At 37.7% G+C, this 118,560-nt stretch overlaps 2 protein-coding genes across 8 annotated transcripts; one reads left to right on the top strand and one right to left on the bottom strand.

Moving 5' to 3' along the window:
* Positions 1 to 49,671: 49,671 nt before the first annotated feature.
* Positions 49,672 to 57,158, top strand: LOC142615688 (polyamine oxidase 2). Its single transcript, XM_075788449.1, has 10 exons — positions 49,672 to 50,042; positions 50,604 to 50,707; positions 51,069 to 51,157; positions 51,256 to 51,369; positions 52,918 to 53,005; positions 53,189 to 53,274; positions 53,375 to 53,477; positions 55,740 to 55,837; positions 55,938 to 56,367; positions 56,508 to 57,158. The coding sequence occupies exons 1-10, from the start codon at positions 50,000 to 50,002 to the stop codon at positions 56,814 to 56,816; spliced, it is 1,464 nt and encodes a 487-aa protein (XP_075644564.1). The 5' UTR covers positions 49,672 to 49,999; the 3' UTR covers positions 56,817 to 57,158.
* Positions 57,159 to 62,298: 5,140 nt separating this feature from the next.
* On the bottom strand, positions 62,299 to 80,874 carry LOC142615844 (fluoride export protein 1-like). Of its 7 annotated transcripts, none has more exons than XM_075788707.1 (8): positions 69,654 to 70,147; positions 67,436 to 67,901; positions 67,196 to 67,273; positions 66,426 to 66,524; positions 65,273 to 65,465; positions 64,663 to 65,087; positions 64,330 to 64,544; positions 62,299 to 63,477 (listed from the first exon to the last, which is right to left on the bottom strand). In XM_075788707.1, exons 2-8 carry the CDS (start codon positions 67,844 to 67,846, stop codon positions 63,471 to 63,473), a joined length of 1,428 nt encoding a protein of 475 aa, XP_075644822.1. In that variant the 5' UTR covers positions 67,847 to 67,901; positions 69,654 to 70,147; the 3' UTR covers positions 62,299 to 63,470. The 7 variants fall into 7 exon arrangements, with proteins under 7 accessions (XP_075644822.1, XP_075644823.1, XP_075644818.1 ...); XM_075788708.1 differs by having other exon boundaries at positions 64,336 to 64,544; XM_075788703.1 differs by lacking the exon at positions 69,654 to 70,147 and adding an exon at positions 80,620 to 80,874 and having other exon boundaries at positions 62,300 to 63,470.
* Positions 80,875 to 118,560: the final 37,686 nt, after the last annotated feature.

Genomic DNA, 118,560 nt, shown 5'->3' with positions numbered 1-118,560 from the left:
AGTGTCTTTTTAAATAGTAAATAAAAAATTGAACTAGATTCTCAACAAAATTTTATTTTGTTGAACGAGAGTAGATCCTTTTCCTCCAAAATGCTCCATTAGGCACAAGAAAGGGACTACCTATCGGATCTCCCCACTATTAAGGTTGCCAAAATTCCGTCTCCAAGATGCCCAAGTAGAATACACTACTTGTGGTTCTCGAATAAACAGAAAACTAAATCCCACTACTTGACTTGAGCAATAGCATAGTGTAATAAAAGATGATCTATATACTTCTATTATATTTGCACATGCTGCAGCACTCCTCCGCCCTATCCTATCTTTTCAATTTGTAACCTGCGAATATATTTTCACGTACTGCGTGTTTTATATGAAGGAAGCTCTCTTCCCTATAATGGGAAAGAATCAGCGACCACACTCTTAGAACCTTTTAGCTTGGTAACTAGGAACACAACCCATGGTTTGACAAAGGAAATCCAAATCCTTCTATCTCTGGCCCTTCTCCTTAATCTTTATTGCATGCATCATAGGAACAAATGCATATACATAAAATGTGTGTAGCATCGGGGTGGTTGGTCTAGTGCTCAGGTTCTCACTCTTAAGAGTTTGGGACGTGGAGGTTCCAGGTTTGAATCTCGCAATGGGAAGCATCTAGGAAATAATTACATGCTCTCAAGTTATGCTCACTAGCGTCCTCAATGGGGCTCGGTGTACAGTTATGGCTCATTTGGATTCTCAGTTCCTGTAAGCCCAGGCTAGCGGGTAGAGTATCACTATAGTCACACCCAAGTGGAAGGCACTAACTCAAGTTGCCCTCTTTTACCCATTTTTTTCTCAAAAAAAAAAAAAAAACAAAAAAAAACAAAAAAAACAAAACAATAAAAGTGTGTCCAAGGTTGCATTGGTTGGAAAACGTGACATCTTCTATGCAAATGCTTTATGTTTCCTTGCAAAAAAAAATTATTTTTTTATTTTTAGAAACAAAAACCCACACACACGGTCTTAACATAAAGACACAACAAATTTCATTAAAAAACCACGGTAACTTTCGAGGGAGGTGAGGCAAGTTATACTCTACACAACACACTTTCTTAAACAATGCAAGACACATGCCCATTCTTTTTTTAAGGGAAAAAAAAAACACATACAAACAAGAGAGAGGGAAAATGTTCTAACGCAAAGGCATACCACAAACTTTACTTAAAAGTCATAATAACATTTTATTTTTCTTTACAAAATCTTAGAGCACTAGTATTGGATGTGCTAAAAAATTACACTACAGCAAAATGTGTCTTCAATAACGAAAATATTCGTCACTAAAAGTCCAGTTTTTCGTCGCCAAGGACCTTTAGCGACGAAATCTACTAATTAGCAACAAAACTCATTTCGTCGCTGAAACCCCATCGCTAAAAGTCCTAGCGATGAAAAATTTTGTAACTAAAAGTTCGATTTTTTTTTTTAAACTTTTAGCGACGAAAACATTTCGTCGCTAACTGTTTTCCTTGCTAAAAGCACTATTCAGCGACAAAAATATTTCGTTACAAGAAACACTTTATTTTATTAAATAATATTTAGCGACAAATAATTTAGTCACTAAAGCTAATTTCGGGTAAATATAGTGACGAAAAAGTTCGTCATTAAAACTATTTTTAAGAAAATCCAGACACATATAGCAACGAAAATTTTCGTCACTAAAACTATTTCTTACAAAATTCTGTTATTTCGTCGCTAAAACTTATTTTCTGTTTTTTTTTTTCATGGCTTTGATATTAACCTGTAACTTGTCATTACATTATTAAAAAATCATATTTGAATAACACATTTATTTCAACAACGCATTTATTAAAAAACGATCCATACATTCCACAAGTAAAAAATAAGACAAGTATCCAATTCAAACTCCTTCCATACAATAATTGTTTGCAACACATACAATTACACAAGATATTTTATAACAATACAAAAAGTGTAGTTTAATATAATTAGAATTAACGAAAGATGTCCTCATATGTTTTCAAGTAATGCCAAAAGTAAATTCCTTAAAAGTCACCAATAAGAAATCTGCACAAATATAAAAACAATACTACATTAAAATCATAAAGTAAAAATATTAACTATGTTATAAGAAACATTTCTAACAATGCATTAAGAGTAGCCATACTAATGAATTAAAATCACAACTCCTAATGTATAAGTTGTAGAAAGCAAAAATAGATTTCAAGTGTAATATAATACAATTAGTTTCAAATAATGCATAAAAAAAAGTAGTCATGCCATGTAGTGCAGGTCAATTGCTAAAATAAAGTACTAACCAATAAGTGTTTTAACTTGTATCATGAACCACAAAACCAATTATCAACATCAAAATATATAATGCTTCCAAGTATTAAAAATAATTAAAAAATATCTATCACATGTAAATCAACAATATCTATTCACAATTCAATAAATAAATAACCACTCTCAATATGAATTTAAACCACCTTATAACTCCATGCAAGCCACTTGCTTACTCCAACACAACAACCCACCACATAACCAATTATCAACATCTTCATACACAATGCTTACAAGTATTAAAAACAATTAAATAATATCCATCACATATAAATCAACAATATCCATTCACAATTCAATAAAAAAAATTTACTCCTAATATGAATTTAAACAACTTTATAACTCCATGCAAGCCACCTGCTTGCTCCAACACAACAACCCACCACATAACCAATCATAAACATTACAAGTATAGAGTTTTTTAAGTATTTAAACAAATTTTACTTACTATGCTCAAGCTAAGCATAGACCTTTAAGAAAAAATCCAAAGTTATTACAAACAATGAGTATTCAACCTGCAAAAGAAAAGTCTAATTTATAAAGAATTTATCAATACACTTACAAGCTATATCATCACTACTAGCAATAGCAATGAGCAGTGAACACTTCTATTTAAAAAAAAAGCATTATAAAATTCACATTAAAAAAGAAGCTATAAAAACACTCCCAATAATAAAAATTTAAACCACCTTAAACTCCATGCAAGCCACGTGCTTGCTCCAACACAACAACTCACCACAAAAATAATAATCAACATCACGATATATATAATGCTTACAAGTATTAAAAACAATTAAATAGTATCCATCACATATAAATCAACAATATTCATTTATAATTCAAAAAAAAAAAAACACTCCCAATATAAATTTAAACCACCTTATAACTCCATACAAGCCACCTGCTTGCTCCAGCACAACAACCCACCACAAAAATAATAATCAACATCATGATATATAATGCTTACAAGTATTAAAAACAATTAAATAGTATCCATCATATATAAATCATCAATGTTCATTCACAATTCAAAAAAAAAAAACACTCCCAAGATCGATTTAAACCACCTTATAACTTCATACAAGCCACCCGCTTGCTCTAACACAACAACCCACTACAAAAACAATAATCAACATCACGATATATAATGCTTATTTGTATTAAAAACAATTACATAGTATCCATCAAATATACATCAACAATGCACACCAAAAAGTTATTTTATCTATTTTAGTATTTCATTTAACAATGCACATTACATCCTATTTTTTGTTTTGACAATACAACACATTAAAATAACCTGAAAACTCCTATAGTATAAACAAAAAAACAAAACAAAACTCATTTACCCCCACAGCCCACTACCACCAAGTCCCACTTCAAATCGATCTCCTTGATGATAAGTAGTAGACTCTAATTGGCCCAAATTTTGCTTATAGATAATTATCTCTATTTATCTATTTTGACCAATATTCTATTTTGATAAAAATAATAATTAACCAACAGTCCTACTATAATTTTTTACTTGTAGATAATTATCTCTCTAATATTTATTTATTTTAATAAAGATAATTATCTATTAGTTCATAATAGAAAATTTATCTTTATTTGGGGGGCCAAATGACAGTGGAAAATTTTAATTTTCCAATGTGATATCGACTGGGATGACACATATCATTATTTGATTTAGTTAATTTAATGACACATATTTGGAGTCTGTCACAAAATTTTAACTTGGCATGTTGTCATTGGGTAATTAATTTTTTGCCTCCTACGATGTTATTTTTAAATTGAGATACTTTTGCTAATCAAATGATGCCATGTGTCCCTTGGAGAATAAGACATAAAGTCCCTCTATTTAAATTATGACACATGTCATAGCTCAGAGCCAATCATGTGTTTTCACACCTCTTCAAGACTCTTATAAAAAGAAGTCATCCTCAGTCTTATGAAAGCAGATTCAGATATCTTAAAGCTTTGTCGAAATCAAGATCCAAAGCCTCCAAAACTTCAAGAACTTAACCCTTCCAATACAAAGAAAATTCAAAGAGAAATCATTCAAATCATCCCTCTTGATCTCAAAGTTCATTGGAATTAAGCTCAAAAGCCTCCAAAAATTTCAAGAGATTATAGGTTAGTGAAGATTTACAGATCTAAGCCTCTAAAGCCTCAAAGAACTTCCATTACAAATCTTCAAAGACAAGGAACATTCATCCAAATCATTCTTCCTAGTCTTAGAGCTTTACTTGAATCAAGGTCCAAAACCTCTAGAAACTTGAAGAACTCTGATTCACCAAAGTTTCATTAGATTCAAGCCTCTAAAGCTATGAAGAACTTCCACTACAAATCTTTGAAGTTTGTTAGAAATAAAGAGTAAATATAGCATATCGAAAAGGTGTTTCACATTGATGTCGTTTACATGTACAACCGTGTGTATATATAATACAAGAGACAATAGTCAAAGACATAAATCATGTTATACAAAAAATGGAAGATCTAATTTCCTACCTAACTTAGAGACAATTGCTATACAAAGAAAACTAAATATGGAAGGAAGAATATTGGAAGCATGAAGATCCGTAATACTCCCTCTCAGGTTGGAGCATAAAAATCGATAATACTCCCCCTCAAGTTGGAGCATGAAGATCTATAATGCCCAACTTGTGTGACAAATTCTAAAAATCTTCACAACCCAAGGCTTTGGTGAAAATGTCAACAAGTTGATGTTTATTGGGGACATAAACAATGAAGATGAGCCAAGAGCACAATTTTTCATGAACAATGTGACAATCAATTTCAATGTTTTTTAGTGCATTCGTGGAAAATTGGATTTTGAGAAATGTGGAGAGTGACTTGGTTATCACAATAAAGGAGCATAGGCTGAGGATGGGGTGCTTGTAGATCATAAAGCAATTTCTAAAGCCAAGTGAGTTCACATGTGATGGAAGTAAGGGCACGATATTCAACTTCAGTAGAAAATGAGAGATTGTGGATTGCTTATTGGCACACCAAAAGATGGGACTGTTACCAAGTTGGATAAACAAACCAATGGTAGAGCGCTTGGTAAGTGGACAACTAGCCCAATCAAAGTCAAAATAGGTAGAGACTTGTAAAGAGTTGGTAGTCGGAAAAAATATACCTTGACCTGGAGAGGATTTGATGTAGCAAAAAATGCGAACTGTAGCATCCTAGTGTGGTTGGCGAGGTTGGTGCATCAACTAATTGAGAATATTAATAGGAAAGGAAATGTTCGGTCAGATGATGGTGAGATAAGTTAATCTTCCACCAAGCGACGATAGGAGTTGGGATCAGAAAGGAGAGCACCATTTGTGTCATTTAGCTTGAGATTTTGTTCCATGGGAAACCGAGTAGAGTGAGCACACAAATGATCACTATCAGTGAGGATGTCTAAGGCATATTTACGTTGATTAAGAAAAATTCTAGTGGAGAGTGGACAACTTCCAAACCAAGAAAATATTTTAATGTACCAAGATCTTTAATTTTGAATGTCTAGGCAAGAAAAGACTTGAGCATACCGATAATAGAGAGATCATTACCTACCACAAAAAGATCATCAACATAAACAAGAACATGAGTAAATGATGTTCTATGTGAAAGGGTAAAGAAGGAGTGGTCAGCATGAGAATGTCAAAAACTAGCAGGAAGCAAACTAGAAGAGAGCTTGAAAAACCAATTACGAGAGGCCTTTTTGAGTCCATAGAGAGATTTTTGTAGGCAACAAACACGAGTCTCCCTTAGTTGGTAATATCTTGGTGGAGGGATCATGTAAATTTCTTCATGGAGATCACCATGGAGAAAAGCATTGGTCACATCCAATTGATGGAGAGATCAATTTTTAGCAGCAGTAACAACAAAAATGGACGGTAACAAGTTTTGCAATTGGAGCAAAGGTGCCAAATAGTCAAGACCTTCAACTTGAGTGTAACCCTTGGTCACAAGGCGAGCCTTATGACACAATGGATCTAACGGCCTCAAATTTTTTTTTGAAAACCCACCTATAGCAATTGGTTTCTTATTAGGAGGAAGAGATGCCAAGGTCCATGAATGGTTAGCTTCCAAGGCTTGGAGCTTAGCAGCTATGGAGTCATGCTAATGAGAGTGACGCACAACTTGAGAATATGTAGTGGGATTTGCTTAATGAGAAAGGGCCGTAAGGAAAGCACAATGATTGATAGAAAAACGATGATAAGAAAGTAAGGAGAATAAGGAATGGGCTGTAGTTGAAGAAAGCCGGGGAGCAGGTGAAGTCGTGGACGATCCAGATGGAAGAGTAGGACAAATGTAGTCTTGGAGATAGGCAGAACATGTGAGAGGGCATTTAGGATGAGAAGGTGGTGTGGGGGGAGGAAGCAAAGATGTACGTGGTGTAGGTGGAGAGTTAGTGGGTGATTGTGGTAGTGTAGGTGAAGTTGGAAAGGAAGGCTCTGTTACAGGGAGAGGAACAATACGCACGGAAAGAGAAGTTGGAGGTGTGTTTTGAAAAGGAAATACATGTTCGACGAAGGAGACATTATGGGAAAAAAAAATCCCTTTGGGAAATAGGGAGACTTGTAGGGATGCTGGAAGAAGACGGGTATTCCCATTGTAGATGCCAAAGAGTAGAGGCTGGTGTGCATTGAGAATAGAGAGAGGCGTATACATCAAAAACTCTCATCATTAACTAAATACTAAAACACCCCCTAAATATGAAACTCTCTAACTCTCCCCTTAATTAGACGAGCAATATCCTAAAACCTACTCCCCCTTTTTGTTATGCATTGCCAAAGGCAACCATCAAGGATCAAAGGGTGGAGGAGGTGGAAATGCACTCCTATACTCAACAAAGTCAGCTCTCAAGGTAGCAACCTTAGTAAGTAGCTCATCAATGAGCTGTCCATGAGCTGCCTGAGTAGTCATAAACGTCTCCATCATGGCATGGGGTGAGAGAGGAGGAGTAACTGTAGGATCAATAGTATCATCATTACCAACAGGATCCACAGCAGTAGAAGGATCCGTATGAACCTCCTCAGCAGCAGGCTGATCACCAAAAGTAGGAGTAGCAGTAGAAGCTTCACCTCTTGGTCTCTTTGAAGTTCTAGTACTTGGTTCAACACTCATCATCTGAGCCAATTGCTATCTAAGAAAATGGGCTCCTATAGGGCAGTAATATGAACTAACTCTAGAGTAGGAAAGTCAGCTAACTCTATAAAGATCAAAACCCTATAGATAAACACAAGAAAGAGTAGCATATGTGCTTTAGATTTACTCCTATAAACTTCAACAATGGTTTGAATAAAAGGGAAGGAAAGCACATGGACCCATCTGTGATAAGGGCATAAACAAAAGCAGACCTGTCCAAAGGAATAGTGTGAATGTGAGAGATAGGAAAGATGTTATGGCATGCTATTCTAAAGAAAAGATAGTTAAGCTCAGTCAACTCACTTGAGTTTATCCTTGGTTCAGATCCCCAAGTGACTGATCTTCCATAAAGCAAAGACATTACATCATATATAGGAGGAGACTCAGTGTATGGGAAAGTAGGTTTATGTACTAAAGGTACACCTAGAGTTTTAGAGACTGTATGTTTAGTTATCTTTAACTCTTTACCTCTAATCCAAGTAGTCTAATAATGACCATATGTATCCTCCGAATATATAGAGAGATTCAAGTAGAATTCTTTGATCAAGGTAGCAGGAGGGGGATGAGAAACATCACACAAGGAAACCTAGTTTCTAGAAACTAGACTCCTATGAATGGAAGGATCTAACTCATCTAGAACAATCTGTCTTTCCCCCCAAGTAGACCTATAGTTTATCAAAGTCTTAAAAAATTGCTCAGTCTTAGCTGTAGGAAACCTAACCCTATCAACTAGAGAAGAAGAAGAAGAAGAAGAAGAAGAAGAGGATGTTGAGTTCCTATTGCCTTTGGTTTTAAACCTTTTTGCCAACCTTAGGAGCCATGTCTAAGAGTTAAAGAAAAAGGAAAAACCAAAACAAAAACAAAAACTAAGGGTAGACTGCATCAGATAGAGTTAGAGCACAATATAGAAAGAATTTTCAAAAACTATATGATGCATATGCAAAGAAACATATGATGCATGAACTAATGCACAAAAAAAAGTTTAACTTTATCTTAATTTTAAAATTTGACCAGGAAAATTTAGTAAAATCCCCAATTTTGAAACCCTAATTTTTTCAAAAATCCATATATTGATCAATTGAACAATACAACAAGTATAAAACATGTTATAATTACTCAATTAAACAATATCACAAGCCAATTTCACTCAATTTCACCCAATTGAACAAAATCCCCAATTTCTCAAGAACACATAAGCCCTAATTTTGCAATTTTGAAATTAAAGTAAGGGAATCGTGTTTAAATGATGCATGAAAAAAAAAAAAAAAAAACCATCCAACGATTTGGATCAAAACAACCAAAATCATCAAAAACCCCAAAAATCTTTTGGTTCAAAATTTTTGAAAAAATTGATGAAAATGCATGAATGAATGCAATTTAAACAAAAAGGAGGGGTAAAAGTGTCTCACTAAGTGTTGACGAAGAAAACCTTTGAAGATTTGACTTAGAAAAGAACAAAAAAAAAAAAAAGAGTGAAGAGCAATCGAATGGAATCGAAAGAAGAAGACAAAAATTTGAAGAACATGTGATCTAATTCCTTTTTGTTTTCTTTTAAAAACTACCTTCGATTGGTCGGGAGGAATCGAGCTAGGAATCGAAGAGGTCTTAAAAAAGATTTGATTGATCGAGTGGAATCAAAGCAGGAATCGAAGAAGGCCGAGACTTTTAGCCTTGAAAATTGAATTTTTCGATTGGTCGAGAAACAGGTTCGATTGATCGAGACTTGAAAAACCTGAAAATTTTGAAAACTTGGAAATTTTTAGCCGAAACACTTTTAAAACAGATTTTAAGATATGAAATGCATGTCAATGATTCCAAATGTTTTCAAAAACACTTTCTCTTCAATCAAATAAATTTTTTATCAAGATTCAAAAATTTTCTCCTCAAAAATTTCTACCTAAACCTCAAAAAGAGTATTAAGCATTTCAAGATGCACAATTTTGGATGGCCGCATTAATTCACACACAATCACATTTACAGTGTTTAACAAAGATTTGTGTGTGGTGTGTGCAACTAGTAAGTGTATGAGATATATAAAAAGTGACATGTAGATAGTAATTAAATACAATTTCTACACCATCAATCACAAAAGTTTGAAAGTGACTATCACCTAAAAAGTTACATCATATAACTCTCACATCTCCTAGAAAACATGCTTACAACCATATAAAAGCTTTTTTTTTTCACATTATTTTTATATTTAACACCTTGTTTAATCTTGCTGTGCAAATGCTACACCTTACTGAGCATAGTTTTTATAATTTGCACATAGGTGTTCATCATTGGTGAGCAATGTTGGTTAAATACATGTTTGTATTGCATAAAAAACATACGCAGCAGAAAATTAACGGATCTACTTCATTCGCAATTGATAACATGTGTTATGTAAGTTTTAGAATATAAGAACAAGAGAGTGTATCTTGATTCGGTGATGTTCAAAATTACAGATTAGAAGCACTTGGGAACACTTTTAATCTTCACTCTAATTCCAAGAAGTGTGGTCTCTCAATTAGTTTTCAAAAGGAGAATAAAAGAGTGTCTCATACTCACATAAACACCATTTCATAATCTCTTTTACCAAAATTTTGTATGTTTCTCTCCTTACAACTGATTATCTAATTGGGCTAGCCTTTTGGGCCTTTCCAATTGGGCTTTAGTATGTGGCTTAGAGTGGGACCAAAAGGGACCAATAAGACACTAGCTCCAATGGGCCTTGGGTTTTTCTGTCAACTCTTGACAAGTCCAAAGTTACCATTAACTATATTTAATACTACTATATAAATATAGCTGCACTCTAGGCCTTATTTATAAATTATATCCCAAGACTTTATTATACACGCAACCACTTCATAAAATATTTGTAGTAATACAAAGTCATGAATGTAGACTGTCACTTTGTAAATTACTACATCTTATCATTGAGTACCTGGTTTAATCATCTATGTTATTCATCATATATTTATGAAATCCAATTTCATAAATGTATACTTTAGTAACTCTTTACTAAAGTGGTTCAGCCTAACGCTCTGAATAACCAAACCCATTAAACTTATCTCAAGGGAATATTTTGTATCTTTGTTAAGAGACTATAAATTCCATCTTGAGAATATATGTTTCATCAACACTAAATGTGGCTGCCCAACATACTGAAGTTTTGATCGTGTCTTTAGATCTCACTCCTGATATATCAAAGCAACCTAAATTTCATGATTAGGTTCATTATCCTCTCAGGATTAAAAGTTCATGTAAATAGAAGTCGTGAGATTTATTATTTCTTTAACAGTCGTTAGGAGAATAATAAATCTTACAGCGGTCTAGTTCAATATGTTTTAACTCTTAAAACATATCAACGTACCAGCTAGAAGTCTTTACTTCCATGCTCAAGACAAATCATCTTAGTTGATATGTTATAGTCTTCGCAGATGAAATGCCCAGTTTTATCATCGACTACGAACTATAATTCTGAGTTTACAAAGAACTTGTGATTTATATCTTCTGTGACTTTTCACATAAATCACATACTATGCATCTCATGGACTATATGATAATGTCCAATATTCATGCTATCAATATTTTATATTATAATAAAACAACTTTATTAATCACAACATTAAGTCATACATAATGTCATACGTAGCATCATACAATAGGATTTAAGGGCACACATCCTAACAAGTAACATTTGTGAGATGGTTATTTATGCCTTTCTCTAGGATTTTTTATTTCTTACAAGTAAAAGAATGTGACTTTAAAATCAAGAGCATGTGTTTAAAAACCATAAATAACTCACACAATTTAAGCACTACATAACCCAAACTAGCATAGTGCAGAAAAATAACTCATCTAAGCTAAACAAGTTATACAGTCATGAAATGCAAATTTCATAGGCCAACCTCAATTACACACTTGAAGATGTGTAATGCAGATTTTTATTTTATTTTATTTTTTATTAAAAAAAATTAAAAACATTATAAACAAACCTAGAATGAAATGCATGAATGAAATGCAAGTGAAAATCCTAATGAAAAACATTTTGGTCACAAGAGATTGAAAGATTAAACACAAGTACCATGTTAGACAGACTCACTAAGACTGGGTCTTTTGCATCCACTCTCTTAGATGCAAACTTGGGATTGGAGTTTCTAGTTGACCTAGACCTAAACTCAACTCCTGTATAGGCATTAAGGTTAAAAACCTTTACCAATTCATGAATAAGTGCCATAGAATTTTGTACTTTTGGCATAGACACTTTTTGTTTGGTTGCTTGCTTTAAAGCTTGCAACTTAAAAAAATTTGGGCATGTATGCCCAACTCCACCAGAAAATGACAATAGCATTGAGGTTTGTGTTGTTTCTTGCTTCTAAGATGATTGGGTTTCTTGGGTTTTGACTTACTTAGATCTACCCTAATCTTCCTAGTAGCTAGAATCTCTTCCTTAGGTACCTTAACTTCTGGAGTAGAAATAGATGTAGTAGGTACAAACTTAGGAGGATGAACAAGTAAAGTAGAAACACTCTCAACGAACCCTAACCCTATCATATCAAAAAAATATTTTTGAACATTCAACATAGTATCTAGTTTAGAAGTAGAAGTCTTATCAAGTTGTTCTCTAGTAACAGATAATTAAGATTCTAAACTTTTGACTTTCTCAATCGATGACATGTTCTTAATCTTAACAGAGGTTATGAGTTCATTTGCATCCAACAATTTAACCAAGAGATTTTTCTTTTCTTGTTCTAGAGTGTTTATCTTCTTCAAACATATGTCAACATTCATGGCATCCTTTACTCCAATCTTGGAAAGCTTGTTGTAAGCCTCTTTCAAGTCAGCATTCTCAGAGAGTTCCCCATCAAAAGGGTTCTCCTCAACAATTTCAAACTCACTTACTACAACAGTAACAATGAAAGCCATGAAATTTCCTTCTTGATCACTTTCAAACTCATAATCAGAAACTTCATCATCACTAAGGGTAACAACCATAACTTTTCCCTTAGATCTCAAGTAAGTAGGACATTCTGACCTAAGGTGACTGTATCCCTGACAACCAAAACACTGTTGACCTAAAGAATTGTTAGAGGATTGAACAACCTTATCTTTTGATTTTTCAGAATTGTTGTTTTTGGTTGTTTCATTCTTCTTCATATTCTTAGGGTCAACATTGTTTTGATTTCTTGCCCTTCTATATTGTTCCTCAAAAAGTTTCTAAAGTTCTTGGCAAGCTAAGCTATCTCTATAGAAGAGATTTCATCATTAAATCCACAATCATCTACATCATCAATAGATTGAAGAGATCAGACTCATAGGATTGAAGAGATCCTGCAAGTTCATCAATAGGGATGGTGTCCATATCCTTACTTTTTGTTATATCAGTGATTTTGGGTCTAAAATCCTCAGTCAAGGATCTAAGAATCTTCCTTACAACTTATGTTGATCATAAACTTCACCCAAATTAAAGGTAGAGTTCACTATGTCATTCAATTTGGCATAGAACTCATCAAAAGTCTCATCATCAGACATCCTAATACTTTTAAACCTAGAGGTTAGTGGCTGCAATTTATTAATTTTTACTGCCTTAGTGCCTTCATGCACCTTTTGCAAAATATTCTAGGCAGTATGAGCAATCTCTCCATTAGAGATCCTTTTAAATTCTTCCATAAAAAAATCATTAAATATAGCATTTATAGCCTTGCTATTAATGCTTGCTACTTCTTTTTATGCAGTGGTCCATTCACTAACAGCAGTAGTTGGTCTCTCCCAACCATTCTCAACAGAGAGCCATACCCTCTTATCTAGGGATTTCAAAAAGGCTTTCATCCTAACTTTCTAGTAAGCATCGTTGTTCCCATCAAAATGGAGAGGGTTCACAAGAGAGTGACCGTGTTCTATGACAGCAAAGGTCAAGGATCAACTCAAGGTAAACTACCCAAACTAGAGCTAATCTGCTATGATACCACTTGTTTGTTTATTTGGACTCCTTAAAAAAGATCGTTTAACTTAATATATTAGTTAAGTGATTACTTAGGTTAATTATAAGATTTAGGCTAAATAAGGATATATCATATCATGCACAGCAGCGAAAAAATAAAGAACACAAGAATATAATTACTGAAGAAAACCAATGAAACAAACCGTTTCAAGGTAAAAACCTGTGGAGGATTTGACGTAGCTATCTTCAAGGTAAAAAAAAATCCACTATGAGAGAATTGAAGTTTTTAAAATAAGATTTAACCCTGAATCTATTGTTACTTCTATTAGTAACTTACTGACACGACCATGTGCAAGCTCTGAATCCATGGACTCCTTCTCTCTTGAAGTTGCACCACACAAGCACCCACGCTTGTGACTTTGAAATCCCACTTAAAGGTTTCAGATCACGGCTTATTGATCTTGCAGCAATTAGATTCCACCAACACTTGATTGTAGATCTTTTCCGGTAGACATTTGTAGAGTTAGAAGCTATAGAACCTCTTAGATCTCATAGGAGTAACTCACAAGTCTTCCAAAAGTCTTCAAAATGTGGCGAGGGTTTTCCCTGTATACATAGGAGTGTTGGACTGAAACCCGAAACGTTTTTGCGGGCTTGGGCCTATTTTAAAAATCTGCATAAATTCTTTTTATGTGATATTCAATCAATTGAGCTTCATAGAATTTCAATTCTTTTTCTTGCAGCTTGTATATTCCTAAGTCTTGACATGAACCACTTTGAGCAATGTCTAACACCTATCCTAGACATGATTTTGTTCTTGGTTTGCCAACATATACAAATTGAGACTCTAAACATTTAATCATAAATCTTTAGAACCTACCAGGGGATAACCGTGTAGCTTGTAACACTTATCCCTCCAATGTCCAAGAGCCCTACAATGATCAAGTTTAGGGCGTCCACGCCCCCTTCCCTTGTAACACGTATTCTTGAATTGAAAACTTTTGAAAAGAATCTAAATTAGAGGAGTATTATGTTGTAATAGAATTTGAATACAAAGAATTGTATTCGCAAATTCCTCAATACAAATTTACATTTGTGAAATTATTTCAATCGTTTGATTTCCAAACTTGAAATTTAGTGTTTACCATCTTTGTTCCAATGAATTGAGAGGAATTCTTTCTTGCATTCGGGTCTGCCATAGCAAAATCTCTTCCTTTCTCAACTTTCGGCCAGCTCATGTTCTTCCTCTTAAAGTACCTCAAAGTTCTATCAAACTATTTAATCTCCCTCCATATCATCCCAAACCTTCCTTCACAAAATGTCCAGCCAAAACACTATTTTGCCATAGCAGATTCTTTATATGGATGTCCATATAAACCCAATTTGTTCATCTTTAACCGATCGCAATTTCAAGAATACCACACCCTTTACCCTCTGTATCACCAAGATCGATATATTTCTCTTCCACAACTTTGTTCTTGAAATCCAAAAAAAAAAACTTTCTGCAGAATATATCTAGGTTGTATTTTTGAAAGGAAAGATTTGCATTTGAATTTTCAATCAATAAATTTAAAATGCCTTAATTCTATATTTGTTGATTTTAAAATTTATTGTTTGAGTCCTTTTATACAATGAAGGATTTGAAATTCATCATTTGAAATTAAATTGTTTTAATACCTAAATTTAGATTTGGATATGGATTTTTTAAATCAATAAAATATTCTTTCAATTATTATTATTTTAAACATTTTGCATTTTAATTTTAGCAATATTTTTAACAAATGCAAGCTTTGACTCTCTCTCTCTCTCTCTCTCTCTCTCTCTCTATATATATATATATATACACACACACACACACACATGTAGGGCATGAAGTACTACTGATAATTCAATTGACAAAATGATTACTAAATATCTTCCATCATAGCCAACTAAAAAATGTCTTGCCAACTCTTAAAAACTAAAATGTTATATATATATATATATATATATATAGAGAGAGAGAGAGAGAGAGAGAGAGAGAGAGAGAGAGAGAGCCCAAGATACATGAGTTTTTCACAACAAATACGGATAGAATACCCAAAATATATGTCTTTACTATGAAGTACCCTATTGGAGAGGAACAATACTCATTTAGAGAGGAATCAATATGTGCAATATCTTCAACTAGTGGATCTTTCCTACCCCTTTTTTCTTTTGAGAGGCTCAGCTGATGAAGCCACTTGACCTCGTCAATATGCTCCTCGTCACTACCGATGGACAATCTCCGGTACCTACTGTTAAGAAAAGAAAGGCAAAAGAGATTTTCGCTGGCTTGGAACCAGCTGAGAACACTCCAATGCTAAAGTCAGCTTATCGGTTCTCAAAAGAAGTTACTCATGTGGCATTTGGTACGGGGTAATATTTTAGGATTCCCAAGAATGTTTAAAGATTCTTATGGTTGGTTGCAAATCACACTAAGGAATCAGATGCTAGGGGAATCTAGATTCCCCTCTCAGTAGGAATGTGGATTCCCTTTAAAATAGGTGGGAATCTAGATTCCCAAGCTTAAAGGAAATTGTATTTTTTATAAATTGACAATTTTAACCCTTTTTCATTATCATTTAAGCAATTAACATAAAATATAAAACAAATTATTATGGATTAAACTCTTTTAAAATTATTATTAAGAATAAAAGCATTTGAGAATTTAAATAGTTATTTTTGTATTGTACCTGTCATTTAGAAATATTAGACTATAATTTTAATGAATTTTTCATAATTAATAGTTTATATTTGGTTTTTCATTATTTATTTAGAGGGAGATTTTTTTTTTAAGAACTTGGTAGTTCACATTCAAATCTAAGGATAGAATAGGAAAAATAAATAATTCATTTAAGATTCCTGGGAATAAACCAAGCGTTATCATCTCACATTCCTAGGAATCTTAAGATATTCCCAATGAAACCAAATATAGGAATAGCTACATTCTTAGGAATGTGATTCCTAGGAATCACATTCCTAGGAATCTAGATGCCAAGAGTAATGTAGATTCCCCCGTACCAAACGCCACATCACAGTTTTCTCACTTTTTTTCTCATGTCCCTTTACTTGAGTTCCATTTCCTTTTTATAGTTTGCTTTGGGTCTGTGCAGTTTATGTTTGTTAATGCTGTTTTAAGCATTTTTCTCCTAAGAGGAACGCGGCATTAATTGACAATGATGATTCCATTTGAGGTGTAATAGATGATTCCATTTAAGGTGTAACGGGTGACCGTTAAACCATCATTGCTCTTGTAATTGGTCCAGTGCAGCCATTACTTATTACCTGTCCTGATTGCATTTATTTGTGCCTTTAATGAGTGCTGGTTTGGCTTGCCTTAAAGGACGACGTATGATGCCGGGATTTTACACTTACTCTCGTCCCCGACTTGGGTGTGGATAAGATCGTCTTTTACCTAGACGATCTCATCTTGATACTCGTCATTAGCTATAGAAATTGTTGATATCGAATGTTGATGTGGTTATTGTAAAATATGAGAATTCACCTTATTTCCTCTTTCTTTAGGCCTAACTCTATCCCTCCCACACAAGATCTCTTTGTCCTCTAAATTGTTAACACTTTTTTTTTTTATAAGATTCTACTCTCTTTTTTCTATGGAAGAAGAGAAAAAAAAAAGCAGTGAGTTAACATAAATAAAATAAATTGGACAATAAATCAAAACAAAGGGTAAAAAATAAAATAAAAGGCAAGACATTATGTGATGAAAGTATCGTATTTAGTAGTGATACACTTATGCTTAATAACAATCTATACCCACAACATGGTAAGCACATCAAAATACAAGTTCATATATAAGTATGGGCATAATAGTTTTTTAATTGAAGTTGCTTGGAAAGACTGAATTTCTTCTGTTTCACTAAAAACAGGGTGTTAATCCTACCCGTAAACTGTTAAGTGTACCGTATAGAAAATAAATTTTATGGGAAATGAGGGGAAACAAATTCTAAGCAATAACACCCTAAGTAGACCATTCAGATACATATAAAATGATTAATATAGATCAGATTAGAAAAAGCAATCAACCGCTATTTATATTAGTGGATCTTTTTCACCTATCAAATGAAAATGAATTACATTTACCTTTATAAGGTTCCCAAGTAAAAGTTAAAAGTTTTTCACATCTCGATTAAATACGCAGGAATAATTTTTTTTTTTTTAGAATACTAAATATTTTTAACACACACACACGGAGAAAGGGGACAAGGTTTTAAAGAAATTTATAGTGGTGTATATCCAAAAAGACCTAATACGCAGGAATAATTTATCTCACTAAAGACCACAGCTTAACAAAAAGCTTGGTTCTAATATTCAGGCTGACGATCACATAACATTCTAAGACATCCAACAACAAAATAAATTCCACAATTCTCATATTCTAGAAACATGCTAATGCTCTTCTCAAAAAAAAAAAAAAAAAACATGCTGATGCAATTTGCTCAAGCTTCTAAGCATTCCACACATGACGGTTAGTTGTTGTTGTGGACGCCCCAAAAAAAGAGGGAAAAAGAGCTTGTTTAGGGCTTTCTTCTTATTCGCTTTTGGTTTATCGCATATTGGGTTTTTTGTGACATGGTTCTTTATATGCATATGTTTCTAGGGTGAGGTGTGTGTCTCTTTTTCTTATTTTTATTTTTATTTTAGGAATCGCCACCAGCCATTGGTTTTGTATTAGGTGTGATTGGTCACCTATTTGTTTAATTCTCTTTAAATCACTTAACTAAAACCAATTTTAAGGGTTATTAATTAATAAAGGTAAACAAAAAGTCTTGAACCAAAGATTTTGGACTCGGAAGTTAGGTTATGTGTGGGAAAGGTGTTAGATACCTTGTAGGGGCATTGGGCCCAGTAATTTACCAAGGATGGCCCAACGAAGTCTTTTGGGCTAGAAACTCAAATTTGAAGACGTCAAAATGATCTTGGAGTATCTAAATGTATCTCATAAAGAAATGCCAAATAAAGATATGATAAACGAATGACCAAGTTAGGTCCGAGGAGAAGATGTGTCCTCAAATTGTTAAGCCGAGGACATAGGAAGAGAGGTTTAGTGTCCCCGGGCTATGTTATAAAGAATCCTACGACTACGGGAATACACAGTACACGTGGAGGACAGTAGAAGGAGCGGTGGAAATATCTAAGGTAAAGCTGCTACCACCGCCCATACATTAAAAGCTCTGTAATTGATACACTGACTGCATAGAAAGAAGGATGGGACCCCAGCATGGAGTTTGGAACTTGGTCCCTAACCCCAGCGGGCTTTAGGGAAGAATTGATGGGACAAGTATCCAAAATCAGCATTGTAACCATGAGGTGGAAGATGATGAAGAGAAGAAGAAGAAATATAAATGAAGGGGAAGACATACGAAGAAAAGGGAGGCTTTTTCAGTAAGAAAAAGGGCCAATAGTATATGATAATCAAGAATTATATCCAAACTTGAGCAAATACTGTTATAAATTATCCTTAGATTATGTTCGAAGAGGAACTTTCAGTTTTACTCTTGTAAACAACTCTGTATTTTGTGCCATTGGGCCTAAAGCTCATTCTTTTCCTTATCATCTAAACCATCCTTGAAATCTAGATTACAAACCCATCCTCTACAAATTTTATTGTAAAATAGGCCTTTCAAGCCCATTTCCTTCCAGTCATAGTTTGGGAATTTGAATTGTGTCCTTACACACCTCATGTAATCTATCCAAAGGATAGTACTTCATTTTAATTTTAATTCTAATGTTATCTTTCTGGTGAATATATTGGATACTTGGTTTTTTTTTTTTTTGAAAAATGTTTGTACAAATAATACACACACACACACATGTGAGTATTTATTTATTTATAACGTAGCATGTGAATATTTATTTCAAAGACTTATTTACAAACAAAGCATGTTGAATATATGTACATAGCATGTGAAGATTACTATGTTACAAAAAAAATACATATAATTTAACATGTGATTATTTATTTATTACATATTTAGCATGTGAATATTCACAACATAAAAATAAAAGAGAGGGTAAGAAAGATAGCACCTTTTAGCAAATTTATCCTCCCCATTTCTCATGCACAATGGACCAAAACATTAGTGCCAAGTATGTTAACTTGATTAGTGCCTATTGGGTCAAAGGGATTGAACCATAGGCACAAACCTCTAAAAGAGCTTAAAACAAATAATGCATAAATGTGTGCAGAAACATTGAAAACTTACCTAAAAAGAGTGAACAATTTCCTTTGGGACAATACCAAGATTGTTAAAAAAAAGATTGTTTGAAAATCCAAAGTTTACACATTTTTAGTAACAGATTTATAAAGGGTTTTCTAGGTTTTTATGAAAAATGGGGTTTTCCTTGATAAAAATGTGAAGAAAGTGTTGATTTTTTTAAAGAAAAAGAGGGTCAGAAAAGTAAGAACATTTTTAGAAAAGAGTTGTATTTTAAAGAAAATGGGTTCCTATAGTTTTATTGAAACCCAATGTTTTTCTTCATTTTTTAGGATAGAAATGATTTGAGGAAAAGTTCGTAAACCATTTATTTTGAGAAAAGAGTTTCCATAATTTTGTTGAAAACCATGGTTTTTATCAATTTTAAAGAAAATGGTTAATATTTTTTAGTTGTAAAAGTTGACGAAAAGGTTTTATTTTGGAGAAGCAAAGCTTAGGTTTTGAAATCTTTTCATGAAAACAACAGTTTTTGAAAGAAAGCATTTAGGAAATGGGTTGATTTAAAGAAAGCGGTTCCCATGTATTTTTCTTTTAAAGAAAAGGTTTTAGATGCAAAAACCCCATGGTTTTTATAAAGATGACAAAAGTTTTGAGAAAACAAAGTTTATGCTTAAAACAAATGAATTGAAGACTAAAAAAGAAAACTTTGGAATTAAAGAGATTGAAGAAAAGGATTTCCATGGGTTTTATTTTGAAATAAAATGCTTTAGGTCCAAAAATCTCATGGTTTTTGTTTATTCTTGAAGAAAACATAATGTAGAAAATTTATTTTTATCTTGGAAAAGTCTTTTTCTATTTTTTGGAGGACTACTCTTAATTCGATTTCAAACCTCATTACATACAAGCTCATGAGTCCTTTTCCATGAGAGGAATGGAAATCCTTAAGGAATTCTACCATTCTCAAGGTAATATGCTCATATTGCTTAGGAACAAAGTTCAAAAACCTAGTTAAGAGGATTTCAAAAAGGTTTTTTTTAAGGATTTCATAATAAAAAAAATGACAAAATTTTTATGTTGTAAAATTTATTTTTGTAAGATAGTAAAAGAAAGAAAAGGGTTTTTGGAAAAAGGTTGGAAAAGTGCCTGTTCGGAAGGATTTTGAGGATTTTAGAAAGAAACTCTTTTAAAAACATTTTTCTTAGAAAAAGAGATGGCCATTAGAACCATTTTTATTTCTTTAAAAAACACATTTTTTAAAAGTTTTTTATTCAAGCCATTTATTTTATGGCAATCTCAAGCTTGTGCATGCGTACACACCATCTTGATCCTGCGTACGCAAGCTCAAGCCCAGAAACCCAAATTAGTCTTCTTTATGTTTTATTTAATTTAAATGCATGTTTTAGGCTTTATCTAATCCTTTTTCACATGTTTAGGTCCTAGGTCAACAATATAACATGTTTTAATATCTCTTGCTTAGATTATATGATTAGGGTTTTATACTTGATGAACAATATGAAAATGCAATGATGCATATATGTTGTAATGCAGTGAGGTAAGTCACGCATAATCACATGTACATGCATTTAAATTGGTTGTTTAAAGTGAGTTGATTTGATAAGAATTATGGACATGCTTGTTTAGTGCCATGATGCCATGCCTTGAATCATTTGATTTTATGTAAGGATGTTTCTGCCTTGATATACTTACTACACTTGGATAAAATATTTAAATGTTATGATAGATGAATACTAAGGTTTGTGAGTGTGAGAATCTAGAACAGCCTATTAGAAAACCCTTTGATGGGACTAGGATTTGGACCATAATGAGTGGAGGCTGACCTACGAGTCAGGTGGGGCTAGGTGCCTAACACCTTCCTATCCCCATACCTAAACTTTGGGCACGTGCTCTAGTAAAGATCAGTCATTCTACAAGGGTGCTATGTATATAGTTCCTAGACCTTATTTAGGTGGCGACTCCATTTTCACCATTCGCCCAGTCTACCTAAGGCCAAGGTGTACTTCCCACTAGGAAACCACTCGTCGCGGGTGCTTACACCCACAGTGGCAACTTCACTGGAGATAGAGAAGTTTGACTCCAATGTGTACCATTTCCTAATCCTAACAAATGTTTTTTTTAATATAGTTTTTCACACACTCTCACTTGGTTCTTTGTCCCTCATGGTTGGAGATAAGTTGGGAAGTGGAGGCTCCATTTAGGGTAAAGACTTTCGGAAGTTCAACCCACCAACTCATAATCCGTGCCATTGCCTATGATGGGTTTTGAGTACATTAAAGGTTTACTACCAATCCATATAGGTCCATTTAGGCCCAAAGTTGGAATAATGGCCCATTGATCTATCCCTTTAACTTTAAAAAGCTTATCCACACATAGAGAGATCTTAGATACGATCAAAAGAGAATACCCTAAAGATTTTGGGATGAAAAGAAAAGAAGTATCTTGCATATCAGAGGCTTATCTAGAAGCCCAAAGGCATGTCTTAACTTGAAAGGTTAATAGGGTCAAAGCCCATTTGCTATTGTAAGCCCAAATCAAGGCCTTTTTGAAAAAGAAAGTCTTTGGCCTAAGGTAACAAATTTGCTATGGTCATAGCATCCAAGATCCTACCAAGTCAAATGAATCTCTCTTGTTTTAGGCCTCTTTATTGTATGTAAAGGCTAAAACAATGTGAGACTCATGGGCCTTGAGAGGAAGGCCATAATGTGTTCTAGCTAGAAGGCTACATAAAAAAAAAGAAATGAATGAAAAATGAAGAGCCCAAAGGTGATGAATACATTGTTGACCTATATTTGAGACAAAGGGTTGGAAGTCTATAAGCATATTCTAATGAAAGCCCTTGAGTGTAGGATGAGAGCACTTTGTAAATGGACCAAGCCCTATAAAGCTAGGTGCAACACTCATGAGAGGAAAGTGAGTGATTTTGTTATTGGGCCTTCATTAAAATAGGCTTAAGTATTTTTTTTCTTAAGGACATCTAAAATAAAAGAAGCTTTTAGTTTAGGATTTGAACTTACTAAGAAAGGAGACTTCTTTTTATCACCATTCCACCACTAAGATGAAGTATGCACGTCCCTACCTCAACTTGGGTTCGACAAAGTGGAGGAATCCATTTGACCAAGGTTGATATCACATCTCAAGAAGAAATGGCCACTTCAAGTGACGCCACCCTTACAGATAAGATATACAAGATGATAGAAGACCAAGGCAAGGTACTTGCAAAGATGGGACTTACCTCACTAAGTTGGAAGAAGGTAGCTCAAGAAGCCCATAGTGGTAGAAGAGAATGAGGACGAGGAAAGAAAAGATTGGGATGAGAAGGATAAGGCCAATTATAAGAGAATCAACAAGTTCGAGAAGCTTACCGCAGAAACTGTTGCCATGAAAGAGAAGATGGAAAAGATGAAATTAGCCTTTCGTAAGGCTCAATGGATGAATGATTATCTCTAGAACATGAGTAGCTTGGGTTTCAAAGCTCTTGTCCCATTGCCTCTCAAGTTCAGGTTTTTTTCGTGGAAAAGTTTGATGGAACTAGGGATCCTAAGTAACACATTAGGAGATATATAAGCATAGTCGGGATGAAGGACTTGGATGAAAAGCAAACTTTGCTCACTTTCCCTCTGTCATTAATGGGAGTTGCATCAAGGTGGTACTAAAGTTTGGACCCAAGCAAGACCAAGGTGTGGAATGAGTTAGTAGAGTTGTTTATGGATCAATTCATCTTCAACACCATGATCGATGTGACCTTAAAAGATTTGGAGACCACTAAGCAAGGGTTTGGAGAAACCTTTTCCAGAGTACATGACAAGATGGAAGGGGAAGGCTTCCAAGATGGTCAATAGGCCAAATGAGAAAAACCAAATCAACATGATCATCAAGAACTTACTTTCAACATGCAATAGTAGGCTTCTATCATCGCCTATTAGTTCCTTTAGAGAATTATTTGATTGTGGGACTAGGCAATTGGAGAAAAAAGAAAGCAAGCCTCCTATCAAGAAGACATGTAGGGGAAAAGCCTTTAATGCCAAAGCACCCAACCCTATGAATGTGAGTACTGCCATACCCTAATAACCCATAACCTACCAAAGCTTTCCAAAGAAAGCCAGCCAAGAATTTTCTGACCTAGGAATGATCCTCGCCCAAGCATATGAGAACTTGAAATTCAAAGGATATCTCAAACCTTTAGATCCCAGACCTACGCCTAATCCCGTACCTTCTACTTGGAACCTCAATGAATATTCTCACTTCCATTAGAAATTTGGCCATAAGATTAACAGTTGTTTCCACCTTAAGCATGAAATACAAGACTTGATAGACAATGGAACCCTTTCAAATCCAAACATCATTACCAAGCCTAACATTATGAAAATCCCTCTACTCAATTATCATCGAGCTCTTCTCCCATATCAGAATTGTGTTAAGATCAAAGGGATTGGTATTGTTCTAAGTTGATATAAGTTATGGAAGTTGACATGGTTGAAGTGCAAGGAATTTGCAATGAAGAAGAAGAAAGATTGAAGAGTGTGAAAGCCATGTAAGGGATTGCCCTTAAAGGGAGGTCTGAATTAAAGAAAAGAATCCAAGAAGCTAATGTTGCCAATGTCACTAGGAATGCAAAGCAATACAAACCATCTTTTCTAAAGAAGGATCACCCCGTTGGACTTGATCGGAATGAAGAGAAAGAAGAGGATAGGGTCTTGACCCAAATAAAGAGGACTTAAGCATATGTATCCATATAGGGCTTGCTAATGGCTTCTCATAAGCACCAAAATGTAGTCCTAGAGGCTTTGATTGGGAAATAGGTATCCGTGGAAACTACGCCTCAAGAGGCTCTATCTATCATGGAGGTAGAAGCCGTGTCTCACCCTTCTTTCACCTTTTCAAATGAATGGCTTCAAGTTTATGAACATGGTTGATTATGGATTAAAGGATGAGAAGTACACTACGGATTTGCTTCCTTATTGTAGGCATGAGGTGATTGCAATGATGAAGAATATGGGGTATATGCCTAGTATGGGTCTTGGAAAAGAAGGAAAGGGAGTGGTTGAATTCCCCAATTTCAAGATTCAACTGACTAGGGAAAGATTGGGATTCCTTGAAGGCTGTAACAGAATCAAGAAGAACCTTGATACTCTCAATGGGAACTTTGTGAAGGAAGGAGGAGACTTACCCTTTTGTGGTTTTCCCGAGCCTTGGATGCGTAAGAACGGAAAGATGCATCCTAGTTGGGAGATCTTCTTTGAGGAAAAACTCACTTTCAAGGAAAAGCCTACAGTTGTCATTGAAGAGATTCATGAGGAAGTTGATTGGATGGACTACATGGATGCTGAAGCCATAAAAGCAATGCTGAAGGTTGAGGGAGACATGCTCACCATCACTTGTAAAGAGCCAAAAGATCCTTCTACATTCATCATGCCTATTGATGGGCACCTTAGCATTTGAAATTGGGTCGGTTTTTCTAAAGTCAAAGGGAAAAATGTCCTATAACACAAGTTTTGATGTACTTTTCAAAATTTTTAATAAAATGAATTATGATTTGACTTATTTTGATGTGTCCCATAATATTGAAATTCTGCACTTAAATAATTCCAATAAATTTGAAAATGAAATTAATAAACAATTGGAAAAGAAAATTGTGTTAGGATGTGTGCCCTTAAATCCTATTGTATGATACTATGTATGACATTATGTATGACTTAATGTTATGATAAATAAAGTTGTTTTATTTTTATCTAAAATAATGGTAACATGAATATTTGGACATTATCATATAGTCCATGAGATGTATAGTATGTGATTTATGAAGATATAAATCACAAGTTCTTTGTAAACTCAGAATTATAGTTCGTAGTCGGTGATGAAATTGGGCATTTCATCTGTGAAGACTATAACGTATCAACTAAGATGATTTATCTTGATTATGGAAGTGGAGACTTCTTGATATGTTGATGTTTTAAGAGTTAAGACATATTGAACTGGACCGCTATGAGATTTATTATTCTTCTAACGACTGTCAAATGAATAATAGATCTTACGACTTCTATTTGCATGAACTCTTAAACCTGAGAGAATAATGGACCTGATCATAAGGTGTAGGTTGCTTTGATGTATCAGGAGTGAGATCTAAAATCACGATCAAAACCTCAGTATGTTGGGTAGCCACATTTAGTGTTGATGGAACATATATTCTCAAGATGGAATTCATAATCTCTTAACGGAGATATAAAATATTCCCTTAAAATAAGTTTAATGGGTTTGGTTATTCAGAGTGTTGGGCCTAACCACTTTAGTAAGGAGTTACTAAAGTATATATTTATGAAATTGGATTTCATAAATATATGATGAATAACTTAAAGGATTAAACCGAGTACTCAAGGATTAAGATGTAGTAATCTTCAAAGTGGCAGTCTACATTCATGACTTTGTATTACTATGAATATTTTATGAAGGGGTTGCATGTATAATAAAGTCTTGGGATATAATTTATTAATAAGGCCTAGAGTGCAATTCTATTTATATAGTGGTATTAAATATAATTAATGGTAACTTTGGACTTGTTAAGAGTTGACAGAAAAGCCCAAGGCCCATTGAAGCTAGTGTCTTATTAGTCCCTTTTGATCCCACTCCAAGCCACACACTAAAGCCCAATTGAAAAGGCCCAATAGGCCAGCCCAATTAGATAATCATTTAGTTATAAAGGGAGAAACATTCAGAATTTTTTTATATATAAAAGAAAAAGAGAGACATCATTGTGAAATGATATGTATGTGTGAGTGAAGCCACTCAATTATTTTCCCTTGGAAATTGATTGAGAAACCACACTTCTTGGGCGTAAAGTGAAATTGGAGTGAAGATAAAAGTGTTCCCAGGTACTTCTAATATTATATTTTTTTTTTGAATTTCACCACACCAAGGTACGCTATTTTGTTCTTAAATTCTGAAATTTACATAGTGCAGGTTATCAATCATGAATGAAATAGATCCATGTTTGTTGTTTCCGCTGTGTGTATTGCATAAGATACAAAACCAGATTTTTCAACAATTGGTATCAGAGCTAGGTTTTCATATCATGTTTGTATAACATGTGATTGAGCTTTAGAATTTAAGAAAACCATTGTCTTTGTATTTCAAATTTCTGCATAAAGTTTCTTAAATAAAAATGGTATATCAATCAGAGTATGATCATGACTAATAGTTACATTCAATATATATAAATACGCCAAGCCATTACAATTAAGAGTCGGCACTATTCAATAACTACCCTTGAGAGTAGTTATTGTCAATGGACAATAACTACTTTCTTGGATGGACATCTTGGCTATAGTTATTGAAGTGGAGTCATGTCTTAATTGGAACCATGCAAAACAACTAGAAATTTATGGCCTAGAAACAACTAGAAGTTTATGGCCTAGAAGATATAGTTATTGAATGTAAATTCAATAACTATCATGTGCATGAACCGAGTAATTGCACCGCTTGGTTTGATATATATTAGTAACTGCATGTTAATTGCCTTGAATGTATCCAATCCATATTATATATATATAATATGGGTTTATAATGTGATATGGGTTTCTATTTCATTATATATATATTTATATATATTAATGCTAGGATTAAAGTATTCATTTAATGAAATTTATTCCTAATGAGATTATGATTATGTTTTCAAGGGTTTCTAGCATTATTATGGTTCTTGTTCTTAAAAACCTTTAATTTAAAATATCTAATGAGAGAGAGATACAAAGGTTGGATCTCACGGCCTCCATTGTCGGTTTATAGTAGTATGATTAAGCACCTCGCCTTCACGTATATGCCTTGCTCCCTTCGGAAGGTGTTTAATTCATGGTACTACAGAATAAGCTTCTTAATAGATGGATGATATGTGTTTTTACATTAAGGTCGACCACGCTACCGTGGACTTACTTAATGACTCATATACAATTCAGTCAATGGTGTATACTAGACTAAGTTTGATGTTAACCTCCCTTTGGAGCTATGTCATTATTACTTAGAGGCTAAATTCCACGGCATGTTATTAGTGTTTGATAAGAGTTATCATGATAGCACTAATAATGAGAATAGTTCTCAATTAATCATAGTGTTTATAATTTACTTGCTTCCAAGGAATTTTAAACATGGGATTGGGATGTCGTTGCATTTTTTTATATTATGGTTTTATTAAGGTTCCATACTATATGTTTGTATGCTAAATTGATAATGTTCAATTTACTTATTATATTCATGTTTATTATTTTCAAATTTAAATCATGGCATCATATAACCCATTTGTTGCTATTCTTAACCAAAACAAACTGACTGGATCCAACTATGTTGACTGGAAAAGAAATTTGGACATTGTTCTTACAGCTGAAGAGCACAACTATGTGCTAACTCAACCCTGTCCTAAATTTCCTTCATTAGATGCTCCTATTGAGGAAAAACAGTGGTATGATCGTTGGCAAAAATCTAATGGGATGGCCAAGTGCTATATCCTAGCATCTATTTCAAATGTTTTGCAGCATCAAATGCAAGATGTAGAACTAGTTTCGGACATTATGTTAAGTCTGAAGGAGATGTTTGGTGAGCAATGCCGTTTTGCAAGGCAGGAAACTATGAGGCAAATTTATAATACCAAAATGGCTAAAGGTACTTCAGTGAGGGAGCATTGTCTTAGGATGATCTCTAATCTGAATACATTGGAAGTTTTAGCTGCCGATATTGATGGAGAATTCCAAGTGGATATGATACTCCAATCACTACCGAAATCATTCAAGGAATTCAAACTTAATTATAATATTAACAAAAAGATTTATTCTTTGTCTAAATTGATGAATGAATTGGTAGTGGCAGTAGACATCCTTGGTACTTCTAGTATTAAAACCAATGTTGGAAAAGTTTCTACTTCTCAACCTAAGTCGAAAGGCAAGGGTAAGAAGAAGAAGAAGAAGGATTTCACCAAGCAAAATGGTAAAAAAATTTCCTTGGGAGTTTCTAACAAAGGAAAATGTTTCCATTGTGGTGAGAAAGGACATTGGAAGAGGAATTGTCCAATTTTCATAGCTGCCAAGAATAAGGGTATGAAAAGTTAATTCCTTCTTGAAATATGTTTGGTACAGAATCCCACGAATTCCTGGTGTGTGGATTCAGGTTGTACTAATCATATCTGCAATACTTTGTAGAGGTTCCAAGAGACCAAAAAGCTAAATGAAGGGGAATTAGATCTTACTTTGGCTGATGGGAGCATGATTCCGGTTGTAGCTGTTGGAGTGTTTAATTTATGCTTTAATTCTAGAGTTTTAATATTGGAAGACTGTCTATATGTACCTAATGTTTGTAGGAATTTAATTTCTGCAACTTATTTAGGTAAGCATTGATATTATGTTAACCTAAAAGACAATGTTGTAATAAAGAAGGATAAAATGTTTATCTATTTTGGCAATATTGTGAATGGTCTTTATATTTTAACTCCTGATAAGCATGAATTATACAATTTTGAATTAGATAGTAGCTCTCATGTAAAATCATTAAAGAGAAAGTTTCCTTCTACTAGTGATGCATATCTTTGGCACTTGCATTTGGGTCATATTAATTCAAATAGGATTCAAAGACTAATCAAAGATGGACTTTTACAGCCCATGGACTTTGATGGATTTCCAATTTGCAAATCGTTTTTGGAAGGTAAAATAACCAAACGACATTTTAATACAAAAGGTAGGAGAGCCCAAGAGTTACTTGAATTAGTTCATACAGATGTATGTGGTCCTATGTCAACCCAAGCAAAAGGAGATTATGAGTACTTCATCTCTTTTACGGATGATTACTCAAGATATGGTTATGTGTGCCTAATGAGACGGAAGTCCGAAACCTTTGAAAAGTTCAAAGAGTTTAGGGCTGAAGTTGAGAATCAATTGGGTAAACACATAAAGGCCATTCGATCTGATCGAGGTAACGAATACCTTCTTGGGGATTTCAAGGATTACCTAATTCAGAATGGGATTGTATCCCAATTGACTGCATTTGGAACTCCTCAACAAAATGGTGTAGCGGAGAGAAGGAATAGGACTCTTTTGAAAATGGTTAGGTCCATGATGAGTTACTCAACTTTACCAATTTCTTTTTGGGGTATGCCTTAGATACAGCAATACATCTTTTGAATTTAGTTCCATCAAAATCTGTTCTCAAAATACCCATGGAATTGTGGAGTGGGCGTAAGCCTAGTATGAGATATCTCCACATTTAGGGTTGTCCAACACATGTGCTAAAGGGGAAGCCTAATAAGTTGAAACCAAAATCAAAAGTATGTTTGCTTGTGGGTTATCCAAAAGAAACTAGGGGTTATTTATTCTATAGTCGAAATGATAACAAAGTTTTTGTTAGTACAAATGCTAAATTTTTGGAAAATGACTATATGAATAATTTTAATCCTAGAAGTAGAGTTGTGTTGGCTGAAATGAAAAAACTTGTACGTAAACAACCAATAGATGAAACTAGGGATGATGTGGTTGTATTTGATACTCCACAAGATACTGCTCATGAGATGACAAGTACACAAGTTCGTTATAATGGGAGAATTGTTCGGCCTCCTATAAGATTTATAGGTTTGGGAGAAACTTATGAAGCTATGCTAGAAAAGGCTGAATCGGATCCCTACACTTATGAAGAGGCAATGAATGATATAGATGCACATCATTGGGTCCAAGTTATGAAATCTGAATTAGATTCTATGTATTCCAATCATATATGGGATCTTGTAAAGGCACCTAACAACATTAAACCTATTGGTTGCAAATGGGTTTTCAAGAGGAAGGGAGGGATAGATGGAAAGGTTGGAACTTTTAAAGCAAGACTAGTGGTGAAAGGGTATACACAAAAAGAAGGTATTTACTATGATGAAACTTTTTCACCAGCAACCATGCTTAATTCTATCAGAATTCTCTTATCCATTGCTGCTCATTATGATTATGAGATTTGGAAAATGGATGTCAAGACTGCATTTCTTAATGGCAATCTTGTAGAAGAAATCTACATGATGCAACCGGAAGGTTTCATAGCAAAGAACCAAGAGCATATGGTATGCGAGTTGAATAGGTCCATTTATGGACTTAAGCAAGCATCTAGGTCATAGAACATTAGATTTGATCAAGCAATCAAACAATTTGGTTTTGAACAAAATCTTGACGAACCATGTGTGTACAAAAGACATCGAGACAAAGTAGTAATGTTCCTAGTTCTTTATGTTGATGATATTCTACTCATTGGAAATGATGTAGGAGTAATGTCATCGGTAAAGGTTTGGTTGTCAAGCCAATTTGAAATGAAGGACTTGGGTGAAGCTAACTTTATTCTAAGGATCAAGCTTTGGCGAGATCGCAAGAATAAGATGTTAGGTCTATTACAAACTAGGTATATAGATAAAGTTCTAGAACAATCTAGTAATCAAAACTCCAAGAAAGGATTACTTTCTTTTAGACATGGAGTTCCTCTGTCTGATGACCAAAGGCCCAAGACTCTTGAGGAAGAAAATACCATGAGACAATTTCTTTATACTTCTGCAGTGGGAAGTCTCATGTATGCCATGCTATATACTAGACTAGATATCTGTTATTCAGTTGGCATGGTCAGCCGATATCAATCAAATCCAAGACTTAAACATTGGCAAGCTGTAAAGCATATTCTTAAGTATCTACGGAGAACGAGAGATTAAATGCTTGTTTACCATAGTGAGGATTTAATTTCCATTGGTTATACAGATTCATATTTTCAGTCAGATCTTCATTTCAGAAAGTCCACTTCAGGTTGTGTGTTCACCTTAGGAGGTGGAGCCATAAGTTGGAGGAGTGTTAAGCAATCTTGTATTGCGGACTCCACCATGGAAGCGGAATATGTTGCTGCTTGTGAGGCAGCAAAGGAAGCTGTTTGGCTCAAGAAATTCCTTTTTGATCTTGGTGTTTTGAGAATGGAGCAAGTTCCCATCACATTGTTTTGCGACAATAATGGAGCAGTTGTATAATCCAAAAATCCAAGGAATCGTAAGAAAGCGTTGGGAAATTTAGACCTCAGTTGATAGAATTAACAAGTTTTAAACCCAAGTTGTTAATTAGATTTATTATGAATAAAACTTGTTAAAACAAACAAATATTAATATCATGTCAAAATCATATGTAGTGGAAAAGTAAATAAGACAAGATATGATGACCCAGGAAAACCAATGAAACCAACCAGTTTCACAGTAAAAAACCTAGGGAGAAACCTTGCCGAAAAGCAATCACTATAGTAAAGAGAAGTTTCAGATCTAGTACAAAATCTTTATCCCTAGACTCTACAATTCTCGTAGATGAACTCACAGCAGAAACCTTCTACTGCTTCAGAACTTCTGAACTCTTCAATATATGAACGCCACCCTTTAATGCACGGATCCCAGTACGTGACTCACTCCTTTGCACGAATTCCAGTACATGACTCACTCACCAACTTGAGGAAGAAGAATGTTGGCTGCAAAGTTCTTCACTTCATCAATAATGAAGATCAAGAGGCACTTGGTTACAAAACCCTAAGGCGCAAAAGCAGTAGCTTCTTTTTGAGAGAATAAGGTTTCGGTCACCTTTTGCATATGTTCTCCTTGTATTCTCTTATGTGATGGCCTTCAATATAAGCCTTATATATGTCTAAGGTTGTGAGAAAAGAAACCCTACACAAATACATAAGCTTGGGCCGAAAATCAGATCTGGAAATCTGAATTCTCGTAACCTCGATAGATACCTCGATCGATCCAGAAACTGTTAGCTTCATTCATTAAATCTCAATAGATAGCTATCTGTCGAGCAGCTGTCCACAAGTGTCCAGCTATTTGTCTAGCTTTAGTGAACACCTTTTCTTCACTTGTTTCTTGGTCCAATCTTCATGACTTTAATACTAAACTTGAACAACATGTTCTTTGAAGTATTAAACACATCCTAAATCTACCCAAATACAAGTAAAGTGTATTTTGTCAAATGATTAGCCAACTACATACTGTATGTCCTTAACAAAAAGGAAAGCATATTGAGAGAAAGTACCACATTATTCGAGACATTGTTGCTCGAGGAGATGTAGTAGTAGCAAAGATTGATAGTGCAAGTAATCTAGTAGATCTCTTTACCAAAACCTTGCCCCAAAGGACTTTTGAGTCACATTTGGAGAGAATGGGAGTTAGATTAGCGCACAATAGTCTTTAGGGCAAGTGAGAGATTGTTAGGATGTGTGCCCTTAAATCCTATTGTATGATACTATGTATGATATTATGTATGACTTAATGTTATGATAAATAAAGTTGTTTTATTATTATCTAAAATAATGGTAACATGAATATTTGGACACTATCATATAGTCCATGAGATGCATAGTATGTAATTTATATGAAAAGTCACAGAAGATATAAATCACAAGTTCTTTGTAAACTCAGAATTATAGTTCGTAGTCGGTGATGAAATTGGGCACTTCATTTGCGAAAACTATAACGTATCAACTAAGATGATTTATCTTGATTATGGAAGTTGAGACTTCTAGTTGATATGTTGATATGTTTTAAGAGTTAAGACATATTGAACTAGACCATTGTGAGATTTATTATTCTCCTAACGACTGTCAAATGAATAATAAATCTCACAACTTCTATTTGCATGAACTCTTAAACCTGAGAGAATAATGGACCTGATCATAAGGTGTAGGTTGCTTTGATATATTAGGAGTGAAATCTAGAATCACGATCAAAACCTCAGTATGTTGGGCAGCCACATTTAGTATTGATGGAATATATATTCTCAAGATGGAATTTATAATCTCTTAACGAAAATATAAAATACTCCCTTGAGATAAGTTTAATGGGTTTGGTTATTCAGAGTGTTGGGCCTAACTACTTTAGTAAGGAGTTACTAAAATATATATTTATGAAATTGAATTTCATAAATATATGATGAATAACTTAAAGGATTAAACCGGGTACTCAAAGATTAAGATGTAGTAATCTTCAAAGTAGCAATCTACATTCATGACTTTGTATTACTGCGAATATTTTATGAAGGGGTTGCATATATAATAAAGTCTTGGGATATAATTTATTAATAAGGGCTAAAGTGCAATTATATTTATATAGTGGTATTAAATATAATTAATGGTAACTTTGGACTTGTTAAGAGTTGACAGAAAAGCCCAAGGCCTATTGGAGCTAGTGTCTTATTGGTCCTTTTTGGTCCTACTCCAAGCCACACACTAAAGCCCAATTGAAAAGGCCCAATAGGCCAGCCCAATTAGATAATCAGTTAGTTATAAAGGGAGAAACATACAAAATTTTTTTATATAGAAAAGAAAAAGAGAGACATCATTGTGAAATGGTGTTTATGTGTGAGTGAAGCCACTCAATTATTCTCCCTTGGAAACTGATTAAGGGACCAGACTTCTTGGGTGTAAAGTGGAATTGGAGTGAATATTAAAAGTGTTTCCAAGTACTTCTATTTTTTTTTTTTTAATTTCACCACACCAAGGTACCCTATCTTGTTCTCAAATTCTGAAATTTACATAGTGCATGTTATCAATCATGAATGAAATAAATCCATGTTTGTTGCTTCCACTATGTGTTTTGTATGAGATACAAAACTGGATTTTCCAATAAATTGAACTCATGGAACCAATGCTTGAAACTCTTAATTTGGGCAATGATGACAATCTACACTTACTTAATATTGGTTCTACCTTTAATGAACAAGAAAAGAAAGATCTCAAAGAACTTCTCACTAAATTCCAAGAAGTTTTTGCATGGTTTTATGAAGATATGCCAAGCATTGACCCCACGACAGCACAACACCGAATAGACATTTATTCCCATATAGTGCTTGTCAAATAGAAGTTGAGGTGCTTGGGAACTGAATTGCTCCTTAAGATCAAAGAAGAGGTTACCAAGAAATTGGGAGGATGGACTAAGAGTTATGGCATATACCCTAAGATTTTGGGATGAAAGAAAAAAGTATCTCACATATAAAAAGCTTATCCTAAACCCTAAAGGCATATCTTAACTTGAGAGGTTCATAGGACCATAGCCCATTTGCTATCATATGCCCAAATCAAGAACTTTTTGTAAAAGAAAGTCTTGGTTCTTGGGTAACAAATATGCTATGGGCATAGCATCCAAGATCCTACAAAGTCAAATGAATCTCTCTAGTTTTGGGCCTCCTTGTTGTATGTAAAGGCCAAAGTGATGTGAGTCTCATGGGGCTTGAGAGGAAGGCCATGATGTATTTTAGCTAGAAGGCTACTTCAAAAAAAAAAAGTGAATGAAATAAACGAAAGTGAAGACCTCAAAGGTCAAGAATATATTGTTGGCCCATATTTGAGACAAAGGGTTGAAAATCTATAAGCACGGTCTAATGAAAGCCCAAGAGTGTAAAATGAGAGAATTTTTTGAATGGGCCAAACCCCATGAAGCAAGGGGCAAGGTTCATAAGAGGAAAGTTGATTTTGCAATTGGGCCTTCAATAAAATGGACCTAAATATTTTTGTAAGAACATCTAAATAAAAAAAGTTTTAATTTGGGACATGTGCTCATTTTCAAAGGGTCTCTTGTAGATTTTTCCCACATACCACAATGTCTGGTTACTTAACTTAAGAGAAGATTGATCTTATTGTGATTAAAGGAGTGGTTCACTTGCTCTTCCTAGTGTTGAAGGTTGTTCTAAGGCCATGGACCATCAAAAGAGTTAATGACTTTTTTGAAATTGTGAGTGTTGGATCTTGGGAAGATCAAGACTAGACAGGGAATAGAAAGCCAAGTCCAGTATGCCCTAGCTTGCATTTTGATTGAATGAGACCTTACTTCACCCCCCAATGAAGGATGATACTTTGTTATAGCTGACAATGACGATGAGGAAGATGAAGAGAAGCCATATGGAGCATTGGATAGATAGTGACCATGACTGGTCCATTGGAGGAGAGGATTGCACCTTTTCCAATCAAGAAGATGCCCCATGGGATCTGGCTAAAGCAATACGTATATGGAGTCCTATAGAAGAGGAAGATTGGTCCATGGAGCTAAAGACTATTTTCAAGGAAAGAGGCGAAAGAGACACTACCGAAAACTAGGAGAAAGAGGAGCATAATAAAGAGCCAAATGATCCTTTTACATTCATTGTGCCTACTAATGGCCACCTTAGCATTTGGACTTCGGTCAATTTTTCAAAGTCATAGGGAAAATGCCCTGTAACGCAAGTTTTGATGTAATTTTCAACATTTTTAATATGATGAATTTTGATTTGGCTTATTTTGATGTGTCCTATAATATCAAAATTCTGCACTTAAATGATTCCAATGAATTTGAAAATGAAATTAGTAAACAATTGGAAAAGAAAATTGAACCTGTGAAACTAATGCTTGAAAATCTTAACTTGTTCAATGATGAGAATTCACGCTTAATTAAAATTGGTTCCACTTTAAATGATCAAGAAAAGAGAGATCTCAAGGAACTCCTCACTGAATTCCAAGAGGTGTTTGCATGGTCCTATGAAGTTATGTCAGGTATTGACCTCGAGATAGCACAGCATCGCATCAACACTCACTCCCAAATAGTACCTGTCAAGCAAAAGTTATGATGTGTGATAACCAAATGGCTCCTTAAGATCAAAGAAGAAGTAACCAAGCAATTGAAGGTAGGGTTCATTAAGCCTGTACACCAAGCCAAATGGATATCCAATATTGTGCCCGTACCTAAAAAAGATGGAAGGGTGAGTGTGTGCGTGTGTGTAGACTTTAGAAACCTAAATAGATATTGTCCCAAGGATGACTTCCTTCTACCCCATATAAATGTCTTAGTGGATAACACTACTGGTAGTGCTTTAATGTCTTTCATGGATGGTTTCTTTGGATATAACCAAATCAAGTTGGCTCCTAAGGACATGACCAAAACTACCACGGAATGGGGAATCTATTGCTATATAGTGATGCTATTTGGACTTAAGAATGTGAGTGTAGCTTATCAAAGGATGGCCACAGCCTTGTTACATGACATGATGCATAATGAGGTAGAGGTACATATTGATGACATGATAGTAAAGTCCAAAGATAGAGAGGGCCACATAACCAACTTTAGGAAATTGTTCGAGAGGGTCAAGGAATATAAGGTTAGGTTGAATATGCAAAAGTGTACCTTTGGAGTGACCTCCGAAAAATTGCTAGGCTTCTTAGTAAGTGATAGAGGGATAAAAGTTTGACCCCTCAAATATCAAATCCATTTTAGACGTGCCTCCACCGAAGAGTGAGAAAGAGATAAGAGGATTCTGAAGTCAACTACAGTACATTAGCTGATTCATTGCTAAACTCACTTCCACTTGTGAACCAATCTTCAAACTCTTGAAAAAAAATGAACCCATACATGGAACTAAGAGGTTTAGAAAGCCTTTGAGATAATCAAGAAATACCTCCTCAACCCGCCTGTCTTAATACCTCCAGAACCCGAAAAACCTTTACTCCTCTACCTTTTGAACATAGAGGATGTCGTGGGAAGCATGTTGACCCAAAAAGTTGATGGCAAGAATGAAAGAGTATTGTATTACTTAAGCAAAAGGCTACATGACTATAAGACTAGATACACACCCATATAGAAATCCTGCTTTGCTTTTGTGTGGGCTGTACAGAAATTGAGACATTTTATTCTACCATTCCAAGTGTTGATATATGCCAGAATGGACCCTTTAAAGTACCTATTTGAGAAACCTACCTTGAGTGGAAGATTTTCGAGATGGTTGATCTTATTGGCCGAGTTCAATCTAAAGTATGTGGTTAGGAAAACCATCAAAGGTGGTGTGCCATATCAAACTTTTGTGCCGAGAACCCCATAGAAGGAAAGGGAAGTAGGGAAGACTTCTCCGATGAGAACATATTGAATATAGAGCTAGGAGCATGGAAGATGTATTTTGATGGAGCGGTGAACCAATATGAAAATGGGATAGGATTATTGTTGATTACCCCTGATGGATCACACATACCCACAGCCATTAAGTTGAACTTTAAGGCAACCAACAATATGGCAGAATATGAGGCATGTATCACCAAAATGGAAGCTCTATGAGAACTTGGGGCAAAGAAGGCGGAGGTCTATAGAGATTCAACGTTGGTTATAGCTTACGCTCAAAAGTTATGGAAAGTGAAGGGGGAACACCTAAAGCCATACCAACAATATTTGGAGGAGTTGATGGAAACCTTTGATAAAATTAAGTACGCCATTATCCCTAAAGCTTAGAATCAGTTTATAGACGCATTGCCTACTTTGGACTCCATGGTTGAGATACCAGAGGGGGTATGGACATGTCTTTTGGAGATTGAACAAAAGTATCAAGTGGTGCACAAGGAGAAGGAACACCTAGTCATCCTAGCCATAGAAAAGGGAGTAGTCTCTTGGTATTATGACTTCCTGAAGTTCCTAGAGTTAGGCATTTATCCTGAAAAAGCTAGCAAGAAAGAACACCATTCAATAAGGATGATGGTGATGCAATATATCCTATCTGGAGGCCAGCTTTATAGGAGATCCGATAATGGGGTACACCTTTAGTGTTTGAAGAAAGATGAAGCCAAAGGATTTGTGGTCCCTACATGAATAAAAAAATGCTAGCGAAGAAGATTTTAAGGATGGGATACTACTGGATTACAATGGAGACTGGTTTCATAGATTTTGTGAAATGTTGCCATGACTACCAAACGCATGCCAATCTAAACCATGTGTCACCTAGTGAGTTATATAGTATGATCTCTCTATGGCCTTTCTCTGTATGAGGCATAGATGTGATCGAAAGCATAGCTCCCAAGGCCTCGAATGGACACGAGTACATTTTGGTTGCAATTGACTACTTTACTAAGTTGGTAGAAGGCGCTTCCTTTTATGTTTTGAAAGCCAAGTACGTGGCCTGATTCATAGAGAACAACATCATTTGTCAATTTGGAGTACTACAAGAGATCATCTTCGATAATGGGTCTCATTTTGAAAGGGAAGTCTAGAAGATCATAGAGTTTTACAAGATTGAGCATCACAAGTCTTCAACATATAGACCGCAAACTAATGGAGCCATAGAAGCATCCAACAAGAATGTGAAGAATATCCTAGCCAGGATGGTATTAACATATAAGGATTGGGCCGAAAAGCTTCCATTTGCTCTATGAAGCTATAAGATTGCTATTTGAGCATCAACTGGGGCAACCCCCTACTCTTTGGTATATGGGAATCAGGTAGTGCTTCCCATTAAGAAGGAGATACAATCTTTGAGAATGTTGGTGGAGACCAAAGCCTTAGAAGGGGATTGGATAAGGGAAAGATATGAACAATTGGCCTTGATAGATGAGAAAAGGATGCGAGCCCTTTACCATGTGCAAGGTTATTAGAAGCGAATTGCAAGATCATTCAACAAGAAAGTCAAGTTGAGAAATCTAAAGGTGGGGAACCTAGTTCTGAAGGAGGTTAGGGGAGAAATTTCTGACCCTAAGGATAAGATGAAGCCAAGATGGTCCAGACCCTTTATTGTCAAGAGGATCATGTCAGGAGAAGCTATGAAGATTACTGATTTGGATGGAGAAGACATGTTCCAACCAACATATATAGACTCTGGAAGCACACCCCTTAAAAGAAAAGAAAAAAAAAAAAAAAAAAAAAAAAAAGCCTGCTAGGTTGAAAACAAGAAAGGGCGGTCTAGGCAAAAGTTAGGACAAATAAATACAGATAGGTTGAAAACTCAAAAGGATGATCTAGGTAAAAATTTGGGGAAAAGACCATGGGCATAGCAAAAATTCCTACAAGGACGTCATGAGCAAAAATTACATGGCACGGAAAGAGAAAAAAAATAAAGACAATAAGCAAATATAATAAATGACTGATTCTCTCATTGCTTAAATTAAAATATGATAAATTGTTGTTATAGGAGATTTGGAACATTCAAATCCTTTATTAACTCAAATAAAAAGACATGGAATCATAAAAGTACAGATAAGTAAAATTTGGGGCATATCAAGGTAGTCACTTAGTCCTCTTTCTTTTGTTGGATTTCCTGTGATCATTTTCTTCCATTTTGACTTCTCTCATATTAATGGATAACTAATTCTTGTATCCTGAAGTTGGAATAAGGAATTAAGGAAAACATATATCTTTATTCATTGCCCTCTGAGGCCAAGTTTCAAAAAGCCTACTTAAGAACCTTCTAGTGAGTGCCAATGTATGGTAAGAGCCTTTGTCATTTTGCCCGCCTTGACGATCCCCAAATTTCCTTATAATGCGACATGTAGGATAATAAGAGCAACAGCGAAGCCAAGCTAGGATGATGCAATTTTCCTTAAAACCATAGCTAGCCATGGCCTTGATGTGTCACCATTCAACCACTCATTGGACATTCATAGGAGTGAGATGCTTCAGGCGTTCAATGAATGTCGCAAGTTCCATCTCTTTTTCGTTAAGCTTTCATCCCGATAATCCTTTGGTTGGTACTGATTGAATGGAATGAAAGGATGATGAATCAACTTGAGTTTCTCATACAACCGTATTTGAGGGAGAGAAAAAGAAAGCATGTGTAATGAGTGGAAAAATTAGATTAAAGAGAGAGAGAGAGAGATATTCAAAGACGATATAAGGAGCCTTAATGGGTTGAAAATAGAAAGGTAATCTATGCATAAATTAGAGGAATCCCACTAGGTTAAGTAAACCTTAGCAAAAATTAGGGATTATACCTAAAGAAGGAAAGGACTCCCCACAAAGAAAGTTGCTTCCTCCCAATGGACCACATCCAAACCATTGAGAGTCTCAGCCAAGATGATAGGCATGGGACTTCCACTCCCCAAATTCTTGACTACATGAAGGATTCCAGGATCCACCTGAGGAGTTTCATGCACCAAGAGAGAACTCATAGGGATACAAAGACAAAAGGCATTGAGATGATGGGAACATTCTACTCTGGCTAAGGGTACAACCTTCTTGGTTAAATACTTATAGTTTATGGCAAGGTTCAATTTTCTAGACTTGCTCCACCTTTTGGTCATGGAAAGATGGACTCTTAGGAACTGATGGGCAAGCGCTAAAAGATCGTCCTCAAGAGTAGGAAGGACACTGGAACCAAAGTCTCATTCACCCATAATTGCACCGAACTCCTCTATGGTAGGACATAGCTCCACACCATTGAATTGAAAGACATGACGAGTATGAACCCAGAACTTAGTAGCTGCATGTAAAGTAGGCTTATCAATTTTGGTTTGAAGGATGTGAGAAGCACAAGAGAAACCAAGATGGATTAGAGCATCCTTGAAGTTAGGATTGATCTTGCTAACCTACAAAAGGACTTCCATTGGAAAGAATTCTGCTATTGGAAACCATAGAGAAATTTTTCTAATCTCTAGCCATGTGTTTGTAAGGATTGGAAAGACGAAGCCTATATATAAGTGAGAAGGTTAGTTAGGCTTTTTGCCACCTAACTTGCATACACAGCCTAGTCCATATGTGTTAATGATGCATACGTAGCCTCGAGCCCCCCCCTCCCCCCCCCCCCCCACACATCCTCAACCAAATTTAGGCATTTTGTCAAAGTTTTGCCCCTTCCTCAAAATCCACTCAAACAAGCAAATTTTCCTTATTCTTGAGATAGTTATGTACTTAAATCCTTATGCTAAAATCATTCATTCAATATGCAAGTGCAAAAGAAAGATAAATGAAGACTAGGGCATGTTTAAGCATACACACACCAAAACACATTTCATATAGGTGTCCTATTTCTTGTTGTAAATAAGTACATGTTTCAAAATAAAAGCTAAATTATGAAGATGTTCTTAAATACAACACAGTGTCTTAAATAAAATAGAAGTGCATAAAAGATAAATGAAATAAAAGGAAAAAGTAAGGAAAATGTGTTTTTATTGTCGTTCCTGTACAGGTACTCAATCTCTCCTGAAAGGTATGGCTTCACAACTCTCACCCCCTATCATCATCATAACCTCCCCTTATGCTACTGCCGCTAACCCTCCAGAAATATCCATCAATTCCATAGATCCTCTGTGAGTAGTTGGCCACCTCTAGCTTAAGATTCCCAACCAACAGAATTAGTTCTTCACACTCTGCACGAGTAGGCTACAATTTCAAGACAAGATTGTGTTAGAAAGAGAGAAAAATTGGAAAGAATAGTAAAAGAATGGATGAAGCATGAATAGATAGAGGAAAAGGCTGAAAGACTTACATCTTGAGCTCCTTAGGCAATAGGATAGCCTATCACATTAAGGTTACGTGCAAGAACACACTCCTTAGTAACCCCATCTAGACCATAGGCATATACCAACTATTAGGGGAATTTTGGATTCACAAGGTTCCCACTAGCAGGTGTCGCATCAGCCAGAGGGAAAGCAGACTCCTCCTAAGATAAGAGATGAGAATTTGAGGGATAAGTAGTGATAAAGAATCATGTGAACAAAGAAAAATACAAAAGACCAAGAAGCATACCATTGGGACTGCCCTATAGGGAGGCATGAGCTAGCCTTTGCCAAAGAGTTCATAATCCTCCTCCTCATGTAGTAGTCGCTCTAAGAAGTCTATCCCATCCTCCCAAAGGTCAAGATCCTCGTTGATCATGCTCTTCAAGGCCAACATAAGGGATGAGGACTTATAAGAACCCGAGGCTCATCCATAGACTCAAGCTGAAGAGCCACCCACTTTGCGAGGTACATTAACCTTAATCCAACCCCTCCCAAGATATGGGACACACGTGCAAATGCACAATTACTCCTCCTTGGCAGAAATAATGGGATCACTGTCCCTCTAAGGAATCCACAAAACTTAACACATAAGGGATGGTTTAGCAAAAGAAATGCGTGAGAATACCAAAGTAAGAGAAGAAGGGAGAATCACCTAATTAGCCACGATCCAGACACTCATAAAGCAAAATTCCCTCAAAGTCACCTTGGTTCCCTAGTAGACAAGCCCATAGGAGACGACCCATTGCGGTAAAGAAGGTTCACAAATTAGGACATGGTAAGAAACAAGAGATAGATACAGTTGCAAGTTAGGAACAGTTTGCAATAAACAAGAAACAAATATAGTTTCAAGTTAGGAACGGTTTATGGATTTAGTTGAATAGGCATGCAAGGTACAAAAAAGAAAAGAAATCTTACCTCCTACAACCTCTAGTGATTAGTAAGCTAGAAGTAGGCCTCCTAGCTCATGGCTTCCATGACACACTATGTGTAAGATAGACAAGAACTCCCCTAGTTTACTTCCCTAGCAGCATTGAGTTCCATGAAAACCTCCAACCTTCAACCATCAGAGCTTGATCGTCTGACCACCATTGGCAAAGAGAGTGGCCCCTAGCACATAGAGCAAGAAAGCCTTGGCCATCTGGGCTCAATCCTCAAGTGCCACCTGTGACTGGGACTCAAACTCCTTGGCAAGAACATAATATCGGATAGTCTCATTCTGATAAGAAGTATGCCTTAGCTTAATAGGAGGACTGTAAGACCTCAAACCCATAAGCCTATTAAAGTCATAAGGAGTTAGGGTTATCTTTCTACCAGCAATATGGAAGGTGTGGGTAATGTCCCACCACCTCTCAGCAAAGGCCTACACTAGGATCCCACTAGCCATGGCCTCAGATAGATCGGTAACAAAGACCTTGAAGCCAACAACTCGGACCAATTCCCTAGTCTCGAGAAGAAACCTATCATACCAAAGTTGAGTAGCAGCCATGGTACCTCGGCCTGTGTAGGGCGAAATGACCTGAAATGGATAAGAACAGATGTATGAGAACCACATTGAAATAAACAAAGTGAAAGAAAAGTGTGAATCAATGAATGGGCTTAAAATTGTGTTTGCAGTCCCAGACATGCATATGTATGCTCTCAGCGTGCGTGCGTATGCCCTAATGGGTCGGGTTTTACTTGACCTGCAAAATGGTATGGTCGGGTTTGGGTTTTACGTGTCAAACCAGCTGCGGGTTTGGGTCAAGTGTGAGATTTAGTAATACTTTCCCCGAACTTGAACCTAACCTAATTATATTTAAATTACTAAAATGCCCTAAATATATATATATATATATATATATATATATATATATATTTATATATAACCCTATTTCTAAACCCTGAACCTAATCAATCTCATCTCAGTCGCCTCTCTCAAGTCTCAACTCTTAAGCTCAAGCCTCGAGCTCTCACTTTGACTCTTTTCACTGCCAGCCAGTCGGCCACACCCTCACACTTATTCACTCAGTTGATCGCCGGCCACACCCTCACTTTTAAACCCATTAGCCTATCAAAGTCGTAGGGAATTAGGGTCATCTTTCTACATGTAATATGGAAGGTGTGGGTAATGTCCCACCACCTCTTAGCAAGGGCTTGCATTAGTATCCCACTAGCCATGGCCTTAGATAGATAGGTAACAAAGACCTCGAAGCCAGCAGCTCAAACTAATTCCCTAGTCTCAAGAAGAAGCCTATTGTACCAAAGTTAAGCAGTAGCTATGGTACCTCAGCCTATGTAGGGTGAAATGATCTAAAATGGATAAGAAAAGATGTATAAGAACCACATTGGAATAAACAAAGTGAAAGAAAAGTGTGAATGCATGAATGGGCTTAAAACTATGTCTGCAGTTACAGACATACACACGTATGCTTTTAGCGTGCGCACATATGCCCTAATGGGCTAGGTTTTACCTGACCCATGAAATTTTAGGGTCAGGTTTAGGTTTTATGTATAAAACCAGCAATGGGTTCGGGTTAGGTGCAAGATTTAGTAATAATCACCTTGAACTTGAGCTTGAACCTAAACCCGACCTGATTATAGTTAAATTACTAAAATGTCCTAACTATATATATAACCCTATTTCTAAACCCTAAAAGTAATCAATCTCATCTCAACCGCTTCTTTCAAGTCTCAACTCTTTAGCTCAAGCCTCAAGCTCTCACTTTGACTCTTTTTGCCGCTAGCCAGTCGTCCACACCATCACCCTTACTTACTCAATCGGCCACTAGCCGAACCCTCACTTTCACTCTTTTAGCCTGTTGCCGTTTCTCACAAGTTCATCGTTCTTAACTTCTCGTTCTCCACTTTCTTTTTGTGTTCATTACTTGTTTCCTAAGACCTCTCCAATAATTTGTTGTTGTGTTGAAGGTGCTGGTAGTGTGAATGGCCAGATCTGCTATGGTGGATGGGTTTTATTTTTGGTGATTTGTGTAGTGGTGGATGGAAAACTACAGTAAACTGAATTTTTTGAGGTTTGTGATTGTTAGATTTATGGGTTTTTGGTGGTGGTAGGAAGCAAATCACACACTATATTAAGTTCCCTTTTGGAGACTATAGGACAACTCAAATTCCTCCAGCACGTAGATTGGACAATTCATTAGTCGGGACCTTCCATTAGGTTACCCCTAGCCTTTATTTTCTTTCATGGTGAACTCAGTGATGAAATCAACTAATACTTGGGCTTTGATCACAGTTCTTAGACGATATTACTTGTCAAACTCACTTAGCTCTATTGTCCATAAAAGCAATCGTCTAGTTGCCTCTGGATTGTTCATTGTTTTTTCATAGGGGTTTTTTCATCTAAACCACTATGATGTGTGCCTAGAAGTATGGCCTGAGCTTGAGAGCGGCAGTAATCAGGGCAAAGGCCAACTTTTCAATGGAAGGATATCTCTCTTCCGCCCCTTTAAGTGCCTGGCTAGTGTAGTACACAGGCAACTGCACGTGATCTTCTTCCTAAATTGGAGCTGAACTGACAGCTGTGGGGGATATGGCTAGGTAGAGGAAGAGCTCTTTGTCGGGCTTAGATGGGTTGGGTAGCAGTAGAGATGCAAGATATGCCTTCAGCTCCTTGAAATCTTTCTAACATTCATTGGTCCACTCAAAAGCTTTCTTCAACGTCTTGAAAAATGACAAGTATTTGTTTGTCGCTCGAAAGATGAACCTGTTGAGGGCTGCAACTCTTTCGTTTAGACTCTATACCTCTTTGTTGTTCTTGGAAGGCATTATCTCTAGTATGGCTTGAATCTTGTCGAGGTTGGCCTTGACACCTAGTTGGGACACCATAAAACCAAGAAACTTACCCGAAGGCACCCCGAATACACACTTGCTGGGATTAAGCATCATGTCATAGGGACAAGGGTCTTAAATGTTTCCTGAAGGTCATCCAGGTGGTAATCCTCCCTCTTACTTTTCACCAGCATGTCATTTATGTATATTTCAACGGTCCGTCCAATCTACAGGATGAACATCTTATTCACAAGTCTTTGGTAGGTCGCTCTAGCATTCTTTAATTAGAATGGCATAACTTTATAGCAAAAAAGCCCTTGGCTTGTGACGAACAAAGTCTTCTCTTGATCAGACTCCTTTAACTTGATTTGATTGTAGCTGGAAAAAGCATCCATAAAGCTTAGCAACTGGTGCCCAGTCGTTGAGTCTACAAGGAGGTTGATCCATAGGAGTGGGTAGCTATCCTTCAGGCATGCTTTGTTCAGGTCGGTGAAGTCCACGCACATTCTTCACTTGCCATATGCTTTTTGAATATCACTACATTAGCCAACCAGTCAGGATAGTAGACCTCCTTAATGAACCCTGCCTCTAGTAGCTTGTGAACTTCTGCTATGACTTTTTCCCTTTCCTAGGTGAAAACTCTTTTCTTCTGCTGGACAGAAGGGAAGGATGGAGAGACATTGAGCTGATGAACCATTGGATCAATTGCTTGGCATATCCTCATAGCACCAAGCAAAATCGTCGAAGTTGTTTTTCAAGAAGAAGGTGAGCTCCTAGCAGAACCAAAGGTTAGCTTGGGTGCCGATGCGAGTAATCTAGTCTGGGTGATCATTGTCTAGAGAGATGTCTTCTAAGGCTTCCATTGGCTCTACCATCACTCGTTGCTCTTTAATGTTCAAGGCCTACAAAATGATTATCTATTTCTAGCATGGCTATGTAGCACTCGTTAGCTGCCATCTGGTCCCCACGTGCCTCTCCTATCCCGTACTTTGTTAGGAATTTTATCAGTAGGTGGTAAGTAAAGGTGGCCGCTCTCCATGAGTTAAGGGTGGGTTACCCAATGATGGCATTATAGGCCAAAGAATAGCCGGCGACTAAAAGGGTGATCTCCTTTGTGAGCTGTTGAGAATAGGTGCCAATGGTGATTGGCAAGGTAATGGACCTAATGGGGAATTCTTTGGTACCACCAAACCCTACAAGTGGTGTGTCTAATGGTAGAAGCCACTCTTTGTCGATCCTCATTTGTTGGAAGGTAGGATAGTAGAGGATGTTAGCTAAATTCTCATTATCTACCAAGACCCGTCAGGTAGTGAAGTTAGCTATTGATAGAGTGATGACCAGGGCATTTTCATGAGGGTGGTGGAGCTATCAGGTGTCTTTTTCAAAGAAACTGATAAGTGGATCATCGATTCTTGTCAGCTTGGGCAAACGACCGGTGATCTGCACGCTTTACACCATCCGTTGATAAGTCTTTCTTGCATTCCTAAAGGAACCAACCATTGTGTTTCCTCCCACGGTTACTCATATTTTCCTAAGCGAAGCTCGCGAGAGCTCTTCTACCCTTCGGTTGGGTTCCGAATCCTTGGGTGAGTTCCCTTCAACTCTCTCTTGTCTAATGAATTGTTGAAATTTCCAATGAAGGCCTCTATCTGTTACTTCAAGTCGTAGCATTCAAAAGTGTCATGTCTATAGTCTAGATGGAAACGACAATACTTGATCCTCGGCCTTTTATTTGATACACTCTTCAGCTTGTTTGGCCATGTCAGTGCTGGGTCATCCCTTATCTGCACGAGGACTTGGTCAAGCAAAGTGTTCAGCGGGGTAAAGTTGCCAATCCTTTCGGTAGGAGGTCTCAATGAGCCATTTGACTATTGCCACTTGCCTCTCCAAGGTGTTGGAGGGGTTTTCGGTCTCCTAGTTGGTGGTAGCCATTGATCGCATTTGGACCATGCAACTCTTTGTCTTAAAAGCGGTGATATGGCTAATCACTCATTTCCCACAGATGACACCGACTAATGATGCACAAAATCGTCAGTGGGTTGATTGTCCATACGTGCACCAATTGAGGTACCTGAAGAATAAGAGAATGAAGAACCTATAGAGAGCATCAGTGGGGTGCCGGCCAAAGACTCTCTAAAGGTTAAGTCAGTGATAGAAGAATCTCCAAGAACTAAAAAAATGTGAGAACTAGGAAATTTCACGTACTTTAAGGAAAAGGAGACTTGGTGCTTATACAATGGTGTAGAGCTGACCAAGACTTCTGGAATGTAGGATCTTTCCTTGTAGAGAAGATCTAGAGTTAAGGCCCTAAGATATTAGGGCTTTTCTTCCTATATTGGGAAGATGTGAATGTGCAATATGGTTTTTGGACGTAGTGTTCAAGTTCTTTCTATATAGGGATGCATAAGTAGGGAACACACAAATAGCGTAGGAGGCAAGTGTTCTTATTCATCAGTTTGTTTGTTACCCCGTCGATGTCCTTGCCAATCTATCGATATGTTCGTCATCTTGCCAATTTATCTTTAGGCCGAATGGGCTATTAGGTGACAGTATAGAAGGTGCCCTTGTGGTCCTTAGGTCAAAATGGGATTTAGGCCCAACAGATGTTCCTACATCGATGGAGGACTCAAGCTCGACGAATCTTAATTGGTCTAACGGTTAGAAGAGTTAGAAAATTTTATGTGGTAAACAATACTCCTCTCACTACTAATCGACCAAAAACTCTAATAATGAGGCCCTTAGCCCACTAGTATGTTTGGACAGTTTAATAGCAACCATTCCTTTAGCAAGTTCACATCGAAGTCAAAAGCCGGCGCATAGGCTCGCGAGATAAAACCCTGTGAATTTATCTCTGTACAAGATCTGGGTCCTCTAAGGGCATACACATTCCAAAATTCTATCACATCCTATTTTACTATCCCAAAAAGCTACTTTATCAATTATATCATATCATTTTACAATACTCTCAGTATCTCAATTTTTTTTTACAATACAACATATTAAAATAATATTTCTATACAATAAAATAATATATCCCAAAACTCAAATAAAAACAAAAACTCAAAACCCGGTGAGAGAGGATGAATTGATAAAGTAAATAAAATATTAGTTTTTTTTTTAATTGAGCTACAATGCAATTCTGCACTATTGCAAATTTTTTTGCAATAGTTGGTTTTTAGAAGTCCGAATGCTAGGCTTGTTTGGTGCATTAATGCTAAAATTCTCTTAGATATAGCATTTACAATACCAAATGCGAATGCTCTAACGGATTGGTCTCCGTCCCTTGATCCAAGGCCCCCACCTGGATGACCCACCGAGTTTGCTCTCTTTGCACTTTTTTCCAACTCCGCTTCCCCTTCACACAACCTCTCAAAGAACTCACTCTTCATTTGCTAATCTTTGGGATTCTTGAGGCATCTTTTTAACTAAGCTAACTCAAAAGGATAAAAATATCACTTAAATTTTGGCCAAATTATAGATAAATAAATTGTAATTTACCCTTGTAAATAGGTAAAGTTAAAGAAAAATCTGACGTTGTTTTATAAATAGGAGCCGACGGTGCAGAGAGCGACAGAGAAAATTCGTTGGCTCAAGTGGCAACAACTTTTCTGTTCTGTAAAAAAAAAAAGATAGTGGCAATGGCAATAACTTTAAAGAGAATATTATATCTCACCAAGCTACTGCTATTTCGTAAACCAAACCAGACGTCGCTACCAAGTACCAATGTTATACTTCTATCAAAATAAATAAATATATATATATATAATATTCAATTGCGAAAAAGTATTTTCTCAAAAAAAAAAAAAAAAAAAAAAGCTTAAAAGGTTGTAAACACGTGTGTCATCAAAGAAGCGAGTAGGAAACATTTAGCATATTCGGCGCGTGTAAAATGAGTATTTCCGTGTGGGGATGTTAAGCACAAAAGCCCACCCACCTTTTAAAGTCTCTATAAATATAACCAAACCCAAACGCAACCAAACCAAAAAAATCAATTCCCAACGCAAACAATTTTTTTCTCTCTCTACTTCAGCCTCAACCCTTTCATTTTCATTTAGGATTTTGAAATCCGATTGAATTGTTAAGATTAAGAGATATATAGAGAGCTGTATGAGCTGGTTTGGGAAGCTGGGTTTCTTCTTGAATTATTATTATTCGAATTCTTCTTCGAATTCAAATCACTTTATTACGTGTCTTTTAATTTTTGTTCTTCATTATTCACCTCAATTGCCTCCTTCTCTCTTTAAATTCCACAAAAAAACCCTCGATCCTTTATTATTATTATTATTATTATCAACTAATAATAATAGTAGTAGTAGTTGTCATTTTAATTCTTATTTAGGTAATTGTCGTTTTACTGCTGATCGCCGAATTTCGTTGCAAAATGGAGTCTGGACGCACCACAAGTAATCCCCAATTGCGCAGAGGTTTGTATCTTCTTTTAATTTTACTGTGTCTCTATGCTGGCCTTTCTTTTTTTTTCTTTTTTTCAATCTTAAGTTTTCATTTTTGGTTTTCATCGATTTGTTGTTGCCTTAAAACGTATCTACAAAAAAGAATAAAAAATTAATAAGATTAATTAAAATTAAAAGGACAAGAAAATTTACTTTTACCGTCCCTATATTTATGGTATGTGTTTTTATAAGATTATTATTATTATTTTTTTTTTCATTTTAAATATTGATTATCATACTATAAAGAATATTAAAAAAATTGATGTCGGTGGTCCTTGTGCCAACTCAACCAGTTGTGAGAATTGTTGTATTATTATATGCTAAGACTACTTACCAAAATTTCTTAAAAAAAGTTACTACTTACCAAAAGAAAAAAGAAGAAAATGTTTTCTACACTTTTAGGAAAATGTTTTCAATTTCAGCTGGTCAGCTGTGTGACTCTTAAGTGAATTAATTATGAATATATGATGGGGAAAGTTTAAATTGGTATTGCGGATCTGAGGTCTGTGAGTTAAGAATGTTGTGTTGGTGTAGGTCTGTGCTATTCCAATGGGGAGAGAAAACCATCTGTCATCGTCATTGGCGGTGGTATGGCTGGAATTGCAGCTGCGCGTGCTCTTCACGAAGCTTCATTTCAGGTATAATCATGAACAACAAAGTATCATGATCATTCTTAGTGATGCCTTATTCTAGTTGTTCTTAGATTGTTATAATAGTAAAGTGGTGGAGCTCATCTTGTGATTGGATATTTATTCATTTCTCTGCTTGACTTAGTAATTAGATATCACCTAAAATTTAGAAAATACGACCATTGTTAAGCTTTTTTCACCCTATATATATATATATATGCATATTGGGTAACAAACTAATAAGATACTAAAAGAATATGTATTGCCTTATATTTGTGATTTGGTGTGTTCGTGCGCCAAGATGCATCACACTTAAATGTAATGACTAAGGAGAGGGCTTTTTCTTTTTCTTCTTCTTTTTTGGTTCCAGGTTGTCCTGTTGGAATCACGGGATAGAATTGGTGGTCGAGTTCACACTGATTATTCATTTGGTTTTCCAGTTGACTTGGGTGCATCATGGTAAACTTACTATTTTGCAATATCCATTTTTTAGGTGAATATTCGGTGTTGCTTATTTATTAATTATAAAAACTTATTTGTCAATCATGATGGTTTAGGTTGCATGGAGTATGTAAAGAGAATCCCTTGGCACCATTGATTGGGAGACTGGGACTGCCCTTATACCGTACTAGCGGAGACAACTCTGTGTTGTATGATCATGATTTGGAAAGGTAAATATGTCTTCCAGTTTGTTGCCTTTGGCCTGCTAGTATTTTGCCTAATTCTTCTTAACTTGCATGCATACCTACCTAGTTCATGTTTCTAGCCTGTATGTGATGTTTTAAATGTAAGAAGTAGGTATTTGTAAGAAAGGGATCTATTTAATATAGGGTCTGGATTTTCTATATAACTGAAGCAAATAAAGAAAATTCCTTAAAGTGGCAGTATGTGTGTGTGTGTTCTTCTGTTCTAGCTTGTTATTCAATAAATATATTGTGAATCTACAATCACCTTGAAACACTGCTTTGTGGCATGGCAAGCTATTTCATTTTTTTTATTTGTTTTATTTTTTTTTTTAAGTCTTTTGATTTAAGATAGTTTGGTTACTTTAGCATTGGAGATTTTCACCCAATTTGAGGGATGGATGAACTTGCTATCGGAATATGAGATTTATTCATATTTTTCATGATTGGGAGATGGAGTGGGTGGATTCACTAATGGATTTCTTGTTACGAATGTAAATGTTTGAGACATGCTAGCATAAATATTTCCCTATGGAAAGGAATTTGGAATAACAAAGTGCCCAGGAAAGTGGCATTCTTTGTGTGGAAAGCAGCGTTGAATAAAATTTGACCATAGACAACCTTCCTAAAAGGAAGATATCATTGGTCAATTGGTCTTGGATGTGCAAGACCAGTAGTGAAATAATGGATGATTTTTTGCTTCATTGTTCAGTTGCTCCTAATTTTTAATCCTTTGTTTTCTTGACTTTTGGGGTGCACTGGCTGATGCCAAAGAAGGTGGTTGATTTCTTTTCTTGTTTTCTTATGGAAGTTTGTTTGTTACTTACAGAAAGAAAAAGATAGTTTGGTTGCTATGATTTTGATCAAGTTGAGGTACCCATGCATGTTTAAAATTCTCAACCAACACTATCTTATTTATGTTCAACATATTTTTTTTACACAAATCACAGAACTATTATTTACTAAATATAGGTTAGTATTTCAAATTGCTTCCAGCAATAACCTAATTCAATGAGAAACGATTAAAACATTAATATATACTTTTTGAGTAACTGTGGTAAAATTGTTGATACATTTTTATCTCTTCTATCTCATGTTTGTGGCTTCCAGGCTGTGAAAGAGGACTACTATATCTTGTAGGTTCCCTCTCTCTCATTCCTGAATTTAGTGATTGTGCTTCTCACAGTGTTTTCTTCTAAATTGCTCAAACTTGGTACTTTTATAGTAATTAGTATCCCAATAACGGAGGAAAACTTCCTGAACTAAGTTGATTATGTTCATTGTTTAGAAGTTTTCCATCATATGTATTATTTTATGTTTTTTCATTGTGTATGTTTGTCAAATCAGCAGTCTCATTCATAGTTTGTCTTCTTGTATGTGATTGCATTGGTAACATCTAAAGTTTAAGCTTTGTTTCTATTTTGTGACATTTCCTTGGGTGGCTATATCTTTACTGTCTATGAGGTATGATTTCCTTCAACCTTTATGTTTAGAGCTGGAAAGGATATATTTTCATATTTTATATGTTCTCCGCAGCTATGCACTCTTTGATATGGATGGAAATCAAGTTCCTCAAGAGTTGGTCACAAAAGTTGGTGAAGCATTTGAGAGCATTCTAAAGGAGGCAAGTGATATTTTATTTTTATTTATTAGATATAATTTTTTTCATTATTCTCAGTACATAACATTGTCACAAGTTACTGAAAAGTGAAAATGCTTAAGTTTTCTTTGAATGCGCTTGGAAATTCTATTACTTCGGTTTCAAATGGTATTGATCCTCACTTTTTTTTTTTCTTCATCAATGCAGACGGATAAAATAAGAGAGGAATTGAGCAGCGACATGTCCATACTAAATGCTTTCTCTATTGTCTTTGAAAGGAGGCCAGAGTTGAGGTTTGATCAATATAAAACGTTGTTTCAATAATTGTTTTTTTTTTTTTTCATTTCTTGACAGTCAAGACATAGTTTACCTAAAGTTGGCCCTTGCATACAGGTTGGAGGGGCTTGCTCATAAGGTTCTTCAGTGGTATTTATGTAGAATGGAGGGCTGGTTTGCAGCAGATGCTGAGACCATCTCACTAAAATGTTGGGATCAGGCAAGTTTCTTTCCTTCAAAAAATTTAGATATTACACTACTTGCTTGAGGTATCTATCTTGCATTGAAAAGGAATCTTTACATATTGAAGATGAAGGGCAGAACGAGAAGTGTATAGTGGCAAATAATGGAATCTTAAATTTGCACTGTAGTAATTTCTTAAGTTGGACTAAAAAAGAAAAAAGTCTTATGTGGAAACTTGGAGATGTGTTGAGCAAGCAGAGCACATTGATCTTTTGTGGTTCCCAGTCGGCAAACTGGAATAGCAATAGCTGATAGAGAACTTGCTTTGAATCCACTTAGAAACATTTATATTATATACTATTCAATTAATTAGATAAAAAAACCCATGTGGAATCATTGATATTTTCACTATTATTGTTCTACTACTTTTAGCTTATAAAAAATGGTATATCTTTGAAATCAGCTGACCTATCAAATTGAGAAATCCAATTTGGCCAGAAACAACTCATATGATCTTAGAAAAACGTCACTTCAGGGGAAATGTTGTGATTTAGATACTAATTTCTCGAACACATTTGCTACCAATTTTATGTATGCCTCCAACCAAGTTAATGGATCTAAAATCCATAATTAATTTTTATTTTTTGGGTATTAATGTAATAAATGAGGCATGTAACGATCTTTCAAATTGACATGAATCATGAAATTCTTTAAAAAAGGGGTCATAATATCGCCTGCAAGGACCTGTTAATAGTATTGAAAAAATGCCATAGTAAAACCAGATCCTGGAGCTTTATCACCATTCATCTCCTTCATTGCCTTTGCTACCTCCTACCTAGTAAATCCTGCTCCAGCAGCTCTTTCCTCCTCATCAATTGTCGAAGCCAATGCACTCTTGGTCTCTGACTCTCTGGCTCTTGATGTAATATATATGAATTTGTTTAAGAAAGCAACTGAAACGAGTAGTGTAATCAAGTAACTTTCCATGCATGAAATATAAAGCAACCTTTTCAGTTCGCTAATTCTATAAAAAAATAAAATAAAATAAAAGAAGGTTTATTTTGGAATCTTATAACCTGTTTAACTGCATGAGTGCTTATCTCTAGGTATGTAGCTGGTCTGTTGCACAAAGACACTTTTCCTCATTCTCGTTATTGTAATAATGTGATGTGTTTTGTAATTGCATTAGAATTAGTAGATTGGATTTCATCTTTAATGACTTAAAACCACTCGTAATTATAATGTGTGAGCTTATAATTGAGTTTGTTTGATTCTTTTTTCCTCATTGAAACTCAAAATTAAGGCTGAAATTACTTATCCATCTCTGTTATTTTGGTCCCTTAAGATTCTAAATTTGCTGTTAACAGCCTTAACTTTAAAGTTGCTTTTAATCTGCTCCTACCGTCAACCGTAAATCTTTAGATACCCGAAAACAGTGCATTTTTAAAATTTTCTTTTTTCCTACTTTTTTCTACTCAAATGATTTTTTTTAGAAGAGTATTGATAGAAATTCTAAAGTTGAAGGGACTCAAAAGGCATTTTAGCCCAAACTTAAATAGTCTATCAAATGTAGTTTGATTGGATTGGGATATAATTTATGATGACTAATTTAGTGACATCCTTACGATAATTAACAACATATAACATGTAGTAGGAAAAGATGGTCTCCCCCTCCCTCCCGCAACTTATTTTCCCTTCCTTTTTCATTAGATATAGGAGTATAATGCTAGCTAGAAGGTGGGCGGAGTCTAACTGGTATTTGCTTGGTTGAGGTTATATTTGGATCACCAATCTATCCTTTTTCTGTGTCATTGTTGCTTCGATATCTGTAGGAAGACAGATAAAACTAATTTGAACTTAAAAATTTCTATATTTATTGATTTAGCGCACAGTATGTTTTCGCACCATATAAGTATCAAGAGAGAGGGATGCCTCCCAGCAAGTTGGGTGTGTGTGTGTGAGAGAGAGAGAGAGAGAGAGAGAGAGAGAGAGAGGCCACTTGCCTTTGTGGCTAGTGTTTTTTATTTGCTGTCTCAAATTTAAACATTGTCATATTGAAGTAGTGGCTATCGTATGGGGTATAGATGTCAGAAATAATGAATTGAGAATTAAAAGAAGATGCCACATCTCCAGGAGAAGGAAATAAATAATCTTAGCTAGATAAGCTTTTACTCGATGGACAATATCAAATATAATCTCTTGGAGTTTGTTTCTTTGGGTGGGGGTTTTCCTGGTTTATGCTATATTTTTAATAGCTATATATTGAGTGCATTCTGCAAATTTTCTCCCAAATATACAGGAAGAACTGCTCCCTGGTGGTCATGGGCTTATGGTCAGGGGCTACATACCTGTTATAAACACTCTTGCTAAAGGTCTCGACATCCGCTTGGGCCACAGGTATGAATTAATTATTTACAATTTTTTTGTTTTTCAGCCCTACATGTGCTGTAATCTGTTCATTACATAATTAGCTAGCAATTTTTGTCCTTGCCCTCAGGGTTACAAAGATTGTAAGGCGATATAATGGAGTGAAGGTGACAGTTGAAGATGGGAGAACATTTGTGGCAGATGCTGCAATTGTTGCTGTACCTCTGGGAGTGCTGAAAGTAAAGAGCATAAAGTTTGAACCGAAGCTGCCGGAGTGGAAGGAAACAGCCATTTCTGAACTTGGTGTGGGGATTGAGAATAAAATTGTGTTGCACTTTGAAAAAGTGTTTTGGCCAAATGTTGAGTTCCTAGGAGTGGTTGCAGAGACATCTTATGGGTGCAGTTACTTTCTAAATCTTCACAAGGCTACTGGTCACTCTGTCCTTGTTTATATGCCAGCTGGGCAGCTAGCCAAAGACATTGAGAAAATGTCTGATGAAGCTGCTGCTAATTTTGCTTATTTGCAACTCAAAAGGATACTTCCAAATGCTTCTGCCCCGGTAATACTTCTAATTTGAATAATATACATAAGGCTGTTATGCATTTCATTTATTTATTTTCTAAATTTGATGAGTTCCCATACCAAGGCCTTTCCTAGGAGTCTAACTAAAAGTTTTTGTTTTTGGTTTGAATTGTGCAGATTCAGTATCTTGTTTCTCGATGGGGCACTGATATTAACTCGCTTGGCTCCTATAGCTATGATACAGTAGGCAAACCCCATGATCTGTATGAGAGGCTTAGGATCCCAGTGGATAACCTATTCTTTGCAGGGGAGGCAACAAGCTCAAACTACCCAGGGTCAGTGCATGGTGCATTCTCTACAGGAATGATGGCTGCTGAAGACTGTAGGATGAGAGTCTTGGAACGTTATGGGGAGCTGGATTTGTTCCAGCCAGTCATGGGTGAGGAGGCCTCAGTGTCTGTCCCGCTTTTGATCTCCCGGATGTAATTTTTAGTTTTAGGCTCTGGCCACACCCTTAAATATTTGGAGTAATAAATAATTTTATTGTAGGAGACAATATTAATGGTAATATGGGATCAGGCTAACACATTATTGCCATTTTTATTGGCCCCACTGGGAAACGTTGTGGAAAATCCTTGTTTCCCTTTGGATTATTGTAATGTGTGGCATACCTGTAGTTATTTCTATATGGACTGTCAGAAATCTGAATTTATCAATCAGAAAATTATGTTCTTAGGAGGCATTATGTGGTTTGTAGGTGCCTTTTTTAGTTGATGGAAAGGACACTTAAATTTGCTATATCAAGTTTTAATAAATAAGGTTGAGATACTCTCTCTCTCTCTCTCTCTCTCTCTCTCTCTCTCTCTCACATATATATTTATATATATATGAAATTTAACACGTGTTTATGATACGTCCTGTGTATTTCTTTGCTAATGTTTTTGGTCAATATTTAATTGGATTTTATATTCTAAAGATTCCACTATTGAATCTAATCTTACGTATCTATTGTTTCTTAATAGGTTGTGTAATTTTAATTGGCATCTCTTAATGCACAAAGTTCTTTCTTGGGGGAGGGGAGAAGAGTAAAAATTGTTTTAATATGCAAATTTGGTTTTCATGAGAGCATTAAACTCTAACAACTCACTTTATCTATCTTACTGTACTATTTTATAACTTACTCAACATTCTAGTTTTTATCTAACATATAACTTATTAAAATAATATAAAGTACTCTATATTCAATAATATAAACAATCCACTTCTCTCTCTTCCCTCTCTTACTCCATCAAACCCACATATTCAGCAATTACCAACAAATCCAATCCCACGAACGCCAGCAATCGCCTACCATCAAAACTCAGCCCAACCACCAAAAGCTAGCCATCACCACAACATACTGAAACACTACTGAAATGGAAAAACAAAAAACCACCACTAAACCACAACAACCCACAAACCACCTACCATCACAACTACAACATTGCTGCACCACAAACCTAGAAAGATCAACAAAAATTTCAGCCACCACTGCGTCAACACCCACTACTTCCAAACCCACCATTTAGATTAGAGATCCACTCCATTTAATATATGCTCAACCAACACAAATGTAGTGACGACTAACTTGAGAGAGAGAGAGAGAGAGAGAGAGGTGGTTAAGAGAGATGAGAGAATGAAGAGAGAGATATATTTTTCTTAAAATAATAAATTTAGTTTTTACCAACATTGTCATAGTGGTTAGTATATTTTCAAATTCGCTGTTCACAGCTACTAAAAAAATTTAGTAATATACACATGGGTAAAGCTCATTTTGGGTATGTTCGTAAAATAGTGATTTGGGGGGTTTTATACCCCAATGCTAATGCTTTAAGAGCATTCATATCAAATTAATGTTATTTTAACACTCAAAACCCTAAAAAACTCACCATATCAATGATGTCAAAAGTCAATTTTTTTTAACACCTAGTTATAGTAGATGGTAAACACAAAATATATATTTAAATGAGAGAGAGAGAGAGAGAGAGTTTGTAAATAAAGTGATAAAAGGGTGAAGTATGTGATATTATGTGTATTTTAAAATAAAATATTAAAAAAATAAAATAACTTTTTGAGCGGCTAAAAACTAAAACCTTTAAAATAAACTTTGATGCAAACAGTATAAGATATTATTAGATCCATAAAATCATGTTTTTGTATATAAAAATTACGTTGTGATTAACGTGTCTGGAGATTCATCATTCATGAAAGCGGTGTCGCTGAAAATTCTGGCCCAACGATTAGTAGTCAAATGACTCCAATCAAAGCATAGCAAACCAGTAACCACCAACTTCAATTGAACTCTTCTGGTTCCAAAAAGTCCAACATGGTTTGCCAAGCCTACGCGTTGTGGTAAGAACCTTTTTTTAATTATATTTTAATTATTAAACTAACCTCATTACTTTCTTCTTCTTCTTTTTTGGTTTCTTTAATCAAGAAGAAAATAGGGAAAATTTGGCTTTTCGGTGCTTGGTGTCATATGGAAATTCAAATAAACGTGAAGGAGAAATTTACTTTCTTTTTTGATGGAAGGAGAAATTTACTTTCAAAAGCAATCCAAGTGGATGATAAAATTGGGCATCTAGAACTATTTAATTTAATAATCCACTTCAAAGCAGAGACTCAGAGAGGCAGAGACCACAAAAAGTTCATGTGCTTGTAGGACCAAGCCACCGACCGTTTGCGTGGTACACCCTAGATTAGATCAATTGGAACCTAAATGTCTTTCCCAAACGTGAGAAAATGCGAGTCAGTGACAAATTAGCTTTTACTTGGGCCCCAACTCCGTGCTAAGCTTCTGTACGCCACGTGAATGTCCTCGTCTCCACCCCCACAATTGTCGACTGTCAGGTCTATTATATAGGCAAAACTTCTTTTTTTTTTTTATTATTATTATTATTATTTAAATTTTGATACCACATTTCACTTGTGCTAAAAATGACAAGCTCACGGTACAAGAAATATCTTATTATACACTCTATTTGCATTTTTTTTTCTTTGAGGAGGAAAGCGTAAAACATATTATTAAGAAAAATCAGCTAAATCAGGCTACATTGCAAGAACAAATTGTAGTGGAACATGCTCCATCCACATAGCTAAATTCGAGACAATAATAGCATGTTTAATTAAACAATAAGCAGTTTTATTACCTTCTCTCTCAACATGAAAGTAATTTAATTGAGAAAAAAAACCTAGAATTAAACTTCACGTCTTCAATCAAAGATCCATGCAAAGCCATAGAAACATCATCACAAACCAAAGCCTTCATAAGCATCTCCGAGTCACCCTCCAAAATGACCTTCGAAACACCAACCACCTGAGCAAAAGTAAGGACCTTCACAGGAACCAAAACTTCAACCTCACGAATCACAATCCCAAGCCCAGATTTGTTTTCTACAGAAAAAATAGCACCATTAAAATATCCAACGCTCGAGGTAGGTCGTCACGTAGCACGAGCACGAGGTTGACGGCCCGGAGAAATGATCTTCATATAGAGAGAGAAAGAAAGATGGGTTCAAGTTACATCTCGTGTAACTTGATAATAGTTACACATTTTTTAAATCATTGATTTCAAAAAGATCTAACGGTTAAAAATACATTATTAAATGTTTATTACTTTTGACATCCATACCTAATTAATTGCATCTTTTTTTTTCTCTCTTTCTCTCTCTCCTTATTTATTCCTTTCCAAATTCCACCTCATTAAATGGGCATGCCACCACTTCTTCTTCTTCTTCTTCTTCTTCTTCTTCTTCTTTTCCTTTCTTTTTTAAAAGAAACAATGATTAATTTTATTACCAAAAAAAAAAACTAAGGAATTGTACTGTAAACAATCTTGAGGGACGGACTTTGTTGCTGTTACCTCTATGTTTCTCTAATCCTCTCCACTAAAGTTATACTTCAGCAGTTCAATTTCCTTTCCCATAAATGATGTCATATTTGCGTTTGAAAACAATGACCCCTCATTCATAGACGCTTGTGGATTCATTAAAAAAAAAAAAAAAACAGATTTCAATTTGTATTCATAAACGCTAGTGGATTCATAAACTCAATCTCCTAGCAAAAGCAATTATTAATATTCAGATACAAAAGCCAAAGAGGCATTATGTTTTAAATACTAGCTTTCAAAAGAATAAAGAAGTTCGAAAGAAAGTTTTATTCTTTTAAACTTTAAACTTTGAAACAGTTAAAGTTTTCATGTTTGTGTTGTTGCCTCAGACACAAGCTTTCAACATGGGGCTTCAAACCTTAATTTTTTCACAACACCCAAATATTATGTATTTTTTGTTCTCTTATTATGAATCACGTCCTTAGGATATTATTATTGATGGCAGTTTCAACTCACTGATTTGCAACCTAAGAATGTTAAGAATAAGACCATGAGAAAGCAAATCTGCTACTTAATGTGGTAAGAATAGGCACTTGTGCAAGGTTAGGGAGGAATTAATTAGGAGAGAGAAACAAAGAAAAAAAAAAAGAAATAATATAATATTCTCTCAAATTAATATAGTTGGCTGATATAATTTTTTAACCATTAGATCTTTTTGAAATCTATGGTCTACAAAATGTGTAAATTTTATAGAGTTACATCAAGTGTAACTTGAACTCATCTCATATATATGAGTTGGGTTAAAGTTACTCTTGGTGTAACTCTAAGCAATGTTACACCACCTAATAACTTGTTATTGAATTAATATTTTGAAAATCCCACCGTTGAATTACGTATTCTATATGTTCTTAACATTCTTGCCAATTTTATCTTAATCAGATATTTTTTATTATTCAATCTATAAATTCATATTTTATTCATTATTTTAAATTATAAAAACTTGAATTTTAACAATGGATCGATGACATGGCTATGAATCTTTGATCACCATGAAAATTTGTTAGTATGGAGAATATACGAAGATAATGTAATCTAATGGTGGATTTGTCAAAATTCGCATCCAATTAAAAAATATTGAGTGGTGTAACATTGCTTAAAGTTACACCAAGTGTAACTTGAACCCAACCCTATATATATATAGAGAGAGAGAGAGAGAGAGAGAGAGAGAGGTGCTATTTGCATATTTGTATATATTTATTTTGAAATTGTGTTTCAAAATAAATGTGTCTATGTATGATTTCAAATCATGTGTCTATGTATGTATGATAAATATGTAATAAGGAATGTGACTATTACTACTCTTGAAGTATATACATCATAAACTATGCAAGTGCTTATTGAGATTGTTTATCATTGAAATGCCCTATTTTTAAAAAAATTGGAAAATATGTGACACATGATATGATAAGTCCCCCCCCCCCCCCCCCTTCAAGTTATAATTCGATAGTTACACCAATATATTAGAAAGTTGATTACTTTTTTGACATTATAGCTAGTTTTGGAAGGATTGAATTAGGTGACATTTTCTTTTGCCCATTCAAGTTTACTCCCTTCTTATATTGTTTGGAGTTGAGCTTCAACTACTTCTTTGGCGGTCAAAATGGCTATTCACCACAACTTTAGGTTTAGAATTCTTTAGGGGGATTACAAACCCTCATTCATGTTGTGCAGAACTTCAACACCCCATTCTTAGTGTCCCTAGATTCAATTGTATCCAAAATTAAATTTGTTCTCAAACTTGGTGCCATGCTTGTCACCAAGTTTAATTTACCAAAATTAATATGGGTCCATATTAACACAATTTGAATAAGATGAGAAATATTGTTACCTTTGTCTGTATTAACTTTAAAATACAACCATTCAGTTGTCAATCCTTGTATAAATTTTTTATTATACAGGAAATTCAATTTTGATATATTAATAACAAAATTGGTGTCATGCTTGCCATAAATTCCAAACAAGACAGAGTCCTAATTGCAGGGGCAGTATGCACATTCTGTTTTTGAAATGGCAATTCACAAAGAAACTTTAAGAGTGTTTTTTTTTTTATAAACTTAAAATTTTATTCAAAAAGGAAAAGAGCATGAAGACAAATCCTTCATACAGGTAGAGTAAACTACACTAGGAAGATTATCCTTATTACAGCAAAGAGACTCTTTAAAGACAAGGGAGTGTTTTGCAGCAGTATGAGCTACAACATTGCACTCTCTTTTGACCCAACGGAAACAAATACTCACAAAGTAAGTTTTAAGACTTAAAATGCTGCTAATGATATTATAGATAGACCAATTTGGAGGGACGTCATTCGCAGAAAGCGCATCAAAGCAGCGTTTTGCATCTCCTTTAATTTGGACGTGACTCCACCGCTCATGGATAGCAATTTGCATTGCCCAAAGGATTGCATAGGCCTCAGCAGAGATGGGGGGGAAAGGTTGGTGGAGCTTAGAACAAACTTTGATGACAGTGCCCTTGTGATCTCTAGCCACAACAGCAAGAGCCGAGGAGGATACAGATATGGCCACATCCATGTTGAGCTTTATCAAACCAGAGGGAGGAGGTTCCTAGGTAAGGTGGTTGACTGGGACAGGGGGGATGTCCCTTGTACAACCAGATAGGAAAATTCTTGGAACTTGAACCGAATCTGCTTGATAGAAGTGGGGATATCAACTTGGGCCTTGATATGTGACTTTGTTTCTTAGGTGCCAAATTTTGTCAAGAACCAGCGCTATGTTTAGAGAAATGAGCCATTGATCTTCTTGAGGGCATAAGGCTTGAGGCGGAGTTAGAACTAGCTTGATAATGTCAATATTTGTGGAGATATGTAACTCATCAGCTCTAAGGCCCCAACAGTTGGAGTGCATAATTGCTTTAGCAACCGAACACTTGATGAAGAGGTGGCAGCTAGATTCAATATCACAGCCACAAAACACGCATGAAGGGTCATCAATACTTATTTTGTGGAGCAGCTTTTCTTTTGTAGGTATGGCGTTGGTTCCAAGTCTCCAAAGAAACATTTTGGTCCTTTCTAGAGCCTTTAGCTTCCAAAGTTTTCCCCAAATAACATCTGCTTGAGGTGGTGGAGAGTGTGGTTGGGTTACAATGTGATAGGCAGATTTGACGGAGAAATTCCCACTGGGATTGGGTGTCCATAAGAGCTTGTCTGGTCTTGGGGAAGGTGGTCTGAGTCTGCCAATGCCATTCTATCCATACACCTACAAACTTTAAGAGTGTTAGTTACACTATTTCTGGATTGCTCCTTTCAAAGATTACATAAAATGCATTTCGAGCTTGGTCATGGAATGACTGGCAAACACTACTGCAACTTTGGTCAAAGTTCACTACAATTTACCATGACACACATCTCCAGCACAAGGCTGTTTATTCGAGCAGACAATAAACTCCACATAAGTCACCTAGTGCCTAATACGTTAGAAACTAGAATAGGGAGTTGAAGCTCATAGCTTGAGGGCAAAATTGGTGCACACCATCTACAACTCTACGCTCAATTCACATTTGTTAATTGTCAAATGTCAATGCCAAGTGCCTTACCTCAATTGGCTCTTTGTGATATTTCCAAAGGAGATATTCGGGATTAGAAACCCCCCTCACCCAACTGTTAAATTATTATAAAAAAAAATAGTACATTAACCATCAACACAGATTTCAAGATCAAGGACCTCCATATGTAGCAAATGATGTGCGCCTATGTGCTGGCATGTACCACATCAACCTATTCAACCCTCCTGCACAAATGTTAACAAAGCAAAATGTGCTTCAAAATGGCTGGCACTTGCAAAGACATGATGGCATAACCACCACTTTACACTGAACTTAAAAACAAAATACTCATCTGTTGATAATTTTGTAGTGCCTATTTGAATTTTTAGGAACCCTCAGCTTTCTAGTCAACTAGATACCAACTTGATATCAAGGCATACATGCTGATTATAACTATCTCCTCAGCATTTTGGTCAACTAAATGTCAACTTGATATCAAGGCATATATGATGTACACAATAAGGCTGCCATCAACATGCTCTACCTCCACCAAAAAAAAAAAAAACATATTACCCATACCCCTTTGTCCAAACAGGTACAGAGTATATTAATATCCCCAACCCGAATGAGATGCAAACGGTAATCAATGCATATGCATATGCCCTCCAAGGGTGTTCGCTTTCTCTCATTGCATTGAACTCGGCAATGAAGGTAGAGACAGTACTCAAACAGCCTAAGAATCCAAGTTGTATGCCCGATGCCACAGTATCACAATTCTGGCTATTTACCTGCACCAAATGATTCAAGATTGTGGTCATGTGCTATGCATGTAACAAACGTTCATGGAGACATGTTAATTTTTACATGATTTGGGAAATTCCCAAGATTGAATTTGCCAACACTTACAGCTTTCTTCACAGTAGAGAGTGCTGCCATGATGCAAGCTGCAGAAACATTGGCCGCTAGAGTCCCAAATGGCACCCATTTAAACAAACCAGCCCTGCCTAACCCACGTCCATTAAGTCTGGCTAAGAACCACCTGATCCACACACCTGGAGGTCCAACAAAACAAGCCAACCATAGCTGAGCACCACTGCTACCACTGCTAAAATCCTCCCTCAACAGTGCTCCACATACACCCCATAACAAGCCTAGCATCAAAATCAACGCCACCATGACTGCTAAGTGACGCTTGAAGCTGTCCACCCTCCAGTTGCTGCTTGAGCTTGGAGTGCCACTTCCTGTACACGCATTTTGCCTTGTTAGAAGCCACCTGAAAGCCTTGGCTGTCTCAATCCCAAAAATAATGGAATAGGCTGCAAGAAACAAACCTGCATGGAATCATACAGGTTAAAGGACCATCTCACTCTTAAGTGCCAGAGCAGGCTATAGACTGTTGTTAAGTTTTGAATAGACTAAAGTGGGATATACAATTCAAATCTAATATTTCTAATTCTAATGGATCAGATTACCTACACTACTACATCAACATAGTTCTTACAGTATGGATTTTTACCTACAAGAAAACCAAGCACAGCAAGCACCCAGTGGCCATCAACAATAAGATCAAGCATTTTCTGGTTCCAACCGCTGAAAGTTGTAAGACTTCCCAAATAACCAGTTGACAATCCTATTGCTAGGTAGTCTGACACGCTGGATATGTCTGCTTTGAAAACAATACCCCACCACCCCATCAAGAAAGAACCAACCTAAAAAATGAAAAATATATATTATTATTATTATAATTTGAAGCAGAATATCTTATATCTTCCAATTAATGTCTTTTGTGACCTTTATACACACATATGAAGGGTTGAAAGCAAGAAACTGCATATAAGAATGTCAGTCCTAGGGCACTCTTAAGCCCAACACCAAGCACAACACAAAGTTCCATCACAAAGACTTTACCAAACCAAAGAATCAAGATAAATGTCTAATTTTCCAATCCTAGCTATCCTGTACTGCGACAGACCTTCATAATTTATGCCAAACACAAGTTGTAATTAGGAGCATATAATCATACAAGCAATTCTTCAGAGCTAGGAAAAATGTAGGCTTAAACACTCGCACAGTCTCATCCACTATTGTAATTGAATATGGAGAGTGACCACCACAAAAGTCCCAACTCTAGAAGCAAATGTTGTCCAAAACAATTGTATCTTTGGAGTAAATGTAAAATACCTCTTAAACAATTTTACTTTGCATGACCCTAAAGAATTAGCTACAATTGACTATAGTTATCATCAGTGTATGTTCAACATATTTAATTCTTTTATCATAAATTAACTTATCTTGATTCTTTAATCATATCCTCCAAATACTCATAATTTGATTTGATTTTTAACAAAGTAAACATTAAACTATCACCACATAGTTCAAGAATGAGTGATTCCTCAACCACATCACCTACCACTATAATTTTCTCACAAAGCCCAAGCATATGCATGATATAGACATTGAAAAAAAAGACCAAAGCAGTGATTCACAATGATCTTCCAATGGAAATCAAACACTTAAAAATAACATTGAAATAAGACACATCTTAATGTCAAATGTAAAGTAGTTCGGATGCATTTTTTTCCAAGTGAATCCTTTAAAATGCTCTGAATGTGTGTGCATGCATCAGGAGAGAGAGAGAGAGAGAGAGAGAGAGAGAGAAAGAGAGAGACCATATTGGAAGGAAGGTCAAGGTACAGAATGTTTTCATCGTTTGTCAAGCCAGCGACTCCGGGACCAAACAGCTTTTGTAGCACATACCTTGTCAAAACCTGCACATTGTGGCATGTTAAATATCATAATATTGCTGAGTATGCTTACCAACATGAAATTTACAATTAATCAAATGCAAAAGTGGAAATTCTCTCTGTTCTAGAGAAGACTAAAATTCCAACCAGCCCAATCACAGAACTACAATTCATACGTATAATAAATTAATAATTTTAGTTATTTCCAAATTCTTATGACAAAATGGAGGTAGTATGCCCGAATTATTAAGACACTAATTTTTGCCTCTCCAACATTTGTCAAAAAACTATTTAGTTACTTCCAAGAGGTTGGATTGTTCAGAACTCCAGCACTATGGTTCATATCTAGTTATGTCAAACATGGATAATTAACAATAATAATTACAATGACGCACTTAGAGTACTTCCTTTTTTTTTTCTTTTTTTTGGATATTATATCCTTTGATTTGTATACTTTTGGTTTAAAGAATTTAGTTTTTAAACATATAATATCAGGCAACACAAAAATACATCTGCATCAAAATTCTTCCGCAAAAAAACCAAACACCACACACTTGTAAAGAGGAAACAAGCACAATGGCATTATAAGTTATGAGCATATTGCATTTTAGAACTTAAAAATAAATAAATAATTTTTTTTTTTTTTTAAACTAAACTAAACTAAAAGGAGTGTGCATATATATAGTGCATATTACCCCAAGAATCCCAAAAACAGCTAAATGAATGAGGCAGAAAGCATAATCCAATAACTTTGGCAACCTTTCCTTATCGTCCTGCATATGGAAACATGAAACACACACATTACTTGAACAATCAGATCAGAGGGAAACAAGACATATTTAAAGTAGTCATTAAATAATCAACAACTACCAAAAAAGTTCAGGAATTTCATTTAACAAAGATAAAGAAATGAGAAATCATTGATGAAAGCTCACTTGCTTTTTGTCTTTAGAGCACACAATTGCATCTGTGGAAAGGGGAGATACGATTTCCTTAGGCAAGGGTGTCACTACGGAGATCGTAGTCATTGTTGGTGGATCACGAGACCAATACTTATTAAGGTGCAACAGAGTATCCCCAGAAATGGGGGCAGATAATCCATTCTCTAATGCATGATCACCAGAAAAGCGATGGCTGCTACTCTCACTATTCCTGTTGCTATGAAGAGCCCTATCCCCAATATCTCCTGCCTCTGAGACAATCTCACTTTCAATGTCATCATCAATATGAACAGGTGCAGCTGCTGACAAACTTATAGAACGCCTTCTCAATGAAGAATTGGCACTGCTTGTGCAACTAAATGATCCACTTCGTCTGGGTTCAGAGTCAGCAGTCCCAATATCCATGACTTCCCACCAGAACCTCAAGGCTTGATTCCTCTTGGAATAACTTCAATAGTCACTGAAATAAATTAGGATGTTCATTCAGAGGCCAAATCTTTTTTTTGATAAATAACTGTATTCAGAGGCCAAATCTATATGAATATAATAATAATAATCTAGCTACTGCTGACAATGATGATAATGTTAGTACTTTTAATTCTTGCAAACAATTCTCAACTACTACACTTTTGAAAAAACTAATTATGTACACATAGGCACAAGTGAAGACGCCCATTCTAATTCATTTTAATTAAAGGTCAATCTTGAGAAATATAAGTTCATTAATATGTGTTGGCATCTAAGTTCTATGAGTCATGACATCAGAGAGATAAAGACACAAAAGTAATAACATATGATAGTCCAAACATTTCAATTTTGATTGGTATTAGTACATCTTCTCCTTCACCAAGAACAAAGAATATTTTTATTTTCTATGTACAAATTCTATTTAAACAACAGATAAATTAGATAAAAACTTTTGTTTTTCTCAACAAAAAAAAAAACTAGGGAACATAAAAACAAAATGGCATTCCTATCACCTGACACATAGCACATGCACTAGTGGATTTGTTAGAACTTGCCCTTTTTTTTATCAGCTTCACAACAAAAGGAATGGCTAGGCCAACTGGGTTGTCATAATTTTATAGATTTAAGAAAGAGGGCAAAGCTGAATATTATAGCAATAAAATCTGATTCCACTAGTTTTCAAAACACGACCTACGCTAGATCTCATGTAACAAAAGGTCAAACATTAAAACCTGTATGAAAAGATATTAAATTATTGATACGTGTCAGGTTCAGATAATCATGACATGAGAAAGAATAAAGGCACAAAACCAAGCTTAATTTAGTATTCAATCACTTCATTTTGACATTTTCTAAAAAATAAAACAATTTACTCATGGACCCAATTTAATCAATGTGGTGCAGAGCGTAACATCTGTTTTTCTCTCTTTTTACGCTAGCTACAGACATATCTCACGTGTTAGATCAGCAGATTGCAAGATCAAATCTAATGCATATAACTTACACACGTTTCCACCAATTTGAAAAACTAGAATGAACCTGTCACACATAGGTCTTCATGATGTTAGAAATTTTATGGTAAATTGGGGTTGAACAAAACTAGTGTCACATAAAAAATTCTTAACAATTTCACAAAAAGTAATTTGTCTACCAGCTCACACTTGGGCCTATCACAAATCTACATTCTTTTTTTAAATTGACCCACGTGTAACTAAGGTGGTAGGTAAAATTGGGTGTTGTTATGAAATTGATGTGACTTTAGCTTTATTGAAATTATTAAACTATGACCCAGAAAAATTAATTGATAGTTCGGACAACAAGCAGAATCTTCAGCAGCAAACTCATATTTTTAATGGCAATCCAATCATATAACCAACATTACTAAGAGCTAAAAGATGTGTCCTCCATTATCAGAACATGAAAAACGAAAAAGCAAAATACAAAACAAACCTCACTCAAATACTATTGAGAAAATTTTCTTTAGAATTTTTAAATCGATAAAACAACAATATAAAGTGAACCTTTTTCATATTAGCTCACGCATGAACATTGAACAAATAAAGAACATGGAAAGTGAACAAAAAAGAAAAGTAAAAATTACAACAGAAAAGCTATTATTTTTACGTTTCATTATAAGAAGATTAAATTGAAATATACCGCGTGGTTCAATGTAGACTTGGAAAAATAAATAAATAATGGACGCACGTATAATGAGAGCGACAGAGAGAGAGAGAAAGAGAGATACCAAACAACTTTTGAGAAGGCAGGAAAGCAAGTCAAAATCGAACAGAGCGCTGGCTGGAACAGTTTTCTGAGATTTCTCATTCAACACGGCAATGGGTGACCGTACGTATGTGAGAGAATCGATGAAAGAGGAGCAAATGCTTTTTGAACCTGCGAGCAAATGAAAAAGAAAAATAGAATCGCAATGGTTCTCTGAGTGAGTGAGTGAGTGAGTTCTTGTTGCTTGTTTCTTGTTTTCCTGAAAGACCAAAAGGGTTTCGGCTATAACAGGAACGAGAGAAGAAAAATGGTGCAGCAAAGCGAGAGAGAAAGAGTGAGAGGGCAGCAACCACTGTTTGTGGTGGTGCCGCTGAGTTTTGTTGCCACTGATGCTGGCGAAGGCTTTGGGGCTCTTGCCTTTGGACAGAGCTCTGGCTATGGAGGATCGCGAGAGATAGAGAATTTTAGAGATGGAGAGAAGATGGTTGGGTTGGACTCATTGGAGAGAGAGAGAGTAGTGCCGAAAAAATAAGAGAATAAATTGAGTCCGGATTACGCCAGCCAATCCTAAAAAGCCACATCAGCAAAGTACTTTAAACTAAATACACCTCACTACACAAAATTATAACTCAATTAAAACTCCAAAACCTTTCAAACACAACACGTACACGTTCAGTCCTCCTCCTCCTCATCCCACCGAAGCTCCACCCCTCATCAACAACACTAACAGCAACAGCACTTGGACATCAGATACACACACTAAAATAGAATAGCTAATTTGCAGAAAACTCCATGAGATAAGACAAAACCCATTGATGATGCCGAAAATATCACCAGTGAGTTGCAAGCTCCTCAAACGAAAATAACACCTGCAAAAAGAAAACAAAGGACCTAGAAAAGAGCACCGGTGTGGTGTCGGCCGAATACCCTCCGAAGGTCAAGTTAAGATCTGGTTTCTTTTAACCCTAGAGTGCCAGAGTTAAGAATATAATGCGTACCTTCATACCTAGGGTTTCTGGGGTATTTATATTGAGTAGAATTACCTTTCTTTAAGGATACAACTTCCTTCTTAAGTTCCTTTCCATATAGGAGTCTTCCCAAACGTGCGTCGCAAGAAGTCCAAATATACACGTTTGCGTGGGGATAAAGCAAAAGCTTATCTGAAATATATCAAACGACGTGCCACGTGGCATCCATAATTAATTTATACAGGACGGACATTCAGCAACACCCAACCGTCATAGCTGGGTCACTCATGGTGTCGATCCGTCCTCACTGTCTTCATCCATTTACTATTTTTATCCCCTTCGCTGCCTTCGAGTCCTTGGATCCGTCCTTATAATCGACGGATCCATGGAATGACTAAAAGCAATGTATTAAATGGGGACGGCCTTGGCATACCATGACGGATGACACGTGGCCCGTATTTCGACGAAGAGCACGTGGCCCCTCGTGGATTGGATATTTCCCCAAAACGAGGCGTCGCTTCGTATTCCGTGCCCTCTGTTCTATAAAAAGCCAGATTTTTCTCTCCTCATTTTATCTTCATATCAAAAACTTGTGAGCAGAGCACAACCGTCACAACTATCGTGTCTTCCTATCATTTCAACAGATCCGTCCGTCGCTCCTCGTCAGAAACCGTCTCAATCCGGTATGTATTACAAACCTTTCTCCGTCTTTCTTTGAATTTCATTGTTTTAAGTATATGCACTTTCTTTAGAACCGTCGGTATCTTAGGTTATACCGTCATAAAAGTAGGTAATGTCTAGTGCGTCAAGTAACCAGTCGTTTGCCCGCGAGGGGGCGGGCTACGATGAAAAGTTTCCGTCAGGTCCAAGAGATCCTGACACTTCAAGTGAAGAGAGGAATTCGTCAAGTACCTCTTCTTCCCTTGACGGTGGTATAGAGACAGAGAGTTCAGAGTCGTCCAGTAGTAGCTTGGACGGCGTTGATCCCCGTCCGATCGAATAATTGGCCCAGATGGCTCTTAGGGGAATTCGTCATCTTTGCGCTCTCGGACGGTAAATGATTTTAGGTCGTCCATGATCGAATCCCAACTCAACTCACTTAGGACCAAGTATCAAATACCGGATAACATCCCGTCTGCGTCTTCCCGAAAAATCGCAGAAATGCTACTACAAGGAGTAGACGGTGTTGGGATCTACGAGCAAGCTTTAAAGGCGGGGCTCGATTTCCATTAAGTTCTCTTCACCGTCGACTTCTTCAATACCTTGTCTCGTCCATCACCCAAATCTCCCCCAATGCCTGGAGAGTGTTCATTGGGGTTGAGGTTTTATACGGGGCAATGTCTGACGGTTCCAGAAGGTTGACGGTGGAAGAATTTTTCCATTGTTACCGTCCGACAGAGATTGTTAAGTCCAAGGGGATGTATAGCTTGGCAGCTAGAAGTCCTTTATTGAGGCTCGTCGCTGACACTCCGGACTCGAACAGAGGCTCGGAAGAGCCGTTACTTCTTTTTAGAAGGGGACGAATGGATGTGTCATCCAGAGATGTAACTAATATGCCGTCGACACAACATGGGTCATAATGCCTCCGTCGGGTATGTGTATCCCTTTTGCTTCCGTCCAGTTTTTGAAGTTTATTTTCATTTTTTTTCTTTTAGGCCTAACCGTCCTTTATTGCAGCGCGGGACCGTCCACAGGTTGATTTGGAGCAGTGGAGTTTTCTGGAGAAAATCTTCAACAAAACAAAACGCAAGAGAGGACTTGGGCTCGACTCGTCACACTCGATACGCTTCATCGGTATTGTGACGGACCGAACCTTCATCCGCCGCCCGTCAATACGATAACGAATTCGAAAACGTAAGTTCATCAAAATTATACCCGTCAATAATTTTTCTCTTGTTTTACTTTTTTATCTTTTCTTTCTCATCCGTCTTTGATTCACGAGATGGACGCCGCCAGAGGAAAGCATTCATTAAACAACGGGCGGCGAAGAAAAAACAAGAGGGAGGTCGAAACAAAGGGGACGGTCCCACAGTACCGTCAAACGGATTCAAGTTGAAAAAACGGACCGTCCTCCCAAGAAGCAAAAGACCTCCACCGAGCCCGTCGTGGCCTTAAAGGCGAGAGAAGACGGGCGTCAAGCATGGAAAAGGCAAAGGCTTGATGAAAGGCCCGGCAACCTCCGAGGAGAAACCACCCGTTCTCTTCCGGGAGGATTCAAGCTATGCCCTTGAGAAGATGTCGTCTATCTTGGACGGTACCGACGACTATGCGTAACCTCGGCAACCAGTCAACGGAAGCTATGGGTGAGACGGGTCTTTTCACCCTTGCATAGGTAATTTTGAATCCGTCTAATATTGTTGCTAAGTTCCTTCACATCCGTCATAACGTTGTATTTTGCTTCCAAAGCCATGGTGATGATGAAAGGGCTCCATGGCCGTTGTCTCAATCATGAGACATCCATGGACCGTCCGAGAAAGAAAAGCCGGACGATGGAGGATGAGGCTGCACGAGTTGAAGACCTACAAGATCAACATGGACGAGAAGCTCAAATATTCGGAGCAGGTCAGAGAGGAGGTGGAAAAAGGGAACGGGCATCTTCGTGAGATATTGAAGGACAAGGAGAAGCAGCTGACGGAGACAACATCCAAGCTTCACAACGCAAAGGAGATAGCCGTTCTAGAATATCGGGATTCGAACTCCTTCGACGGAGCTAGGGAGCTCACTTTGTGGACGGGTTCGATGACGCCATCGGTCGGGTGAAGTCATCGTACACGACCTGGACGTATCCCATATATCTATTGATGCTCAAGGAGCAAACGCTTGCACAATCCGTCCGTTCGAAAGTACGGAAAAGTGTTTGCCGTCATCCGGTAGACGAAGGCGAAGTTCCACCTCCCAGCCAGCCAAATGACGGTCCATTGGTCGAGAACTCTCCGAAGAATGAATAGGATACTTGCTTTTTTTGTAAAAGTTTTCACCGTTGTAAAAGTTTTCACCGTTGTGAAAGAACTTTATTTAAACCGTCATTTGTAATTATTGAACTTGACTTATCAAATCTTTTGTTGCATGTTGCTTGCTCATTATCCGTCGTATATTCAGTTAATCCGTCCTACTTGGTGAATGGACTTTCAAATGTATTTTTGCTAACCGTCCATCATGTAGACATTCAGTCACGGGATGATCCGTCCACTTTGTGAACTGGTAGGTTTTTATACTTTAGGGGATCCGTCCACTTTGTGGACTCGTAGGTTTTTTGACCCTTTGGGTGATCTGTCCACTTTGTGGACTTCAAAGTTTTTTACCCTTTGGGTTATCCGTCCACTTTGTGGACTCGTAGGTTTTTTACCCTTTGGGTGATCCGTCCACTTTATGGACTTGTAGATTTCTCACCCTTTGGGTGATCCGTCCACTTTGTGGACTTGTAGATTTTTCACCCTTTGGGTGATCCGTCCACTTTGTGGACTTCAAAGTTTTTTACCCTTTGGGTTATCCGTCCACTTTGTGGACTCGTAGGTTTTTTACCCTTTGGGTGATCCGTCCACTTTATGGACTTGTAGATTTCTCACCCTTTGGGTGATCCGTCCACTTTGTGGACTTGTAGATTTTTCACCCTTTGGGTGATCCGTCCACTTTGTGGACTTCAAAGTTTTTTACCCTTTGGGTTATCCGTCCACTTTGTGGACTCGTAGGTTTTTCACCCTTTGGGTGATCCGTCCACTTTATGGACTTGTAGATTTCTCACCCTTTGGGTGATCCGTCCACTTTGTGGACTTGTAGATTTTATTGTAGACTTTCATCAGCATGTATAAAAAATTCCTCTCATAAGTTTCAATAAACCAAATTGTTCATGAAAAAGAAAAACTCAGCTCTAAGAAGTAAAAAGCCATAACATTCTAAAATTAAAACTGAAAAGTAAGGCAGTAGGTATTGTGACTGCTGCACTATTGGTAGTACTTCTTCAGGTGCTCCGTGTTCCAGGGGTGGCCTAACTTCTTTCCGTCTAATGTCTCCAAGTAGTACGTTCCTTTCCTGCGCCATGAGATGATTCGGTACGGACCTTCCCGATTGGGACCCGGCTTTCCCGGGGATGCATCTTTCGTAGCGCCAAGCACTTTACGCAACACTAGATCTCCAACTTTGAAGTCCGTGCCGAACCTTAGAGTTGTAATGTTTTGCCATCATGTCCCGGTACCGCGCCGGTCTTTCGCCGCCGTTGCCCTAATTTCATCAATAAGGTCAAGCTCTAGACGTAATGCTTCGGAATTCTTACTCTCGTCATAACTTTCCATGCGGTAGCTCGTCGATCCCACTTCTATCTTTGGTATGAGGGCTTCCGCACCAAACGCCAATCGAAACGGTGTCTCTCCCGTTGGCGTCCTTGCCGTTGTTCGTACGCCCATAGGACACTGGCGCTTCGTCCGGCCATATGCCCTTTGCCCCCTCGAGCCGGGTCTTGATGATTTTTAACAAGGACCGATTCGTGACTTCAACTTGTCCGTTGGCCTCGTGGACGAGCGGGCGACGAGTAGTGATTCTTGATTCCACGGTCGAGAACAAAAATCTCGGAACGCATCGTTGTCGAATTGCTTCCCGTTGTCTGACACGAGCACTCTCGGGATCCCATATCGGCAAACAATATTTCTCCATACAAAGCTGCGAATATTTTTCTCCGTGATAGTAGCAAGAGCTTCTGCTTCCACCCACTTGGTGAAGTAGTCGATACCAACCACCAAGAACTTCAGTTGTCTTGCCGCTATTGGAAATGGACCCATGATGTCTAACCCCCATTGTGCGAATGGCCATGGGGCCGTCATGGGTGTGAGTTCCTCCGTTGGCTGCCTGATAAGGTTGCCGAATCGTTGACACTTATCGCAGGCTCTTATGTACATGTGGGCATCCTTCTGCATTGTCGGCCAGTAATACCCTGCCCGGAGTAGTTTGTGTACTAGAGATCTTGATCCTGAGTGGTTTCCACAGATCCCTTCATGAACTTCCCTCATTACGTAGTCTGCTTCGTCATGGCCCAGGCATCTTAGATAAGGTCGGGAGAATCCTCTTTTGTAGAGGATGCCTTTGATCGATATGAATCGGGCGGCCCCAACCTTCAATTTCCTAGCTTCTTCCTTCCCCCGTTCCGGAAGCTTGCCGTCCTTGAGGTACGCCACGATTGGAACCGTCCAACCCTTTCCGAGTGGTTAATTCCTGCACTGAACATTATCTAGTAACGATGAATATTGGACGAAGGACAATACCTTTCTGGGACGACCATAAGTTCGGCCGGGCAGCCTTTGCGAGTCGATCCGCTTCTTGATTCTCTTCTCTCGGTATACGAGTTATCGTGAATTGGAGGGCACTCGTCCGACCCTTCACTTCTTCGAGATACCTTCTCATTCGTTCATTCCTACAATCATAACTCCCATCAACTTGGCTAGCTACGATTTGGGAATCGGAGTAGACCATTGCCTTCCTGGCCCCCGCTATTGCAAGCTCCAATCCCGCATTACCGGGGCCTCGTACTCCGCTTCATTATTCGTAGCGGGGAATTCCGGACGGATCATAGATTCAATTTTATCTCCTTAGGGTATGGAGTACAACTCCGATTCCTCCCGCATGCTTATCGGAGGATCCGTCTATGTGAATTCTCCATGTAGGCGTCTCTTCGCTCGCTCCTCGTGTGTGTAGTGAATTCCGCAATGAAGTCCGCCAATATTTGTCCTTTCACATTTGCTCGTGGCCGGTATTGGATATCGTACTCGCTTAGCTCGATAGCCCACAAAGCCATTCGTCCGGCGGTTTCGGGATTGTGCATTGCTCTCCGCAATGGCCGATCCGTCGGGATTGTTATCGTGTGTGCTTGAAAATACCGGCTTCGGTTTCGAGCCGGAGGTGCGAAGGCGAGTTTCTCTATCCGTGGGTACCTCTCCTCGGCGCCTCGCGGCGCCCGGCTCACAAAGTACACAGGCTTCGGACCTTCCCCTTCCTCTGCAATGAGGAGCCGCACTTACCGCCGCCGACGAGACGGCCAAGATACGGGAATAATTCCTCCCCGGCGTGGACGGGCTAAGTAATGGCGGGGCGGACAGATATGCCTTCAACTCTTCAAATGCCCTTTGGCATTCGTCCGTCCACTCAAAGATTTCCTTAGCGTTCTAAAGAAAGGAGACACTTGTCCGTTGCTCTTGATACGAATCTATTTAAAAGGTCGCTATCTTTCCCGTCGGACTTGCACTTCCTTCACCGTCCTTGGAGGGGATAGATCCATAATTGCTTTCACTTTTTCGGGGTTGACCTCAATGCCCCGGCCGGGACACCATGAACCCTAAGAACTTTCCGGCGGTTACTCCGAATGCGCATTTGCTTGGGTTCGGCTTCATTTTGTACGTTCGAAGAGTGTCGAAAGTCTCCTGGAGGTCCCTCGATGATCCGACGTTTTTACGCTTTTTACCAACATGTCATCTACGTAGACTTGGACGTTCGGCCAATCTCGTGCTCGAACATCTTGTTCATTAATCGTTGGTATGTGGCTCCCGCATTCTTGAGCCCGAATGGCATCACCTTGTAGCAAAAAGCCCTTGACTCGTCACGAATGATGTCTTCTCTTGATCTGTCTTCTCCAACTTAATCTGGTTGTACCCCGAGAAGGCGTCCATGGGCTCAACAACTCATGTTTTGCGGTTGAGTCGACTAAGAGTCAATCCGTGGGAGCGGGTAACCGTCTTTGGGCATGCTTTGTTCGAATCCGTGAAATCAACGCACATTCTCCACTTCCCATTTGACTTTTTGACCATTACCACGTTCGCCGGCCCGGTCGGGTAGTACACCTCTCGTATGAAGTCCGCTTCTCGTAGCTTCGCACTTCCTCCGTTGCGGCCCGATCCCGCTCGGGGAGCAAACACGCGTTTCTTTTGTCGGATTTGGGGGGAAGGAAGGTGATATATTCAATTTATGAACTATGACGGCCGGATCTATTCCCGGCATGTCGTCATGGCTCCATGCGAACACATCCCTGGTTTTCTTTAAGGAACATTAAGCGCATGTCGAATCGGTTGGTCGACCGAGGGTCCCTATCCCTGGTGGTTCGATCGGGCCTTGAATCATCTAGTTGGACTTCTTCCAATGTCTCCACGGGTTACGCCATTATTCTCTCGTTCTTTGATGCTCATTGTACGTACATGGTCATCCATCTCCATCATGGCCACGTAGCATTCCTCTTGCCTACTTGATTTCCGCGTAGTTCTCAACCCCATGTTCGGTGGGAAACTTGATCATCGGATGGTAGGTTGAAGTGATGGCTTTCCATGCGTTGAGTGTAGGTCGTCCGAGTATGGCGTTGTATCTTTGAGGAACAATCGGCCACTAGAAAGGAGATATTTTTAGTTATCGACGTGGGTAGTCTCCTACCGTCACCGCCGGCGTGACGGATCCTAAAGGATGGACCCGGGTTCCCCCAAAGCCAACGAGGGGCGCGGACGCGGGATCAAGCGCTCCTTTGCAATCCCCATTTGCCGGAACGCCGATAGTAAAGGATATCCGCCGAGCTCCCGTTGTCTACTAAAACTCGGTGGACGTTGAAGTCTCCTACCGTATACTAACCACAAGCGCGTCGTCATGGGGGTGGTGAAGACGCCGGGCCTCGTCTTGAAAAACTCGATACCGGAGTCGTTCCGCCGTATTCTTTCTAATGAAGGTCCCGTCGGCGGACACTTTGCACCGTCCGTAAATAAGTCTTTCTCGGCCTTCTTGGACGATCCCTGCGAAGCGTTGCCCCCATTATCATCCGTATGTCTCACCGGTGGTCCGGACGCTCGTTTTCCGTCTAGGTTCCGTTCCGGGCTGATCAGCTCTTTCCTTCCTCACGAACCTTTGCAACCTTCCTCGCCTTATAAGGGCTTCGATCCGTTGTTTCAAGTCATAGCAGTCCGTCGTATCATGGTCGTGGTCACGGTGAAAGCGCAATATCTATCTCTTGGCCTTTTGTTCGGATCTCCCTTTAACTTACCCGGGAATGTCAAGCTTCCTTCATCTTTGATTTGCATAAGCACTTGGTCAATTGGGGCTATGAGGGGGTGAAACTTGTAAACCTCCACGAAGGTGGTTTTTGGGTCTCCGGTCTTCTCGTCGATCTCTCGGTTCTAGCCGCTTTTCGTCCGTTATCCGGTTTCATATCTTCCTCTCTCTCCCTTTTCTTTGGTTTATAGTCGTCTCTCGACGAAGGTATCCTCCGCGTTCATATACTTCGTCGCCTGTAATAGACATCGGACATAGTCTTTGGGTCATTCTTACATAGGGAAAATAAGAACTTACCCTCTTGTAACCCGTTTGTGAATGCCGCCACAAGTGTCTTGTCGTCGGCCTCGTCTATCGAGAGGGATTCCTTATTGAAGCGGGCTATATAAGACCTCAATGTCTCACCTTCTCGTTGTTTAATTCCCGCATGCATGCAATAGACCTCTTGTGTCGATGACTTCCAATGAAGTGTGACACAAGCGCGCTCCTAATTCCTTAAAAGTGCCGATGGAATTAGGCGTCAACTTGCTGTACCAATCCCTCGCGAGGCCCTTTCAAAGTGGTGAGGAAAGCTCTACACATGATTTCGTCCGTACACCCCGAAGATGCATCGGTGTTCGAAAGACTCCGGAGTGATCCAACGGGTCCTTGGATCCGTCATAGTTTTCCCACGTGGGGCATTTTGAACTTTGAAGGGACGGGCATAAATTCACCAACGCCGTGAATGGTGAATCCGTTCTATGGACTAGGTCGTCAGTATTGCCGGATACCCGTCCCTTGGCGTTCATCATGGCATCCATACGTTCCCTCATCTCTTGCATCTCGGTGGCTATGTGAGTCGGCAGCTTGTGTCTAAAGCAAGTGGTGGATTGGTTTCTTGTCGCTCGGGTCTAGTCGGAGCGTTGCGCCTCGTGAGTCTTTCCGCGTTCCTTCCTTCGGGGCTAGCGCCCTCTGATCTTCTGTGGTGCACTCGATTTGCGGTTATTTGCCGCAATCGTTCTTCCAAATCATGATTCTGCTAAGTGAGGCGCTCAACCGCCGCCGCAAGCGGTTGGACTGCCTTTCCAAAGCGGTGGCACGTGGTTCGTCGCCTTGATTGTTGTTCGTCGCCATCGATCGGGTGAGTGCCATGCAACTCTTTGTCTCGGGGATAGAGCGAGGCTAAAAATAATCGAAGATTTTCTTCCTCTTTTTTCCCACGAGACGGCGCCAACTGATGATGCCGAAAATATCACCGAGTGAGTTGCAAGCTCCTCGAAACGAAAGTAACACCTGCAAAAAGAAAACAAAGGACCTAGAAAAGAGCACCGGTGTGGTGTCGGCCGAATACCCTCCGAAGGTCAAGTTCAGATCTTGTTTCTTTTAACCCTAGAGTGCCAGAGTTAAGAATATAATGCGTACCTTCATACCTAGGGTTTCTGGGGTATTTATATTGAGTAGAATTACCTTTCTTTAAGGATACAACTTCCTTCTTAAGTTCCTTTCCATATAGGAGTCTTCCCAAACGTGCGTCGCAAGAAGTCCAAATATACACGTTTGCGTGGGGATAAAGCAAAAGCTTATCTGAAATATATCAAACGACGTGCCACGTGGCATCCATAATTAATTTATACAGGACGGACATTCAGCAACACCCAACCGTCATAGCTGGGTCACTCATGGTGTCGATCCGTCCTCACTGTCTTCATCCATTTACTATTTTTAACCCCTTCACCCATGGAATCCCAGTAGAGTCCTTGTAGCAAAAAAAAAAAAAAAACCACCAAACAGCTAAAATGCAGTGCTAATAAGAAAAAAAAAAATCAACAATCCTGTCATACAAGATTTTGTAATAAGAAAAAAAAAAATGCCAATTGATTGGTCCCTTATTTGGTCCAAGTTCAAATCAAAACTTAGAATCAGTTTAGGGGTTGATAAAAAACCATCAAAAGACCAAAATCCAACAAAACCCATAGTGATTGACGTCCACAAAAAGCCAAATCCATCAATATTTCAAATAATGAGAGAACAAACCTTGAGATTGTGAACAAACCCCAGCACTCTGAAAGTGCGAAGACCTATCTCTCTAGAATATCTCACTGTTCCTCTCTCTCTCTCTCTCTCTCTCTCTCACACTCACAGACTGTGTCTGGATCGAAGAGATTTGCAAAATGTGAGGGATTTTACTGCTTCACATTTCACACCACAGGTAAATAGGCTTATTCACGTCTTTGATTCCTTTTTTTTTTAACGCTTTGTTTGGTTTCTAAGAGAAAGCAAAGAAGATAGATTAGTGTCCGTTTGGTTTGCGTTTTGGTCTGCCTCTGGTTTTTTTTTTTTTTGGTTTGAACAGTGTCTGGTGCACTTTTTTTGTTTGACCAACTTTTGGTCACTGTTTATGAGACATGCATAATAAATCGAGTCATAATAAATAGTATTTTTTTAAAATGTGAATAGTAATTAAAAATTAGTTTTTATTGTTTTCAGCTCACTTAATTTATTCTGTTTTAATTAGGGATTTAAGTTGATAGTACAAAAGAGTGACATGACAAGATTTTATAGGCGGGTGTAAAACTAATGTTTTATGTCACAACTTGACTTAATGTTTTTTTGAAAGAGAGAATGTGTGTTTTAAAGTGGGCAAATGAATTCAAAATAAATAAATAAATTATTATTATTTAAAGAAAATAGAGTGTATTATAAATAATCTGACGTGTGTTTTTACAACTTGCTTGTGTAAAATTTAAAAAAAAAAATTAAGTTCTTATGCTAATAAAAAGAATAATCTAATATGCATTAATACAAATAGAGTAATGATAGCAATATAACAAAATATTATAATAATTTCATAACATTCATACCTGGTCCACCACAATTTCTAATTCAAATTTTTAATGTGCTAATTTGATAATGTTGTGAAAAATTTGTGAATTTTTGTTTGGTCTATGGCTTTGTTTTAGTCAAAATTCTTTTAAAAAAATTAACAATTTAATTAAAAATTTTGTAATTCAAGTGATTAGATTGTCTTGATATCTCCCACTCAAATTACTCGTTCCAATAATCAAATTTTAAATTAAATTAAATAAAAGTGGAGAAGAAGAGACAAATGCAAGTCCAATCCTAACGTGCAGCCACTTTAAATTTTAGCCATTCAGAGTTGAAAATACTAAAGTTAGACATCATTCAAAGAAAAAGTTATGGTACATTCACGTAGTCCGTATGAAAAGGACTTTTATGGTAGCTAGAACAGTATGAAAAGGATTGCTTATGCAGATGCAGCAGCTCCGGAAATGGGTGGCCAGAAGCTCGTGAGTCGTGAAAGTTTGGAATAATGATAGCGATATAACAATTTCACAAATATTTTAAAATTAGTACGCCAAACGGCCAAAGTGCGAAACTCATTCAATGACACGATGATATATTAATTTTGAAAATGTTGTGGTTTTCTACTTTTTCTTGTTTTCGTGATGCTAACACCGTCGAAATTGATACAATTTTATGCTATAACTGGTCACATAATATGTCGGGTTATGATTAATAAAAGTGTATTTTATACAATTCTATGTTACAACTCATTAGATGACATGACCAGTTATGATTAAAAAAAAAGTGTGATAGTGGACTATTTAGGACGCACTTTCACCAATTTTGATAATCCTAACATTATTATTTTTGGTATGTTTAGATATTGCTTATTTTACTGAAAACTGAAAATACTGTAGCAAAATAATTTTGAAATATGTGAATAGTGCCGTAAAACTCATTTTTAATGAAAAAGTTGCTGAAAAAGAGATTTGTAGGTCTCGTAAACAGCACACAAAATCCACAAAAAGGGCTCAAACGCGATTTTTTCAACAAAAAAAAAAGTAAACGCAAATGTTGGATACGTGTGAAACGCTTTTCCAAACGCATACTTTGTATACATTATTCAAAAGTCTACCCTAATAGCTTAACTTGGGCAGCATGTGAGGCATGTCATTTCACTAGCACAACACCAATTCTCTAAGCCTTCATTTGGATACAGATTATAAATGAAAATTATTTCATTATTTAGCTTATTTTTGCTGCTATTTATGGGTCTTACGACACTTTTTTGTACTATTCATGGGTCTCATTGTACAATTTCAACTAATTTTTACTTTTATTTACAACACTTTTAACAATAAATTTGTAGTTTCAGTAAAATAAGCGATATCCAAACAGGCCCTAAGTCCAAAGCCACGAGTTGAACCGTTGAAGTGGAAAATAACAATATCTCACAGTCCCACCCCCCCCCCCCCCCTCCATAGAAATGTGTGGTAATAAAAAAAATATATAAAAAGGGTGGAAAGATAATAAATATATATATATCATGATTTATGAGAATATGTGGGTTCCAGCTAGTTCAACTAGTAAAGTCTCTGATAGTTCAATAAGAGATACGGACGCCATAAATTAAAACTCTCTCTCAAAAAAAAAAGATTTACGAGAATATTAAATATATATTTAAATATTTAAATCTTTTATTACGTGTGTTTTTTACTTTTATACAGAGGCTGGAACGAAAAACTGAAAATTGGGGATAATTTATATTTTCATTCTAATTTCTTTTCTTCTTCTTTTCCTCTTTTTTTTTTTTTTTTTTCGTTTCAACCAAATAATGTAAAAAAAAAAAAAACAAAGAACAAAATATCACATTTTTTCTCTCTCTTTTGTTCCCTCCTTTTTCATACTATATTTTCACTCCAAACAAAGTATAAGTTGATTTGATTAAGTGTCCATTTAGGAATAATTTATTTAACTAAAACTGAAAACTTTTTGCGGAAAGTACTGTAGATAAGATAAAAGTTAATTGAAATAATACAATGAAACTCATGAATGGTACCAAAAAATGCAATAAGACCTGTAAGGACACAATTCAAATTCCCAAACCACGACTGGGAGGAAAATGGGCTTGAAAGGCCTTTCTTCACAATGAATTTGTAGAGGATGGGTTTGTAATTTAGATTTCAAGGATGGCTTTAGACAATCACAAAAAGAACGGGCTTTGGGCCCAATGGAACAAAACAAAGAATCGTTTGCAAAGAGTAAGATTGAGAATTCCTCCTCGGATTGTTTCCGAGGATAGTTTCTAATAGTATTTCTCAAGTGTGGATACAAATATTGATTATCGTACACTTCTTCTTTCTCAAAAAGCCTCTCCCTTTCTTCGTATGCCTTCCCTCCTATTTATACTCTTCCTCTTCTCTTCATCATCCTCCACTTTCTGGCTGCAACCCTCATTTTTGGATACTTGTCCCATCCATTCTTCCCTAGAGTCCGCTGGGATTTGGGACCAAGTTCCAAGCTCTATGCTCGGGTCCCATCCTTCCATCTATCCTGTCAGCGTATCAATTACGGAGTCTTTAATATATGGGCGGTGGTAGCAGCTTTACTTTAGACATTCCACCGCTCTTTCTACTGTCCTCCACGTATACTGTGTATCTTCGGCTTAACATTCCGAGGACAAATTTACTCCTCGGACGGTATGGGATACTTAAATACTCCACGATCATTTTGATGTTTTCGGATTTGGGTTTCTAGCCCAAAAGGCCTTGTTGGGCCGTCCATTATGAATTACTGGGCCCAATACCCCTACAATAGCCCCTCGAGATTCTTTATTTTTCTTTCACCTCGGGAGGAAAATAGGATCTCGACTTAAAAGACCCTTTCACCCTGCAGAATCCTGGAATATTACCAACGGAAATAACTTCTGAATTACCCCTCGCGCGGTCCCGATGCTTCGGTATGCGAAATGCCCCCGAATTTATTATTGGCGCTTCTATGTCCCCCACATTTCATTGATACGACACATATCCAACGGTCGAGAGCGATTCCTGTGTTGAGGCTGGAATTCGCCCGCTTCAAAACACTTTTTGACATATAAATACTAATTTTCTTCAAACTTCTTCACACTACAGAAACCTGATAACGTACCTGCCACACTTTCCATCTCCCCGTACTCTCTCTTTCTATCAAGTACTCTGTCCGAGGTGACGTGCTTTCTTCTTTTTTAAAAGTAAGTTCTTCAATACTCTTTCCCCTCCTTATCATCTTTTTGTTTCTTTTGTTTCTTTTCCTTCCCGTCTTCTCTTTTTCACTGTGTCCTCCATCCTCGGCGTAGTTAGTTTTCTTCCCACCCCCCTTTTTTTTCAAAAAAGAAATGGGTAGGTTTGCGTCCCTGGTAGATTCAAACGAAAAAATAGAGCAGTTTAAGGTTAAGTACAAAATTCCCTCGGATGTATCCATTAGGTACTGTAACGAGGAAGAGTATTATACAAAAAGAAAAACGGGGGAAGTCGTAATCCCGATGATTGCGTTCATCGAAGGGGGAATGAAAATCCCCATGGGAACCGTGACTAGGGATTATCTTAGGGCTTTTAGATTAGCTCCGACCCAGTGCGCCCCAAATGTTTTTAGGATCCTAGGTTCCATAGATGCCTTAAATGAGAAGATGAACTTAGGGCTCACTCACCACGACGTGAATTGGGTTTACAACCTTCATTACCTAAGCAAAAAAGATGAGTATTACCTAAAATCTAGATACCCAGAAGTTAGGCTAATTCAATGTCTGCCTGAATCAAATAAGGGCCTAAAAAACGACTTCCTGATCATATCAGGAAATTGGCACGACGGCCTCCCCTGTCCGACAAGGGAAGGGACTCCAGGTGAAATTTCTTTTACATACTATTATCCTCTGTCTTTTTACTTTTTCTTACCCTCTTTTACTTGGATAACTCTTCAGATCCACACGCCGCGGATCGTCATCCCAATCTCGTTGACTTCGGACGGTTGGATAGGATCCTGCAAGCTGAGGTTTTTGTGTACGCGGACGGCCAACTCCGAGCAGCTCATCTGATCCTCGGCTACAACCCAATATCCAAAGCTTTTCAGGCGCCGAAGTGCGTGATCAAAGCCCACGATCCTCGTCTTCCTCGGATCAGTGTTGCTGTTGAAGGTTTCTTGCTACCGGGGGGGACTACTATTCCTCAAGGCACCTTGGTCACCCAACCAATCCAACCACCACAATTCGTTCCGGTTGGGATTCCCACAGTTCCTTTGGCCACAAAATTAACTTTTGGTGAAGCCGCGTCTTCCTACTCCACTGTAAAGGAAGAAGAAGAAGAAATAGTTGAGGTATCAGATTTCGAGGACGAGTTTGAGGTTTTTAATCAACCCTACTCTGCTGAAGATTCAACTTCCATCCTCGGCACCTCTACCCATATCTCAGAGGCTACAACTGAAGATTTTGACAATATGGGCATTCAACGAAAGACTAAGCCCAGTTTAAAGGATGTCCTTGAGGGCACTGATAAGGCCCCTCGAGTCCAAGAACCACCCAAAGAGGTGCGCCCTCTGACTCAAGAAAAGGGTGCTGACAAAGGCCCTGAAGCTAGGCTTCCTCCTCCTCCCCCTCCCCCATCCTCCCAAACCCAACGTACCAATATAGCTGATCTCAAAAGAAAAAGGGATCAGCCGAAAGGAAAGGAGGTGGTGGAGGTAGGAAAGGGCTCTGTTTCCAAGGAGCCTGAGGTGGAAAAGGGTGGAAAGCAGCCCCGCACCATACAGACTAGGTCGGAAAGAAGAACTGACCAACAGGTGGCCGTGCGCGCCCCTGCATGGCTCCCTGACATGTCTATGGACGACGAGTTCATTACCGTGGATGCATCCATTAGAAATTCCGATGAAGGGACAGCTGCATGCGTCGCAGATGCATTGGAGCAGGCGCTGTTACTCCCCGAGGATGTGGTTGAGCTGAGAAAGAAAAGGGACCATACCGTCTTCATGACTTTGAAGAAGGAGCTTGCAATGGTAAGTTTTCTTCCTCTAAAACCTTGGCTTTTTTTTTTTTTTTTTTTTTTTTTATATACATATGTCTAATTTTTATATGTTTTGTTCGTAGGCCGTTCAATCTGCCCATAGGGCAGAGGAGATTGCCATCAACTCCTACAAGTCTCTGAGGGCCGAGGAATCCAGGCGTGAAACCGCCCATAAGATCTCGGACCTTCACAAGAAGAAACTGCAGGAGGTCACAGCAAAGTTGGCCAAGGCAGAGAGTGATAAGGCAGGCTTGGAGGCTGATCTGAAGACAACGACTAATCAAGCCGAGGATTAGCGCCTAAAGCTCCGTGAAGCCGACAACAACCTCTTAGCAGCACGAAGGCTCGTAGAGGATCTCAAGAAAGATCTGAACGAGTCTAAGAAGGCCAAAGAGGAAGCCATCAAGGGCAAAGAGGAAGCTATTGAGGAGAAGAAGAAGGCCGAGAAAGCGAGACAAGAGGCCGAGATGTCAAGGGACCAAGCCGAACAAGACGGTTATGACATAGGCGTGAAGGAGGTCACTGAAACCTTCAAGGCTCAGGTTCCCGAGGTATGTAGGCATTATTGCCTCCAAGTGTGGAATGAGGCACTTTCCCAAGCTGGGATTAACGCCTCTTCCACTCTTTGGAAAGCAGAGAGTGTCTACAATCCTCCCGCAATTCGCCCTTCTTCCATTCCTGAAGTTGCCCAAGAAGCTGTCCATGGATCATCTGAGGATAAGGGGGGTGATTTGGTTGAGGATTCAACTCTTCCTGAAGATGCTCCTAAGCAAGCTGATCCAGTACAAGAAAGGGCGCTTGAAGACGTGCAACCCTCAAGTGACCTTCAGGAACCTTCGAAGGATGAGTTGGGTGATCAAGCTAATCCAATACCCTTGATAGATGATCCCAAAGGCAAAGGAATTGCGGTTGAGTCCTCGGTCCAGCTTCCATCTCTTAAAGACCCTAAAGGCCCTCTGAAGATCAAGCTGAAACAATGAATGCCTGCTGCCTTCCTTCTATTTCTTTTTTTTTTATCTCTAAGTGTAATTTCTAAATGTGATTGAAAAAGTACTTTATTTTGAATTTAATATAAACACGAATGTTGTTTTACTTGTTTAGATGACTCTTACTTTTTGCTCTGTTTTGATCATATCATTCCATAAATATCATCTCTTTGTCTTTTACCAAAGTTATTAGCAACAACTTGAATTGAAATTGATACTCCAGGAGGGCTTAATTATGCCGAGAACTGCATTAAGTAATGCATTTTGAGTATTTGATTCTTCGTTTTGGATCTCTAGTTTGAACTATGCAAAGATAAGGCATATGGTCTATGCAAATATCTGATGTTTTTGACAAAGAAGAAAAGAAGTATTAATTTTTCCCAAGTAAATGATCAGAGGATCCAGGCATACCAAGCTTCAGCTTGGTACTTAGATAAATAAATTCGAAATGTTAATTTTCCCAAAGTATATGATCCGAGGACCAGACGTAACTTTGGTTCTGTTTAACACTTAGTAAAGAGTATCAATTTAGACGAGGTATGTGGTCCGAGGATCCATGCATACCAAGTTTCAGCTTGATACTTAGACAAATAAATTTAAAATGTTAATTTTCCCAAAGTAGATGATCCGAGGACCAGACGTAACTTAGGTTCTTTTTAACACTTAGTAAAGAGTATCAATTTAGACGAGGTATGTGGTCCGAGGATCCAGGCATACCAAGTTTCAGCTTGATACTTAGACGAATAAATTTAAAATGTTAATTTTCCCAAAGTAGATGATCCGAGGACCAGACGTAACTTAGGTTCTGTTTAACACTTAGTAAAGAGTATCAATTTAGACGAGGTATGTGGTCCGAGGATCCATGCATACCAAGTTTCAGCTTGATACTTAGACGAATAAATTTAAAATGTTAATTTTCCCAAAGTAGATGATCCGAGGACCAGACGTAACTTAGGTTCTGTTTAACACTTAGTAAAGTGTATCAATTTAGACGAGGTATGTGGTCCGAGGATCCAGGCATACCAAGTTTCAGCTTGATACTTAGACGAATAAATTTAAAATGTTAATTTTCCCAAAGTAGATGATCCGAGGACCGTACGTAACTTAGGTTCTGTTTAACACTTAGTAAAGAGTATCAATTTAGACGATGTTTGTGGTCCTAGGATGCTTGCATACCAAGTTTCAGCTTGATACTTAGACGGATATATTTAAAATGTTAATTTTCCCAATGTTGATGATTCGTTGACCTGACTTAACTTAGGTTCTGTTTAACACTTAGTAACGAGTATCAATTTAGACGAGGTATGTGGTCCGAGGATCCAGGCATACCAAGTTTCAGCTTGATACTTAGACGAATAAATTTAAAATGTTAATTTTCCCAAAGTAGATGATCCGAGGACCAGACGTAACTTAGGTTCTGTTTAACACTTAGTAAAGAGTATCAATTTAGACGAGGTATGTGGTCCGAGGATCCAGGCATACCAAGTTTCAGCTTGATACTTAGACGAATGAAGATAACGAATATAATGTAGTTTACAACAAAAAACGGCCGAAGTGCCTTTTATTTAGTAATAGTACCTTCGTAGATTATTTACATTCCAAGGACGTTGTACAACATTTTTGTCCAAATCTTCCAGATTATAGGCCCCTATTCCTGCTACCGAAGTAATACGATAAGGTCCTTCCCAGTTGGGCCCCAATTTTCCCCACGCAGGATTCTTCATCGTGCCCAAAACTTTCCTTAATACTAAGTCACCTGGTCCAAGAGGTCGAAGTTTCACATGAGAATCATACCCCTGCTTGAGCTTATGTTGATAATAAGCTAGTTGAACCATGACGCTTTCTCGCCGTTCCTCAACTAAGTCTAAGTTTCTCATTAATAGATCATCATTGCTATCTGGAATAAAGGAGCTTTTCTTCAGGGTTGGGAACCCAGTTTCTAAGGGGATTACTGCCTCGGCTCCATAAGTCATGGCGAAGGGTGTTTCACCTGTGGATTTTCGTGGTGTAGTTCTATACGTCCACAAGACATATGGCAGTTCTTCCACCCACCTCCCTTTGGCGTCACCCAACCTCTTTTTGAGTCCGTTCACTATTACTTTGTTGACAGCCTCGGCTTGCCCATTTCCTTGGGGATAAGCCGGAGTGGAATATCTATTCGTAATGCCAAGATCACAGCAGTATTTCCGAAAGGCTTTGCTATCAAATTGTAAACCGTTATCTGAAATGAAAGTGTGAGGGATGCCGAACCTGGTAACGATATTCTTCCATACAAACTTTTTTGCTTCCGTGTCTCTGATGTTTGATAATGGCTCAGCTTCAACCCATTTGGTGAAGTAATCTGTTCCCACGAGAAGCCACCGTCTGTTTCCCGTTGCTTTGGGGAAGGGTCCAACAATGTCCAAGCCCCATTGGGCAAAAGGCCATGGGCTAGATAGAGGATTCAGGACTCCACCTGGTTGATGTATATTTGGAGCGAACCTTTGACATTGGTCACATTTCTTTGCATAATCTTGTGCTTCTCTCTGCATATTTGGCCACCAATAGCCCTGAGTAAGGGCCCTGTGAGCTAAAGACCTTCCTCCTGTGTGACTTCCGCAAATCCCTTCGTGTAACTCTTCCAAAAGTAGCTCCGTTGCCTCGGGGTGTATGCACAGCAAATATGGTCCCGAAAAGGAACGTTTGTACAATTTTTGGTCATCGGACAACCAGAAACGAGTGGCTTTCCTGCAAACTTTATCTGCTTCAGCTTTTTCTCCAGGCAGGATGTCATTTCTGAGAAATGTTACTATTTGATCCATCCAACTAGGCCCCGTCCTAATTTGAAGAATTTGAGTGGAGTTACCATCCGTCCCAGTGGGTTTCAACAGATCTTCAACGAGGATAACTCGTGGTAGACTTTGTGCCGAGGACGTCGCGAGCGTGGCTAATGAGTCGGCATGGGTATTGCCACATCTGGATACATGCGATAGTAGAAAAGACTCAAATTTAGATTGCATATACCTGACCTGGGTTAGGTATTCTCTCATTCTGGAATCCCTTGCCTCTAGCTTCCCTTCTACTTGGCCTACCACCAATAGTGAATCTGAGAACATCTGCACCGTCTTTCCTCCCATTTTATGAAGCATGCTCATCCCTGCGAGGATGGCTTCATACTCTGCTTCGTTGTTGGTGGCCGAGAATCCCAATCTCAAAGATTTCTCAAAAGTAATTCCCTCTGGGGATATCAAAACTAGTCCGATACCCGATCCCCTCTGATTTGCTGCTCCATCAACATGGACTTTCCATAATGGAGGCCCTTCACATGAAATCATGTCTACTGATTTTTTACCCATGCCTTCTTGATAGTCTTCTAACGAAGGCTCAGCAAATTCCGCCACAAGGTCCGCGATGACCTGTCCCTTTATAGAGGTGCGGGGCATATATTTGATATCGAAAGCTCCTAGGACAGTTCCCCATTTGGCAATTCTTCCCATATAATCTGCACTTCGCAGAATGGATTTAAGAGGGAGCTGTGTAAGAATAACAACCGTATGAGACTGGAAGTAATGGGGAAGTCTTCGTGTAGCATGTACCACTGCCAAGATAGCTTTCTCCAATGGCAAATAACTCAGCTCGGCCTCATGCAGAGATTTGCTTACATAATAAACCAATCTCTGGATGTTATTGTCATCTCGGATAAGAACCAAACTAACAGCATGGTCAGCCACCGCAATATATGCAAACAGAATCTCATCAACCTCTGGTCGAGACATAACTGGTGGTCGCGAGAGATATTCTTTTAGCTGTTGGAAAGCTACTGCGCACTCCTCGGTCCATTCAAAACCCTTCCATTTATTTAATAATTGAAAGAAAGGTCTGCATCTGTCCACGGACCGAGATATAAATCGGTTGAGAGCAGCAGTCATACCTGTTAGCCTTTGCACTTCTTTAGGATTCCGAGGTGGGTGTAAGCTGTTTATTGCCTTAACCTGAGCAGGATTCACTTCAATTCCCCGGTGGGTCACCATATATCCTAGAAACTTGCCCGACCCCACACCGAAAGAGCATTTAGAGGCATTGAGCCGTAATTTATACTCTCTTAGCTTCTGAAAAGTGTTGCTCAGATCTTCCAGATGTGCAGAAACTTCTTTACTCTTTACCACCATATCGTCCACGTATACCTCAATAGTTTTTCCCAGCTGTGCCTCAAACATCCTCGTCATCATCCTTTGGTAGGTAGCCCCTGCGTTTTTCAGTCCAAAAGGCATTACCTTATAATGATAATTTCCTGTAGGAGTGACGAATGCAGTCTTCTCCTGGTCCTCGGCGGCTAAGGGTATCTGGTGGTAACCTTGGAAAGCATCGAGAAAACTCATCCGAGGATGCCCAACGGTAGCGTCAACTAACTGGTCGATCCGAGGCATTGGGAATGAGTCCTTCGGGCAAGCTTTGTTTAAATCTGTGAAATCTACACAAACTCTCCACTTCCCATTCTTCTTTTTCACCACCACAGTATGGGCTAACCATTCAGGATAAAACACTTCTTTGATAGCCCCTGCCGCTTTGAGTTTGAGCACTTCCTCTTTTACGGCCTCGGAATGTTCTTTTGAGGACCTCCGAGGTGGTTGCCTCCTCGGCACTACAGTTGGATTGACCCTTAAATGATGACATATGAAGTTCGGATCAACCCCAGGGGCCTCATACGCGTTCCAAGCAAACACATCCATATTTTTCTTTAAAAATAAAATCAGCTCTGTCTTCTCTTCCTGCGGCAATTGAACTCCAACCTGGAAGAACTTTTCAGGATCATTGTCTATGATAATTTTCTCCAATTCTTCACATACTGCCTCATCTACCTCGGCTATGGGAAGAGACTTTGATTGCTATGCTTCACCGTTAGCCGAGGACGGGGAGTCTGGTTCTGGTCGACGCCGTGACACACCGTCGAGCCACATACTGACTCCCAAGTAACTCCACCACCTGGTCTCCAGAATGAAATTTGATTTTGACATGCAAGGTTGAGGAAACAGCCCCTAACGCATGCAGCCAAGGTCTCGCCACAATAGCCGTATAGGGAGAATAAGCATCGACCACGATGAAATCTACGTCTACCACCTCCGGACCTGATTGCACGGGCCTAATCCGTCCCTTTGGAACGACAGCCTCTCCCTTCGAAGCTTATCAAGGGTGAGTCATATGGCATAAGATCTTCAACTCTTAACTTCAAGCCTCTAAATAGGTCGGTGGTACATGATATCCGCACCACTACCTTGATCAACCATTACCCTCTTTACATCATAGTTCCCTATTCGAGGGTTACCACTAAGGCATCATCATGAGGCCGGATGGTCCCTATCTTGTCCTCTTCGCAGAAACTTAGGACTGGCAGGATACTTGCCTTAATCCTCTTCGGCCGATCCCGTGACTCCTCGGCCAATGTTCGAGCAACCGACATTACTCGAAAGGAGCCGAGCCGGTCCGTGTGCCGCAAAAATGACATTGATCGTACCTAGAGGGGGTCTGGATGAAGGACCGTCGTGGTTTGCCACTCCTGATTGGTTTCCTCGCCCGTTGGGTTGGTACAGAAACTGCTTCAGCTTTCCCTCTTTAACCAATTGTTCCAGATGGTTCCACAAAGTGCGACAGTCCTCGGTGGTATGATCTCGCTCCTGGTGATAATGGCAATGGAGATTTTGATTGCGTCTCGAAGGGTCCCCTGCCATTTTATTTGGCCATTTGAAAAAAGGCTCATGCCTTATTTTCTCCAACAGCTGCTGCACCGGCTCCTTGAAGACGGTGTTGACCACTTGCGGGGGTATGTGACTAGCCTGCCTGGAAAAATCCCGCGCAGGTCTATTGTTGTTGTATCTGTCCGACCTGAAATCCCTCCTTTCTTGTGGGATAACCTTCGCCTTGCCTTTTCCCTGCTGCTGATCTTCCTCAACCCTTTTGTACTCGTCGATGCGATCCATCAGTCGACGTACGCTTCTTACAGGCTTCTTCGTCAAGGATTTCCTCAAGTCATGCTCAGTTGGTAGGCCGACCTTGAAGGTCCTTATGGCTACATCGTCAAAGTCCCCGTCTATTTCGTTGAACATTTCCCAATATCGGTCCAAATACATTTTCAGGGTTTCCCCTTCCCTCATGGCCATGGATAGTAAAGAATCCAATGGACGAGGAACTCTACTGCACATGATAAAGTGAGAACCGAATGCTCTAGTAAGTTCTTTGAAAGAATCGATGGAGCCTGCCCTCAAGCCGTCAAACCATCTCATGGCTACAGGCCCTAGGCTAGAAGGAAAAATCTTGCATAACAAAGTTTCATTCCTGGAATGCACTGCCATTCTCTGGCTGAAATGGCTTACGTGTTCCACAGGATCCGTCCGACCATTGTAAAGAGTGAAGGCCGGTTGTGTGAAACGTCGAGGTAACCTCCCTTCTTCCAACCTGCGCGTGAAGGGTGACCTGGAGATTTGATTTAACGCCCTTCCCATTGCGTCATTTCCTAAGCCCCTAAGGGGGTAGGCTTTGCCACGCCTCCCATGCAGATTGTCTTCCTCGGAAGAGACATATTCACCTGGGGGAGTTCTGGATCTCCACTCGTATTTGCCATCCTCGGATCCTCCCGACGAGGGGTCAGAGGCCGGAGGAGTTCTCCTTCTCCTCTCGTGACGCAGTCTCCTCCTTAGGCTGTCGATCTCTTTCTGCATGGCCCTGGCATTTCTCTCATAAGGAACTCTACTTCCTCCTTGCGAATGACTAGCACTTCTGATGGTGTGTGTAGTATGTACACTTCCTTCTCGGTTCTCTCCATGATCAGGATGTAAGGAGTGATCCTCACGCTGGGAGCCGACGGACTCTGCACTGCGTGGTGGTTCTGATCCTACCATGATGTCCTAAACTTCCTTCAAAACTAAATTCCCACAGACGGCGCCAATTGTAAGGACACAATTCAAATTCCCAAACCACGACTGGGAGGAAAATGGGCTTGAAAGGCCTTTCTTCACAATGAATTTGTAGAGGATGGGTTTGTAATTTAGATTTCAAGGATGGCTTTAGACAATCACAAAAAGAACGGGCTTTGGGCCCAATGAAACAAAACAAAGAATCGTTTGCAAAGAGTAAGATTGAGAATTCCTCCTCGGACTGTTTCCGAGGATAGTTTCTAATAGTATTTCCCAAGTGTGGATACAAATATTGATTATCATACACTTCTTCTTTCTCAAAAAGCCCCCCATCTCTTTGTATGCCTTCCCCCCTATTTATACTCTTCCTCTTCTCTTCATCATCTTCCACTTTCTGGCTGCAACCCTCCTTTTTGGATACTTGTCCCATCCATTCTTCCCTAGAGTCCGCTGGGATTTGGGACCAAGTTCCAAGCTCTATGCTCAGGTCCCATCCTTCCATCTCTCCTGTCAACGTATCAATTACGAAGTTTTTAATATATGGGCGGTGGTAGCAGCTTTACATTAGACTTTCCACCGCTCTTTCTACTGTCCTCCACGTATACTGTGTATCTTCGGCTTAACATTCTGAGGACAAATTTACTCCTCGGACGGTATGGGATATTTAAATACTCCACGATCATTTTGATGTTTTCGGATTTGGGTTTCTAGCCCAAAAGGCCTTGTTGGGCCGTCCATTATAAATTACTGGGCCCAATACCCCTACAAGACCTATAAATTATAGCAAAAATAAGCTAAATAGTAAAATAAGCTCGCTTTTTAAGCCAATATCAAACACAATCTAATAATTAAACTCCTTGAACCCAATACTTCCTTGACCGGAATACTATGATAGGAGTAGAGCCAAAGAAAAGTTTGTACTCTCTAGGTTGTGTTAGTTTTCCAAATCCAACTATCCTAGAAAGGAGGAAGGTTCAAAGGATTTAAGACTTTTTACAAAGGGATAAGTAGATTTTAGAGAGAAATTTCCATCTTTGGCAGAACATCAGGCAAAAAAAAAAAAATCATTTCCCATAGCTGTAATAATTGAAAATTTTGGCTTGTAAAGTTTAGATGAGGTTATGTGGTAGAACAAAGGAGAGAGCATGCTAATTCTCACTTATTATGTGTGTGTTTGTGATTATTTAAAAAACCAATTTTTTTACTATTTAGTTTATTTTTACTACTATTTATAAGTCTCATCGTACTTTTTAATACTATTTATGGGATCTATTGTATCAGTTACCTTTTAGCTTTATTTATAATTCTTTCAAAAAAAGTTTTTAGTTTCAACTAAATAAACTATTTCTAAATAAACACTATGTCTTCCTTCAGTTCCTTACTAACACCTTTTTTTTTTTTTTTTTTCTTGTCCCGGTTAAAAGGAAGCCCAAGTAAATAAGAATGAAGAGGCATTCAAAAAATAAGCAATTGATAGTTTGAACAATAAATAAGCAGATACTTCAGGAGCAAATTCATATTGCTAATGACAGTCCAATCATATAACTAAAATTGTTGAGAGCTAAAAGATGTGTCCTCCACAGTCTCCACTAACAGATCATGAAAAAAGAGAAGCATCCAAAAGAAACCCCACTCAAAATAATATTGGACGTGAGCTAAAAATTTCTTAGAATTTTTAAATTGATGCAACAACAATATGAAGTGAACCCATTCAAAAAATAAATAAATAAAGATTAGCTCATGCATGAATCCTTCAAGTAAAAAAAATAATAAATAAATTTAAAATATACCGCGTGGTTTAATATACACTAGGGAAAAAAATTAAATAAAATAATTGATGCGACAGTATATGAGAGAGAGAGAGAGAGAGAGAGAGAGAGAGATACCAAGGAAAGCCACAAAGGCGGAAAGCAAGTCAATATTGAACAGAGCGCTGTAAAAGTTTTCTTCAGATTTCTCGTTCAACACATACGGCAAGGAGTTGCAAATGATGAACGTGTATGTATGTGAGAGAATCAATGAAAGAGAAGCGAATGACTTTTGAATCTCCGAGCGATGAAAAAGAAGAATAGAATCGCGGTTTCTCTGAGTTCGTTGATGTTTCTTGTTTTAAGGTGATGGGAAAACTGACAAAACTGTAAGGAGGTTGAGAAGGTTTTTACTTGTCAATGGAGATGAGAAAGTGAGCTTGAGATCGGAGGAGATTAGGAGAAGGAGGGAGAGGAGAGAGACTCCGGGATTAAGTCCATCTCCTCCAACTCCTATTTGTATTCTTGCCTCTTGGGACAGTTGGATGCCCCCTGGTTATTTATTACTTACACAGTTACCGCAGGTTCCATGATGCCCTTTTCTTTTTTATAGTTATAATAAGGGATAGGGTCCAGGGGATTTTGATTGCAAATTACGCTAGGGAATCATATGTCAGGGGAATCTTTAAACCCCTCTCAGTAGGAATGTGGATTCCCTTTAAAACAGGTGGGAATCCAGATTCCTAAACTTAAAAGAAATTGTATTTTTTATAAATTGACAATTTTAACCATTTTTCCTTATCATTTAAGCAATTAAGATAAACTATAAAACAAATTATCAATATCTTCTCTCTTGTCTTTATCTTTTCCCGCCAAAACAGCATAAACAGGATAAATAATTCTGCTAATAGTTATTTTTGTATTATTCTTGTCATTTTAAAATGTTAGATCACAGTTTTAATGAATGTGTTGCTAATTGATAGTTTATATAATGTTTTTTATCTATCTATTTAGAGTAAGATATTTTTTTAAAGGACTAATTAATAGTTTATATATATTTTTTCATTATTTATTTAAAGGAAGATTTTTTTTAATGGGCTTGGTACTTCACATTCAAATCTAAGGAAAAATGGGAAAAACAAATAATTCATTTAAGATTCCTGGGAATACACCAAACATTATCATCTCACATTCCTAGGAATCTCCCAATGAAACCAAACATAAGAATAGCTATATTCCTGGGAATCTAGATGCTAGGAGTAATGTGGATTCTCCGTACCAAACGCCACATAAAGGATAGTTAAGCATTTTATACCCCATATGTATAAATCAGTCACTAGAATCAATGATAAAATCAGGATTCAAACTTAGGGGTCAAAGCCTTTGGTTCAAAATTTTTGAAATTTTGGATGATTAATACTAGATGTTGACAAAAATACATTATTAGCATTAATTTTTTAATTATTTGTTTCTTTTGAAAAAAAAATCAATGATAAGAATTTATAATCAAGAGTTTTCAAGGTCAAGTCAAGATTAGAACGATTCTTTATTCTATCCACATTATAATTTTTTAAAATTATTTATCATTTTCACATAACTCTATAACTAATAACTTCATAATGCTATAAATATATATATAATTAAAAGATTCTAAAAAAATATCAAAAAAAAAAAGCTATAGTTTAAAGTGTAAATCCATGTCAAGCATATCTCTCAAAAAAAAAAAAAACATGTCAAGCATTATATTAATAAAACAATTAAAATAATATTTAATTGATATCATGCATTAATATTCAAGTGATAAAAAGGGTGAGACAATTATTGGTGTCTTGGTAAGGTTGAGATTTTTTCCTTTACAAATTTGCAAGTTTAAAAAAAAAAAAAAATCTAGTAAACAATCACATGATAATGGACGGTAACTTTGAGTCTTTAACTAAGTAAAATAATAATTTTTTTCCATTATTACATTAATTTAGCTAAGGTACAATTTATTACCAATAGACTAATCACACACATGCTTTGATGGCATTTAGGTAAGGGCCGTAAGACACAAAACAATAGATTGTTGTTGTTTCACATGTGCATATATTACCATTTATGCATGCATGACAAGCATGTTCTTAAGTTAATAATAAAACATTAAAAATCAATAAAATTCAATCATTCAAAAATCAAATAAATGTTTTTCACGGATTGAGTTAAAGACACCAATTGATCCAACTTATTGGTGATACTAACTGCTGTGTGGATGGAGTGATCAACGGCATCAGAGTTGTCTTTGTGACTATGGGAGTGAAGTCATTTGAGAGGGGTATATAGCTCCCAAATGAGAGGGAGAAATTGGCTAAAGGTTATTGGGTTTTTGTGATTTGTTTTGCTAGGGTTTTGTAATTGATTTGTTATTTTGTTTTTGCTGAGAATTTATGATTTGTCCAAAAAAATTTCTTATCATCCGGATATGTGCATTTTTTTTAATAGATTTTTCTTGTTATCCATTTTTGGGATCTCATGAGTTAGCTTGTAAATTTTTTGGGGGAAGGGGGCCAAGTATATTAATTTTATAGTTAAAAGTTTTTTTTTTTTTTTTTACATATATATACTTATGATTTTTTTTTCAAATGATGGAGGGTGGGGGGGGGGGAGGGGGGGCATGGCCCCCTTCAGCCCTAAAATAGTTCCGTCACTGACTAGAATCAAGTGGGAAAAAAAAAAAATCAAGTGGTTATACATATTAGTATCACTAGCCTCTGGAAAGATTATTTCCACCAAGGGGAAATCGAAGTGTAAAAATAATTAATTAGAACAGAAAATATTTGTTTCAATTTTATTATTTTATTTTTTCCAAGAAGAAAAACATAATAACCAAAAGAGAAAATTATTTCAGAAATAAAATCAAATACGTGTGACAGCATTATAAAGCTTCATTGATTCACTGACATTGAAATCCACAATTGCTTCATTTACATAGACCCGGATGATACTGTAAAAAGATGTTAAAACAATTAGATGAAATTCTATTTGATACTCTTTAAAGATCAAAAATTGAAATTTGATTAAACATGTTTAAGCTAAGTGGGAAAAAAAAAATTTTAAAAAATGAAATATAAAATTTTACAAGTTATAAAAAACAAAAGTTCTTTGTGCTAGTCCTTCGCCACAAACACTATACTACCTTTGCCCCCAAAATTTACACGTGTTATCAAAACAGAATGATTCATAAAAGGGAAAAAAAATTAGAACTTATTATCAACCAAAAAAAAAAACACTCACATGGACTGAGAAATTGAAGTTGAAGAATGCACTTGGGGGTGTGAAATCAAATGAGTTTGCAATAGGCAAAAAAGGGAGAGAGATAAGAGAGTGATGGATGTGGGAGTTTTAATTTATCTAAAATTTAGAAGTTATTAAATTAATAAATTTACATGTCTAACCTTACTATTTAAACTTCTTAAGCAAATAAATTTGTGGGTATTTTGGCCATAAAAAAATAGGAATCTAAACAGGAGAAGCCCCTTAAAAAAATAGTAGTATAGATAGATTAAAAAAAAGTTGTAATAAATTTTTCAAGGATTTCTTTTATAATTAATCTTTAGGCCGATTTAAGATTTTTAAAAAAAATTAGAATAAATGAATCTTTTTTTTTTTTTTTGAGAAGACAATAAATATTTCGTACTACACGTACACACGAATTATAGTCTTTCGATTTAGTAGATGCTTTATGATGTAGGATTTTTCTCCTCAAAAAATAAATGATGTAAGATTTTTTTTTTAAATACTATTATTGGTGACTTAAAAAGTAATTTAAATGGTAGTTTCAAATTAGAACCAATAAAAACTTACTAATTATAATTTTTTGTGAAAATATTGTGTATGTTTCACTTTTTTCACACATGTATGTGTCTTTAATTTTTTTTTTTTATAAAAATATTTTTATTTGTCACTCACATTGTTGGATGGTCTTGTATATTTTAAAGACATTCAATTAATGATTTGTATCAACTAAAATATTTTGGGATAATATCTTTCTGGAAATTAATTCGAAAGCTCATCTCTAGAAATCACAAGCATTATGTTTAGATGTACGTGTACGTCTAACTATATAAATATATAAACTTCTAAATATTTAGATCTTACTATTCTCTTCAAAAAAAATATACTGAATGACTCCAAGCTACTATGCATAAGTACAAATAGAATAATGCTAGGGATATAACAAAATTTCACAAATTTACAATAATTTCATAACTTTTTAAAATTAGCATACTAATTCATATAGGCTCACCAAAATTTTTTATTTAAACTTTTTAATATACTAATTTGGGAGTGTTATGAAAAATGAATTTGTATTTTTTTCATAGTACAAATAATCAAATTTTAAATAAATATAACAAACGAGAGATGCTACGTCCACAACATTTTTACAACAAATCACAGGTGGTTAATTGTTATTGGTTCAAATTTGAACCTAACATGAAGATTACTTTTTTGCCCCAACAATAGCAACTAGTAACAATTTGTCACTTAGAATTTGTTGTAAAAAAGTTGTGAAAATGTTGTGGACATATTATTTCTCATAACAAAATAATTAAGAACTTTATAATTTAATGGACTAGTACTCCTAGATATATCGAATTTTCAAAATTGAAATCATTCATTTCAATTATCAAATTATAAAAATTAAATAAATAAATAAAACGACACATGCGAACCCAATCCTAATGTACAGCCACTTTTAAGAGCATCTCCAATAGCTTAGGTAAAGGTAAAATATTGTCTATAATAGAAAATGAGATCATAAAAATGGTTTCTAATGGATTCTTTATACATGATTATTTTTTTTTTTGCTAATGAACAGTAGCTCATCAAATCTGATGGGCTACTCTACATTATTCAAATATTTTTTTCTATTATAATAATTAGATATTGAATAAAAAAATGTTGGAAGATGTGTAGTTGTTAAAAAAAGGAATAAAGAATTAATGAAGAAATAATATTTAAATGAGATAGATAATGATAATGCCGAAAAAATCACCAGTAAGCTGCAAGCACTCCCAAATCGAAACAACACCTACAAAATAAAAAGAGAAGACCTAATAGAGAGCACCGGTGTGGTGCCGGCCAAAAACCCTCCGAATGTTAAGTTAGAATTTTTTACCACCCTAAAGTGCTAGAGTCGAGTTAATAATGCGTACCTTGATTTACGAGGGTTTTGGGGTATTTATATTGGTGTAGGGTTATCATCCATGCCTTGGCCAGGAAACCCTTTCCTTTTAGGATAACACCTTTTCGATTCTGCATACCTTATAGAGTTCTTTTCCTTATAGAAGTCTTTTGACTATGGTGAAACGTGTAACGCAAGAACTCTCTTTATTCACGTTTGTATGGAGATCAAGCAAAGCCATATTAGACTTATCGCGAGATGCAAGTTGATTCCGGTTAGGAATCTTTAAAGCCTAATCAATACCAACGGAGGCCAAATGTTACAACCGTCCACTACATGTCCTTATAACATTGACCCGTCGACCATCCACACGTCAATACCGTACCGTCATGCTTCACTAAGAGAGATCCGTCTCCTATTTTATCCTCTTCAGTTGCCCCCTCACTCCTTGAGTCCGTCGCTACGAACTAGACGGACTCATGGAGTGGCAATCTTCCTTTCTCATGGCAACCTATTGAGACAGACGGGTTAGGATTATTTATGACAAAGGACACGCGGCCTTCATCTATTAGCTGTTCACCTTAACCGAGGCGTCCCTTCATATTCTGTGCCCTTTGCTCTATAAAAGCTTGCCTTTTCTTTCTTTATTCTCACCTTCTTGTAGAAATTTTGCAATCGGAGTGCCACCGTCATTTACTTTGCGCACTTGTACCGTCCTGCTAATCTTTCCGTCATCTCATACTGCTTGATTTCAATCCGGTATGTACTTCACTGAACTTTTTCTTTTTTAATGCACTTTCTGTAGATCCGTCAGTGTTTTAGGTTTTACCGTCATATGTAGGTAATGTCTAGTGCGTCGAGTAATCATTCGTTTGTCCGTGACGGGGCAGGCTACGATGAAAGATTCCCGTCAGGTCAAAAAGACCCTGACACTTCTAGTGAAGAAAGGAATCTGTCCGCTACTTCTCCTTCCTTAGATAACGAAGGTTTGGAGTCGGATAGCTCAGAGGAGGCTTCAAGTGATGGCCTAGACGGCGTCGATCCCCCTGTTCAATCTGTAATTAGTCCTGACGGCCTTAGGGAGTTCGTAATGCTACCCCTGTGGACGGTCAATGATTTTAGGTCTACGGTCAAAGAATCTCATTTCAAAACTATTAGGGCCAAGTACCAAATTCCTGACAACATCCGTCTCCGTCTCCCCCATAAATCCAAGAAATGTTACTATAAGGGTGTTAAAGGTGTTGGGATTTATGAGCAAATGCTAAAGGCAGGGCTCAGATTTTCTCTAAGCTCTCTCCACCATCGACTCCTTTAGTATCTTGGTTCATCTGTCACACAAATCTCCCCAAATGCCTAGAGGGTTTTCATAGGCGTGGAGGTCTTGTACGGGGCCATGTCAGACGGTGCACGAAGGCTGACGGTGGAAGAATTTTTTCACTGTTACCGTCCCACTGAGATCATAAAGTCAAAGGGTATGTATAGTTTCGTAGCTGGGAGCTCTCCCCAAATGCCTGAAGGATTTTCATAGGCGTGGAGGTCTTGTACGGGGCCATGTCAGACGGTGCACGAAGGCTGACGGTGGAAGAATTTTTTCACTGTTACCGTCCCACTGAGATCATAAAGTCAAAGGGTATGTATAGTTTCGTAGCTGGGAGCCCGTTGTTGAGGCTCGTGTGTGATACACCCGACTTTAATAGGGACTGGAAGAGTAGGTATTTTTTCATGGAAGGGGACGAGTGGATGTGTCGTCCAGGGGATAACAAATATATACCCGTCGACACAATATGGGGCATAATGCCTCCATCGGGTATGCACTTGTTTTAGTTCCCGTGTGTGTTCAAACCTTTATTCTTTGTAAGTCACTCTAAACTTCTTCTTTTGCAGCTCGAGACCATCCGCAAGTTACATTGGAGCAGTGGAGCTTCTTGGAGAGGATTTTTAATAAGACCAAGCTCAAAGAGAGGACGTGGGAAAAATTAGTCACACTTGACACACTCCACTGGTATTGTGAAGGCCCCGAACCAAATTTAGCCGCTCGTCGTTACGATAATAGAGTTCGCAAACGTAAGCCCGTCATTAAACGCTTTCAGTTTCTTTTACTCATTCTTTTCTAATGCCGCACATCCGTCTTTTCTTTGCAAAAATGGACGCTGCCAAAAGAAGAGCCTTCATCAAGCAGCAAGCAGCTAAGAAGAAACAGGAGGCCGGTCAATAGATTAAGGGGACGGGTACATCCGTTCCGTCCAAACAGAAGCAACCGGAGAAAATGGACCGTCAACAAAAGAAGCAGAAAACAACCTCTGAGCCCGTCGTAGCACTGGAAGCCGAGACTAAAAGAACGGTCACTCCCATAAGGCATGGAAAGGGTAAAGGTTTGATGAAAGGTCCAGCTCCTGCTGGTGAGAAACCACCCGTCCTCCTGCGAGAAGATTCCGAATATGCCTTAGAAAAACTCTCGTCTATTATGACTGTTGACGATTATGAAGACCTTGGTAACCACGCTACAGAGGCGATGGGAGAGACGAGCCTTTTTACCATTGCTCAGGTATTTTAAACCCGTCCTCAGCCTTGAACCCATCCTTCCTTATCTGTCATTTATATCATATTCATTTTGACTTTGTTTTCAGGCCATGTTGATGATGAAGGGGCTGATGGGTCATTGTCTGAATCATGAGACAACTTTAGACCGTCTCAGGAAGAAGAATAAGCTGATGGAGGACGAGCTTCATGATCTGAAGGCCTGGAAGATCAATATGGAGAGAAAACTCACCTGTTCGGAGCAGGTCAGAGGAGAGCTAGAGAGGCAGATGGAGCAGCTGACACAAATCCTAAAGGACAAAGAAAAGGAGGTGACGGACGCCAGGAATCATCTCCGCGATGCCAAAGAAGAGGCGATACGGGAGTATTGTGACTCCGACCTTCTTTTAGCAGAGCTTGGGAGCTCCTTTGCTAACAGATTTGATGATGCCCTCCGTCAGGTTAAGGCCTCATATCCAGATCTAGACGTGTCCCATGTCTCCATAGACGCCCAAGGGCAGACACTAGCTCACTTTGTCCATTCAGAGAGTACAGAAGATTTGTTTGCTGTTAATGCTCAAGATCAACCAGACAAAGGCCAAACTCTTGCTCAAGATCAACCAGACGATAATCAGAAACTTGAAAGCACTCCCCCCCAGCAGTAGTTTTTTTTTTTTTTTTTTTAATGTCAAGGGCAGCTTTTAATTATCGTGATTTGTTTGTGGACAATTCCTCTTGTAGGATTTAATTATCTTATTTGCTTGTTTTTATCCGTCGCGCATTTTTTAATTTATGGCTCGTACAATAGATAATCTAATCATGTCGCAGGGGTCCATCCAAATGTGAACTTGTATAGACGACTAAGACATCTTTTACCTGTGAGGTCCGTCCATCTCACAATTTGACTCATACATTTCATTAGTGAGAGGATGATCCGTCCACTTTTTGGACTCATATATTCATCCTTGAGAGGATGATTCGTTCATTTTTTGGACTCACATATTCATCCTTGAGAGGATGATCCGTCCACTATATTTTTCATCTTTTTGGATGATCCGTCCATTACGTGGACTTGACACATTTTCATCCTTTTTGGATGGTCCGTCCATTGTGTGGACTTTGTATATTTTTCATCCTTCTTGGATGATCTACCCACTTTGTGGACTTTATTTTTCATCCTTTTTGGATGATCCGTCCACTATGTGGACTTAACACATTTTCAACCTTTTTGGATGATCCGTCCACTATGTGAATTTAATTTTTTATCCTTTTGGATGATCCGTCCACTATGTGGACTTAACACATTTTCATCCTTTTTGGATGATCCGTCCACTGTGTAGACTTGGTAATTTTGAGCAAAACATATTCCATATGCTCTGAATAAACTCCTTATTATAATGGATTGCTAGAATATTGTTCATAAAAATGAAAAACACCAATTGGCTCTAAAAGTGCTGGTAGGAATTAAAAACTAAAAGATAAACTGGAGATGAGGTAAATGATGCTGTTGTCTCTGTCCTTCGCCTACTGGTAGTATTTCCTTAGGTGTTCCGTGTTCCATGGGCGACTTAGCTTTTTTTCGTCTAGTGTCTCTAAGTAGTACGTTCCCTTCCTATGCCATGAAATGATCCTATATGGTCTTTCCTAGTTAGGACCCAGTTTCCCTTGGGAGGCATCCTTTGTAGTACCGAGTACTTTTCTTAAGACTAGATCTCCCCTCTGAAAATCCCTATGCCTAACCCTGGAGTTGTATTGCTTTGCCATCAGGTCTTGGTATCGCGCTAATCTCTGTAAAGCTGTGGCCCTGACTTCGTCCACAAGGTCGAGCTATAAACGCAAAGCTTCATCATTCTTGCTCTTGTCGTAGTTCTCCACACGGTAGCTTGTTAACCCTACTTCTGCCGATATGAGAGCCTCACTACCATACGCCAATCGAAACGGTGTTTCCCCTATCGGTGTTCTCGCCGTTGTCCTGTACGCCCATAAAACACTTGGTAATTCGTCCGGCCATATGCCCTTTGCCCCTTCGAGCTGGGTCTTGATAATCTTAAGCAAGGACCGGTTCGTGACTTCAACCTGTCCGTTGGCCTGCAGGTGGGCGGGCGACAAGTAGTGATTCTTGATCCCAAGCTGAGAACAAAAGTCTCTGAATGTGTCATTGTCGAATTATTTCCCGTTGTCCGAAACCAGCACCCTCAGAATTCCATATCTGCAAATAATACTTTTCCATACAAAACTACGGATATTCTTCTCCGTGATAGTAGCAAGAGCCTCTGCTTCCATCCATTTGGTGAAGTAGTCAATACGTACCACTAAGAACTTTAGCTGCCTCACCGATGTCGGGAACGGACCCATGATGTCTAACCCCCATTGTGCAAACGGCCATGAGGCTGTCATAGGGGTAAGTTCTTCCGTTGGTTGTCTTATGAAATTGCCAAATCGTTGGCATTTGTTGCAAGATCTAACATATGTGTGGGTATCCTTCTGCATTGTTGGCCAGTAGTATCCTGCTCGGAGTAGCTTGTGCACTAAGGACCTTGATCCAGAATGGTTTCCACAAACTCCTTCATGAACCTCCCTCATCTCGTAGTCTGCTTCTTCGCGGCTGAGGCATCTTACATATGATCGGGAGAATCCTCTTTTGTATAGGACGTCTTTAATCAAAACGAACCGGGTAGCTTTAATCTTCAACTTCCTTGCGTCCTCTTTGTTATCGAGTAGCTTGCTTTCTTTGAGATACGCCACTATTGGAGCCGTCCAACAACACTCATTGCTTACCTCCTGCATGCTAATATCATCTAATAATGAGGAGAGCTGGATGAAGGACAATACCTGTTTAGGGGTGATCATGGGTTCGGCCGAAACTGCTTTTGTGAGTCAGTCGGCTTCTTGGTTCTCCTCCCTTGGGATTTGAACCATCTTGACTTGGAGGTTATTCGTTCGACCTTCACTTCCTCAAGATACCTTCTCATCCTTTCATTCTTGTAGTCATAGCTCCCATTAACCTGACTGGTCACGATTTGAGAATTGGAGTAGACGACCACACTCTTAGCTCCTGCCGCTATCGCAAGGTCCAGTCCCGCTACCAAGGCCTCATATTCCGCCTCGTTGTTGGTAGTAGCGAAGTCCAGACGGATCATGCATTTGATCTTGTCTCCTTCCGGGGTGTGGAGTACAACTCCAATACTCTAGCATGTTTATTGGAAGATCCGTCTGTATGGACTCTCCATATGGGCGCCTCTTCTGCCCTCTGATCTTTTGTGATAGTGAATTTAGCAATGAAGTCTGCCAATATCTGTCCTTTCACGGCTGCCCGTGGTTGATATCGGATATCGAATTCACTCAGCTCGATTGCCCATAACGCCATCCGTCCAGCAGCTTCGGGACTACTCATTGCTCTTCGTAAGGGTTTATCTATCAGGACATTTATGGTATGCGCTTGAAAGTATGGTTTGAGTTTCCGAGCTGCGGTTACCAGAGCAAATGCAAGTTTTTCCATCTGAGGGTACCGCTCTTCTGCTCCTCTTAGTGCTCGACTTATAAAGTACACGGGCTTTTATACCTTTCCTTCTTCTCTAATGAGAGCCGCACTGACTGCAGCTGAGGAGACGGCAAGGTAAAGGAATAATTCTTCCCCCGGCATAGATGGGCTGAGCAACGGCGGAGCGGAAAGATACACCTTTAACTCTTCAAATGCCTTTTGGCACTCGTCTGTCCATTCAAATGATCTCTTCAGTGTGCGGAAGAATAGGAGGCATTTGTCCGTCGCTCTTGATACGAATCTGTTCAAGGCTGCGATCTTGCCGATCAAGCTTTGTACTTCCTTTACCGTCCTTGGAGGAGATAGTTCCATGATCGCCTTTACCTTTTCTGGGATGACTTCAATGCCCCTCTGGGATACCATAAATCCCAAGAATTTTCCTACGGTTACTCCGAACCTGCACTTGCTCAGATTTAGCTTCATTTTATATGATCAAAGAGTATCGAAAATCTCTTGGAGGTCCCTTAGGTGATCAGACTCCCGTACGCTTTTTACCAATATATCATCTACGTAAACCTGCACGTTTCTACCAATTTGGTGCGTGAACATCTTGTTCATCAATCTCTGATATGTGAATCCTGCGTTTTTAAGCCCAAAAGGCATTACTTTGTAGCAAAAAAGCCCTTGACTTGTTACGAATGAGGTTTTCTCCTAATCAACCTTGTCCAATTTAATTTGGTTGTAGCCGGAGAAGGCATCCATGAAGCTCAAGAGTTCATGTCTTGCGGTGGAGTCTATTAGGGTGTCAATACGTGGGAGTGGGTAACTATCCTTAGGGTAGACCCTATTCAGATCTGTGAAGTCGACACACATTCTTCACTTCCCATTTGCCTTCTTGACCATTACTACATTTGCCAACCAGTCAAGGTAGTACACCTCACGTATGAAGTCCGCTTCTTGTAGCTTCCGTACTTCTTCTGCTATGGCTTGATCGCGTTCAAGGGCGAACACTCGTTTCTTTTGTCTGACAGGGGAGAAAGACGGTTTTCAACCTGTGAACTATGACCGACGGGTCTATCCCCGGCATGTCCTTGTGACTCCATGCAAAAATATCTTGGTTTTCTTTGAGGAATAATGTGAGCGCTTGTCGGACTGTTTGGCTGGCCAAGGTGCCGATTCTTGTGGTCTATTCGGGCCTAAAATCATCCAGATGTACTTCTTCTAACTCTTCCACCGGTTCTGCCATCGTTCGCTGTTCCCGACGCTCATTACTTGTAGGTGGTCATCCCTTTCCATCATGGCGATGTAGCATTCCCGTGCAACCACCTAATTTCTGCGCAGCTCTCCAACTCTGTATTCGTTGGGGAATTTGACCATTAGATGGTAGGTCGAGGTGACGGCCTTCCATGCATTGAGAGTGGGCCATCCAAGGATGGCGTTATAAGTAGAAGAGCAATCGACCACAAGGAAAGCAACATCCTTGGTTACTTACTGTGGGTAATCCTCGACCGTCACAGACAACGTGACGACTCCTAAAGGATAGACCCTTGTTCCTTCGAAGCCAACAAGGGGTGCATTCGTTGGGACTAGTCGTTCTCTATCAATCCCCATTTGCTGGAACGCCGGGTAGTAGAGGATATCCGCTGCGCTTCCGTTGTCCACCAAAACTCGATGCATGTTGTAGTCCCCTGCCCGTATGCTGACGACGAGCGCGTCGTCATGTGGGTGGTGAAGGCGTTGCGCATCTTCTTCCGAACACCCGATGCTGGGGTTATCTCGTCGCGTCACTTTCAGTGAGGAACCTGTCGACTGGACGCTTTGAACCACCCGCAAATAGGTCTTTCTGGCCTTTTTGGATGACCCTGCAAAAGTAGTGCCCCCTACAATCATCCGTATGTCTCCTACAGGTGGTCTGGGACGCTCATTCTCCCGTCGGGGATTTTGTTCCTGGTGTTGATCCGCTCTCTCCTTTCTCACAAACCTCTGCAACCTTCCTTGCCTAATGAGGGCTTCAATTTGCTGTTTTAAGTCATAACAGTCCGCCGTATCGTGGTCATGATCGCCATGAAAACGGCAGTATCTGTCTTTTGGCCTCTTGTTCGGATCTCCCTTTAGCTTGCCAGGAAACGTCAGGGTTCCTTCATCTTTGATCTGCATTAACACTTGGTCGATTAGGGCTGTGAGAAGGGTGAAGTTCGTGAATCTTCCCGCGGGCGGTTTAGGTCATCGATCTTCTCGTTGCTCTCCGGTTCTAGCCATCTTTCGTCCCTTGTCCGGTCGTGTATCTTCCTGCCTTTCCCTTTTTCTAGGTTTTTCCTCTCGGGCCAACAAGGCATCCTTTGCGTTCATGTACTTCGTTGCCCTGTAAAACACTTCGGACATAGTCTTTGGGTCATTTTTATATAGAGAAAACAGGAACTTACCCTTCCGCAGTCCGTTTATGAATGCTGCTACAAGTATCTTGTCATCTGCCTCGTCTATTGAGAGGGCTTTCTTGTTAAAGCGGGCTATGTATGATCTTAGAGTATCGTCTTCTCGTTGCCTAATGTTCATCAGACACGCGGTAGACTTCTTATGATGGTGACTCCCGATAAAGTGTGATACGAACTGTGCGCCTAATTCCTTAAAAGTGCCGATGGAATTAGGCATCAGTCTACTGTACCAGTCCCTCGCAGGTCCTTTCAAGGTGGTGGGAAAAGCCCTACACATGATTGCATTCGGTACACCCTGAAGATGCATTAGGGTCTTGAAAGATTCCAAGTGATTTAATGGGTCCTTGGATCCGTCGTAGTTCTCCACCTGAGGCATGTGAAATTTTGGGGGAAGGGGGCACGAACTTACGAGCGCTGTGAAAGGTGAATCTGTTCTATGGACTAGGTCATCCAGGTCGCTAGAGATTCGACCTCTGAGGGCGTTCATCATCACATCCGTTCGTTCCCTCATCTCCTGCATTTCAACTGCTATATGAGTTGGTAAGGTGTCCGAGATGGATGGCCGGTTAGTGTCCTACCACTCTGGTCTACTCGAAGCGTTGCTACCCTCAGGCCCTTCCGCGTTCCTCCCATCCGCGCTAGCACCTTCCTGGTCTTCCTCTGATGCGTTTGGGTGCGCATTCCTTTGTTGCAGTTGCTCTTCTAGATCATGATTCTGCTTGGTTAAGCGCTTAACCACCGCCGCAAGTGTTTGGACTTGCCTTTCTAGAGCTGTGGCGTGCGGTTCGTCGCCTTGATTATTGGTTGTTGCCATCGATCGAGTGAGTACCATGCAACTTTTTGTCTCAGGGATAGAACAAAGGCTAATGTTTCCCACAGACGGCGCCAACTGATGATGCCGAAAAAATCACCAGTAAGCTGCAAGCACTCCCAAATCGAAACAACACCTACAAAATGAAAAGAGAAGACCTAATAGAGAGCACCGGTGTGGTGCCAGCCAAAAACCCTCCGAAGGTCAAGTTAGAGTTTTTTACCACCCTAAAGTGCCAGAGTCGAGTTAATAATGCGTACCTTGATTTACGAGGGTTTTGGGGTATTTATATTGGTGTAGGGTTATCATCCATGCCTTGGCCAGGAAACCCTTTCCTTTTAGGATAACACCTCTTCGATTCTGCATACCTTATAGAGTTCTTTTCCTTATAGGAGTCTTTTGACTATGGTGAAAAGTGTAATGCAAGAACTCTCTTTATTCACGTTTGTGTGGAGATCAAGCAAAACCATATTAGACTTATCGCGAGATGCAAGTTGAATCTGGTTAGGAATCCTTAAAGCCTAATCAATACCAACGGAGGCCAAATGTTACAACCGTCCACTACATGTCCTTGTAACATTGACCCGTCGACCATCCACGCGTCAATACCGTACCATCATGCTTCACTAAGAGAGATTCGTCTCCTATTTTATCCTCTTCAGATAATGTGATAGATAATCTGTTGAAAAGTGTATTTGAAAAAGTGAACAGGTAATAGTTAAATATCACTATTTATTCTCCAAACAGTACAAAAATTTAGAGAATCTGCTGTACATGCTCTAATTTTAGCCAATCAGCATTGAAAATAGAAGATTCACGTAGTCAGAATGGAACGGATTGCTTATGCAGATCCAGAAATGGGCGGCAAGGAGCTCATGACTTTAGTTGGACATGGAAAAGTTTGGTTTGATAGGTGCACGAGAGCTTAACCGTAAAAAAATCTCTAAACTTGGGCAGCATGTTACGCATGTCATTTCACATCACATTACAACATTGACAAATTCTGTTCTTTTTACAAAAAAAAAAAAATACAAACTCTAATGACAGCCTTTAGGTCCAAAGCCACGCGTTCAAAGAACAATATGTCACCGATTTCCCCACCCATAAAAATGCGTGCCAATTGGTCCAAGAGAATATAATAATGACTTTGTTAACAAGAGCCGGCCAACAGTAGTTAATGAACCAGCTTCTGGGCCCTACTTGTGTAGAAAATTAGTAAAACTTCACTTTTTAGATGCATTTATTTTAGCCGTGAGGTTTGGCTGGGGCTGTTTGGATCAAAAAATCTATAATTCCCCCCTTACCACTCAAATGTCATCGTCCCTTACTCATTACTCCATCACAAATTTCTCGTCACTCAAAATATCCCAAAAACCATCTATCCTTGTTTGGCACCTTAACCCGGTCATGGTTTTTAATTACAAAAACCCCAAAATACAGGCCCCATTGTCTGACCTCCCTTACTCCTACCCTCTGCCATCCTACCCCGGCCTCCTCCTCAGACCGAGAAGTTATTACATGTAGCAAATGCATGTTTCTTCTCTCTCACAAGGGGTCCAGAGAGAAGAAACATGCATCTGCTGCATGTAGAAGTTTTTCCCTCAAACGATACAACCCATGTAGACCCAAAAAAAGAACTACACAATAACCTTTGTCAACACCCCTCTCAACATCAAGAACCTCAGGTCCACACTCCCTGCAAACTCCTCAATTCGTCTCCTTGAAATCCCTTTCTCCAGCTCCGACCACGGCCTGCCTCCGTACACTGAGAACACCAACATCCTTCCCTACCATCTCTTCATCCACCTCACTGAAGCCTCCACTTCTTTCAAACCATCATTCAAGAAACTCATTGAAAACTTCATTGAACAAGGCAACCCCCCACTTTGCATTATTGCTAACATATTCTTTTGGGTCACAGAATACCCTCTTTGCCTCACAAATGATGCAGTTGGCTATGGGGGTTAGAAGCCAGTGACAAGAATTTTATCTGGGTGATTAGGCCACCAATTGGGTTTGATATAAATTCATAATTCAAAGCAAAAGAATGGCTACCAAAAGGATTTGAAGAAAGGGTAAAAGAATCAAGTAGAGGGTTACTAGTGTATAATTGCACCACCGCCGCCCTTAAAAGAGGGTAGATCTACCTTGAAAAAAAGCGGATCAGAGTGTTGTGGGGTTGCTTGCCTCCGTCTGGGCTCGCCGGGCTGTATGGCCGACTCATTGAAGCTCTTTGTTAATGTGGTATGTGTGCTCTGAGAGGAAGAGAGCTGTTGAAGTGATTGTTCTGAGCTTAATAAAGAGAGTTGTTGCTCACGGCATCAAAAGTTACGCCTGGTGTGACTTGCCTCTGACCGTAGGTCCTAGTGTGTGCTTATTTACCAAAATGCCATGAAAACTCTGTTTTCATAACTCAAAAATACCTAAAATGTGTTTACAGTTTTCATAACTCATCACTAAAAAATTAGAGAATTGAGTGATGGAAACAAAAACTGAAAATAAATCCAAACAAACCAAACAGCTATGGGACCCACTAGTTTTGAGTTATACGTGATGAAAACAGAGCGATGGGTGATGGAAAACACTAAATCCAAATAGTCTCTTGGTTTCTGTAATAAATATATGACAAAAATGTCCCCCTTTAACAAATTTCCTTTTATTTCACTTTTTATTTCCAATCCAATTTCACTTTATCAATATTTTACTCATAATCTCCTTTTACTTTACCAATATCAAACTCACTTTCTTTCACTTTACAATTATCAAACCCACTTCAAAAAAAAAGTAGAGATGAAGAAAAGTTCAAATGTTCAATGAAGGATTAAGCAATTATTTTGCAAGGTACAATTAGACATGACAAAACGGGTTAGAATTTTCTGACTCGACCCAAAAAATACCTGACCCGAACCCGATTTTTTTGACTCGAAGAAAAATAGGTTGACCCGTGATCCGACCCATTAAAAAAAATTTGACTAAAAAAAAAATTTTAACTACGTCTTGATACTAAGTGCATAAAGCAGAAAACACCAGAACCAAATCAATGCAATAGTCAATAAAGCATTAAAGCTTCACGAATGATGAATCACAACCAATATTTAACCAAAAAAAAGAATCACAACCAATAAAGCATTAAAGCTTTAGCTCTCCACTGCCTCCACAGACATGAGTACATGACAAATTGACAAGAGAGAATGAGACAGCTAGTCTCTAGACAAGAGTCACAAGACAATACAAGTTACAATGTTACACAACACAACCATTAAAAAAAAGAAAAAATCTAATGAGCTTGAGTAGCTTAGTTGTAGTCCAAACTTCCAAAGCCAATTATGGAATTACCAAAGGCACAATTTGCAAGTATGAATATTTGCAGTGATGAATCTACTATCAACGTTGAGTAGATTGAGATTGAGGTGTAATTTTTATAAAATATTTACTTATTCTTCTTTACTTAATATGTTATGTTTATTTTTAAATCTTTTTTTATTTAGTTTATCTTTCGAAGTAATCTAATTTTACTATTATTTTAAGTGCGACAGGAACATGTGCACTTAAGAAGGCCGATAACTTGATATGGTCCATGACATGTAGTTTTTTTTTTCTTTTGTGGGAATGATATTATTAGTAATGTAAACTTAAAATATACTTTTTACAATTTTACAAGTTTACAAGTTTGCTATCATGTGTGTGAATGTAGAAGCAAACTCTGGCTTACTAGCAAACTCTGGCTTGCTATCATGTGTGTGAATGAATTGTATAGCTAAATCAAAATGAATGAATGGAGGATCTAGAGACTAAGCGCATGAATTGTGCTTTTAATGTATTCACATTAGCACCGTAGTGTCTTTTAGCTTTGGTGAGGAGTAAGGGAAATCCCAATTCTTTAATATTAGTGTACAATGCATGTGCATGTTATATGTGTTGGTAAATTACTAAATTGGATGTATACATCAGCTGGTTGTACTCCATTATAGTTTGTCATTCTTTACTTGCCACCTTCATTTTCTCTTCCTACTTTAAACAGATCGAAGATTATATCAAGATTAGATTTTACAAAGCTGGAACAAGAGTTGCACCAAATTTAGGTATCAAGCGTTTAGTGGTAATTGGTAACAGTGTCACCAATGAGAATCTAATCACAGTTGAGGAACTCATAAATGATTGACAAATTGCATCTATTTAAAAAAAAAATATTGAAAAATACGGGTCAACCCGACCCGATTGACCCAACTCGAACTCGACTTGACCCGTCCATTTTTGCCATGTTTAGGTACAATAATTTATTTTATTAAATTCATATTTATTTTTTAAATATATTTGAATATGAGGTTAATCTTTATGTTTAATACATGTTTTATATTATAGCACCAATAGATGAGAATTTAGTTGTAAGTGAGATTCATCAAGTTGTTAAAAGAAATTGTTGTATACTCTTGAAAGTTGTATCTGTAAAAAAAAAAAAGAAAAAAAAAGGGTTCTAGACCAATATAATAGTTACAACGAAACATGAAATTCCAAGTCTTATATAACCCAAGTAACATATAAGAATATGTGCTTTGAAATGTAAAACATACATAGACTTATCTCCTAGCATGACTGTGTCCACAAATAATGTATAAGACTCCACGAACAATATTAATATGTAGAATTGTTTAGCATGAAATTCATTGTACCTGTGAAGTAGGAAAATGCATGGGAAAAATAATGCTTGTTCAAACTAGGTAAAGTAGAGCACTTGTAATTCATATGCAAAAAAACAAAGTGGCGGAGCCTTGGTAAAAGATATAATTGGAAAACTAAGAAAATGTGAAAACTTTTTTGTTCTTTCATATTAATATGGAAAAACAAAGGCCATAAATAAATGTTGTAGGTGATAAAATCCTAGAAAAATGGGAAGAATTGTAAATGCAATGCTGTGAAATTATGATGTTCTTCTTATTTTTATGCTGGGGCATAAAGCATTAGTCATTATCTTATTTTATTTGTATCATATTTTTTTCATTTATCCTAAAATATGATGTGGATTGTTTTAATCTTGTTTTAATATAGCACCAATGGATGAGAATTTAGTTATAAGTGAGACTCATCAAGTTGTTAAAATGAATTGTTTTAACTTGGATAAATTACTTCAAGAATGAACTATTATTTTATTTTATTTGTATCATTTTTTTTTTCATATATCCTAAAATATGATATTGAATATTGATTGTTTTAATCTTGTTTTAATGTAGCACAAATGGATGACAATATAGTTGCGCAAGTGAGACTCATCAACTTGTTCCAATGAATTACTTTGACTTAAATGAATTGCCTCAAGAAGGTACTATTATTTTTTTTTTATTTGTAATCCATATTTCATCTAACGTATAATATGATATTGATTTTTTTAACTCTTGTTTTAATATAGCACAAATTGATGATGATTTAATTGCAAATGAAATTCATGGAAGTGTTTCAAGGAATTGTGTTGAGTTAAATGAGTTTCCAAATGATGGGAAAAATTATAACACATGTGGAGGGGAAATAATTGATTGGAATGAATGTCCAATAGATGAAACGGGGGTTATTGAAGAATATGAGGATATAAATTTAATAGAATATGAATTTGAGCCTTTTGTTAGTCAATGTTTTCTTAGTGAAGAAGAAGCTTTCATTTTCTATAAAAATTATGCAAATCAAAATGGTTTTACAATTCGAAAAGGTTGTTCAGAGAAAAAAATGGAGAAATAGGAAGACTTAATTTCTTTTGTCATCGAGAAGGTACACAACCACTAAAATTGGTAGATCTATCTAAGAATCAACGAAATAGGAAGTCTTTAAAATGTGGATGCAAAGCTTGTCTAACTATTGTATTGCAAAAGTCAATAGACATTTTTCCAAAAGAATGGCATGTCACTTTTTTTGTTGTAGATCACAATCATGAATTGTTGTCCCCTTCGAGTGTACGTTTTCTTCCGGCCAATCGAGTTATTACTGAAGATGATAAAATTGCATTCTCTTATACAAAGAAGCTGGAGTTTTAGTTAGAGAAATAATACGTGTTATGAGACTTAAGAGAAATAATACGTATTATGGGACTTAGGAAAAATGTGAAAACATGGACATCTTTCATTTTTTTTCAATGGGATATTCGTAATCTTTATGTGAAAATGAGAAAGATGCATGCTGTGAGTGATGCTATGGATCTTTTACAATTTTGTAAAGTTGCTAAAGAAAGGAATTATAAGTTTCAATATGCATTCACAACCAATAAAGAAAAACGGTTAGAGCATATTTTTTGGTCGTACCCTCATAGTTTTGATTGGTACCAAAAATATGGAGATGTGGTTATTTTTTATACTACTTACAAGGTAAATGCTTATGATATGCTTTTTGATATTTTTGTTGGTGTCAGTAATCATGGAAAGTCATTTCTCTTTGGTTGTGCACTTCTTCGAAATGAAACAACTAGTGCTTTTTGATAGTTAATAAAGGTACTCTATTTATCTTACAATTTTTTTTCCATTTTATTTAATTAATTAGTGGAATAATATTAATACATATCATTTAAAATGTTTACATATTCTAATAAAAAAAAATTGATTAGCAAAATTTTGCATGTTTAATGAAGAAACAACCCAAGGCAATTTTGACGGATCAAGATCCATGGATTACAGAGGCAATATCAAAAGAATTGCCACTCATAAAACATGCCTTTTGTATATGGCATATTACCACTAAATTTAGTGGTTGGTTTACATATATTCTTCGTAATTAATATTCAAATTGGTGCATAGAGTTCTACAAGTTAGACTCATGTGAAGAATTTGAGAGTCAATGGACTTAAGTTATGGAAAGTATGACATGCTTACTAAAAAGCATGCAATTGGTTTATATCAAATCAAGCACTTTTGGGTACCATGTTACCTTCGTGGACATTTTTTTGGTGGAATGACAACAACAAAGATCGGAAAGTATAAATGCCTTTATTAAACAGTTTGTTAGTTCTCACATAAACTTGATCCAACTCATTAAACAAGTCAATACTTACCATTGATTTCTTTTGTTGTATAATTTGTTTTATTTTTTCTATTTGTTAATATATGTAGTCTTTATATGTCATATAAATTTTTTTAATTTATTTTATTATTTATAATCTTAGGTTGATCTTGCCATTGAAGATATTGAGCAAACACAATCACATGATACAATGTTAGAGACATTTGGAGGTTCTTCTTTAAGAACATTGTCACCATTAAAAGACCAAGCACACAATGTTTTGACACCTTATGCTTTCAAAAAATTTCAAAAGGAGTTTGAGAGAGTAGCACAATATTCAGTTCATCAAGAAAACCGTATTGAATTCGTGCTACAATATTATAAAGATGAAACTAGTCAAAAGCACTAGGTCTTATGGGATGGTGAGATGACTAATTGTAGTTGCAAACATTTTGAATTTTGGGGTATTCTTTGTCGTCACATTCTTAGTGTATTCCTTCACAAAGATTGTTATCATATTCCACCATTGTATTTACCATCACGTTGGTGTTGTGAAGCCTCATTAAGTGAAAAAGAATTGCTGGTGTTTGATGATGAAAATTTAATAGGCAAGGAAAATGTGTTTGATGCCAATGTTAATGGTGTGATTGATGGAGATTGTTTCGTTAATTGTTCTCCGCTATCAAAGACAAAAGGTCATCCGTAGCAGAAATGAATGAAAGGAGGAAGAGAATTAGGAAGCAAAAGAAGACTTGTGGGCTTTGCAAGCATGTTGGTCATAACATCTCTACGTGTCCGGAGAAAGAGACTTGTACTTCCTCAAATGGTGCAAAAAGAAGAAGAAGGAAAACATGTACTTTAAGTGAAATGGGATTGAATCCAATATTTTGTTTGAAATGTTAGGTAGAAGCTCTTGAACTTGTATTTTTGAATTGGGACTGAATCTAATATTTTGTTAATTTTGAAAATCTTATGCCATTGCTTCTTTCCCCACTATGACAATATTATCACATTGTTAATTGATGCTTCTCTTGTCTTTTTCTTTTTTGGGTGTTATATTTTCATTTTGAGAATATTATGGCATTGTACTTAAATGTTTTGGTTAGCTAAGTACTCTTATTGATTTTGACCAGTTGTGA

Source organism: Castanea sativa, chromosome 11 (assembly GCF_040712315.1).
Source record: "Castanea sativa cultivar Marrone di Chiusa Pesio chromosome 11, ASM4071231v1".
In the NCBI taxonomy this organism is placed as follows: Eukaryota; Viridiplantae; Streptophyta; class Magnoliopsida; order Fagales; family Fagaceae; genus Castanea; species Castanea sativa.
Note: the sequence above shows the minus strand (reverse complement) of the source record. Positions and strands in the feature narration are given on the sequence as shown.

Bases quoted from the DNA above. Each gene is read 5' to 3' on its own strand.
- LOC142615688 (XM_075788449.1), top strand. From the start codon at position 50,000: ATGGAGTCTGGACGCACCACAAGTAATCCCCAATTGCGCAGAG. The intron at 51,158-51,255 runs GTAAACTTACTA...ATGATGGTTTAG, and splicing joins GTTGACTTGGGTGCATCATG to GTTGCATGGAGTATGTAAAG. The intron at 55,838-55,937 runs GTATGAATTAAT...CCTTGCCCTCAG, and splicing joins GACATCCGCTTGGGCCACAG to GGTTACAAAGATTGTAAGGC.
- LOC142615844 (XM_075788703.1), bottom strand. From the start codon at position 67,846: ATGGATATTGGGACTGCTGACTCTGAACCCAGACGAAGTGGATCATTT. The intron at 66,525-67,195 runs GTAATATGCACT...CACAATGTGCAG, and splicing joins CTGTTTTTGGGATTCTTGGG to GTTTTGACAAGGTATGTGCT. The intron at 64,545-64,662 runs GTAAGTGTTGGC...CATTTGGTGCAG, and splicing joins TCTCTACTGTGAAGAAAGCT to GTAAATAGCCAGAATTGTGA.